Source organism: Dromiciops gliroides, chromosome 4 (genome assembly GCF_019393635.1).
Source record: "Dromiciops gliroides isolate mDroGli1 chromosome 4, mDroGli1.pri, whole genome shotgun sequence".
NCBI lineage: Eukaryota > Metazoa > Chordata > Mammalia > Microbiotheria > Microbiotheriidae > Dromiciops > Dromiciops gliroides.
Window position 1 is genome coordinate 30933366 of NC_057864.1, and position 134319 is coordinate 31067684.

Below are 134319 nucleotides of genomic sequence, written 5' to 3' on the forward strand. Positions count from 1 at the left end.
AATTTCTTGTTTCCATAAACTTAAATCTTTGGAGCCAAAAGGTATATAGCACCTGAGCTTTACTACAATAACCTTTTTATCATGGGTGGGGATCTCTTGAAAGGGAAGAATTTTTATCTTATCTGTTTCCTCTACAGGTGAATTTTCTCTTTTTTTTTTCTTTTTTATTTCCTTGGTTGGTGTTTCAGCCTGAGAGACGGGCTTGCATTCAAGCTCGGGATTAGATTCCCCCTCTTTTGCATCCTTTTTGGTCAATTCCTTACTTGCTACATTCCAGAGGTTAAGTTAAATCTTTGGGGAATTAAAGTGCAGGATCATTTGTAGAGTTTTCAACGTTAAGTAGTCAAAATATCCATTCTCTAACCATTGGTTCTCTAGTAAGCTAAAATATTTTTATGCCACATAAAACACAGTTTGATAAGCCTTGCTTTTTTCATGCCTGGCTGAATCAGTAGCTTATGAGAGTCCCATGCTGCAGTTATTTTCTCTAGGCAAGACCCCTGTATTATATGGCATGTTCTGGTATTTATAGTCTTCTTGGTATTTTAAATTTCTATTGTATCATCAGGCCCCTTTTTGTAATTCAAAAATTTCCTCACTATAACACAAAGAAAAGTAAGAATAAAAATAAAAATAAGAATAGAATATTTGAATTCATAAGGACCAAGCATAAACACGATTTCAATCCTGGCCTGGGTGAATAACCGGGGGAGGGGGGGCGGCAGGGAGAAATACTCAAGAGGCTAAGATCCATTGGAAAAAGTAAAGGGAGAGACACTGGGAAATAGGAGGCTAAAATTAGAAACAAGGTACTTAGAAAGTACTTAGGTAGTTAGCTCTACCTTGAAATTTAAAGGGACAGGCACATAGGAAATAGAGGAAAATTTCTTACCCAACCAGAAGAACAGAGATAGGGAGTTCAGCCTTCCAGTTTGTGGTTCGCCAACTGTGATGTTTAAAATCTAAATGTGTGACTAAAATTCCAATGTGTGGTCATCTTAAATTAGAAGCTTATAGTACCAGTCTTTGGGCATTAAGAATTTATTAAAGTATTTAGAAGTTAGAAAAAACAAGAGAGGAAGAACACACGGAGTTCAGAAAGAAGAAGCCTAGCTACCCTGGTTACTCCACCAGGACCTCCAACTGAAAGAAAGATTCCCCCATTCTGTTGGAGCAGAAGCTCTCTGAGGGACCTCCAGAAGGGGTGGTCCCCACATACAGCTCCAAGCTAATTGGCTGGTAGCATTGATTGACATGACTTACAGGCGGTTCTATGAATAGATGTAATCTCCGGATGCTAGTCACATGCTTTCTCCTCAGGGGGACATTGTCTTGGTAATCAAAAGGTCTTTTTCAGCAGTGGGGTGGCACTCTGACTCTCACAAGTGGAACCTCTGGTCCTGAGGATAAAGACTGACAATGGGAGAGATATAAGAAGCATGGCGGCCACAAAATGACATTTAATATGTCAGTCAGTCAGTCAACTAGCATTTAAGTACCTAGTTTGTGACAGGTATCATGCTAGCAAATGGAGATATAAAAAAAACAGCTCTTGCTCTCAAGGAGCTCACAATGTAATGTAGATTTGTCTGTCATTTTCCCTTTTAGATTATAAGCTCCTTGAGGGCAGGGGCTATCTTCTTTCCTCTTGATTCCCCAGAACTTAGTAGGTGCTTAATAAATGCTGATTGAGATCCAAGACAATTCTGAAGGACATATGATGAAAAATGCTATCCATCTCCAGAAAAAAAAACTCTTGGACTTTGAATACAGATCTTGTGAATTCATACTTTTTCTTTATTTTTCTTGGAGGTTCTTTACATGTGTTTTCTTTCACAACATGACAAACATGGAAATAGGTTTTGTATGACTACACATGTACAACCTGTATCAAATTGTTTGCCTTCTCAATGGAGGGTGGGGAAGGAGAGGAAGGGAGAGAATTTGGCACTGAAAATTTTTTTAAATGAATGTAACAATTATTTTTACATGTAATTGGAAAAAATACAATATTTTAAAAATAAATACTGGTTGGTTGATCTGGTCAGACCTGTGCTTTAGAAAGATTATTTTGAAAATTAAGCAGAGAGTAGGTTGGTGCAGGGAGAGATTTGTGGCAGGCAAACCAATATATGCACTATTGCAAGAATCCAGGGGTGAGATGGCCTGTACCAGGATGGTGGCAATGGCAGAGGAGGGAAGCTTAGACCTGCTCTTGTCTTTTTTTTTTTTTTTTTTGCAGGGTAATGAGGGTTAAGTGAATTCCCCAGGGTCACACAGCTAGTAAGTGTCAAGTGTCTGAGGCTGGATTTCAACTCAGGTCCTCCTGAATCTGGCCCGGTGCTTTATCCACTGTGCCACCTAGCTGCCCCCAGACCTGCTCTTGTCTTAAAGAAAATTGCCATTACCAACAATAAACGTAGTATGTGTGGGGTGTGTAGTGGGGGGTTTGCCAGTTCATATAAATAAAGATCTAAGTGTTTTAGTGCCAATAGACTTTGTGATTCCACAGTGTGATGTGGCAGCCCAAAAGCAAATATCATTTTAATGTACTTAATTTGTTCTGAACTTAAGAAATAAAACAAGTGTTTCCATTACATAGAATAGAAAAAAAGATTATTGAACATGAAACTGCAAATTTATTATTTGCAACTTGCTATTTCCTTTAAATATATAATAAAGTTATCACGTAACTTTATTTTTCTTTTCCTTTTTTTCTTTTCTCTCCTTCCCTGCCCCACTCTAGAGAGGGCTACCATTAGACACAAATATGTACATAGAAATATAATCATTCTATACATACTTTTATTCATCAATTCTTTCTGGATGACAATGTCATTTTAGAACACATAGAGAGACATGGGATTTAGGAAGGAGATGAAAGCTCTGTTATGCTCTCCCAGTTCAGACCATATGTTCAGTACTGGATTCACTTCTAAGTGTCACCATTTGAAGAAGGTTATTTATCAATGGATGCCCAAATTCTAATGGAATGGAAGCTCTTGAGACATGTTTTTTCATTTTTTTTACACTGTATCCTCAACCTTTATTTTTGCTGATATACAATAGGCATTTAATAAATGCTTGTTGAATTGGTCAATCAGAGAAAGGCAACGAAGATGGGAAGGCATCCTAAATAGAATGATAGATTTGTAGTTTGGAAGACCTGAGTTCAAATTCTGCCTCATGTACTTTCTACTTCTGTGACTGTGGGTCACCTCCTATTTCTCATATATAAAAATGGGGCTAACAATAGTGCATATTAGGGTTGTCGTGAAGGTCAAATGAGACAATAAAACTATAGTGATTTAAAAATCTTAAATTGCTATATGAAGTTGTACTCATTATCACAATTGTTTGAAATAACTCCGGATCTTAATCAAGTTTTCTTGTACAGAATGACAAATATGGTAATGTTTTACATAATCATACACTTACAACCCATATCTGATTGTTTGCCACCTCAGGGAGGGAGAGAAATAGGGATAAAAATTAGAACTCAAAACTATAAACAAAAATGTTTATCTAAAAAAAGAAAGAGAAGAAATGATGAGCACAAAGAATTCAGAAAGACCTAGAAAGACTTATGTGAACTGATACAGTGAAATGAGCACAATCAGGAAACCATTATACACCATTATATACCAACATCATACAATGATGAACTGTGAATGACTTAGCTATTCTCAGCAATACAATGATCTAAGATAATTCCAAAGGAGATATAATGAAAAATGCTATCTACCTCCAGAGAAAGAACTGATGGAGTTTGAATGCAGATTGAAGCATACTTTTTTACTTTCTTTATTTTTCTTGTTTTGTTTTGCTTTGGTTTGTGTGTGTGTATCTGTTTTCTTTTGCAATATGACTAATATAAAAATGTTTTTCACAACAACAACAAAAGATTAGGATAACCATGATATGTGCCTTAAATTTTTTCTTCATTATAAATGGGCAGAGAAAATAGACTTTTTCTACTTTGCCCCAGAAACAAGAATAATTGGCAGTTACAAATAGGTTGATGTCAGGAAAAATAACCAATCCAGAAAGACCCCATGTTAGGATAGGCTGCCCCTGTAAGTGATGAGTTCCTCTTCTATAGATACCTCATGGTAGCCAGCAGGTGATGGGGCCTGGACTCAAAGTCATGCTTTCTGTATTCAAATCCAGTGCTGCCTTCACCCAACTATGGCTATGCCATCCCTGAAGAGTTGTAAAAATAATAATGGTTAACATTTATGGGCAACTGGGTGGGGTAGTGTATAGAGTGCCAGGCCTGAAGTCAGGAAGACTCATTTTCCTGAGTTCAAATCCAGCTTCAGACACTTAGCAGCTGTGTGACCCTGGGCAAGATACTTTACCCTGTTTGCCTAGGTTTCTTCACCTAAAGAATGAGGTAGAGAAGGAAAGGGCAAAAGCACTCCAGTACCTTTGCCAAGAAAATCCCAAATGGCGTCCTGAAGAGTCAGACATGACTGAACAACATGTATGGACTGCTTTGAGATTTGCGAAGTACTTTCAGCACATTATTTCATTATATCCTCACAAAAACTCTCTATTATTGTCATGTATATTTTACAAATGAAGAAACAGACTGAGAGAATATATATGACTTGCCCAAGATCCCAGAATCACAAGGTATCTGAGATGACATTTGAATTCAGGTCTTGCTGATTTCAAGGCCAACTTTCTAACCACTATGCAAGGTGGTCTCTAACATGTTAAAGTCTCTGAATATAAAAGCAGGAGTTGGGATGAAGAGGGAGACTGTGAACCAGGCCTTCTATTTATTTATTTATTTATTCATTCATTCATTCATTCATTTATTCTTTTATCTATTTATTCATTTGGTCAGTCAGTTGTTTATTTATTTATCTATTTATTTATTGTTTTTATTAAGGACTTCACAAATATCAACAAACATGCATATTTTACTATGCAAAGAATAGAAAAAGTATTGCATACAAAATTGTGAACTTCTCTTTTATAGTTTGTTTTAAAAGAAAATTAATATTAAATTGAAAACCATAGTAACTATTCCATTTATCTTTTTCACTCTTCTGAACTTTCTGCTGTTTTGTGTATTTAAAAAACGTTTCATTGATGTTCTTTTCTTTTCTGCATCACTGAAACTACCCACTAAGTTCTCCCCCCACAATCCCTAGCTTACTCTCCTAAGTCCTTTTAAAAAAAACATTTATTTTCTTATTTTTAACATTCATTTTAGATTTTGAAGTACAAACTCTCCTTTCTTAGAAGAAAATTACATAAAATATCCATATTGAAATCATGCAAAACCTATTTCTACATTAGCCATATTGCAAAAAAAATAAAATAAAGTGAGAAAATTATACTTCATTTTGTACACAGAGTTGGTCAGTTTTCTCTCTCTGGATGTAGATAGCATTTTTTTCTCAGTCTGTTGGAATTATCTCATATCACTGCATTGATCAGAGTAGCCAAGTCTTTCACTACTGATCATTGTTACAATATTACTGTTACCATGCACAAGGATTTCCTGGTTCTTCTCACTCCACTTTGCATTCTTTCATTTAGGTCTTATCACATGTCGTTTTTTCCCCCCAAAATCACCCCCTCATCATTTCTTTTTTTTTTAATATAATAAACATTTTTATTTATAGTTTTGGGTTCCAATTTTTATCACTCTTTCCCTCCCTCCCTGCTCCCTGAGATGGCAAACAATCAGCTATGGGTTATACATGTATGATTATGTAAAATATTACCACATTTGTCATTTTGTATAAGAAAACTTGATTAAAAGGGAAAAAATGAAAGAAAGTGAAAAATAGCATGCTTCAGTCTGTTCCACCAGTATGAGTTCTTTCTTTGGAAATATACTATCCAGTGTATTTCATGAATAGTTCTTTTGGATTGTCTTGGGTCATTGTATTGTTGAGAATAGTCAAGTCATTCACAATTTTTCATCAGAAAATGTTGCTGTCTCTGTGCACAATGTTCTCTTGGTTCTGCTCATTTCACTATACATCAGTTCATGTAAGTGTTTCCAGGCCTTTCTGAAGTCATCCTGCTTGTCATTTCTCTCTTTTTTGTTTCTTTTCCTTTCTTTTTTTATTTGTGGGGAAATGGGGGTTAAGTGACTTGCCCAGGGTCACACAACTAGTAAGTGTCAAGTATCTGAGGCCAGATTTGAACTCATGTCCTCCTGAATCCAGGGCCAGTGCTTTATCCACTGCACCATCTAGCTGCACCCCTGCTTTTCATTTATTTTTTATTTTATTTTTTTTTTTTGCGGGGCAATGAGGGTTAAGTGACTTGCCCAGGGTCACACAGCTAGTAAGTGTCAAGTGTCTGAGGCTGGATTTGAACTCAGGAACTCCTGAATTCAGGGCCGGTGCTTCAACCACTGCGCCACCTAGCTGCCCCCTTCATTTATTATAGGACAATAATATTCCATCACCATCATATACCACGGCTTATTTAGCCATTTCCCAATTGATGGGCATTCCTTTTATTTCTAATTCTTAGCCACCTCAATAAGAGCTGCTACAAATATTTTTGTACAAATAAGTCTTTTTTCTCTTTTTTGGGGATGTCTTTGGGATATAAACCTAGCATTAGTATTGCTGAATCAAAGGGCATGAACAGTTCTACAGTCCTTTGGGCATAGTTCCTAATTGCTCTCCAGAATGGTTGGATCTTTTCACAACTTCACCAACAGTGGATTAGCGTCCCAGCTTTCCCACATTCCCTCTAATATTCAATATTTTCCATTTTTGTTAAATTTGCCACTCTGATAGGTATGAGGTTATACCTCAGAGTTGTTTTAATTTGCGTTTCTCTGATCAATGGTTATCTAGAGCATCTTTTTCATAAGATTATAGATAGCTTTGATTTCTTTGTCTGAAAACTTCCTGTTCAATGAATCATTTGACCATTTGTCAATTGGGGAATGACTTGTATTTTTATATATTTGGCTCAATTCTCTATATATTTGAGAAATGAAGCCTTTATCAGAGATATTTGTTTCAAAAATTCTTTCCCAGATTTCTACTTCCCCTTGTAATCTTGGTTACATTAGTTTTGTTTGTACAAAACCTTTCAATTTTATATAATCAAAATGATCTATTTTACTCTCTATATCTTCTTTGGTAGTAAATTCTTTCCCAGCCCATAAATATGACAGATAAATGATTCTATACTCCCTTAATTTGCTTATGGTACCATCCTTTATGTGTAAATCATGTACCCATTTTGACCTTATTTTAATATATAGTGTGAGATGTTGGTCTATACCTAGTTTCCACCATACTTTTTTTCCAGTTTTCCCAGCAGTTTTTGTCAAATAATGAGTTTTTGTTCCAAAAGTTTGGCTCGGGTTTATCATATACTAGATTATTATAGTCATTTACTATAATGTAATTTCAATTCTATTCCACTGATCTACTTCTCTATTTTTTAGCCAGTACCAGATGGCCTTTATTTATTGACAATGGAAGGGGAATACCATGGGGCAAAGGAGGAATCAGTAATATGTTTGGATATGTTAAATCCAAATATGTTTGGATAATGTTAATTGGAAAAGAGAAACATTTGTGGCATAATGGTCAAGAGAGAGCCTAGAAGCATCAATAGACAACAAGGACTATTAAGATTCCTATCCCTGCCCCCAGCGCCCCCACCCCACCAACCCAAAGAAGGATATTGATAGATATTCTTAGAAAACATGCTGAACAGATTTAAAAAAAAAATCTACAGTAATACTCTTGTAGAAAAAAAATTGATGATATTTGAATTAGAAAACAGTTTGTTGTGAAAAAAAAATCTTTGCAACAAATTTCTCTGATAAAAGTCTGATATCCAAAGTAAATACATGTATATTATGTGTGTAATTTAAGATTCTAAATGTGGATTCTAATCTGTTCCCCCAGTTTTGGGGGAAACTGACTAAAATCACTGATAAAATGAGTTTAGGTTTTTGAGGGTTTATTGGAAAATAGAAAGAAAAAGATTGAGAACAGAATTCCAACAGCCTGGCATTCCTATCTTTCCTCAAATTTCCTGTGAAGTCCTCTGCCACCACCACCACCATCAAGTCAGCAACCCAAAAGAGCGAGAGCTCTCTGCGCAGGCTCTCTTTCCTCCTTCCTGTCTCCTCCTAGAAAATAGGAGGTTCCTCAAATTGATTGGCTGGTAGCCTTGATAGACAGAACCCATGAGCAAACGTCATTTCCTGACGCCAAGGAAAAGCCACATTGCCTTGCCCTCTGAGGCATTTTTCTCATGGTGGAGCTTTCCCACAGCAAGTCTCCAGTAGGTGGCATCATTCCAATCATTCCAATATATATATAAAATTGATCCAAATATATATATGAGAAAGAGTCATTCCCCAACAGACAAAAGGGTAAAGGATATAAACCTTCAGGGTTTTTTGTTTCTTTTTCAAAAAATAATTAATAAACAACTGTGAGGTCCCCATCTCATTCCCATTAGATTGTCAAAGTTGTTTAAAAAAAAACAGAAAAGTTTTAAAGGGACTATGGTTGGGGGTGAGCACTTTTGTACTATTTGTAGAGTTGTGAATGAGTCTAAACATTCTGGAAAGTGATTGGAATTATACCCATAAAAACTATATAATTTTGGGTGAAAAGATACTACTATTGCTACTACACTAATACCTTAAATAAGTTGAAAAAGAAAAAAATAATCTCTATGTACAAAATGTATCTAGCAGCCATTTTAGTTGTACTAGAGAACAGAAAACAAAGTGTACGTTTGCCTCTCTGGCAGGCAGGCAGCAAAATTTTATTGAGGGCTTCCTTTGTTCAGGCACTCTGCTAAAGGGCTGGGGAAACAGGTATGAACAAAAAGAAAGTTCTAGTCATCAAGGAACTTATATTCTAAATTTGCATTCTAAATGCATTCTTTAAAATTGGGCAATGGTATGTAAGTATAATGGAATATTATTAACTGAAATTTAAAAAGGAACAGATTCAGAGAACCCAAAGATTACTTGTATGAAGTATTATGGAATCAAATGAGCAAACGTAGGATAATTTATATAATGATTACAACATTATATAGAAAAAAAATTTATAAAAGCTATAAGAACTAAGACCCCCAAAATGACCAATCAAGTCTCTAGAAGGGTAGTGGTGAATTATGCTTCCCACCACTTGGCAGAAAAGTGGTAATCTAGCAGTACAAAGTGATACATACTTTTTCAGATACACTCAATGTGTGGATGTGTTTTATTTGAGTAGGCATTTTTTATAATGGAAGGATTTTTTTGGAGGAATTAGAGATAGAGATATAGTTTTTTATCATAAAGTATTTTATTATTTTCCAGTAACATGTATGTTGGTTTTTTATCATAAAAGTATTTTATTATTTTCCAGTTACATGTAAATCTAGATTTCAACAATTGTTTTTATAAGATTTTGAGTTCCAAATTTTTCTCCCTCCCTCCCTTCCTTCCCTCCCCTCTCCCCAAGACAGACAGCAATCTGATATAGGTTATATATGTACAATCACATTAAACATATTTGTGCATTAATCATGTTGTGGTGGGGCAGCTAGGTGGTGCAGTGGATAAAGCACCAGCCTGGATTCAGGAGTACCTGAGTTCAAATCCAGCCTCAGACACTTGACACTTACTAGCTGTGTGACCCTGGGCAAGTCACTTAACCCCCATTGCCCCGAAAAAAAAAATCATGTTGTGAAAGAAGAATCAGAAGAAAAGGGGAAAACTTCAAAAAAGAAAAAAAACAACAACAACAAAAGTAGAAACAGTATGATTCAATCTGCATTCAGTTTCCACAGTTCTTTTTTTCTGGATGTGGAGGGCATTTTCCAAGATATTGTTTTTAAAAAAGAACAAAATGTGTTGATGAATTCTTCTTTTCTTTTCTTTTCTTTTCTTTTCTTTTCTTTTCTTTTCTTTTCTTTTCTTTTCTTTTTTGGCCAGGCAATGGAGATTAAGTGACTTGCCCAGGGTCACACAGCTAGTATCAAGTCTCTGAGGCCGAATTTGAACTCAGGTCGTCCTGAATCCAGGACCAGTGCTTTATCCACTGAGCCATCTAGCTGCCCCAAAGAATTCTTAAAAGTAAACAGAACAGAAGGAATTTCAGAGGGGGTACAGAGGCCAGCAGGACAGTATTGGAAATAGGGAGAATGATTGAACCAGTGATGATTAGATCCCAATCTAATGGGAATGAGGTGGGACAAAGTGCTCATTAGTGATTTGGAACTTTTTTTAAAATACATGGTAGTTGTTAGCTTGTGTCTTTTCTTTTGAAAAAAAAAAACCTAAAGATTCATATCCTTTGGCCTTTTGTCTGTTGTGGAATGATATGTTTGTGTATATTTGGAACAATTATACGGATATCTTGGATATCAGACCTTTCTGCATTTCAGTTAATAATAATGCATTATGCTTATACACCATTCCTAAATTTTAGAAAATATATTTAGAGTTCTGGTCTTAAAGACCAGAACTACTGATATTGGTAAAATAAATTCCCAGGTGAGGAAATCTCTTTATTTTTTTTTCAATCTTAAAATTATTTCATTTTTTCCAGTTACATGTAAAAATAGTTTTCAACATTCATTTTTATAAATTTTGAGTTCCCAATTTTTCTCCCTTCCCTCCCCCTCCCCAAGACAGAAAGCAATCTGATATAGGTTATATATGTACATCACATTAAACATATTTCTGCATTAGTCATGCTGTGAAAGAAGAATCAGAACAAAAGGGGAAAACCTCAAGAAAGAAAAAAACCAAAAAGGTAAAATGTAGTATCGTTCAATATGTATTCATATCCCCTCTTTCCTTCTATCCTAACCAAGGATATACAAGGTCATTTTTCAGGATGAAGCAAATCACAGATTTTTCTGAGATGCTTTCTGTCTAATTGGCAGCTTGAGAAGGAAGTGGCTGAGTACCAGACATTCTTCTCTTCTTGGCTGGGCAAAGACGTTATTCAAAGTGAGTAAATAAAAGTGAGTAAATAAGGAAAGGAGAAACTGAAGCCATCTGTCTGCTAACCTTCAGGAGGAAATAGACATTCAGGTTTTTCCGGAGCTCAGTGTATATTCTTGGTCAGCTGAAGAGTGGACGAGACATGCTCTGAAGTCCTTTGCAACACTGAGGTTTGAGGAATCTGCATTTGGTATTCTGAAATTGCAGCAGACCTTATTGACAAAGGAAACCCTGATTCATGCCCTGTCTTTTGCATCTGTGCTTCCTCACAGAGATCACTCAGGCCAGATGCCTTCTAGAACCATGTGCTGGCACAGTCTGAGGTCCATTTTAGGTACTGGATAAAGGACTCATTTTTTAAGACACAACATCGATTGATAGCAAAGGAGATGGGGGTAAAGGGACATGCTGTCTAGCTTCTGGTATTTTCAAAGGTTGTCATGTAGAACAGAAATGATATCCTTCACAGAATCACACATTGTCAGAGTTGTAGGAGACTTGAGTTGCCATCAAGTACAACCTAGTCATTGGTCCATCCAGTCTTCACTTGAAAATGTTCATCGAGAAGGAAGCCACTGCCTCCCAAAGAAGCCCACTTTGGTTTTCAAAGTTTTTCCTTTATTTTGTTTCCTCTTTGTGATTTCCACTCATTGCTCCTGATTCCACCTGATGAGGCCAAAGACACCAATCAATGTTAATCCCACCTTCACATGACAGCCCTTGAAATACTTGACAATTGTTTCTCTCTTCCTCTGCCTCTCTGTCTCTATATCTCTCTATTCTGTCTCTGCCTTTCTCTTCTTTACCAAGTGAAAACAATTCTTTTAACTCAATTAATCAATGGAATGAAATTAATTCCTATCCTTTAGGCCTACTAAAAATAGCAAACCAGTTCAGAACCCAACATTTAAGTCTGGCACCTTAGGAGAGAAAACAGTTCCAGCTAATATTCTGTGACAGGATTCTTTGGCAGGAGAGAAAGAAAAGAGACTCATCTCCTCCTTTCCCTAAGTGGAAGGATGACTTTGAAGGGTTAGAGAATTTCAACCTCTTGTTGGCATCCTGTCATTGCCTCAAGACTATCAGTGTTGGATAGTGGTTTCTTCATTAAAACCTAAAGACAGGGGCAGCTAGGTGGCGCAGTGGTTAAAGCACCGGCCCTGGAGTCAGGAGGACCTGAGTTCAAATCCAGCCTCAGACTCTTAACACTTACTAGCTGTGTGACCCCGGGCAAGTCACTTAACCCCAATTGCCTCACTAAAAAAACAAAAAAACAAAAAAACCTAAAGACAGGGGGTGGCTAGGTGGCACAGTGGATGGAGCACCAGCCCTGGATTCAGGAGGACCTGACTTCAAATTTGGCCTCAGACACTTGACACTTACTAGCTGTGTGACCCTGGGCAAGTCACTTAACCCTCATTGCCCCGCAAAAAAAAAAAAAAAGAGCTAAGGACAAATCAGATTCATTGAGAAAAGACAGATTATATATTCTACAAGGAGTCCAGAAAAATGCTGTTCCAACTGAAGGGGAACTTCATGAGGGCTCCAAGAAAGGGAGAAAAAAGATTTTTAATAAAGGATTTCAGAAGCTACGAGTATGCCTTCTTTGCCACATGCATGCCAAGTTGACTCTACTTTCCTGAGGACTTCATTTGTACTTTATTGAAGAGTGTTTTTCTAGGGGAGGGATGTGTTTTATACTACTTGTTCTTATTATATGACCTCAGGAAATTCCATTTCAAAAAACAGTAAATGTGTCTGACTAATAGATATTAACTGAGGATCACTGGTGGAACTCCAATGATGGGGGTTCATGAACTATACCATTAGAAAACGAATGCAACCCATGGCACCCAAGAACTTTGAAGGGAGAAGCAGCAGCTACCTTCTGGGAACATATGCCAATGAGAATGGGATTTGGAAATATAAATTCAGAGCATAGGCTACACATCCATCCATCAATCCATCCATCCATTCAATAAATGTACATTTACTCCCTCCATTTTGTAAGGAAGCTTCAAAGAGGAATAGCAGGGAAAGGAGATTGAAAGTGGGAGGAAATACTTTGCCATCCTGACTATGGAATTAATGAGTTTTGTAATGCATGTTTTTCTCCTGTAAAGTTGCTAAAATTCTAGCTATACTGTCTAAAATATCTAATGAGTGGTTGCCAATAAATTAGAAGCTTTAGCAAAAGTATTTAAGTGTTTAAGTATTTATTAAAGAGCATTAGGATCTAATGATCAGAGAGAAAGGCAAAAATCTAACTATTTCCAAGAGACCCCATCATTCTACCTGCCATGGGTGAGGTCAGGAACAAAAAAGGACTCAACGCTTCCTTCTTCCTCCCAGAAGCTTCCTGTGGAACTGCAAACATCCCATCTACACACACACAGAGCTCCAAGCTAATTGGCTGGTGGCTTTGTTAGACAGTACCCACGAGCAAACATCACTTCCTGATGCCAAGGAAAAGCCACATGGCTTGCCCTCAGATACCTTCTCCTCATGGCGGAGCTTTCCTACAGTAACTCCAGCAGGTGGCGTCACTCCAATCATTGCAGTCCCCCCTTTTGTTTCTTTGAGGAACATGGAGTGTTTCCTTGATGAAACACTCCTCTAGAGAGGAGATCTACTTAAAGTTTTGATTAAAGTCCTCCAGTGCCTCTTCTTTGGATGACAGTAACCCTGGGATTGTCAGGAGGGCAGAAGTCCTGGCAAGTCCTATCCATCTGGGAAGGCTCTGAGTATGTATCTGGGGGTGTCATGTGTGTCTAACCTCTTATGACCAATCTAACTAAATACAGAGAGCTTTGTCACCTAATGGATGGCCATTAGATAATGGATGTTTTCAACAACCAGAACTCAAGACCTTTATCTCTAAAGTCATGCTGGGGCTGTTTATGGGCAGTGATGGAGAGAAAGCCTTTCCTGATGAAAATCAGGTTCCATTTACCCTGTTCCAAGGAACAGACCTAACATGAGGATAACCATAAGATGGCCAATGGAACGTGCCCTCTACATGACTTTACATTCCTGCAAATCATTGACATGAGCTGCAACTGAAGAGCCCACAACCAAAGTCAGGACTCAGAAAGTAGCCTTCTGTGAGAAAATCATGGGGACTCAGAACACCCCCCCCAAACACACACAGGAACTCTGGCTGGTTTTGCAGGGCCAGCCCAGAGTCAGGAGATTTTCAAAGGAAATGTAGATCGACCTTCCTAACTAACTAAAGGAGGTTAAGTAACTTAAGACCACCTTCAAGTCATGTCAATCAGTAGACTTGATTGTTACCAGCCAATTAGCTTGGATCAAGGTGTAGTGACCTACCTCTACCTGAGACAGGTTAAAAACCCTGGAGAAGGGCCTCTGGCTCTCTCTCTCCTGGCATGCTCTTCCCTCTCCCACACTACTCTCTCTTTCCCCTCTATCCTAGGTAGTAGGGCTTCTTAACTTTCTGAGCCATGTGCGTTCTCTTTACTAATATTTAATATGCTTTAATAAATGCTTAATCCCCCAAAACTGGTGCAGTAGCCTCCAATTTCTAAGTAACAAATATATTATAAATCCCAGCTAAATTCCCTAACAATTGGGACAATTATAAGGCAACCACATGTAATTTTACTCACCACACTTCAAAGCCAGTCAGTTCAAGTTATAACCATAGCTGGTAGTTCTATACTTAGTGCATGGTACCCATGAGGAAATACTCTCACATTGGATTCCCTGTATGGAGCAGACCTTAATTCAACACAACATTGATTAAGCACCTGACATGTGTCAAAACCTCTGCATGCTCCTTGGGATACAAAATCAAGAATTAAATTGTGCCAACCCTTCAAGAGCTTAAATTCTATGGCAGAGAGATCAGATTGGAATACAAGCTAAGGGGAGAATTACAGAGAGCATCTGCTCTCTAAAAATACCAAAGACCTCTTAATTGCCAAATCTACTGAGTTTTTCTCATTCCTCAACCCTCTACACCCCTCTGCAAGTGATTTCTTGATCACCCTCTTCTCCTTGTGCTCTCTTCCCCTTTAGGTTTTATGACACCTCTCTTCCCTGGTTCTTCTACTTGTCTAAGAACTCTTTTCTCAGCCTCCTTTGCTGGATCATCTTTCATATAACACCTCATAACTTTGGCTATGCCCCAAAGCTCAGGCATAGATTGTCTTCTCTCCTTATCCTCTCACTTGATGATCTTACCAGTTCCCATGGTTCAGTTATTATCTCTATAAGAATGATTTCCAGATCATCTAGTTCTAATCTCTTTCCTGACTTCTAGTCATTCAGACTCAACATGTCAAGAACAGAACTCATCATCTTTCCCCTAAACCTGACCCTTCTTCCCAATTTCTCCTTTACTGTTGAGGGAGCCGCCATCCTTCCAGTCATCTGGATTCCCCACTTCAGGATCACCCAGAACTCTTCACTATCTCCCATTCATCATATCTAAACAATTGCCAAGTCTTGTAGATTTCACTTCAACTTTCTTAACTGTCCTCCTTCCCCTACATCCGGAGCCACCATTTTAGTTCATATCTTCATCTCTTCTTACTGGATTATTATAATAATCTCTTAATTGGTCTCCCTGCCTGAAGACTCTTTCAACTTCAATTCATTCTCCTCAGAACTGGCAAAGCAATGTTCTTTTTTTAATCTTAAAAGTATTTTATTATTTTTCAGTTAACTGTAAAGATAGTTTTCAACATTTGTTGTTATAAGATTTCTAGTTCCAAATTTTTTTCTCTCTCCCTTTCCTCCCCCCTCCCCAAGACAGAAAACGGTCTAATATAGGTTATTTATATACAATCACATTAAACATATTTCTGCATTAGTCATATTGTGAAAGAAGAATCAGGAAATAAGTGGAAAACCTTAAAAAAATTTTTAAATCAAAAAGTAGAAACAGTATTGTTCAATCTGCATTCAGAATCCAAAGAATTTTTTTTTCTGGATGTGGAGAACATTTTCCATGCTGAGTTCTTTGGAATTGTCTTGGATCCTTGCACAGTTGAGAAGAGCCAAGTCTATCAGAGTTGATCATTACACAATGTTGCATCCATCCTCTTAAGTCTTTCCAGGTTTTTCTGAAATCTGCCTGCTCATCATTTCTTACAGCATAATAGTATTCCATTACATTCATATACCACAACTTGTTCAGCCATTCCCCAATTGATGGGCGCAAATCAATGTTCTTAAAGCACAGGTCTGATAATGCCACTCATATCCCTCCTTAATCCAGTATATTCCAGAGTCTTCCTGTTGCCCTAGAGACAGCTAAAGTAGCAGAGTGGATAGAATGCTGGGCTTGGAGTCAGGAAGACCTAAGTTCAAATCTGGCCTGTGAGAATTAGTAGTTATGAGATCCTGGGCAAGTCACTTAACCTCTGTCAATTCACCTCAGATTAATAAACTGTAAAATGGGGGTAATAATAACATCTACCTTCCAAGGTTGTATCTGAAAATGTGATAATATTTGTAAGGCGCTTTATTGCAGTGGATGGTGTGCACTTAATAAATGTTTTGTATTGTAAGGGGCTAAAATTCCAGCTAGTCTGTCTAAAATATCTAATGAGTGGTCACCAATAAATTATAAGCTTTGGCAAGAGTTAGACTTTTAAGCATTTATTAAGGAGAATAAGAATTTGGTGAAGAGAGAGAGAAAGAGGTATAGATTCAGCTATCTATCTTAGGAAGCTCACATTTCTGCTCCACTCTCTATGAGAGTCCTGATGAAAGAGAGTGAGAGAGCCAGCCTCGTCCCTTCTTCCTCCCACAAGCCTCCTGTGAAACTGGGAACATCCTGTCCACATGCACACACAACTCCAAGCTAATTGGCTGGTAGCTTTGATAGACAGTACCCACGAGAAAACATCAGTTCCTGACACCAAGGAAAAGCCGCATGACTTGCCCTCAGACACCTTCTCCTCATGGTGGAGCTTTCCTACAGTAACTCTCCAGCAGGTGGCATCACTCTAATCGTTACAGTATGATAGAGCTTTACTGCAATATCTGGTAGGCACTTAAATGCTTCTTTTCCTTCCTTCCTCCTCAGGTAAAATATAAACTCTGGCAATTTATACCTGTTACAACCTGACTCCAACCTACATTTGCTATCCATTCTATGTTACTCTCTCTCATTCACACACTGGTGCAACCAAGCAAATCTCATGGATGGTCTGAACAGACATTACTGCCTCTGTATAACCCACCCCACCCACCCTACCCCCTCTGCCTTTTTAAGGAAACCTTCATTGTCTTCAAAGCTCAGTTCAAATGCCATGTTCTGGGCATCTCACTCAAAATTCCCTTGTTTCCTTTTTTTATAAGGTATATACATAAGTTGCCTCACCTGATGGAATGGAATGTCTTTGAAGGCATGGGTTATTTACTTTTTGTCCTTGTATACCCACCATCAAGCATGCTTCCTAGAATATGGGAGACATGGAACTGATATTTTGTTGATTGATTGATTGATTGCTATGGGTACAAACTTTTGATGATAATTACCTGTATCACCCTGAACAAGTCCCTAAACTTCCCTGGGCCTCAGTTTCCTTATCTCTAAAGTGAAGTTGTTGGTCTAAATAACCTGTGAGGTTTCTTCCAACTTTGGATCTAGGATATTATGATTCTATGTGTAGTACAAGATGGGGCAAGCTCTTGAGGTTGTTCAGACATTCAGTTGTGTCAGATTCTCTGTAACCCCATGCACTTTTGTCTATGGCGTTTTCTTGGCAAAGATACTGGACTGGTTTGCAATTTCGTTCTTCCTTGTGTCCCAATTTTACTGATGAGGAAGTGAGGGCAAATAGGGCTTAGGTGACTTGCCCAGGGTCACACAGGTAGTAAATGTCTGGGGCCAGATTTGAAAGCATATCTTCCTGACTCCAGGACTATTGCTCCATTCACTGCACCATCTCCTCTCTGCTTATCTGGGTTTTCAAACTGACCCATTATCCATTTATGTTGTGTTTCCCTAGGTTGGGAAGAACAGATATGATGAGATGCCCTCTTTTCCCCACCCATTATCACTGTCTTATCTATACGCGTGTTCCTCTGCTTTACCTCCAATATTGCTAAAGGAACAATAGGAATTTTTTTTACTCCTTGGTCCTCATCACTATCCTCAGCTCACTCTGAGACTTGGTGCTTCTTCCTAACACAACTTCATCCCTTTCCTCAGTTTCCCTTTACTGCAGTTTTTCCTTTTTTCCATCTTCTCTGTTTCTTTTTTTAATCTAAGATCATAGGTAAGTTCCCTGTGCATTCACAATCTTTTCTTTTGGGAATGACCCTTATACCACTTTATCAGAATTATTTTTCTCTTTATCTTAAGGATTTCTTTCTTGAGAGATTCTCATCCAAACTGTGCTCACTTCCCTTGTAGAATTTTAGTTTATTCCTCCTGTCTTATTTTATCTTTTTTTTTCCCCTTTCAACAAACATTTATTTTATTTTCCATTTACATGTAAGGGTAGTTTTCTTTTCTTTTCTTTTTTCTTTTTATTGTTTTTGGGGGTTTTATGTGAGGCAGTTGGAGTTAAGTGACTTGCCTAGGGTCACACAGCTAGTGTCAAGCATCTGAGGCCAGATTTGAACTCAGGTCCTCCTGACTCCAGGGCCGGTGCTCTATCCACTGCGCCACCTAGCTGCCCCAATTTTCAACATTCATTTTCATAAGATTTACAGTTCCAAATTTTTCTCCCTCCCTCCCTTTCCTCCCCCCTCCACAAGATTGTAATCAGGTTATATATGTACAATCCACGAGTGTTCTTTTTATCAGTTCTTTCTATAGCAGTGCATAGTATGTTTCCTCATTAGTTCCTTGGGATTGTCCTGGATCATTGTACTGCTGAGAGTAGCTAAGTCATTTGCAATTACTCATTGAACAACACTGCTGTCACTATGCACAATGTCCTCTCAGCTCTGCTCACTTCACCATACATTGATGTTCATTAGTCTTTCAAGGTTTTTCGGGGATTATCCTGTTTGTCATTTCCTGTAGCACAAGTCCATTCCACTACAATCATATAACACAGCTTTTTCCATCATTCCTCAATTGATGGACATTCCCTTGATTCTCAATTCCTAGCCTCCACCAAGAGTTGCTATAAATATTTTTGTACAATTTCCCCCTTTTCTATTTTTCATGATTACTATTGTTAACTGTTTCCCTTCCATCCTATTCCCTTCCCCATGATATTTATTCTATTATCCATCTTCTTTCATCCTATCACTCTTCAAAAGGGATTTGCTTCTGTCTATCCCCTCCCCGACTCTGCCCTTCCTTTTTTTGCCCCTCTCTCTTTATCCCCTTCCCCTCCTATTTTACTGCAGGGTTATAGAGATTACTCCACCCAATTGAGTGTGTACATTATTCCCTCCTTGAGCCAATTCTAATGAGATTGAGGTCTTTGAGCCAATTTTGATGGGTGTTAGGCTCATTTACTGCCCAGATTAAATAGATTACTCTACCCAGTCTATTAGTCCCTCCTTGAGCCTTTTCTGATGAGTGTAAAATTCATTTACTGCCCTGCTCCTCTCCCATCTCTTTCCCCACTCCATAAGCCTTTTCCTGTTACTTTCATGTAGGATTTCGCTTCTGCTCTTCCCCCTCCCCCAGTGAATTCCCTTCAGCCCTCAATTTAACCCTAAAGATATTATCATCTAGCTAAGTGACATAGTGGACAAATCATCACCCCTGGACCCAGGAGGATCCCAACCAAAACCCGGCCTCAGACACAAGACAGTCACCTACTGTATGACCCCAGGTATGTCCCCCAGCTTCAATTTTTTTTTTTGCAGGGCAATGGGGCTTAAGTGACTTGCCCAGGGTCACACAGCTAGTAAGTGATAAGTGTCTGAGGCCGGATTTGAACTCAGGAACTCCTGAATCCAGGGCCAGTGCTTTATCCACTGCGCCACCTAGCCGCCCCTCCAATTTTTTTTTTTTTTTTTTATGGTTCTCTAGGGTCTTGTATTTGAAAGTCAAATTTGCCATTCAGTTCAGGTCTTTTCATCATAAATATCTGAAAGTCTTCTTTTTCATTAAAGTCCCATTTTTTCCACTGAAAGATAATGATGAATTTTGCTGGGTAAGTGATTCTTGGTTGTAATCCCATTTCCTTTGCCCTTTGGAATATCATATTCCATGCCCTCTGGTCCTTTAATGTAGAAGCTGCTAGATCTTGTGCTATCCTGACTGGGGCTCCACAGTACTTGAATTCTTTCTTTTTGGTAGCTTGCAATATTTTCTCCTTGACCTGAGAGCTCTGGAATTTGGCTATAATATTCCTAGGAGTTTTCTTTTGGGGATCTCTTTCTGGAGGTGATCGGTGGATTCTTTCAATTTCTATTTTAGCTTCTTCTTCTAGAATTTCAGGGCAATTTTCCCTGAGAATATCTTGGAAGATAGTGTCTAAGCTCTTTCCTTGATCATGGTTTTCAGGTAGACCAATAATTTTCAAATTATCTCTCCCGGACCTATTTTCCAGGTCAGCAGTTTTCCCAGAAGATATTTCACATTGTCCTCTATTTTTTTATTCATTTCGATTTGCTTTATTGTGTCTTGGTTTCTCATCAAGTCACTGGCTTCCATTTGTTCAATCCTAATTCTTAGGCAATTATTTTCATCAGAGAGCTTTTGTACCTCCTTTTCCATTTGACTTTTCAAGCTGTTGACTTTTTTCTCATGTTTTTCCTGCATCACCCTCATTTCTCTTTCCATTTTTTCCTCTACCTCTCTAATTTTATCTTCAAAGTCCTTTTTGAGCACCTCTATGGCCTGAGACCAATTCGTATTTTTCTTGGAAGCTTTAGATATAGGGGCCCTGATGTTGACATCTTCCTCTGAGGGTTCCCCTTGGTCTTCCTTGTTACTGAAGAAACTTTCTATGGTCTTCACCTTTCTCTGCCTGCTCATCTTGCCTTTCTTTTACAAGACTTTTAGCTCCTTAAAGTGGGGCACTGTTTCCAGGCTGCAGTATCCCAAGCTTAAGAAGTCCCAGGTGGTATGATTTAAGGAGAATCAGGTTCTTCCCTTGCCAGGCCTGTTTCCTGGTCCTAGATGACCCCAGACCAACTTGCCAATCAACCAGCTTTGTGTGTTGTGGTTGTTAGCTCTGATGAGCCTGTGCCCCTCCCCGACCTGGGCCACTTCTACTCGAGCCTACCACCTGGTTCTCAGTAGGGGTGAAAATCTAAGTTCTGCCTTAGCACCAGCATAGACACCTGTAGTCTCTCCCCTGCCCAGGGCTCAGCCCACTCACCAGACTTTGAGCTTAGTTCCAGACAACACTGGTGCTTCAGATGATTCAGAGGCTCTGGGGGTCTCCTTCTCTGGTGAGGACTTCCTGAGACTGGATCTGTGTCAGGGTGACTGTGGGGTTGGGCCCAACTCCTATATCAGCACAGCAGCTCCCTCCTTCCAAACCATTCTTGGTTAGAAGATGATTTCAGCACATTCTTCTGTAAATTTTGCTGCTCCGGGCATTTTCCTATGACCTTATTTGGATGTTTTTGGGAGCAATCATGTCATGAGTTCAGGAGCTCACTGCCTTTCCTCTGCCATCTTCATCTTATTTTATCTTTTTTTTTTTTTTTTGGTGTGGCAATTGGGGTTAAGTGACTTGCCCAGGGTCACACAGCTAGTAAGTGTTAAGTGTCTGAGGCCAGATTTGAACTCAGGTCCTCCTGAATCCAGGGCCAGTGCTCTATCCACTGCACCACCTAGCTGCCCCCGTCTTATTTTATCTTAACCCTTCAACAACTTGGTTACATTTTTGGCAATATTGTCTCATTTATGTCATTCTCTTTAATGAAATTATTGATTGTTTCTATGATTGTTCTTTTACCCTTTCATTCTTTATGATTAGATTATTTTGTTTCCAAATGGCCTTTTATCTATGTTTCCACGGCCCTTTATTAATGTATTTTATTGCATTATGGTCTAAAATAAGAACATTTAATATGTCTACTTTTCTGCATTTGGTTGTGAGGTTCTTATGACCTAATATATCATCAATTTTTTTTGTGAAAATGCCATGTACAGCTGTTATACTCCTTTATGTTCCCATTCAGTTTACTCCAGAGGTCTACTATATCTAACTCAGAACTAAGAGTCTATTCACCTCCTTGACTTCTTTCTTTTTATTTTATAACTGGGTTTATCTAGATCTGAGAGGAGCAAGTTGAAATCCTCAACTGGTATAGTTTTGCTATCTACTTTTTCCTATAATTCATTTAACTTTTCCTTTAAGAATTTAGGTGCTAAGCCATTTGGTGCATATATGTTTAGTATCAATATTACTTTATTGTCTATGGCTCCTTTTAGCAAGATGTAGTTTCCCTGCTTATACCTTTTAATTAGGTCTATTTTTTGCTTTTGCTTTGCTTGAGATGATGATTGCTACTTCTGCCATTTTTACTTCAGTTTGAGCATAATAGATTCTATTCTAGTTTCATATTTTAACTCTCTGTGTGTCTCTCTGTTTCTTTTTTGTGAGGCAATTGGGGTTAAGTGACTTGCCCAGGGTCACACAGCTAGTAAGTGTCAAGTGTCTGAGGCTGGGTTTGAACTCAGGTCCTCCTGAATCCAGGGCCAGTGCTCTATCCACTGTGCCACCTAGCTGCCCCTGTCTCTCTGTTTCAAGTGTGTTTCTTGTAAATAGCATATTGTTGGATTCAGATTTGTAATCATTTTGTTATCTACTTCCATTTTATGGGTGAGTTTACCCCATTGCATTTCCTTCCATACTATTTTCTCCTGTTTATCCTTCTCTTTCTCTCTCTCTCTTGTCCCTCTTCTAAAGTCTGTTTTGCTTCTGACCACTACCCCCTTTTATCTTCCCTCCAGTTTCTCACCCTCCTCTTTCTCATATCTACTTCCCCTCCTACTTTCCTGTTGGATAAGATAGATTTTTTTTATCACCAAGGGAGTACGTGCATATATTTTTTCCTTCTTCGACCCATTTTAGATGTGAGGTTCCAGCACTGTCTACCCACCACCACCACTTTCTCTCCAAACAAAAGCTCTTCCTTGTGTGCCTCTTTTATGTGAGATAATTTCCCCCATTCTTTTTTTCCTTTTCCCTTCTCCTAGGGTATCTCTCTTTCTTAGTTATCCATTTTAAAAAATATCATCACAACATAATGACAACTCACTACTGCAACCTATTTCTATGTTGAATCCTTTTAACCCATCTAATAATGATAAAGTTCTTAAAATAGACATGTATTATCTTCCCACATAGAAAGGTAAAGAGTTTAATTTTATTGAGTACCTTATGATTTATCTTTCATGTTTATATTTTTATGCTTTTCTTGAGTCTTGTATTTGAAAGTCAAAGTTTCCATTTAGCTTTTCATTAGGAATGCTTAAAAGTCATCTACTTCATTAAATATCTATTTTCTCCTGAAGCATTATACTCAGTTTTTCTGGGAAGGTAATTCTTCATTGTAATCCCAACACTTTTGACTTCTGGAATATCATACTCCAAGCTCTCTGCTTCTTTAATGTGGAAGCTGCTAAATCATGTGTGATTCTGACTGTGGTCCCACTGTATTTGAATGGTTTCTTTCTGGCTGCTTAAACTACTTTGAATTGGGAGCTTTGAAATTTGTCTATAATATTCCTTGGAGTTTGCATACATTCCTTCAGAACCTTCCAAACACTGAGCTAGCTCTAGCAATGTTTATGTCAATATCATCATCCAGGTGGACATCCCTGGAAATTATATATCCAAAGTAAATTAATTTATCCACAGCATTCAAAATTTCTCTATTTGCTATAACCAACGGTTCCATGGTGTTGTGCAGGCTGTTGGAGAACCTCCGTCTACTTGGTGTTCATTGTCAGGCCAAAATTAACACAGGCCATAAAGAATCAATTCATCCTTTGTTGCATGTCAGGTTTTTGTTTTGTTTTGTTTTGTTTTTTAGTGAGGCAATTGGGGTTAAGTGACTTGCCCAGGGTCACACAGCTAGTAAGTGTTAAGTGTCTGAGGCCGGATTTGAACTCAGGTACTCCTGACTCCAGGGCCGTTGCTCTATCTACCGTGCCACCTAGCTGCCCCTGCATGTCAGTCTTAAGCTGCATTAAGTGCACAATCACCTGTGAACAAAGTACACCAAGTATTGTGCACTAAAGTGCACTTTAGTCTTGGCTACTAGCCTTTTCAAGTTAAAGAATTTACCATCAGTGTGGTAGCTGACCTTGATGTCATTGTCATCCTCATTGAAGGCATTTGACAACATTACTGGAAACATTATGCCAAAAAGCAAAGGAGCAGGTACCCAGCCCTGATTCACTCCATTGGTGACTGGGAAAGTGCAAGAGCAGAGTCCACTATCCCAAACCAATGCAAGCTTGCCATCATGGATGCACAGAAGCATGAGAACAATACTGATGATCTTTTCCAGGCAATCAAATTTGGCCATGATCTTCCACAAGCCCTCATGACTCGCAGTATCAACGTCCTTGATCAGATCAACAAACATTGCGTATAGACTTCTGTTCTTCTCCTGGCATTTTTCCTGGAGTTGTCAAGCAGTAAAAGCTATATTAACCATTCCTTGGCAATTTGTAAAGCCATGCTGGCTCTTGAGTAGAAAACCATCTTCTGGGGGAACGATCATCCTATTAGGTAAGATTCTGGCAATGACTCAAAAGAGAGACACTCCCCACCCCCACCATAATTTTCACAGGACAACCTATTTCCTTTTCCTTTATAGAGATGGATGGTGAAGGTATCCTTGATCTCCTGGGGGATAACCTCCTCTTGCCACATAACCTGGGAGATTTCAGCAAAATTTTGAATGAGCAGTGGACCCCCTGCCGTAAGCTAGAATAGGATCAGCACCAGGTGTTTTGCCACATGAGAAGAGCCTAATGGCATTCAAAACCTCTTCTTTAGTTAGAAGATCAGCTAGAAAGAGAATGGCTTGAATCATTTGCTTCAGCATTGATTGATGACAGACTCTTGAGAACACTATGGAAGTCTTCAGGCCATCTCTCCAGGGTCATGTCTTTATCACTAATCAATGTGGTTCCATCAGCACTGAGTAGTTGAGATGCACCATAGACCCATAAATAGCCTTTAGGGAATCATAAAAGAGCTTTGGGTTGTTACTATGAGCATAAAACTGAATTTCATCTGCCTTCTTATTGAGCCAAGAATCTTGCATCTCTCTAGGCTTCAATTGCACTTTGTATTTTAAAATAAAATAAACATTTTATTTAAAGTTTTGAGTTCCCAATTCTATCCCTCCTTCCCTCCCTCCCCTCCACCTTCCCTGAAGCACTAAACAATAAAATATGGGTTATACATGTGCAATTATGTAAAACATTACTATGTTAGTAATTTTTTCCATAAAAGTATTTTATTATTTTCCAGTTACATGTAGAGATAGGTTTTTTTTTTTAATGTTCTATTTGAGGGAACAGAAGGAGAGCTCAGGCAGCTTGCTGCTTCCTCTCTGCCGTCTTGGCTCTGCCCTAGAGATAGTTTTTAACATTTGTTTTTATAAGATTTCTAGTTTCAAATTTTTCTCCCTCCCTCCCTAAGACAGCAAGTAATCTGATATAGGTTATATATGTACAATCATATTTCTACATTAGTCATGCTGTGAAAAAAAGAATCAGAGCAAAAAGGAAAAACAATAGATATAGTATAGTTCATTCTGCATCTAGATTCTGCAGTTCCTTTTTTTTCTGGATTTAGAGAGCATTTTCCATCATGAGTCCTTTGGAACTATCTTGGACCATTGTATTACTGAAAAGAATCAAGTCTATCACAGTTGATCAACACATAATGTTGTTGATACTGTGTACATATATAATAGTCATTTTGTAAAAGAAAACTTGAATAAAAGAAAAAATTAAAGTGAAAAATAGCATTCTTGAGTGTGTGTTCAATCAATATCAGTTCTTTCTTTGGAGGTGGATAGTACACTTTATCATTAGTCCTTTAGGATTGTCCTGGATCATTTTATTGCTGAGAATAGTTAACTCATTCATAATTCTTCATCAAACAATATTGCTGTCACTGTGTACAATGTCCTCCTGGTTTTGTTCACTTCACTATCCATCAGTTCATATAAGTCTTTCCAGGCCTTTCTGAAATCATACTGTTTGCAATTTCTTATAGCATAATAATATACCATCACAATCATCTAAACAGCTTGTTTAGTCATTCCCCAATTGATGGGCATTCCTTTGATTTCTGAATCTTAGCCACCAGAAAAAAGAGCTGCTATAGATATTTTTGTATAAATAGGTATTTTTCTCTTTTGCAGAATGTCTTTGGGATATAAACCTAGCAGTGGTATTGCTAGAACAAAAGGTATGCACAGCTCAATAGTCCTTTAGGCATAATTCCAAATTTGCACTTTACTTTTGCTGGAGTTAAACACTGCCTTGTTGGAGAAAGATGAACTATTTCACTGGTAAACCCTGTGGAGTTTTCATTTTTTGTTTCACAGCTTCTGAATTTCCTCAACATTTTTGAAACACTAGTCCTGATGTTTGCAAGTGTCTGACCCAGATGGCTATATACAATGCTTTACACTAAATCTCTGAAAGCTGCCCACTCTTATTGCTCCACTGTTGCCAACCATGTGTTGGCTCAGCTTTCCCTCCAAGTTAGCAACAAATTGTTCCCATTCAGAGAAGTCCTCTAATCCAGGGCTTCTTAAAAATTTTCCATGCACTCCCCCCCTTTTTTTTTTACCAGAGAAATGTTTATACAACCCTGGGTATTAAGATATACAAGATAGGTATATGTAACATTTTACTGTTGCCAAATGTTTGCAACCCCCACATTCAGTTATGTAACCCACATTTTAAGAAGCTTTGCTCTAATCTGTAGACATTCTGATAGTTGTCTTGTTTTGGGGCTGTTGTTTTTGTCATTCTCACATCATGTCTTTCTCTTCTTCTTACAATAACATAGTGTACTAGATGTCAATGTAACCATGAAGTTTTATTTTGTTTAGGTAAACAGAAGGTAGTGTTTGTTATCAGGTCAGGAGAGACACAAACCTTCACTACCAAGTGACTGTTGCTGCTGCTCTTTCCAACTCCATTCCTTCCAGGGACTCCCTGCCTTGTCTGATAGTCTGTGTCTACTCTTGCATTAAAGTCATCCAGAATTATAAGCCTGGCTTCTTTTGGCACATCGATAACGAGGGTCTCCAGGTCTTCATAAAATTGCTGTTTGATGTCATCAGGGTTCGTCACAGTGGGAGCATATACACTGATGATGGTGGCATGGTGCCTTCCTGCAAGTAGCAATTGCATTGTCATGAACCTGTCATTCACTCCCTCTGGAAGGATGACAAACTTGTCTAATGGATTAGGGTTTTTTATATTCTTTTTTAAAATTTATGATATGGAATTATATTTTATATATCAAACATATATTTAATATATACAGACACATATATGACATATATAATGTAAATTTTCTACATAATTACATGTAGATATACCTAGATATATTCTAATACATATAACTTAGTATTTTAATTCCTTAAATAACTGTTTTATAAATAACAAATACATGCCTATATATAATTTATATGACAAATTTGTTTAAATATAATTACTATATAAATAATACCTAAATAACTCATAAATGCACCACACACACATATATATGTATATGTATATGTATATATATATGTGTGTGTGTGTGTGTGTGTGTGTGTGTGTGTGTGTAAATGTGGGGAAGAGGTCAGGTTTCGAAGTTCTTAAAATACCGATCTGTACTTTAGAACACAGAATATAAGAAGCTGAAGCGGGGGGGGGGGGGGGGGGGGGGGGGAGGAGAACAACACCTTAGGACAGAAAACAAGAAATGGAAAAGTAAGGAGAAATCAGGGAACTTAGTACGTGTGTGGTGGGGAGGTGGGGAAGGGCAGGAACAGAGAGGTCCGCTGAGAGATCTTCTAGTCTGACCTTGCATCAGACAGAGGTCCCTCTGCATCAGTTTCTCCCAAAGATACCGCTGCACCCAGAGGCGATTTCTTTGCAAGGAAGGAAGCCGCTTAATTTGTCTCTTTTCGGCCACCCACAGCTGCCAAGATTCTGGGCCCAAGCCGGTGATCAGTCCAGGGAAATCCGGGAGTGTTGCAAGCTGCTCGCCCCTTCCTTCCTGGCTTTGCTGTACTGTCACCTCTCTACTTCTCTGCTTTGGAGGAGGCTGGGGGAGGGGGGAGACTTGTGTGGCCTGAGGCGATCCCAGCTCCCACATAAGGAGCTCCGGCTGCCACTACTTGGCCCTGGCACCCCAGCATCTCCGGAGTGCCAGCAGCATGGGCTCCGACGCGGTCCCTATGGGCTCCGACGCGTTCCCTATGGGCTCTGGCGCGGTCCCTTGGCTGGAAAGGCACTGGGCTCTGTCCTTGGTCTTGACGTTCGCCCTCGCACCACTATTGCTGCTGGTCTTCAAGCTCTACCTCCGGCGCCAGGGACTGCTGCGAGTCATGCGCCCCTTCCCGGGACCCCCGACACACTGGCTCTATGGACACACAAGTGAGGTAAGCGGGGGCTCTGGCGCGACTCGCGGCTGCGGGCCGGGACAGAGGGAGGGAGAGGCTGCTGCCCTTGGCCTGACTCCCCGGGAGGACAGTTTTCAGGACTGAGGGGGTCTCCCTCTGGAGGAGGCAGGAGGGCAGACAAGGGCCTTAGGAACGATGCACATTCATTCTGGGGAAACTCACTGAGAGTCGGCCTGACCTCTCATGGCTTTCTCCCTCCTGCCCTGCTGGCATTTGTCCAGCTTTTCCTACCTCCCTCATTGTGTTCTGTCAGCTCCTGATGCATGCTGGAGAGGACTAGACAGGTAGTCAGGGGTCTTGGCCTGTGGCTTCACTTTGAGATGACCCAATGGCATTATCTCAGATTGATCCTGTATATACTTTGTTGTACCTGGTTGTTGGTGTGCTGTCTCTCCGGTTAGACTGTGAGCTCCTTGAGGGCAGGGCATTGATGCCTTTCTTTGTATGCCCAGTGTTTGGCACAGGGCCTGGCACATTACTAGGAATGCTGAACATGGAGTCAGGAAGTCCTGAGTTTGAAGCCTACCTGAACAATTTACTAGCTGTATGACCCTGGGGAAATCACTGAACTGCACTTCCCCTCAGTTCCCTCATCTGTAAAGTGAGAATAACAAAAGCACCTGTGTCATAGGATTGTTGTTAGACTCAAATGAGAGAACATAGCACTCTCTGAGTGCTGTGGCCACTTATAGGCTACTATTCAATGCTTTGGAAGCGCTATTAGTTGATCATTCATGAGAATGAATCATCAGTGATGATGGCAATAAAGATCATGAATGCTTGTTGGCTTTGACTTGACAATTGGCAAATTAAGAATCTGGACTCCCATTTTCAGACTCCAGGTACAAGGCCTGTTCTTCTTCAATGTAATTCAGCAAACTTAAAGCAGCTGCTGTCTACCAGGAATTGTGGGAAACTCATCATCTAGCTGCAATCCAGGCCCTGCCATCAAAGAGCTCATTTTAGACAGGGAATATTTCTGTCATTCTCTATGTGTCTGTGTGTCTCTCTGTGTGTGTCTCTCTCTGTATGTCTGTCTGTTCTCTCCTATCTCTCTCTCTCTCTCACACACACACACACATATATACAGAAAACACACACAGATGATCTCTCATACACTCTTGCTCACACATATACACACACACACAGGCTCTTGCTCTCTCTCTCTTACACACACACACACACACATATATATACAGAAAACACACAGAGATGATCTCTCATACACTCTTGCTCACACATATACACACATACACACAGGCTCTTGCTCTCTCTCTCTCTCTCTCTCTCTCTCTCTCTCACACACACACACACATATACACACAGACTCTCACTCTCTTTCTCACACACACATTCACCCAGACAGACAATACACACACATGCTATCTGTCACACACACATACAGACAGACAATACATACAGATGCTCTCTTCTACACACACATATACACCCACAAAAAGAGTTGTAATATCTGATATGACGCAACCAGCACATGAGACAAGAACAAACACAAACCATGCAGGGTCTCAGGGGAGCATCAGAAAAAGCTTCAGCAAGGAAGTGGCCTTCAAGTGAGCATCGATCTTCTGGGGGCAGCTTGAAATTTGTGAAAGGAATGATAGTTGTCCAATGAGGATAGGTTGAGGCAACTGTGTTTCTGTAGCCAGGAGTAAAGAAGACCACTCCTTAAATACTTTACTTCATGCATATGAATGCCCATCATTTGGGAGATTGATTTCTGCCTTGTTCTGTTTGAACACAGAGGGCAGAACCAGGAGCAAGCCTCTAGGTTGGGGTTGGGGAAGAGCTGCAAAGAGGCTAATCTAGGCTGTATATAAGGAAAAACTTCCAGGCAATGAAAGTAACCCCAGAATGTGAGGGGCTGCCTTGGGATGTGGGAGGTTCTCCCTCTTTGGAGATATTCAAGAAGTCTGGAAATCTCTTGTTGAGATTATTATTGTAGGGAATCCTGTAGTATATAGTTTGAAATCTGGGGTGTGTATAGTGTGTTCAGAGAAATCTACTGATATGAGAGCTGCTGAGTCCTTTTCAAGGCAGTTTTCCACCTTTGGGATCTGCTGGTTCACCTAACTCACCTGTGGCTCTAAGAGGCTGTATGTAGCGTGTGCAATGGGTACACCCACTACCAGCCCTATGTCAGCAAGGTTGAGGGTAACTAAGGGATCTTAAATCCATTGATGAGTTAGGGGGATGTCTACTCCAAGCACATGAAGACTTTCCCCCAGCAGAATGGGCGGATAAGAACAGTTTGCTCCAAAAGCCATGAAAGTGACTGGAGCAGACACTGTGAAGAGCTCAGAGCTTGGTTAGACATCAAAGATGCCAAGGTTCGGGCAGCTGGATAGAGCACCGTCCCTGGAGTCAGGAGGACCTGAGTTCAAATCCAGCCTCAGACACCTGACAGGTGCTAGCTGTGTGAGCCTGGGCAAGTCACTTAACCCCAATTGCCTCACCCCCCCAAAAACCCCAAACCAAACCAATAAAAGATGCCAAGGTCATCTACTGCATCACAAGACATGGCCAGTAGTGTTGGCTTTTGTCTTGCCAATGGACTCTGGTGACTTTTTTTTTTGGTGAGGCAATTGGGGTTAAGTGACTTGCCCAGGGTCACACAGCTAGTAAGTATTAAGTGTCTGAGGCCAGATTTGAACTCAGGTACTCCTGACTCCAGGGCTGGTATTCTATCCACTGCGCCACCTAGCTCTCCCCTGACTCTGGTGACTCTTGAAGAGAGAGTGAGACTCACTGCTTTGGCAACTCTGCCGCCCTTAAATGCAATTCATGCAGAAGTCAAAAGCCATCACCCAGACCATTTTACCTTTTTTACCTACCTCAGAGTCCTGTGGCAATGGACAAATGCTGAAGCAGTAGGTGCAGAAGTACTGGGAGCAGTAGTCACTGTCCTGCACACAAGTAGCCTAGACCACAGGGTCCTCTTCTCACTGGACTGAAGCTGCAAAGGGATTTGGCAGCTCCCTGCCTGTCTGGGCAGCCTTGGTTAAAGACTACACTGCTCACCTCCTGGCATGAGAAAGAGGCCAGCAAGGGGCCCTCAAATGATCTCTTTCACCCAATCCTGGCCTGCTTACCACAGCAAAGAGGGAAAGAGAGAGAAAGGGACAAAACTTTGGCATAGATGACTCCACTCCCCATCGGTACATGGAATGTGTGAACCCCTATGGACAACACAATATCCAACACACCTGAGAGACAAACAGCTCTTGTTGCTAGAGAATTCAGTGGGCATCTGATCCAAACAGTAGCCCTGAGGGGGAAAAGACTGACAAATGAAGGCCAGCTCACTGAAGTGGAGCTTTGGAATCAATTGTGAGACATGGGAGATACTAGCAAAGGACCACCCAGCATTCCATACCCACATCAAAGAGGGCACTCTGTTCTACGAGCGAAGCAGAATTGCAGTAGCTCCAAATAAAGGGGAAAAAATAGCATGAGATGTGCAAGTTTAGAGGTAGCTCCACTCCAAATGTTCATGTGAATCATTTATGCCTGACCTGTGGTAGAAACTTCCAAGCTGATATTGGTCTAATGAGCCACAGTTGGACACATTTTATCTTGACCCCAACATAATGATGTTATTTTGGTCCTCTTTGAGAATGAAGGACAACAACCAACCGTCAAGAAGCTCTGTATAAGATGACTATATAAGTTGATTATTGGCCTCCAGATGGAGACTAGAACCTCTGTTCAGAGGCTATCAATTAGTCCAGGCAAGATGTGATGAGGGTCTCAGCTAGAGTCAAGGCAAAAGCTGTATGATTGGAGTGAAGGTGATAGTGGGAGAAATATTATGGAGAGAGGACTGACAAGACTTGGAAATGGGTTGTATAAAAGGGTTTAAGAAATGGGAGAATAAAGGTAACTCCAAGTATACAAAGGTGCAGAAATGAGGAAGTTTGAGAGGAGGGGTGGGTTTGGGGAAAAACTTTTTTGGAATTCTTGAGTTGGCCATGTTCATGAGCCATGGAGATGAAGTGAAGATAGAGACCTCTGGTAGGCAATGGCCTGGAACTGCAACCTCTCAGCACCTTCTGGATCTCCAAGGGGAGGGGCGGATAACCAGATATCAAGGGCACAGTAGAAAAGATCCTTGCTCAGATGAGGGTGGGAGTAGATGCTTCTCAGGTCCCTTCTCCCACCTTCTCCATATTTGTGTTCCCTTCCCAAGTTCCTTGGCTCATCACTGGGTGCCTAGGGCCTGGAGTCTGATGGTTGGGGAGGGGAGAAGTTGGGGTTCACTGAACCAACTCATTTTTCATTTCTTATTGCAGTATCCTGTGGAAACAGAACTAGAGGCGTTTAAGATGCTGCCCCAAAAATACCCTAGTGCTTTTCCTTTCTGGATTGGGCCCTTTCATGCAAATTTGCATATCTATGACCCAGAATATGTAAGGACTTTCCTGAATCGACAAGGTAAGGATGAGCCCTCATACATCACAGAACATTGGGAGATATGTTGGAATACTGGAAGATTGGAGACAGAAGGGACCTGAGAAGACATCTAATTATACCTATATATAAGTGGGGATCCTCTGAGGCAGCTAAGTAATACAGTGGATAGGATGCTGGGCCTAGAGTCAGGAAGACCTAGGTTCAAATCCATTCTCAAACACTTACTAGCCATGTGACCCTGGGCAAGTCACTTAACCTCTGTTTGCCTCATTTTCTTCAACTATAAAATGGGGATAATAATAGCACCCACCTCCCAGTTTCATTGTGAGGATCAAATGAGATATTTGTAAAGCACTTAGCACAGTGTACAGTAGGCACTAAATAAATGCTTATTCCCTCCCTCTTTCCTTCATGAATGTTATCAGACAAAGAGACACCTATACCCACTTACAAACCTCCCAAGGCCTCCCACTTCACTTTGGGCTATCAGCACTAACTATCGGGAAATGTTTTCTTTACCTTGAGTGATGCCATGGACCTCTGCATCACCTGGGTGGATTGGGCCAGTCTCAGAAAGGGTCACAAAGGATATAGAGCAAGGAAAAAAGAAATCCTTTGTAGACCTTTAAGGGAAGTAAGGGCAGTCTGAATATGCTCCTGACTTTTTGAGAGAGATGGACTGAAAGGCAGCTTCCTTGCTCTCCCTCAGGCTGACTCGAGGCTCTCCAAGAGGTTCATAGGTATGAACCAGTTCATTTTGTAGTATTACCCAGATATCCCCCAGGCATTCAAAGGGCCTTGGAGAGATGTCCTCCCTGCTCAGACACTTCTCTTTCTTCATTACCTCTCCCCTTTTCCAGAGATCATGAAACTCCCTAGGATTTCAGTGGCCACACTGACACTGGCTTGATGGAGAAAGCAAAATGCTAATTTTTGAATTGGCAGGACAAGTTTAGCTTGCTACCGACTTACCCCTTATGGCTGTGTCTCCTTGAACTAGTCACCTAAACTTTCTCTGCTTCATTCATTTATCTTTAAAATGAGGCAATTGAACTAGATGGCTTCTGGGTGCCTTGAACTCTACCAGTCATGGTACTACCATTCTAGCACCCCATGGAATGTCCGTGTCTTTCATCCAAGCCACCTCCTGCCTGGTATCAAGGAACCTGAAAAACCCAGATTAGCCAAAAGAAGGTGAATGGGAGAGCACAGAATAAGAGGAAAGGCCAGGAAATGGCACTGAGGGCTGCTTTGTCCCAGCTGTCACTGCTACTGTACTATCCAATTCCATATGAATGTCCTATATGGCATAGCCTTTGGGGGAGGGTTAGGAAACAGGATGAGCTGTCCACTGAGGCCTCCTCAGACTCTGAGGTTCCATGGTCCCAAATCCAGCTGGTCATTACCACACTTGTACCCACCTGGTTGTCATATGCCATGCTTCTTTCCCAAAATCCTTTTCAATATTCCCTATTAGACACCCCTATTTGCTTTTACTACTATAACACCCCCTCCCATGCCTTGATTTCATCTGTCTTTCAGTGCAAATAATAGTTCCCAGGTTTATGGGTGTGATGGTTAAAAATAAGAGAGACATAGTTTCTGGGTAATTCAATCTTTTTATTAGTAGGCTGGCAGGTTATTAATAAAAAGAATGGTCAATGAAATTTTCTCTCAAGCCAAAGACCTATAGTGGTGTGGGGTCACAGTTTATATGCCCTTCTAGCTGTAGGTTGTTCATCACTTTAGCAATAAAGCCTAATTGGTCAACAGCAATCAAATCCAATTGGCTGACATGATTGGAGGTGTATTATATTAAAATGAAGTCATGGGATGAGTGATTTAGGTTACTCAAATCTTGTGGTAAAGAAATCTTGGTAAGAAAAAGAAATCAGAGAAACAATGTAGACTCCACCCAAGCTGATGGGAGCACAATAGCTTTCACCTGCATGTGGTTTGGGTGGGCCTGACCAAGATGAATCTTACTTTCAAGGAGAACTGGTTCTTGGAGTAGAATAAGAAAAAAGAGTAGAATACTGCCACCCCCACCCAAGAGAATTGTTTCTCACATGGGTTATTTTATAACCCATTATATCATTAATGCCTACTTCAGGAGACCTCCATGTCTTTCAAGAACGCTTTCTCTAAATCCCACAGGAAAATGAACATTCCACCAAAACCTTTTCCTGCACAACAATCCCATCTGTGTTTTTTCAATTGTTTTTAGTATCAACCCTCTTTCCCTCATTTGAAATTAGATATCACATTTCCCTAACACCTACAACTTCCCTTCACTGGATCTTCTCTCCCAACTTCCCCTTTCCCTCTCTCCACCAGATGCATCTGAGACTGTTTTCTTTCAATTTTCTCGGTTTTATTATGAACTTAACAAATATCAACATTACATATACAAAGACAAATGGGGGAAAATAATATATGGAACCATGAATTTCTGTTCTACAGAGTTTGTAATTCTTAAAACTCTATATTTAATTTTAATACAGTGATGAAAAGTGTACTGCTGGTCTGTACTACCATCTGAACTTCTCTCCCTTCTGTTTTTGTGTTTTTAACTGTTTCATAGACACAGCTCTTTATCTTTTCTCTTTGGGTGGGAAATTTTATCACTATCCAGCAAATCAAAATATTTTCTGTGTCTGAAATTCCTGTCTCATTCTGAACCTTTGTCCATTACCCCTCAGCAAAAGGTGGGAGACAGCTTTTGTCATGTGTCTTCTGAAGTTGTGGTTAGTCTCACTGTATTTGATCAGTCTTTCAAGTTTGTTTTGTATTGTTGTGGTCATCATATGGCTTATTAGTAATAATGGCTCACATTTCTATAGCACTTTAAGGTTTACAAAGTACTGTCCACATGTTATCTAATTTGATCCTTATAATACCCCTAAGAGGTGGATTCTATTATCATTCCCATTTCACATATGAGGAAGGTGAGACTGAATGAGGTTAAGGGACTTGCCCAGGCTCACAGGGCTGGTAATTGTCTGAGGTGGGAACTCAACCCAGGTCTTCCTGACTCCAAATCCAAGACTATACTGCCTTACTGCCTCTGGGTTCTTCTTACTGTACCATCCATCATTTCATTCAAGTCCTCTCAGGTTACTCTAAACTCTTTCATATTTATGGTTTCTTGTGATACAATTATATTTTTTACATTCATGTACCAAGAGTCCTTCCACCAATTTTTGGGCACCAATTTCATTTCTAGTTCACAATTATGATTTAAAAAAACAAAATAAATTACATATGCACTCTTTAGATTTTCAGATCTATGTAATTGGAAAAATATCAATTGCTCATGGATAGGCTGAGCTAATATAATAAAAATGACAATTCTACCTAAATTAACTTACCTATTCAGTGCCATACCAATCAGACTACCGAAAATTATTTTATATAGTTAGAAATAATAATAACATCTGGAAAAACAAAAAGTCAAGAATATCAAGGGAACTAATGAAAAAAAAATGCATAGGAAGGTGGGCTAGCTGTACCAAGTTTGAAGCTATAATATAAAGCAGCAGTCATCAAAACTATTTGGTACTGACTAAGAAATAGAGTGGTGGATCAATGGAACAGGTTAGTACAGGAGACACAGTAGTACTGTTTGATAAACCCAAAGACTCCATCTTCTGGGATAGGAACTCAGTATCTGACAAAACCTGCTGGGAAAACTGTAAAATAGTATGACAGAAACTAAGCATAAACCAGTATCTTATACCTTATACAAAAATAAGGTCAAAATGAGTTCAAGATTTAGACATAAAGGGTGACACCATAGATAAATTAGGAGAGGAAGGATACAAATACAATGTCCAAACAAGAGATAGAGAATATTATGAAATGCAAGATGGAAGACTTTGATTACATTAAATTTAAAAGGTTTTGTACAAACAGAAGCAATGCAGCCAAAATTAGAAGGGAGCCAGAAAACTGGGAAACAATTTTTACAGCCAGCATTTCTGATAAAGGCCTCATTTCTAAAATATATAGGGAACTAAATAAAATTTATAAGAATCCAAGTCATTCCTCAATTGAGAATGGTCAAAGGATATGAACAAGCAGTTTTCTGATGAAGAAGTCAAAGCTATCTATTGCCATATGAAAAAAATCCTCTAAATCACTATTGATCAGAGAAATGCAAATTAAAACAACTCTGAGGTACCACCTCACCCCATCAGGTTGACTAAAATGACAAAAAGGAAAGTAAAAAATGTTGGAGAAGCTGTGGAAAAATTGGAACACTAATGCATTATTGGTGGAGCTGTGAACTGATCAAACCATTCTGGGAGAGCAATTTGGAACTATGCCAAAAGGGCTATAGGACTGTTCATACCCTTTGACCCAGTGGTACCACTGCTAGGTCTGTATCCCAAAGAGACCATAGAAAAGGGGAAAGGACCCACATGTACAAAAATATTTAGAGCAGCTCCCTTTGTGATGGCAAAGAATTGGAAATTGAAAGAATGCCCATCAACAGGGGAATGGCTAAACAAGTTGTGGTATATGAATGTAATGGAATACTATTGTGCTGTAAGGAACGATGAGCAGGAGGAGTTCAAAGAAACCTGGAAGGACTTACATGAACTGATGCTGACTGAGAGGAGCAGAACCAGGAGAACATTGTACACAGTAACAGCAACATTGGGTGATGAACAATGGGGATAGACTAGGCTCTTCTCAGCAGTGCAACAATCCAAAAACAGTTTCAAAGAACTCATGATAAAACAAAAATAAATTTTACATATGCACTCTTTCAAATTTCAGATGATAATAGATAGAGGGACAGTGTTGGAGGAAGCAAATCCTGAGTCCAAGATCTATCTCTAACCCATACTTAACTATGTAACTAAGTACAAGCTACTTAACTTCTCAGAGCCACAGACAAATCTGTAAGATTAGAAATTGCAGATTAGGTACCTATATACATACATGAAGAAATTTCCACCCCAGGAGGAGCATTATAGCTGACTTCAAGGGTTTAAAGGGCTGTCCTGTGAAAGAGAGATTGAACTATCTGACTGATCCCAGAGGGCAAATCCAGGAGTCCTGGTGGGGAATGGGGTGGTAAACTAGACATTGATGTCAGGAAATGCTTGTTACCAAGGAGGGCTATCCCAAAGTGAAATAGACTGCCTGAAGAGCTGGTGGCAAAGAAATCAAAGCTAGCTATATTCGTATGAAAAAATGCTCTAAATCACTATTGAAAAATGCAAATTAAAACAACTCTAAGGTACCTCCTTGAACATATCAGAGTATCTAATATAACCAAAAAAAAAAAAAAAGGAAAATGTTGCATGTTGGAGGGGATGTGGAAAAACGGGAACACTAATCTGCTATTGGTGGAGTTGTGAACTAATCCAACCATTCTGCAGAGCAATTTGGAACTCTGCCCAAAGAGCTATAAAACTGTGTATAACCTTTGATCCAGTAATACCACTGCTAGGTTTATATCCCAAAGACATCCCCCCACAAGAAAAAAAAAGACCTATTTGTACAAAAAATATTTATGCCAGCTCTTTTTGTGTTGGCTAAGACTTGGAAATCAAAGGAATGCCCATCAATTGGGAAATGGCTAAACAAGCTGTGGTGTATACTTACAATGGAATATCATTGTACTTTAAGAAATTACAAGTATGATGATTTCAGAAAGGCCTGGAAAAATTTATATGAACTTATGTATAGTGAAGTGAGCAGATTTATGCAGTGACAGCAATATTGTTCAGTGAAGAATTGTAAATGACTTAACTATTCTCAGTAATACAATGATGCAAGATAATCCCAAAGGACTAATAATGAACCATACTATCCACCTCCAAAGAAAGAACTGATACTAATTGAACACAGACTGAAGCATGCTATTTTTCACTTTTTTCTTCCTTTTATTTGATTTTTCTGATACAGAATGACTAATATGGTAATGTTTCACATAATTGTAAGTGTATAGCCTATATCTGATTGCTTCTCACCTTAGAGAGGGGAAGAGGAGGGAAGGAAGGGGGTGATAGAATTTGGAACTCCAAATTGTAAATAAAAATGTTTATTATAAAAAAATTGTTTAGAGATCTGGTGGCTTCCCCTTCCTTAGAGATCTCAAAACATAAGCCAGGGGACAAATTGTTTTTTTGGTTTTTGTTTTTACAAGGGGACAATTTTCTACAAGCTTTCTACAAGCACTGCAAGCTGAGATCCTCCCTAGAACTTGTAGGGAGTAATAAGCAACAACTCAAGGACTTCATTTTGTTCTTTCACCTCATCTGCTCTGTCATGTACCCAAGGAAGGAGCTGTGGTTCCCAGGGTGCTGGCCCATACTTGCAAAGTCCTAGGTTCTCCTTGCTCATGTTACATGCCTGGGAGTAGTTGGCTCAATGCAGGTCTAATCTAATACAGTTCCTACCTAATGTGAGCCTTTTCTGCTTTTTTGCTTAACTTTGCAGATTTAAAAACCCAGCTGTTCTACAGATTTGTAATTCCCTCTCTTGGTAAGTATCTGTAATCAGTTTATTCTTCTCTGTGTGGATCAGAAGTGTGTAGCAGCCAAGAAAGGAAACTGACTCAAATTGTGTTCAATCGATTTCACCCAACAATCCTTAATTCAATACCCACTGTTTACAAGCTGTGGTGGTAGGTGCTGGAGATACAAAGAAAAAAATGAAAATCTAGCTCCTGCTTAAGGTTACAAAAAGTAACCTTAAGTAAGTTTAGAAATTCAAGAGAAACTATGTATACCCATACAAGCAAATAACAAACTAAATTAAAAGTAAATTCAAGAGTGGTGAGAGCCAGCATCTGGGAGAAATTGATAAGGCAAAATTGAGGAGCAGCTTGGTGGCACCATAGTGCAAAAATGCTGTCCAGGCCTGAAGTCAGGATGATTCATTTTTCTGAATTCATATCTGGCCCCAGGCACCTACTAGCTGTGTAGCCCTGGGTTAAGTCAGTTAACCTTCAGTACCTCTTCTATAAAATGAGCTGTAGAAGGAAATCAGAAACAAATCCATTATCTTTACCAAGGAAAACCAAATGGGGTCACAAAGAATCAGACATGAGTGAAATGACTGAACAGCAATAAATGTGCCAGGCACTCTGCCAAGTGCTGAGGTTGCAAATACAAAAAAAAAAGAGGAAGAAGGAGGAGGAGAAAAAGGAGAAATAGAAATAATAATACAGTACCTGTCTTCAAGGAACTTACAATCTAATTGGGGAAGACAAACACATTAGGAAGCTGAAAGGGGAAGGGGAGAAGAAGAGGAGACATGGTGTGGAGAAGTCAGTCAGAGAAGTCCCCAAGTAGTGCAGCCACCTGAGAAATGAGGAAGTGTCTGAGCTAAACTTTCTCCTTGAATGGAGATTTCAAGTTCATGGCCCCACCCTCAAATCAAAGGGGTAGAGGGTAATGATGAGATAGAGTAAGAAGGCTGATGAGATTTATTCCAATAGTAGAAAAGTTGGTAGGAAGTATGGGATTGAGGTGAAAAGCAATAAGTTTGGTTTTGGACCTGTTGTGTTTGAGGTGTTTCCAGGACATTAGACTTGAAGTATCCTGGTAATGAATGCAAAGCTGAGGTTCAGAGAGGAAACAGGATGGATACAGAAATGTGTGAGTGAGCCATCTGCATAGAGATGATCATTCAATCCTTGGAGCTGATGAAGTTACCAACAGAGAGAAAAAAGAGAAAAGAGAAAAGGGCCTAGAGCAGAGCCTTGGGGACACCCATGGTTAGAGGAGGGAGAGATATGATATGATTGATGATCCAGGAAGAGAAATTGATGAGTGGTTAGACAGGTAGGAGGAGACCTGGGAAACAGTTATTGTTATTGTGGCAACCCAGAGAGAAGATGGTCACTAGTGTCAAACACATGAAGGATTAGAACCGGGACAAGCATATTAGATTTGGCAAGAGAAGGTGGGTAACTTTGAAAAGAGCAGTTTCATTCAATTGATGAGGTTAGACACCAGACTGGGAAGAGGGAAGTAATGAATGAGAGAAGAACGAATGGAAGCAGTGAGTGTAGATAGCCTTTTCTAGGTATTTGGCAGAGAAAGGGAGGAGAAATGAAGGACAAGAGCTTGAATGGATGACATGGCCTTCTAAAGTTGTTGGGGGGGGGGGCTGGTTAAGGATGGAGGAGGGGAGGGTGTGTGAAAGCATTAGGGAAGCAACCAGTAGATAAGGGAGTGGTTGAAGATTAGAGAGAAGTGGATCACAATTGAGGATAAGTATGATGGATAAGATGTAAGGGCATGGAATCAAGTGAAAATGTGGAGGTTGGACCCCAGGCAAGAAAAGGGGCAATCCCATTGTCAGAGTGGGCAGTTGATGTCAAGGGATTTTGAGGTGAAGAGAAAGGAAGGTGGGGTAACTCCCATTGAATGGCCATGGAATACATATGGCTAATCGGGAAATTTGGTGTATGAATGGAGGAGTAATAAAAGTCATAGTAATGAAGAATGAGTGAAACCAATGAACAGATCAGAGAAACAAAAAGTGTGATAGAGAATTATAGCAAATGACTATACCCAGATTCCTGGGATGCTGCTAAAGGAGTCCTCAAAAGAAAAATCATATTTCTGAAAACATATGTTACCAAAATGGAAAAATACAGGGTTAATCAACTGAACATACAATACTAAAATAGGAAATTAACAGATTAATAAACCCCAAGGAAAAACAACATAGAGAAAATTTAAAGATGGGGGGGGAGATGAATTGGAAGCTGGAAATTATACAGAACTGATCAAATTAAAAGCTGATTATAACAAAATTGATTAGTCTATTGATAAAATGATTAAAAAGAAGTTTGGGGAAAATCAAATGGCCTATCTAAAAAAAGTAATGAGGAAAAAACACAACAGAAGGGAAAATGGAAAAAAAATTATTGGAGCATACCACCACAAACTATATATCAATGAACATGAGAATTTAAAAGAAATGAGGTATATCTACAACAGATAAAGTACCTTATTAACAGGATAGGAAATAGAAGCATTAAATAACCCAATCATAGGAAAACAAATTGAACCAGCTATGAGGAACTACCTAAGTAGGGGAGGGAAACTCCTGGTCCAAATGAATGAAGAGGTGAATTTGCTTACACATTTAAAGGACAATTCTCCCTTTTACTGTTTAAGTTATTCTCAAAAATCTAGAAAAAATATCACTATACTATGCCTGTTCTATGAGATACTTACAATCTTAAGACATATTAGGGAAGGACAAAAGAAAAAAAGAAAACTATAGACCAGCAGCATTAATAAGTTGATTCAAAAAATTTTAATGGAATCTTGGCAAAATTTCTATGGCAATATTAAAAAGACAGTCATTGTCATTAAGTTGAATTTATACCAAGGATACAATGATATTTCATCATAATAACAGCAAAATAATTGATCATATTGAAAATAAAAAATAACCAGAACTATATTGATTTATTTAAAAATACAGAAAAAATATTTGACAAAGTGTAACACCAATTTATGCTCAAAAACCAAAATACTACAAAGCATAGGCAAAAAAGACTTTTTAAAATATTACTTAAAATGTAGATGTGTAAATGACAGCATTCTATGCAGTGGGGTAATACTAGAAGTTTCCCAATAAATAGAAGAGTAAAGCAATGACACCATTTCCCCCCATGGTTATTTGACATAATTCTAGAAATGTTGTTGCTGTTTGATCTTCATTCTGGAAGAGAACCAATGACATCATGAGGGAGATGCCTTGGTTTGTGCATGAATTAGATTTAAATGAGTCAGAGCTAGGTCAGTTTTACTCTTTCCTTCAGAGTTACTGCAGTCCAGTGGCAAGATGTTAGCTAAGAAAAAGAAATGAAAGGAAAAAAAAGGAAAAAATTAAAAGTATAATCATATTAAAAGAGGAGAAATCTATGCCTATTTATTAACTACATTATAATTTAGACAGAAAACTCCAGAAAATCGGCAGAGAATCTGAGATAATACCTTCAATGGAACAGGAGAATACAAAAGAAACCTTCAAAAATTAGCAGCAATTTATATAGCAGTAACAAAAGTCATGATAGAGACAGAAATGTACACATACACACACACACACATGTTCATGTGGGAGTGGGTGTATACAAAATGAAAGAGACAGAGACATATAAATATCTATGATATAGCTATAGCTGTGGATAGGGATGTGAATGTCAGTAGAATAGATTGATGATAAAAAGATGGATACAATATGTATTAAGTGCTTAGTAAACAAGAAAACAAGACTATTCCTACCTTCCAACAAGGCAAAAAACAAACAAAAAAATGAAGGGGAGCAAGAAGGAGAGGAGAGAATATCTGCACAGGGACAAAACCCAAGGAAATATTGATATTTTGCTTAGTCTGGGTAATGATGTCTTAGTGTATCCCAGTTAGAATCTCTATTGTCTCTTAAGGAAATGGCCTGGTGAGCCTAAATGGCAAGAAGTGGCAATCCCACCGGCGCCTGGTGACCCCAGCCTTCCACTTTAACGTCCTGAAGACCTACATCCACCTAATGAAGGATTCAGTCTCCATGATGCTGGTGAGAGAACAGGCTGCCCAAGGTCCTCACAAGGTGTTGAACAACCATCAAGAAATGGAGCCTTTTGAGGGACTAAGCATCTGCTTCTGTGTCCAGCAATATAGTAGGAAATTGAAGGAAGATAAAGATGGACATATCAGCAAAGATTGGGCTACTTGGCCTTAAAGATTATTCCCTTCGAATTCTGAGTTTCTGTGATAACCTTAGTATTTTTGTCTCATTGGAGCCTCCCAGCAATTCTATAAGGAAGTTACTGCAGGAATTATTATCTCTCCTTCACAAATGAGGATAACAATACACCAAGAATCTTCCTTATAGAGTTGATAGTAAGGAGATAAAATACAAGGAATCTGAAACTCAGACTATAAAATTTTTATTAGAATAAAATATTTATAAATAACACTACTATATTAATATCCACTACATTTATTATGTTTATATGCTATTTTTCATATAATATCATAGAAAATTTATAATAACATAAAAGTCAAATCATTTGTCCATGATCACATGAGTAAGCCACAGATCCAGTCGTCAAATCCATAGGGGAGAAAGAGGAGGAGTAGGAAGAGAGACAGACACACAGACAGACAGAAAGAGGCAGAGAGAGAGCAATGCCGTGTGCAAATAGATAAGGAAAAAGGGGTTCTAGCAGTGATGATGCAGATCTTACTCTCCCAGGATGAATGGGAAAAACTCCGGACTGAGGACACTTCCATGGACATCTTTGAGCCTATGTCTTTCATGTCTTTGAACAGTATCCTGAAAAGTGCCTTCAGTGTCCAGGATTTCTACCAGGAAAAGAGGTCAGTGGCAATGGGCACCTAGGATGAGGACCAAGTACTGACCATCACCCTATCCCCTGGTAATCCATTATGCCTTCTCTTGTAGCTTCTTGAGCACCTACTTCCAGAAGGTGCACAGAACCGGAAAGCTCATCTACAATCGCATGAGCAACTACCTCTATTACAGTGACTTCATTTACAAGCTGAGCCCTGACTTCCGGGAGTTCCAGGATCTCTGCCAAGAATTAAAAAAGCACCCAGGTATTTCCTAGGATGTGGACTATCCTTGCACACCCTGTGGTTCATATCACACTACTGTTTGGAGTGATGCAGTGGTGCTGGAGTGATAGAATCTGGGTTTAATTCCTGCCTCTGACTAACTACAAGACACTTAGCATCCCTAGGGCTCTCTTTCCTCAACTATAAAATGAAGAGAGTGTACTAGGAAGCCTCTAAGGTCCTTCTAGTTCTAGATCTCTGATGCAATGATTGGCTGGGATAACCAATGCAATTCAATACAAGAATATACAACGAGAAAGATAATGGCTCCTGATATTGAAGAGCTTATAGGGGGGGGGGCAGGGGATGCAATGCATTCATTGACTTGAAAATACAGACAAATCCATTGGGTGGAGTATGTGGGAAACACTAACAAATGAGAATTAGGAAGGGGCTCATGTAAGATGTGGACCCTGAGCAGAGAATTAAAGAAAGATATGGATTCCAAGGGACAGTGTCATGCAGAATGCTGAGTTTCTGGGGATTCAAAAGCCCAAGAGGGTAGCCAATGGGGGATCATGAGTAGAATACCCTGAGTGTCCTGAAGTTGAGGATCCCACCAGTCCACCCTCTCCAATAAGAGGAAAGGAGGGATCCCTGGAACTTGGCTACTGCCTGAGACCATATGAGTGGCCAGGCCCTGATGATGTCCTGACCAGATACATTTTATATGGAGATGGTCTGCATGAGGCACATCTAGATACAATGGCTAAGTGCCACTGTACCCCTGCTGTGTTACAGCAAAGTAAACGTCTTTTGTGAAATGTTCAGTGACTTGCAAATGCCTCACTTTATCCCAACATTGAACCTGAACTAAAAGTGTGCTGGCATTAGAACCATACTTACAACATGCCTACACTCTGACTGACTCCAAAACCTGCTTTTCTTCCCAAGTTGCCTATTTCCAATACCAGCAGTATTATAGAGCTCAGTCACTCATGTTCAAAACCAATGGGAAGCAATCTCCAAAGTATTTATTCCAACCCATGCCTCATCAACAAGTCCCTCTTATAAGAGCTAGTAACAAGGCAATAAGAGGCACTACCCAGGGCAGGATTTAAGTGTCTTTCAAGGGTCTGTGGATCAGCTTGATATCATGTAGTTATAGAGAGATGTCACTGCCATAGGGCAGTCACTTGAGTTCCATAACTGATTCACAGATGTTGCCCAGGGTCTCTGTCAGTGGCAGGATCCATGGCTCCTGGTAACAGAAATATATTCTTCCCTCTCCCCGCTAAACAGCCAAAGTCATCCAAGATAAGAAGGCATCTCTCAAGAATCCAGGGGAGCAGGACAAGGTTCAAAAGAAGAAGTACCTGGATTTCCTAGACATTCTCTTCCAAGCCAGAGTAAGCCTGTAAAACTTCAAAGTGAAACCTGTCAGGGCAGCTAGGTGGTGCAGTGGATAAAGCACCAGCCCTGGATTCAGGAGGACCTGAGGTCATATCCGGCCTCAGACATTTGACACTAGCTGTGTGACCCTGGGCAAGTCACTTAACCCTCCTTGCCCTGCAAAAACAAAAAGCAAAACAATATTACAGAGGACATTAAGTTAGTGAAGGCATAGTGCTCTAGGAAGTGCAAGGGATGGGAGGCAGAGTCTTCAACAACAGAATGTTCTAGGCATGGACCCATGTTTGGGGCCTTGTCCAGAGATGGTGCCAAGATATGTTGGTTCCAAGAGACACTGGGCCCCCAAGTCAGGTGAGATAGAAATTGAAACATATTGAGGACATGGAAGAAATGGGCATTTGGAAATCTTAACATGTTTTGGAAACTAGATGGGAGGTTACCAGCAGGTCTCAGAAAGTCAGCAGGGTCTTGTGGCTTGTGGCTTGAAGGGCTTCTCCCTTCACGGTTATGATTTTTCTCATTGTCATTCTGATGATCAGCAGACAGAACAGATCCATAACACTGGCCTTGCATTAAGGAAGACTCTTGACTTCTTAGGATACAAATGGAGGACACTTGACAGACGAGGAACTATTGGATGAGGTAAACACATTCATGTTTGCTGGCCAAGACACCGTGTCTTCTGGACTCTCCTGGACCTTCTACTGCCTGGCCATGAACCCAGAATACCAGAAGAAATGTAGAGAGGAGATCCAAGGTATCCTGGAAGATGGAGATTCCATAACCTGGTGAGAGGCCCAAAGAGTCCATTCTGACTCCTCAGTCAGTCATTGGGTTTTTTTCTACCTCTTAGACTGAGGGTGCCAACACTCATCCTTAATTTCTCAGATCCCCTTGGTATGTTCAGTTTAATTGGAAATGATTACTCTTCTCAAAAAAATGGAGAAACCCAAGACCCTCCCTCCTCCACCAAATTCCTTCTGGTCTAAGTTTCTTGGTAAAATAAAGTCTCAGTTCAGCAATGAGATTCATTCAACTTCAATTTAGCAAATATTCATTAATAATCTGTGTACTGGGGACAAAGGGAGATACAAAGATAGCTACAACATAGACCCTGTTTCCAAAGAGCCAGCAGGAGTATTAAAAGCGCAGATACAAGTAACTATGCTTTTCCTATTGGATGTACCATTGGTATCTCAAACTCAACATGTCCAGTATTTAATCCCTTATGCCTACTCTCTGAAGCTTTTCCTTCTTTTAGGCTTCCATGTTCCCACTGATCCCAACATCATTCTCCCAGTCACTCAGGATCACAAACATTTCAGTTTCATTTTTCTTGACTCTTCCTTTTTTTCTAAAATAATCACCACCTCCCCAGAACCAATTAGTTGCCAAGTCTTGTTAATGTTACATCCATAACATTGCTCCTTTTTATCCCCTTGCCTCTATTCCCATGGATTTTACTTCTTAGATGATTATAGCAGCCTCCATTTCCTGTCTTTTAATGGCTTGTGGATCTATTTTATTTAAAGTTTTGAGTTCCAAATTCTATCCCTCTCTCATTCCCTCCCTCCCTCCCTCCCCTCCCCCCTCCTTGAAGTGGTAAGCAATCAAATATAGATTATACATGTGCAATTATGTAAAACATTACCTTATTAGTAATTTATATAAAAAGACTCAAGTAAAAAATAAAGAAAGCACAAAGTAGCACGCTTCAGTCTGTGTTCCATCAATATCAGTTCTTTCTCTGGAGGTGGAGAGTATGCTTTATCATTAGTCCCTTGGGATTGTCTTGGCTCATTGTATTGCTGAGAGTAGTTAAGTCATTCACAATTGCTCATAGAGCAATAATGCTGCCACTGTACACAATGTTCTCCTCCTTCTGCTAGCAGCCTCCAGTTCCTAATTGGCTCCTCTGCATCCAGACTCTCCACTCTGAAATCTATCCCCCACAGAGCTGCCACAATATTCCTAACCCCTACTTCTGACCATGTCTCTCCTCCCTCACAAATTATCAATGTCTCCCTACTGCCTATAGAATAATGTGTAAATTTTTAATTCTGACAGTTAATACCTTTCTCCATCAGATGCCTATGTATATTTCCAGATTTATTTCATATTACTCTCTCTTGAGTACTCTATATTCCAGTCACAGTATAATGCTAGTTCTTTCCCAGTCTTAATAGGCCCTCTCTTCTCTCCATGAATTCTCACTTGCTATCTTCACTAATGATAGTAAGAGTAACAATAGCAGCAGCAGCTAGCATTAATATCATGCTTTAAGGTTTGTAACGTGCTTTATAAATATCATTTGATCCTCACAACAATCCAAAGGTGTAGGTTTTGTCTTTGTATTCCCATAGCCCAGTGGCTATGAGAGAGTAGTCATAAGGGATTAAATACTGGACATATTGAGTTTGAGATACCAATGGTACATCCAATAGGAAAAGCATAGTTACTTGTATCTGCGCTTTTAATACTCCTGCTGGCTCTTTGGAAACAGGGTCTATGTTGTAGCTATCTTTGTATCTCCCTTTGTCCCCAGTACACAGATAGCACAGTGTCTGGCAAAGTGGAATAGTAGAACCTTAATCACTATTTGTTGAATAGGAGGGAAAGCAAAATAAGTGCTGAGTATCAGTCAGAGGATCTCTTTGAGAAGGAAGGATGAACAATTCTGATTCTCACTTATTGGCCAATAATAGGTCCCAGCCCAAGCTTTACTTACTCATTATTTGCATTTTTGATAATTCAGAGTAAGTGTCAATAGTAATTGTGTTCTGGTTTGAAACTCTGAGCATATTCTCCCACCAAATTGATTCTTTTGTGAAGGCAACCTAGGCCACCTTTGGCTTCCATTCTTACCTAGCCTTTAATAATTGAATGGGTGTTGCCTCAGATCAACAGACATCTGGGAGAGACCTAGATTAAAAAGGCCAAAGTCTCCCATTGAATGTGGGGCCATCACCAGTCATCCTGACCTATGCCTTGCCACTGGACTCCAATGACTCTGGAGGAGAGAATGAGGTTGATGACTTTGCACAGCTCTGCCTCACTTAAATCCAATTCACTTGCAAGTCAAGACCTCACCCTTCTGATACCATTGATCCTCTTTGAAAATGAAGGACAAATAACTACAAGTGGAAATGAAACAAGTAAGGGTTTGTTTGTTTGTTTTTCAGGATAGATGAGACAGACATATTTATGGCATGTAGGGGACAAGCCACTAAACAAAAAGAGCCTGAAAATAAGTGATGACAGCTGATAGCTTTTTTTAAGTTCCTATTTTTATTTATTAATTCAATGGCTTTTTTGCTTTCAATTTTATTAATCTTTCCTTTGATTTTCAGTGTTTCTATTTTGGTATTTCATTAGAGTTTTTCCATTTTTAAGGCTCTTTTAAAAGGCTATGCTCCCTGTTCTTTGATCTCATGTTTCTTTTGTTAATGAAAGCATTTAACAATTTGAAATTTTTTTTTTTGCTGCATCCCAGTTTTGGTATGTTGTCTCAATGTTCTCATAAGAGAACTAAAAATACACCAATAATAGAATTTTATATAGAATCCTTTACTATATATGGAAATGCTTGCATCTGTTGATATTTATTAAGTATATAATTTTTTTTAATTTCAAAAATTCTATGGAGAAAACTCAACAAGTGTCTCTTGCCAACAAAAATAAGGATAAGTCAGAGAAGCAGGAAAAAAATCCAAGAAAACAAGTTGTCCCAGAAGTCAAGCAAAGAGAGAATGCCAAAAAGGAAAAATGGTCACCATTATTAAATGCCTCCAAGAAGGCAAGAGTATAACACCACAAATACCAACTGGATGCAGAATAAATAGGCTTGAGTGTTAGATTTTGCAGGAATGGAAGGTAAATATATCAGATGAAGATGATTTTCCCCAGAAGTTTGGCTGCAAAAAGAAAAATCAGATGGCAGTTGATTGATAGAGAACAATCAGTGATTTGGGAGAAGATAGGAAAGAACTAGTGAAGAGACAGATGTTGTAGAGATGGAAAGAAGAGAGAATGATTAATTAAGCAGAATTCTACAGGATAAAAGAGGGTATGGAGCCTTGGCAAGGAGGAAAAGAGAAGAAAGGGAAGTGAATAAGCATTTGTTTTTTAAATTTAATTTTTAATTTTTTCAAATTATATGTAAAGATATTTTTTGAGTTCCAAATTTTTCTCCCACCCTCACTTCCTTTCCTCCTCTCAAGGCCAGCAAACAATTTGATATGGGTTATACATTACAATCATGTTAAACATATTTCCATGTTAGTCATGTTGTAAGAGAAGAATAAGAACAAATGGAAAAAAGCACAAGAAAGAATAAACAAGATCAATAACAAAACAGCAACAAAAAAAATGAAAAGGGTATGTTTCAATCTTTATTCAGATTCTATAGTTCTTTTTTCTGAATGTGGAAAGTATTTTCTGCCATAAGTCTCTTGGCATTGTCTTGTATCATTGTATTACCAAGAAGAGTTAAGTCTATCACAGTAGGTCATCACACAAAGTTGCTGATACTGCGTACAATGTTCTCTTGGTTCTGCTCATTTCACTCAACATCAATTCATGTAAGTCTTTCCAAGTTTTTCTGAAATCCATCTGCTTATCATTTCTTACAACATAATAGTATTCCATTACATTCATATACCACAACTTGTTCAGCCATTCCCCAATTGATGGGTACCCCCTCTATTTCCAATTCTTTGCTACCACAAAAAGAACAGCTATAAATATTCTGGGTCCTTTCCCCTTTTTATGATCTCTTTGGGATATATATCTAGTCATGGTATTGCTGGGTCAAAAGGTATGCACAATTTTATAGCCTTTGGGGCATGGTTCCAAATTGCTCTCCAGAATGGTTGGATCAGTTGACAGCTCCACTAACAGTGCATTAGTGTTTCAGTTTTCCCACATCTTCTCCAACATTTATCATTTTTCTTTTTTGTCATATTAATCAATCTGATAGGTGTGAGTTGGTACCTCAGAGTAATTTTAATTTGTATTTCTCTAATCAGTGGTGATTGAGAACATTTTTTCATATGGCTGTAAATAGCTTTAATTTCCTCATCTGAAAACTGCCTGTTTATATCCTTTGACCACTTCTTAATTGGGGAATGACTTGTATTCTTATATATTTGATTCATTTCTCTATATATTTTAGATATGAAACCTTTATCAGAAACATTGTCTGTAAAAATTGTTTCCCAGCTTTCTGCTTTCCTTCTAATCTTGGTTGCATTGGTTTTGTTTGTGCAAAACCTTTTTTAATTCAATGTATTCAAAATGATCACTCTGCATTTCATAATATTCTCTCTCTCTCTCATCTTTGGTCATAAATTCTTCCCCTCTCCATAGATCTGACAAGTAAACTATACCTTCCTTTTCTAATTTGTCTATGATATCAACCTTTGTGTCTAGATATTGTACCCATTTCAACTTTATGTTGGTGTATGGTGTAACATGTTGGTCTATACTTACTTTCTCCCATACTATTTTCCAGTTTTCCCAGCAGTTTTTGTTAAATAGTGAGTTCTTATTCTGGAGGCTAGAGTCTTTGGGTTTATCAAACAGGAGATTGCTATATTCATTTACTGTTGTGTTTTGTGTGCCTAATCTATTCCCCTGGTCAACCTCTCTGTTTCTTAGCCAGTACCAAAGAGTTTTGATGATTTCTGCTTTAAAATATAGTTTTATATCTGGTAGAGCTAGGCCACCTTTCTTTGCATTTTTTCATTAATTCCCTTGATATTCTTGATATTTTGTTATTCAATATGAATTTTGTTATTATTTTTTCTAGCTGTATGAAATAATTTTTGGTATTTTGATTGGTATGGCACTGAATAAGTAAATCAATTTAGGCAAAATTGTCATTTTTATTATATTAGCACAGTCTATCCATGAGCAATTTGTTTTTCCATTTGTTTAGATCTGATTTTATTTCTGTGAAAAGTGTTTTGTAATTGTGCTCATGTAGTTCCTGGGTTTGCCTTGGCAGATAGACTCCCCAGTATTTTATATTGTCTATAGTTATTTTAAATGGAATTTCTCTATCTCTTGCTGCTGGACTTTGTTGGTCATATATAGAAATTATGATAATTTATGTGGGTTTATTTTATGTCCTGCAAATTTGCTAAAGTTGTTAATTGTTTCAAGTAGTTTTTTAGTTCCTTCTTTAGCATTCTCTAAGTATACCATCATATCATCTGCAAAGAGTGATGGTTATGTTTCTTCCTTACCCATTCTAATTCCTTCAATTTCTTTTTCTTCTCTTATTGCTAAAGCTAACATTTCTAGTAAAATATTGAATAATAGTGGGGATAATGGACATTCTCGTGTCACCCCTGATCTCATTGGTTATGCCTCTAACTTATCCCCATTGCATATAATGCTTGCTGGTGGTTTAAGATAGATACTGTTTATCATCTTAAGGAAAGTTCCATTTGGGAATTAAGTACCTTCTGTGTGCCAGGAACTATACTAAGCACTTTGCAAATATTATCTTATTTGAGCCTCACAACAACCCTGAGAGGTTGATGTTATCATTATCCCCATTTTGCAGTTGAGGAGACTGAGGCAAACAGCAATTAGGTCAATTGTTCAAGATCACACAGCTAGTAAGTGTCTAAGAATGCACTTGAAATCAGATCTTCCTGACTCCAGACCCAGAACTCAATCCACTTCACCACCTAGCTACCTCTTCAGAGAAGATGGGGAAAGATAATAGAATCATGGAATGTCATAATTGGAAGAACCCAGCTAATATTAACCATTCTTAAATAGCCATCTCAACAACAATATGCCAAATTAATGGTCATTGTACCTCAAAGACGTCCAGTGATGAAAAACTCATCCCTTCAGACCAAATTGATTGTTCTTTTTGAAAGTTCTGATTGGTATGAGGTTGGGTTTTTGTCCTTAAATAAAGATTAGATATGTCTCTCTTTAACTTCCATCGTTGGGCCCTGGGGCTTCCAGTCTCTAGGACCAAGGAGAATAAACATACTCTGTCTTCTACCAAAACAGCCCTTCAGATCCTTGAAAAAAACTAATTAATGAGTACATGGGTTAAAATGTATTAAGTGCTCACTATGTGCCAAGCACTGGAGACACAAAAATAAAAGATTTCCTCTGGACAGTCACCAGTCTGGAGATAGTGTGGTGTTCTTTTTTTTTTTTTTGGCAGGGCAATGGGGGTTAAGTGACTTGCCCAGGGTCACACAGCTAGTAAGTGTCAAATGTCTGAGGCTGGATTTGAACTCAGGTACTCTTGAATCCAGGGCCAGTGCTTTAACCACTGCGCCATCTAGCTGCCCCTGATAGTGTGGTGTTCTTAACCAAGCACAATCCTTCAGATGTGATCTGACCAAGACAGAGCACAATGGGACCATTGTCTGTCCAGTCCTAAACAATAAGCCTCTCTTATTGGTAACAAAAGCTGTAACCGTTTTCTTGGCCCCTGTATAACATTATTTATCCATATTTAGAATGAAGTCCACTGAAAACCATATGTTATTTTGTGAAAACTGCCATCTAGTCATGCCTCCCATAGAGAAGACACACTGTGCACTGTGCCAGTGAAGTAGATTTTTGTCTTCATATGTAAGGTTTTCCATTTATCCCTACTTATTTTCATCTCACCACATTTATCCCAACATTCTAGCCTGGTGAGATCTTTTGGGAGGCTGACTCTGTCTCCAAATTATTGGCCAATTCTCCCAACTTTGGACCATCTGAAAATCTGATGAATGGGTCATCTCTCTGCCTCTGTCCAAGTCACTGATAAAAGTGTTAAACAGCATAGGGCCAAGCCTAGATCTCTGAGGCACTGGAGAAGCAGCTTTCTTCTAAGGTGACATCAAACCATTTATGACTATTCTTTAGGTCCACTCATTCAGGCAGTTCCAAATCCCCATCTTTCCTCTGTCGAGCCCTCCTCTCTCCATCTTGTCTGGAAGAGTAGCTTGACTTTCTCAATGATTTTCTAGCACAGCTGAGTCACTAGCACTCTCCTGAGCTGCATAGGTTTCTTCTGCCCCAGCCTGTTCCTGAGAAAGCTAGGCTCCCTTGGGTTGATAATGGGGTCTTGGGTTTGTAGCTGTAAGAGCAAAACAGGACTTTCAAAACCATCTACTGCAGCCTGCTCTTTCCTCAGCCCAGAAAACTGAAGCCCAGAGAGGTCAAATAAGTTGCCAAAGATCACAAATGTTAAAGTAAGTGACAAAGTCAGGATTTCAAGCCACATCCTCTGACGGCTTTCAACGGTGTCTTTCTGCTTCCCCTTCCCACTAGCTGTCATTGCTACTGTACTTAAAGGTTTGCAGAGCAATGGTTTTCCATATGTCCTTTGATACTTACAGCAACCCCATGAGGTAAATGTTCTTCCCATTTCAAAGCTGAGAAAACTGAGACTTAGAGATTAACAACTTTTATATGACCTCATGGCTGCTGACAGAAGTGGGATTTGAACCCAGGACTCTTCTAATTCCAAGTCCAACATCCTTTCTGCTAGTCCACTTTGCTTTTTGTGTTTTTCTAAACATTCACTTTAATAATATTAATTATAACTCTAAACATTCACTTGTAAGCCTCGCTCTAATAATAGTACATTATATTCGTGTATATTAATATTAATAATAATATTATATTTGAGAATTATCAAAACCTATTTTGATTTGACTTTGAACTGTATTGTTCTTGGATTCTTTTTATGTTAATAACTCTTATTTCTATAGTGCTTCAAGGTTTATAAAGTATTTTCCTTGTGACAATATTGTGAGGGAAAGAGCAAACCTCTCAAACTGAGGCATAGAAAAGAACAATGATTTATCACTCTGTGGCAGAAGTCAGAAGGGAACCCAGGCACTTTGACTTTAAGCCTGACATTCTGAGCATTGAGAACATACAAACCACGAAATAAAGCCCTCTTGCAAAGATCTGGTTTAGCAAAAGCTGGGATTTGGTTTGCCCATTGAGCCTGGCCCTACTTGCTCCTAACTAGATGGAATATCACCTTTTGAGGTGAACAGTGTCATAGTCTTTGCTGAGCTGCTGTCTCTAGTGTGAAGTTGTTGTCTGGTTCACTCACTTTTCTCTGCTTAGCTGGACAAAAGCATTACTTAAAATAGGTAAAATATATATGTATACATATACATTTACATATATAAATAGATTGTACATTTATACACACACATATATATACATGTGTGTGCGTGTGTGTGTGCGTGTGTGTGTGCGTGCGTGCGTGTGTGTGTGTGTGTGTGTGTGTGTGTGTGTGTGTGTGTATAATATGACTAAACTGGGAGATTCAGTGTGTTTCAAGAAGGGAAGTGATTAAAGTCAGTTTGATGCTGTCAGGGAGAACCAGAAAGATAAATTTGGCAGAGCCCACCCAAGCTTCTTTTTCAGATGTGGGGTGGATAAAAGTCTCTGAAGTCCCTTGCAACTCTGAGATTAAGGGGAACCAGTGTGTGGGATGCTCAAATTGTGCCAGCCCTCACAGAGGTATAAGAAATCCTAGCTAATGCCTTTCCATCCTTCCTCTTTCCTACCTATGATTCCTCGCAGGGACCACCTGAGCCAAATGCCCTACAGCACCCAGTGCATCAAGGAGGCCCTCCGCCTGTACCCACCTATCATCAGAATATCAAGGGAGCTCAAGGAACCCATCACCTTCCCAGATGGACGCTCTATCCCTCAAGGTATGTCTATGTCTACCCCACCCCCATTCAGTTTTCTTTAGAACTGGGGGCCTTGTTCACCATAAGATCTAGAGACAGTGAATCACTGGGTTTCTTGCTAAACCAAGTAAGAACAGTGAGAAGACCAGGTTCAGACCTGGGTCCATACTGGGGGGTTAAACCAAGGATTGATTTTTCAAAGGCACCATATAGACCAAGAGCAAAGTAGCAAAAGCATGGTGGACAGTTTCCAGTATTACAGGGAAGAAGGAAAAGAACTTTCCAGAAGCACAGGGACCTCTGAGGCTACCTAGTGCAACCTGGATCCTCTCTACAATGACTCCACCAAGAGGTTTTTTTTTTCTGCTATTAAGGGATGGTTTCCAGGAAGGAGAACCTACCACCTCCAAAGCCAGGCCCTTCCACTTTGGCTTAGGTCTGACCTTGAGGGAGCTTTCCCCCATATCCAGACAGTATTGGGCTCTGTGTGACACCCCCAAACCCTTTACCTTCCCCTTCTCCCTCCCCCCTCCTAGGTCTTCTCTCTGAGCCAAACAGGAAAAGTTTGTCTTCTATGTCACAGGAGGCCTTCAGGTACCTGAGGACAGTGGTCCTATTCACCCTTCTTCAGGCTTACACAAGTGCCTTTGGAATCAATTATGACTTACTCAGTATCTCCCATGGGTCTGAGCCTGTGATAGCTATCACACAGCTCAAAGTGTAGTAAAAGGAGAAGACAGCAGCACTGACAGTGTTAGAATTCATCATGGCCCAGGAAGAATGTCTGAGGCACACAAAACATACATGAGGTGGTACCTCATAGTTGTTTTAATTGGTATTTCTCAAATCAATACTGATTTAGAGCATTTTTTCATATGGCAATAGATAGCTTTGATTTCTTTATCTGAAAACTGCCTGTTCATATCCTTTGACCATTTCTTTTTTTTTTTTTGTCTTTTTTTTTTTTTTTTTTTAGTGAGGCAATTGGGGTTAAGTGACTTGCCCAGGATCACACAGCTAGTAAGTGTTAAGTGTCTGAGGCCGGATTTGAACTCAGGTACTCCTGACTCCAGGGCCGGTGCTCTATCCACTGCGCCACATAGCTGCCCCCCCTTTTTTTTTTTTTTGTTTTTGTTTTTGTTTTTTTGCCAGGCAATGAGGGTTAGGTGACTTGCCCAGGGTCACACAGCTAGCAAGTGTCAAGTGTCTCAGGCCAAATTTGAACTCAGGTCCTCCTGAATCCAGGGCCAGTGCTTTATCCACTGCACCACCTAGCTGCCCCCTTTTGACCATTTCTTGACTGGGGAATGACTTGCATTCTTATAAATTTGATTTAGTTCCCTATATATTTTAGCAATTGGGCCTTTATCAAAAATACTGTCAGTAAAAATTGTTTTCCAGCTTTCTGCCTCCCTTCTAATTTTGGCTGCATTGCTTCTGTTTGTACAAAACCTTTTTAGTTTAATGTAATCAAAATCATCCATTTTGCATTTCATACTATTCTCTATCTCTTGCTTGGATAGATATAGTTTTCTTTTCCATAGATCTGAGAGGTAAACTACTCCTTCCTCTCCTAATTTACCTATGGTATCATCCTTTATGTCTAAATCAAGTACCCATTTTGACCTTATTTTGGTATACAGTGTAAGATGTTGGTCTATACCTTGTTTTTGCCATACTATCTTCCAGTTTTCCCAGTGGTTTTTGTCAAATACTAACTTCCTATCCCAGAAGCTTAAGTCTTTGGGTTTATCAAACAGTAGATCACTATAGTCACTTACTAATGTATCTCCTGTGCCTAATCTATTCAATTAATTCACCACTCAATTTCTTAGCCAGTACCAAACAGGTTTGATGACTGCCGCTTTATAATATAGCTTCGGGTTTGGTATGGCTAGCCCACCTTCCTGTGAAATTTTTTTCATTAGTTCCCTTGATATTCTTGACATTTTGTTTTTCCAGATGAATTTTGTCACTATTTTTTCTAACTCTATAAAATAAGGTTTAAGTAGTCTGGTGGGTATGGCACTGAATAAGTAAATTAATTTAGGTAGAATTGCCATTTTATTATATTAGCTCAGCCTATCCATGAGCAATTGATAGTTTTCCAGTTATTTAGATCTGATTTTATTTGTGTGAGAAGTGTTTTGTAATTGTGTTCATAGGGTTCCTGGGATTGTCTTGGCAGGTAGACTCCCAAGTATTTTAGATTGTCTAGTCACTATAAGTGGAATTCCTCTTGCTGCTGTATAGAAATGCTCGTGATGTATATGGGTTTATTTTATGTCCTGCAACTTTGCTAAAGTTGTTAATTGTTTCAAGTAGATTTTTAGTTGATTCTTTAGGGTTCTCTAAGTATACCATCATATCATCTGCAGAGTGAAAGTTTTGTTTCTTCCTTGCCTATTCTAATTCCTTTAATTCCTTTTTCTTCTCTTATTGTGAAAGCTAGCATTTCTAGTACAATATTAAATAATAGAGGTGATAAGGTACATCCCTGTTTCACTCCTGATCTTAATGGGAATGCCTCTAACTTATCCCCATTACATATAATATTTTCTGATAGTTTTAGGTAGATACTGCTTATTATTTTAAGGAAAGCTCCACTTACTCTTATGTTTTCTAGTTTTTTAATAGGAATGAGCACTGTGTTTTGTCAAAAGCTTTCTCTGCATCTATTGAGATAATCATATGATTTTTGTTAGTTTTATTATTGATGTGGTTGATTCTGTAGATAGTTTTCCTAATGTTGAACCAGCCCTGAATTCCTGATATAAATCCCACCTGGTCATAGTATATTATCCTGGTGATGAATGGCTGTAATCTCCTTGCAAATGTTATTTAAGACTTTTGCATCAATATACATTAGGGAAATTGGTCTATAATTTTCTTTCTCTGTTTTGGTTCTGCCTCGTTTTGATATCAACACCATATTTGTGTCATAAAAAGAATTTGGTAGAACTCCTTCACCTATTTTTCCAAATAATTTGTATAGTATTTTAATTAATTGTTCTTTAAATGTTTGGTAGAATTCACTTGTAAACCTATCTGGCCCTGGAGATTTTTTTCTTAGGAAGTTCTTTCATGGCTTGTTCAATTTCTTTTTCTAAAATGGGTTTATTTAATGATTTTATTTCCTCTTCTGTTAATCTGGGCAGTTTATATTTTGTAAATATTCACCAATTTTATTTAGATTGTCAAATTTATTGGCATACAATTGAGTAAAATAGTTCCTAATTATTGCTTTAAATTCCCCTTCATTGGTGGTGAATTCACCCCTTTCATTTCTGATACTGGTAATTTGGTTTTCTTCTTTTTTAAATCAAATTAACCAAAGGTTTATCTATTTTACTGATTTTTTCATAAATCCAGATCTTAGTTTTATTTCTTAATTCTATAGTTTTATTACTTTCAAATTTATTAATCTCTCCTTTGATATTCAGGATTTCTAATTTAGTATTTAATTGGGGATTTGTAATTTGTTCTTTTTCTAGCTTTTTTTTAGTTGCATGCCCTATTCATTGATCTCCTCTTTCTCTATTTTATTCATGTAAGCATTTAGAGATATAAAATTTCTCCTAAGCACTGCTGTTTTGTTTTTGTGCCCTAATACATGGTCAAATTTTGAATATATGCTATATATCACCGAGAAAAAGGTATATTCCTTTCTATCCCCATTCAATTTTCTCCAGACATCTATCATATCTAACTTTTCTAACATTCTGTTCACCTCTTATTTCTTTCTTGTTTATTTTGTGGTTAGATTTATCTAATTCTGAGAGGGGAAGGTTCAGAAGCCCTACTAGTATAGTTTTGCTGTCTATTTTCCTCTAAGAATATACCACAGCTATACCACTTGGTGCATATATGGTTAGTACTGATATTACTTCATTATCCATCATACCTTTTAGCAAGATATAGTTTCCTTCTTTATCTCTTTCAATTAGATCTATTTTTGCTTTTGCTTTGTCTGAGATAAGAATTGCTACCCTTGCTTTTTTTAACTCAGCTGAAGCATAATATATTCGGCTCCAACCTTTTACCTTTACTCTGTGTGTATCCCTCTGCTTCAAATGTGTTTCTTGTAAACAACATATTGTAGGATTCTGATTTTTAATCCACTCTGCTATTCACTTCCATTTTATGGGAGAGTTAATCCCATTCACATTCACAGTTAAGATTACTGTTTATTTCTTTCCATCTTCTTTTCCCCTTTGTTTGTATTCTTTTTTTCTTCTTTCACCCTATTCCTCCTCATCAGTGTTTTGCTCCTGACCACTGCCTCCCTCAATCTAGCCTTCCTTTTATTATTCACCCTTCCTTTTCTTTCCTCTTTCTTCCCCTTCTTCTGCCCTCCCTTCTATCAGTACCACCCTATTCCCCTTACCCTTTTACTTCCTTAAAAAGTAAGCTAGGGGCAGCTAGGTGGCGCAGTGGATAGAGCACCGGCCCTGGAGTCAGGAGTACCTGGGTTCAAATCCGACCTCAGACACTTAACACTTACTAGCTGTGTGACCCTGGCAAGTCACTTAACCCCAATTGCCTCACTAAAAAAAAAAAAAGTAAGCTAAGTTTCTTTATACAAATGGGTGTGTATATATATATATATATATATATATATATATATATATATATATATATATATATATTATTCCCTCCCTGAACCAAGTCTGATGAGAGTAAGGTTGAAACAATGCTCACCCCTCCCTTCTTTCCCTCTATTGTAATAGGGTTTTGTGCATATTCATATGATGTAATTAACCTCATTCCAACTCCCCCTCCTTCTCCTTCCCCATTCTCCTTTTATTCTGCCCCTTAAGTTTCTTTATATCATCATATCAAAGTCAACTTAATAACAATATTCCAATAGAAATACAGATACCAAGAGTTAAAAGTATTATCCTCCTTCATAGGGATGTAAACAGTTTAATCTTATTGGTGAACAACCTTTTTTCCCTGTTTATCTCTTTATACTTCTCTTGAGTCTTATATCTGAAGATCAGATTTTCTGTTCGGTCCTGGTCTTTTCTTCAAGAAACCTTGGAAGTTCCCTATTTCTTTGAATGTCCATCTTTTCTCCTGAATGAGAATGCTGTTTTGCTGGGTAGGTGATTCTTGGTTGTAATCCAAGTTCCTTTGCCTTCTGGAATATGATATTCCAAGCCTTGTGATCCTTTGATGTTGAAGCTGCCAGGTCCTGTGCAGTCCTGACTGTGGCTCCATGATATTTAAACTGTTTCTTTCTGGCTGCTTGGAGTATTTTCTCCTTCCCCTGATAATTCTGGAATTTGGTTACAATATTCCTTGGAGTTTTCCTTTTGGGGTCCCTTTCAGGGCATTTCTCCTTGTTAATTTCCTGGAATATGGCATCTAGACTCTTTTCTTGATTGTGGCTTTCAGGTAGTCCAATAATTCTTAGATTATCTCTCCTGGATCTATTTTCTAGGTCGGTTGTCTTTCCAATGAGGTATTTTACACTTTCTTCTATTTTTTTCAGTCTTTTGATTCTGCTTGACAGGCTCTTGGTGTCTCATGGAGTCATTAGTTTCCATCTGCCCAATTTTAATTTTTAAGGCATTATTTTCCTCAGTAAGCTTTTGCACCTCCTTTTCCATTTGGCCAAATTTTTTTCTTCCCATTTGGTCAATTGTATTTTTTAAGGAATTGTTTTCTTCAGTCAATTTTTGGACTTCTTTTTCCAGTGTAACTCTCATTTCTCTCATTTATCCACTCCTGTTTCAGCACAGAAGCTCCCTCCTTCCAATCTTCCAAGCCGTCCTTGGTTGGAAGATGATTTCAGCACATTCTTCTGTGGATTTTGCTGATCCAGGAATTGTCCGATGGCATTATTTGGATGTTTTTTGGAGTGATCGTGTCATGAGTTTAAGAGCTCACTGCATTTCCTCTGCCATCTTGGCTCTACCCTGGAAGTCTCTCATTTCCTTTCCCATTTTTTCATCTATCTCTCTCATTTGATTTTTAAAAGCCTTTTTGAGCTCTTCCAAGAAGCCTTTTTGGTCTTGAGACAAGATCATCTTCTCACTTGAGGCTTCACTTGTGGGCATTTTGATAAACTCATCTGAGTTTGTGTTTTGGTCTTCACTTTCACCATAGAAGCTGTCAATGGTAAGGGTCCTTTTTGTTTCTTACTCATATTGTGCCCTATTTTTATACTTATAAAGTTGAGGTCAGCTCGTGGGCCACAGGGGTCACTGTTGCAAACTTCTTGTGCTGGAGGATAGGGCCCAGGTCACTGACTTTCTGTTCTGAGGCCTCTGTGGATTTTGGATTCCTCACTGCCCTGGGCTTGTTCCCTGTGTTGGGATGGCTTGGCTAAGTCATGCCTGTCCTTTGGGTGATTCTCCAGCTGGCAGTTTTCCCCTGCAGCCAGGGATAGCAGGTCTCACAAATGGCTTGTTGTGCCACCAGCCTTCTGAGCTGGGACCAAGGAACCTCACTCAGCAACTTATTTATGCTCTGTCAAGGAACCTTCTGCTGACCTGCCCAGAACCCCTCCACAGATTGCAGCTCTCAGCACAGCTCAGTTGCCAAGCTGTGCTGTGCCGAATTGCACTGCACCGAGCTGTGCTGAGCCGCCCTCCCCTTTCACCCAAGGAGAGAGACATTTCCTGAAGTCTTCTAAATTATTTCAACTAAAGAGATTGGGTCTCTCTGTCTTTTTGTACGTTTTGTAGTTCCAGAATTCATTTAGAGGCTTGATTTAATGTTTTTGAGGGAAAGACAGGAGAGCTCATGCAACTTCTTGGCTTCTCTCCACCATCTTCCCTCATTGTCTTTCTGTACCTCTTTTACCATTTGGCCCAATCTTTTTTTTTTTTAAGGTGTTATTTTCTTCAGTATTTTTTGTGTCTCCTTTACCAAGTTGTTGACTTTTTCCCCATTATTTTCTTACATCACTCTCTTTTCCCTTTCCATTTTTTCCTCTATCTCTCTTACTTTATTTTCAAAGTCCTTTTTGAGCACTTCTATGGCCTAAGACCAATTCATATTTTTCTTGGAAGCTTTGGATGTAGGAGCTTTAATTTTGTTTTCTTCTTCTTATGGTGTATTTTGATCTTCTTTGTCACCATAGAAACTTTCTAAGGTCAGCATTTTTTACTGTTTGCTCATTTTCCCAGCCCATTCTTGACTTTTAACTCTTAAAGTGAGGAACTGCTTCCAGGGTGGAGGGCGCATTGTTCCAAGCTTCAGGGAGTTTAAGCAGCTGTTCTCCAAGATACTTAAAGGAATTTGTAAGTTCTTAGCTCTTCCAAGGTGGTATTATTTAAGGAGATGTATGTTTACCCCTCTCCTGGCCTATGCTCTGGTCTGCAAGCAACCACAAGCCAACCTGCTTTTCTGCCCTGGAATTATGAACAAAGTCCTGCTCCACCATGACTGCAAGCTCTTGTGTTCTTGTGCTCTTCCCCCACCTGGGACTGCCACCCAAGACTGTGACCTGGATCCAAGTATGGGCAAAACAACAGAGTCCTGCCTCAATGCTAGCAAAGAGAACTCTTAAATCTCCTTCTGGCCTATTGTTCAACCCCTTTACCATCTGTGGGCTGAGTTCCAGAAGCAGTTGTTGCCACAGCTGATTGGAAAGCTCCAACTGCCTGCTTCTGTTTTGCTGGGGCTGGGGCTGTGCTGGGGTTAGGTCTGCACTGGTGTGGCCTGCACTGGGCAGCACTCCTCTCTCACCCAGGTACAACAGACCTTTCCTGCCGATCTTCTAAGTTGTCTTGGGCTGGAAAATGATTTCACCCTGTCCTTTTGTGGGTTCTGCAAATCCAGGAATTGTATTAAGGTATTATTTGAAAATATTTGGAGGAGTCATGGGGAGAGCTCAGGCAAGTCACTGTCTTTCCTCTGCCATCTTGGCTCTGCCTCCCCAAATCACCTTTCAAGTTGTATTTATGACATATCTATGTGTATTGATAGCCAAATATTTATCTCTTTATCCATGACATAGATAAAATATCTTTATAAATTGTTATATACTCTTTGATTAAATGTATTTTATTGTAAATATCAATATATTAAATGTAAAATATATTTATAGAGAAATATAGCCATATATTTATATCTATTTACATATCCATGACATATGTATCCACATATTTATCTATATCTACATATATTTTATATATCAAATATTTATCTATTCATACATACACACACATACATATGTGTATAAGTACATCATCTCTTCCAACTAGATTATAATCCCATGATATCAAGAACTGTTTCTTTTTTTTTAATATCTCTAGATACAAAACTTCCAAGGTAGTTTAAAATGTTAATTCTCCTTCTCTTTCTCTCTCATTCTCCCTCACTCCCTTTCTGTCTTTTCCCTTCTTTCTCTCCCTCTCCCTTTCTCCCTTTCTGTCTCTGTGTTTGTCTCTCTCCCCTCTATTCTACTCTTTCTCCCTTCCTCCCTCCATTTCTTTCTCTGTTCCTTTTCTTCTTTTTCTATACCTCCCTTTTTCTTCTCCCCCCTTTCCCTCTTTTCCCTGCCACCCTCGTTCTTACTCCCCCTCCTCCTCCCCCTCTTCCTGTACCTCTTCCTCTTCCTCCCTCCCTGTCTAGGTTTGATAATTGTCCTGAACATCTGGGCTCTTCACCACAACCCTGCTGTCTGGGAAAACCCAGAGGTATGATTGTTCCTGACAGAAGCAGTAGCATCCAGACCTTCTCTTTGGCAGCTAAACATTGCTCTTTTCATATACTTGAAATAGTTCTGAGAATATGGATTTAAATCTTACTTCTGCTATAGACTGCCCCACAGAACTTAGAGAAGCCCCACACTTAACCTCTCTGAACCTCATTTCCTCTTCTACAAAATGAAGGAGGTAGATCTGATATTCCCTACGGTATCCCATATTTATAAATCTATAACAAAATTTATGATGCAAGATTTAGGATAGTGCCTAGAGTGTAGCAGGCATTTAATAAATGCTAATTGATCATCAATCCTAGAAATTATTTGAAAGAATGGAGAGATTTTCATCAATGTGGACCGATCAGAAGACATTCACTCAATTATGTACTTAATTGAATCCAAAAAACATATGCTTCCCACATATCATGGGTATAAATCATGACCAGCCCTAAGAGTTGATCTTCACAACTGGCTTCACAAATTTCTAGTGATGAACTTTTCCACCTGGCCCCAAGCTTATCATTAGGCCACAGGCACAAAGTCTGGGAACAGATCCATGTCCAAGGCCAGGACAGCTTAGTGGAACCAGCAATACCTGTTACTCTCCTGGCAAAGCCTTCAAGAACTCCAGGAAATCCTCCCTATCATGATAAGGTCTCAGAGAATGATGTCAGGAGGCTCAAATATAGAAGGGAATAAACACTTTCCTCTGTAACACTCCCACAGGGCTCACTCACCTCATTCACACCATAATGGGGAGGTTGTATGTTACTATTCCCAGACTTCTAGAGATAACTTTTTGGGTAGTTATTCTCCTACACACTAGACGTCTCCTTCACAGTCAGCCAGTCTAGTCTGATCTTTAGCATAGGCATTCCTAACATAGTGTAACAAGAAAAGCAATTACAAAGCATTTCCCCAGCACCAGGAAGGAGCATATTCTCCCACAAATATGCTCAGAATCCAGGAGGGGAAAAGAATGGGCACAAACTTAAGGTACAATGAGAGTCGGGCACTCTGACTTCACTCTGCAGGGGAGGAGCAAATGTGGTCCAAAATGTTCCCTTCCCAAAAGTCCATTCTTAAGCTGAGATGTCTGAGATAGAGCATAATGACTCCATTTGACCAGTGGTTCATGTAGACTTAGTCCACTTAGGGTGTAGTATCAAGGTTTGATGTTCCAATCTACTGCTGAATTAGGCTAGACAAATCACCCAACGGCTAGACTAGATCATCACTGGTCTCTGCTGTGGCAAGGCTAGACTAGGATGTCACTTATGGCTGTTGGACGTGGTCAGGCCATCCACAAACTGGGCACAACTGCTGATCTGGGCCACTCGTTTGGCTGTTGGATGCAGTATCTCTGCTGAACAGGCCAACCTGCTGGTCTCCTTGGCTTATTCTTCAATAAGCAGCTGCACTATTTTTTTTTTTTACTTCAGCCACTTACTTGACTGACTGCTACTACACTCTTCAGCTAGACTGTCACAAAGCTCTTTCAGCCAGGGGAACAGCCTTTAGCTTAAGATGAGCAGAAGTTCCTTCCCTTTGTCACTTCAAGGAAGAAGATGAAACTCTGCCTCCCCTAACAAGTGTTTTTCTTGACTCAAAACCCGTTTCCCTCAATAAACCACTCCATGATGCCTTTTAGTCATTTTTTTTCAGTCACAGGGTTTTCTTGACAAAGATCTTGGAGTGGTTTGCCATTTCCTTTTCCAGCTTATTTAACAGATGATTAAACTGAGGAAACAGGGATAAATTACTTACCCAAGATCACAGCTATAAAGTGTGTGAGGCCAGATTTGAACCCAGAAAGATGAGTCTTCCTCATTCCAGGGATAGTACTCTATCCATGATGCCTTAGGAGGACTAATTTGAGTTCAGACATTTTCACCTCCAATATTCCTTTGGAATCTTATACAGATAAGTGGCTAGGGGATGAAGTCTATGACCTGGAGGCAAGTTTATTTTGTTGGTCTCCTCAGAATCAATTGAAGTGCTACCCTTTCTGGGGTGGGGAATGTTTATTTGTGGTGACCAGGATTTCATCATATATTTCACTGTCTTTTAGCCCAGGAGGCCTTCAGATTTTGTTGAAGTCTCTCTGGAGCACCCCCTTTTGCATGTCCATTCCATGGAATGTATGTCATTGGTTATAGAAGAGGGAGGAACGTACTTAAACAATTCACTGAAGTCCTCCAAAGCTGGGGGGGGGGCGGCGTGCCCTCCCTTAGGAGAGAAGATTTCTGAACCACCCTAGCCACCTGGAAAACCTCTAAATAGCATCCTGAGAGTGGATGGTGTCCCATGGATCATGTCTCTAAGTACTAGCCAAGGGAAAGGCAGTAAGGTCTGTCACCCAAAGGATGACTGTTGGATGATGGACTTTTCTCAGCAGGTTTGTTCCCCAAAGTCATGGAGGTACTGTAATAGACATGGTGGGCAGTGGGGCTCTACTGATGAAACACAAACTCCTTGAAGTATTGATGTTGCTAAATGCCAAAGTCAACTAGTATGGGATGGCCCAGAGAGACTGTGCCTAAAATGACCTTCCCTGAACAGCCGAAGTCACAAAATGTGCCCAAGCTCAGCCTGCCAAGTCAACCATTCAGGTCTGGAAAAGGCCCCTTCCATCTAAATTGTTACAGTCATCTAAACCTTCAAAACTCACCAAGTAAATACTCTCTCTCCTTCTCATGGAAGTGCAGCTAGTCTATTAGGATTAAAGAGCCAATGTGTGAAATGGTGAGAGGGTTGATGGTGTCTCTATCAGAACTGAGAATAAAGCTCAGACCTACTCTTCTTAGCATGGGGGCCGCTTTCCTAGGAGTTTCTGAACAGATGACAAAAACCTGGCTAGTTCTGAAGTTCCTATTTATTCCCCAATTGGTGCAAAAATTGGGGATAGTAACCTATCCATGATGCCTTAGGAGGACTAATTTGAGTTCGGTTTGGGATAAGGCTTAGAATGTAGGAGCAATGTGTTTTTATCAATGGAATCCATTCATTTTGATGGGGGGGGTCCATGGGGTCTCATTACAGGTCTTTGACCCTGAAAGGTTCTCCCCAGAGAATAATGAGAAGAGACATTCATTTGCTTTCGTGCCATTTTCTGCTGGGACCAGGTAAGAATACAGCAAGGGATCATACGGGGGTGTTGTTGATAATGTCAAGAAGCTTACTTTGGAAAGGGCTCTAACCCTTCAAGCCCTCAGCCCCCTTTGCTTCCATCTCACCACCTACTTTTTATTCCCTTGAATTAAGTTAAGATGTTGACTCTTTGCTTCAATAGCTCGGCCATGCTACTTATGAGGGTATGCTCACATATTTGATTCTTTGTACCTTTTATTCTTCCATCAAACATTTATTTCATGCCTGCTGGGTGCCAGGTACAACTCTCAGGTGTCCCCATATCTGAGAATAAAGGGACCAAAATGAATCATCCCTTGCCCTAAGGGATTCTCCTGGGTGTGGAAATTAGGGCAGGGGAGTAAGAAGAAAGAGGACAGACTATAGTGAATGGGGACTTTGGTTCAAATCCTGCCTCCAGCACTTATTGAGCATGTGGCTGTGCTTCAATCACTTAACTGTTCTTGATGTTTTCTCATCTGTAATTGATATTCAATGGCTTCTAAGGCTCCTTTCCACTCTAGAAATGATTATATAATTCCACCAAATTCCTTTGGCTGGGAGCACAAACATAAAAATGAAATCATCACTTCTCCTAAAGAGTTTACTGTCTACTGGAGGTGGGAATCAGCATCTGAATATAAAGAGGAGATCAAGGCCAAAGGCACCTGGCTTCAAATCCTCCCTGTGCCTTCCTAGGCCTCAGTTTCTTCATCTGTAAAATGAGGGGATTAGATTAAGTAGCTTCTGTGATCCCTTCCAGCCCTAAACCTTCGCACCTATGACTCTAATAAGAGTACAAAACAGGGAGAAGCCAGAGAAAGTTGGAGGAGGAGGACAAAACACTTTCCACGGAAGGATTGTGGAGGAAGTGATATGTTGGCTGCACTTTGAAAGAGGACCTCTCTGAAAGGCAGGGAGAAGTAGAAAGAGACACCAAAAGTGGAAGCTCAAGTTCAAGGAGCAGCAATTCATCTTGTTTGTCTGCTACACAGGACACGTGAAGGGGGTAATGTGGGGGAAAGTCTAGAAAGATTGGGACTAGAGTGTGGAGAGCCTAGAGGCAGGAAGCAGTGGCTAAAGGTTTATTTAGTGAGAGAACTTCACCAAAGGGACCAACCTATTCCTTGACCACAAACTATTCCCCTGACAATCCCACAGAGGACTGTGTCAGCCAGTTAGCCAAGACACATTAATTAAGCACTTACTGTGTTCCAGCCACTGTGTAAGCACTGGGTTTACTAAGAAAGGTGGGAGAGGCCCCTGCCCTCAAGGATCTCACAGGTTAATGGGAGAGACAACATAAAACCAGAGAAATTGGAGATAATTGACATAGAGAAGGCACTAGAATCATGGGGGTGGGGCTCTTCTATCAAAAGAGGGATTTTAGCTGAGGCTTGAAGGAGGCCAGGGAAACCAGGCAGCAGAGATGAGAAGAGAGAGAACCCCAGGAATGGGGCAAGTAATGAAAGTGCCCACAGTTGAGAGACAGTGTTGGTTGAGAGGAATAGCAAGGAAGCTAAAGTCCAGGGAGGGAGGGAGGTCTAAGAAGATGAGAAAGGTGGGGAGGGGGTGTCATGTGATAAAGGGCTTTAAAAGCCAAACTGGATTTTCAATTTGATCCTGGGAGTGATAGGAAGCCACTGATGTTTATTGAGTGGGGAGGTAGTGTGTGAAACGATCCGACTTTCACTTTAGAGAGGTCACTTCGACAGCCAAGCAAAGGATAGATTCCAGTAAGATGGGACTTGAGGTGGAAAGGCCAACCAGATGGATAGTCCAGTAGCCTGGGTGTGAGGCGATGGGGGCCTGCACAATCAAAGAAAACTATTTGATCCTAGAGGGAAGTGTTGGTTTCCTCTTAAGGATCTTCTCAAGAGAGCTGCTGTGTGAATGTGGACTGTTGTGTTCAATTCTGGAAGATGCAGTTTAAGAAAAAACATTGATAAAATATATGTGTCCAAGAAAGGAAAAGCAGGATGCTGAGAGTCTTATAGTAATGTTGGATATGAAGGTCAATTGAATAATTAACTAATGACGTTTAACCTGAGGAAGTAAAGACTTAGTGGGGAGGGGGGATGTTTAGATGTTTTCAAGTATTGGAAGGGGTTTCTGGTGGAAGATGTTGTTGTTCGGTCATGTCACTCTCGTGACCCCATTTGGGATTTTCTTGGCAGAGATATTGGGGTGGTTTGCCACTGTCTTCTCCAGTTCATTTTACAAGTGAGGAAACTGAAGCAATCAAGGTTAAGTGACTTGCCCAGGACCACATAGCTAATAAATGTCTGAGGCCAGATTTGAACTCATGTAGCTGAGATTTCTTGATTCCAAGGCCAATACTCTATCCACTGAGCCACCTAGATGCCTGTCTTGTGGAAGATGCATGGGACTTATTCATCTTGACCCCAGAGACCAAAACTAGGAGCTTTGGCTGGGGGGTGGGGATTACAAAGAGGCACATTTAGTCTTGCGGTAAGAAAAAAGAAAAACCTCCCCACTGAAGAGCACTATGCTGAAGTGAGAGGAGCACAAGGCCATGCCTCCTCCCCCCAGAAAGATTGAAAGGCTTGATAACCACTTGTTAGGAGATGCCATAGATATGGGGATTCTGACCCAGGAATGCTGGCCTAGATGGTCTCCTGAATTCTTTCCAGATCTGAAGGTCGACGTTTCTCTTTCCAGGGTCTGGTCCTTGGTTTGCTTCTCTGTAAAAGTAGGGCGTTGCACTAGGTGTTTCTTTCCTGAATCTTTGCATTTAAATCCTCTGAACTAAATCATAGGCCCTTTGAACCCTGAAGGTCTTTTAGCCTTTCTGCTCAAGGACTTAAGATTTCAAAGGCAGGATGATTAAAGGGAAAGGAGACCCAAATGGAAGGAGAAATGTTCATGTCTTGTTTTCTCTGCCTTCCTTCCCTATCCCCAGGAACTGCATTGGGCAGCAGTTTGCCATGATGCTAATGAAGGTGGGCCTGGCCCTGACACTGCTCCGCTTTGAGCTGTTTCCAGATCCCAAGAAGCATCCCATCCTCACTCCCCATTTCATTCTCAGGTCTAAGAATGGGATCCATCTGTATACAAAGCCCCTCCAGTAGCCCAGCTGGCCTGTGGTGGTGGATATCATTATCTTTAGCTATAGCCAGTGATGCAAACAGAGACATGAAAATGGGGGCTTGGGGGGAGCCGGAGTTGGCAGAGGGTTTCAATCTTTTTCTCTGTGGCTTTGGAGTGAATTATATCATGCTAGATCAGAGCAGTGGCTATGGGACTGAGGGTTCTGGGGGCATGCCTTCCTCATTGTTTCCTTTCTGAAGCACTATTAATGATGATGATGATGAACCTGGGTGCCCTGAATGCTCACAGTAATAGACCAGGGCTAGGGGGTCCTCCAGGGCTGGAAGAAAAAAAATACTCAGGAAGTGAACATTTCACTGCTCATAATCCAGAAAACAAATAATCAAATGGGACTCTATTGCCATGACCAAGATCAGGTATGATTTTTACACAGGGTGTTTAAGCATGGCTTTCAAGAAAGGGAAATGCCTGAAACTGGTAGTGGCTCTCAGAGATGCCTAGTGGGCACCTGAAGGAAGGAATCACTGCAAGAAAGAGTACCAAGATACCAGGGCAGGAGTTGGCAGGGGTGGGGGTAGGACTCATTCCCTCCCTACCAGACTGTGAATGAGCCCAAAAAGTTCAGTTCAGATGCAGAGCAGGCCATGTATGAGCTGTTAGTCCACCTGGGGTTGAGGATGAAAATCAAGAAACTTTATCAGGAGTAAGGAGATGCAATGAAAGCTGTGGACTTGAAGCTGGAGGGGTGGCTAGCACTCCAGTAGTGGTTGATGCTAAACCATTCCCTTCTTGCACCCCCAAGGAGGAATGGGGTTAGAATGAATTTAGCTTTGTGGAATTGTTCTCTTTATGAGATCAGATAAAGATGTCAAAGTGCCTTAACTCCCCTGACCTCATGCCCTCCACCTGGCCAAGAAAGCAGACATTTACTCCAAAGTATATTTTATTCTTAATGTATGTTAATAGGTCCTGATTTAATTTTACCATAACACTGGCTTCCTATATAGATATATGCAAATAAAGTGATGATCAATTACAACATTTTTGAAAGTATGTGTCTGTTTTTATTTTCTTTAAGTAGGGGATTGAAAAAGAAGGGAATGGTGACTAGGCTTAATATACTGTATAGGCTAAATAAATTGTCATTAAATCCAGATACCCAGTAAGGAATCAAGAATGCTAATAGAAAAACATTGTGTTAATTTATTAATTTTTAAATGTGTTATTGTTATTGTTCAGTCATGTCTGACTCTTCATGACTCCATTTAGGGTTTTCTTGGCAAAGATAGTTCAGTGGTTTGCCATTTCCTTCTCCAAATAACTTTACAATTCAGAGACTGAAGCAAATAGGGCCAAATGACTGCCCAAATTTACATAGCTAGTAAGGAATCTGAGGCCAGACTTGAACTCAGGAAGATGAGTCCTCTCGATGTCAGGCCTGGTGCTCTAACCATTATGCAACCTAGCTACTCAATTTTTAAATAAAAATACCTAAGTAAGTTCTTGTTGCTGCTGTCATTTAAAACTGAGTCCATGTAGATTTGGGGATTTTTGTTTTGTTTTGTTTTTAGCCTTAATTTGTTATTGCTGCCTGGTAGAAGACCTTCTGCCTGCTTGCTCTTCCACGAGTCTTATGCCTATGCAGAGAAGTCTACATGCTGGGATAGATTTATTTGTGATTAGTATAGAGTGATGAGCTAACTTGTGGGAAGAGAAATGGAGTATCTGAACCTACCAGTTATGCTCACATTCCAAGGGTGGGAGCCCTAGGAAGGAGTGAAGATCTGTTCTCTTTATTTTTATCTTCAACAAAACCAAGACTGCACAAAGACTACTTAATAATGAATTGTGTTTCTCTAGCCCTTTAAGAATCATAGAGTACTTTCCTGACAATAAGCTGGTGAGTTAGGGAGTCAAAGGATTGGTATCCTACTTTTACTGAGGAAGAAACAGAGGCACAGGAGGAAAAGAATTGCCTGAGATGACAAGGCTGGTGATCATTTGATCCAAAATTCAAACCCAAGTATATCCTGCACCTGAAATCACTATATGATACTGAGCCAGAAGAGCTGAAGTTTATTTCAAGATCAAGTCAAGAATCAAGAGCTCAGGATGCCAGGCTGAGGAGGAGGGTCTGTGAGCTCACAGACATGAAGTCCCTACTGCTACAGCAAAGGAGAGTCATTATGAGGGACACCCTGCCCCCAAGCACTCCTGTCTTCATAGCAGACAGTAAGTTAAGTCATACCATCTCATGTCATTCCACAAGCCCTCCATGGAGGATCTACCCAAAGTGCTGGAGGTCCACCTCTGGTCCTCAGAATACATTATGGCTGTCAGTATACCATGCTCTCTGTTCATCTACCAACCCTCCCTCCTGGAACAGGAATGGCCTGACCCCTTTTCCAGACATGAATGCCCTCCCTGATATATTTTGCTCCATATTCTATGACTCTCAATGTGCAACAGTCCTCTCTTACCCCTACCATGCATCACTTCATTACACTCTGGGTATCCTGTGGATATGATTTTGGTGAATTTATGGTATTCCATGGATCGTAGTCACAAAGATAGACTCTGATGCCAGGGATCCGCTTTGGAGTGTGGAATTACTGTTCAATTCCCCAAAGTTAATCCAGCCTGTACCATCTTCCCTTTAAGGATAAAGTCCCTTTCAATGTCAATCTATCTGCTATAAATGGACTGCTGGGATAATCGAGGGTTGTCCATCTTACTGTATATAGCAATCTGGAAAACAGGCATTCTTCCTCCACTTAGTATTTCCCATGTGGATTGTTGCACTGACCCCTTTTGAATATATTTGGACCAAATTTAAGAATTAAAAGGCTCAGTATAGGGGCAGCTAGGTGGAGCAGTGGATAAAGCACCAGTGCTGGATTCAGGAGGACCTGAGTTCAAATCCAGCCTCAGACACTTGACACTTACTAGCTGTGTGACCCTGGGCAAGTCACTTAAACCTCATTGTCCCACAAAAAAAATTTAAATAAAATTTAAATAAAAGGCTCAATGCAACCAGCACCTTTAAAAAAAGACCATCTGGAAGGTGCTAATTCCTCTTCCATTTGGATACACTTCATAATAGTGACAATTTAATGAGCACGCATCTCCTCATGTTGTGCCTCATTTGATACTGATAGAGGATAATCAAATAACATTTTCTCTGAAAGTCCTCTTTTTCATTGAAGTCCCTTTCTATGGTCCTCAGCTTTCTCTGTCTACTCATCTTGCCTTTCTTTAACTTGACTTTTTGCTCCTTAAAGTGGGGCACTTCCAGGCTGCAGTATCCCAAGCTTCAGGAGGTATGATTTAAGGAGGAGCAGGTTCTTCATTCACCTTGCCTGTTCCCTGGTCTGTAGATGACCCCAGACCAACTTGCTAATCAAATAGCTTTATGTGCTATAGTTGTCAGTTCCAGTGAGCCTGTGCCTCTCCCCCACCTGGGCCACTGCTACTCAAGCCTACCTCCTGGTTCCCAGCAGGGTTGAAAAACCCAAGTTCTGCCTCAACACCAGCAGAGACTCCTGTAATCTTCCCCTCTGCCAAGGGCTCAGCCCTCTCACCAGACTGTGAGCTTAGTTCCAGATGACACTGGTGCCGCAGCTGATTCAAAGGCTCTGGGGGTCTCTTTCACTGGTGAGGCCTTCCTGGAACTGGATATGTGTCAGGGTGACTGTGGGGTTGGGCTCCATCCCTGTCCAGCACAGCAACTTCCTCCTTCTGACCTTCCAAGCTGTTCTGGGTTGGAAATGATTTTAGCACATTCTTCTGTGGATTTTGCTGCTCCCAGCATGTCCTATGACATTATTTGGATATTTTTTTAGAGTGATTGTGCCATAAGTTCTAGAGCTCAGAGGTTATTCTTATTTTAAAATAAATTTATAACTATTAAAAGAAAAAGAAAGGGCACCCTTGACTAGGACCGGCAAAGAGCCTCCTCATTGGTTCTCTGGTCTTGTTTCCTTTAGTGCCTTCTTGAGAAGCCTCTTGCTTGGTGATTCTCAGTCCTCCTTCTCCCCTCCCCCCAAGCTCTTTCAAATGAAGAACTGGGTGCTCCCATATGACTAATGTGGCCAGGCTTCATCTTTTCTTAGGTCTTCCTGGTCCTTGGGTTTGGTGTCAATACACTGGAGCCTGTTGTCAGAGGCATCTTGCCCAGGATCACAGAGGTTAGGGTCCCCCAAAACTCCTGTTTGAATCATATTGGGAGTATTGTGTTCAGTTTGAGGCATAACCCTTCAGGAAGGATATTGATAAGCTGGTGAAGCTCCAGAGGTGAGGACCATAGAAAGTTTCTTTAGTGACAAGGAAGATCGAGGTGCAGTCTCAGAGGAAAATGTCTATATCTAAAGCTTCCAAGAAAAATATGAATTGGTCTCAGGCCATAGGGGCACTCAAAAAGGACTTTGAAGATAAATTTAGAGAGGTAGAGGAAAAAATGGAAAGAGAAATGAGGGTGATACAGGAAAGACATGAGAAAAAAGTCAACAGCTTGAAAAGCCAAATAGAAAAGCTCTCTGATGAAAGTAATTGCCTAAGAATTAGGATTGAACAAATGGAAGCTAGTGACTTTATGAGAAACCAAGACACAATAAAGCAAATCCAAATGAATAAAAAATAGAGGGCAATATGAAATATCTTCTTGGAAAAACTGCTGACCTGGAAAATAGGTCCAGGAGAGATCATTTGAAAATTATTGGTCTACCTGAAAACCATGATCAAGGAAAGAGCTTAGACATCATCTTCCAAGAAATTGTCAGGGAAAATTGCCCTGATATTCTAGAAGCAGAAGGTAAAATAGAATTTGAAAGAATCCACCAATCACCTCCTAAAAGAGATCCCAAAAGGAAAACTCCTATTATAGCCAAATTCCAGCACTCTCGGGTCAAGCAGAAAATATTGCAAGCTGCCAAAAAGAAAGAATTCAAGTACTGTGGAGTCCCAGTCATGATAGCACAAGATCTAGCAGTTTCTACATTAAAGGACCAGAGGGCATGGAATATGATATTCCAGAGGGCAAAGGAATTGGGATTACAGCCAAGAATCATGTACCCAGCAAAAGTGAGTATAATATTTTAGAGGAAAAAATGGGACTTCAATGAAAAAGAGGACTTTCAGGTATTTGTGATGAAAAGACCTGAACTGAATAGCAAAGTTGACTTTCAAATACAAGACCCCAGAGAACCATAAAAAACTGGAGTTGGGGAACATACCTGGGGTTATGCAGTGGGTGACTGTCTTGTGTCTGAGGCCAGGTTTTGGCTGGGGTCCCCCTGGGTCCAGAGTGGATGTTTGTCCACTGTGTCACCTAGCTGTCCCATGATGACATCTTTAGGGTTAAATTGAGGGGTGAGGGGAATGCACTGGGGTGGGGGGAAGGGCAGAAGTAGCATGGGATGAAATCCCACGTGAAAGGGTTTATGTAGTGGAAGAAGAGATGGGGGAGGAGCAGGGTAGTAAATGAATTTTACAATCATCAGAATAGGCTCAAAGACCTTAATGCCATCAGAGTTGCCTCAAGGAGGGATTAACACACACACACACACACACACAAAATTGGGTGGAGTAATCTATTTAATATGGGCAGTAAATCAGTCTAACACTCATCAGAATTGGCTCAAAGACCTCAATCTCATCAGAATTGGCTCAAAGAGGAAATAACATACACACTCAATTGGGTACAGTAATCTACCTAACCCTGCAGGAAAATAGGAGGGGAAGGGGATAAAGAGAAAGGGGCAAAAGAAGGAAGGGCAGATTGGGGAGGGGACAGACAGAAACAAATCTCTTTTGAAGAGGGATAGGGTGAAAGAAGATAGATAATAGAGTAAATATCATGGGGAAAAGAATAGGATGGAGGGAAACAGTTAACAATAGTAATCATGAAAAAGAGAAAAAGGGGAAAATTGTATAAAAAATATTTATAGCAACTCTTTGTGGTGGCTAAGAATTGGGACTCAAGGAAATGTCCATCAATTGAGGAATGGCTGAAGAAGCTGTGCTATATGATTGTCGTGAAATGGTATTGTGCTATAAGAAATGACAAACAGGATGATCCCAGAAAAACCTGGAAAGACTCATATGAACTGATGTATAGTGAAGTGAGCAGAACTGGGAGGACTTTTTGCATAGTGACAGCAGTATTGTTCTATGAGCAATTGTGAATGACTTAACCACTCTCAGCAATATAATGATCCAAGACAATCCCAAGGGACTAATGAGAAAGCATACTATCCACTCCCATAGAAAAAACTGTAAAAAGAAGACTTGTGGATTGTACATATATAACCTATATCAGTTTGGTTGATGTCTTGTGGAGGGGGGGAGAAAAGGGAGAGAGGGAGAAAAATTTGGAACTCTAAATCTTATGAAAATGAATGTTGAAAACTACCCTGGGGCGCCTAGGTGGTGCAGTGGATAGAGCACCAGCCCTGGAGTCAGGAATACCTGAATTCAAATCCAGCCTCAGACACTTAATACTTACTAGCTATGTGACCCTGGGCAAGTCACTTAACCCCAATTGACTCAATAAAAAAAAAAAAGAAAGAAAAAAAAAAAGAAAACTACCCTTACATGTAACTGGAAAAAAATTAAATAAATGTTTGTTGCACTAAAAAAAAGAATAACCTATTACTTTTTAAAATAATAAACATTTTTACTTATAGTTTTGAGTTCTAATTTTTCTCTCCCTCCCCTTTCCACTCCCTGAGTGGTAAGTGATATAGGAGGCAAAAAAGGGGTTAATTGAAAAACCTAAGACCCAAACTTTAATTCAGATATTAGCTCCAAAAGGGAGTCAGACCCCAGTTAATGGACAACTTACAAGTCAAGATGATAGGTTTTCTTACCCACAGAAATCAGTACCCATAATGGGACCATAAAGGGTCAGGTCAAATAACAATAAAGGAATTGGCAGCCTATAGAAATTCAGACTAGAAATAAAAGAAAAATGAAGGTGTTTTGAAACTACTCATGGGAATCAGAAAGAGACATGCACAGAAAAGGCCAAATTTATCCCCCGATTCACCTTATGACATGAAAACCCCCAAAACACGCCTCCACTGAAAAAAGTACCTGCCTCGGGGGTTGGCTTAGGACCCCAGGAACTCCAAATTAGGATAAGCCCTCCCCTCTACCTCCCCAAGGTGGAGATTATTATGATAAGACTGATAATCAATTTATCCATACTATAAATATAACTGTCTTTCCTTTCCTTATTGGAGAGATACCTTTCCACTATTCTGGTTCTCTCCCTGTGGTCACCCACAATATTGCAATAAAACTTGGGAAACTGAGTCACTGAGTCTTGTAATTCTTTTGGGATGACTCACAATCAGTTTGACCCCTAAATTCCATCCGACATCAATAAGCAATCACATACATGTGTGATTATGTAATACATTACCATATCAGTTATTTTGTACAAGAAAACTCAAATAAAAGGAAAATATGAAAGAAAGTTAAAATAGCATGCTTCAGTCTGTGTTCCATCAATATCAGTTCTTTCTTTGGAAGCGGATAGTATGTTTCATCAATAGTCCTTTGGGATTGTCTTGGATCATTTTATTTCTGAAAATAGTTAAGTCATTCACAGTTCTTCATCAAACAATATTGCTATCTCTGTGCACAATGTTCTCTTGGTTATGCCATCTTCACTAAACACCAGTTCATACAAGTCTTTCCAGGTCTTTCTGAAATCATTCTGCTTGTCATTTCTTATACCACAATAATATTCTTTCACCATCACATACCTTACCTTGTTTGGCCATTCCCCAACTGATGGGCATTCCTTTGATGGCCAATTCTTACCCACCACAAAAAGAGCTGCTATAAATACTTTTGTGCAAATAGGCCTTTTTCTTTTGGGGGAAGTCTTCAGGATATATTCCTAGCAGTGGTATTGCTGGATCAAAAAGTATGCACAGGGGCAGCTAGGTGGCGCAGTGGATAGAGCACTGGCCCTGGAGTCAGGAGGACCTGAGTTCAAATCCAGCCTCAGACATTTGACACTTACTAGCTGTGTGACCCTGGGCAAGTCACTTAACCCCCATTGCTTCACTAAAAAAAGAAAAAAAAAGTATGCACAGTTGGTATGCCCTTTGCGCATAGTTCCAAATTGCTCTCCAGAATGGATGGATCTTTTTTGTTTGTGCCCTTTCTAAAAAGATCAGGGCAAAGCTTCAACCTGGTGATAAAGTCTAACTAATACGCCAGATGCTATTTGTTTTTCAAAAAAAGTAAGCCTTCCCAAATGTACATCAAAAAGTGCTTCATAGAATAAATGGAGCAAAATAGCAACATTTGGTAAATTTAAACTGCTTTAATATAAATATGCAAATACTCTTGGAGCGTGAATATGATTTAGTGTCTGGAAGTTACCTCACATCAACATGAGACCCCCCTCAACCAATCAGCTTGAAGCAGTGTGTAAGGCTGTTCGTTTTTTCAGTTGATGGTTGGAACCTCGTGATAGTGGCAGAAGAACCAGGCCAGGATGAACTCTGATCTCTCCTCTAGGGTAGATAGGTTGTCTTATTCTTTCAGAGACACATTTTCTCTCTTTGCTAACCTCTAACATACGTTAATAAATGCTTAATGCCTAAACTGTTGCGGAAGCTTCTAATTTATAAGTAAATCCTCGCTAGCTTTCCCCACACTGGGGGACAGGTAAGGTGACCACATACATCTAGTTTTACCCGTCACAGGTATATTTTTTTTTTCAGGGCAATGGGGTTAAGTGACTTGCCCAGGATCACACAGCTAGTAAGTGTCAAGTGTCTGAGGCCGGATTTGAACTCAGGTCCTCCTGAATCCAAGGCCAGTGCTTTATCCACTGAGCCACCTAGCTGCCCCAACAGGTATATTCTTATAGCATATACCTCCCTTGCGAAAAAAGGTAAGTGCTGATTCTGCTTTCTTCCCTTGAGGAAGAGATGGTCCAGGACATCACCTGAGCCAGGCGCAATACCCAGGGGAGCAGCCACTAACTCAGCAGTATCCAGTCCAGGAGACTAGGGGGATCTATGTGGACCAGTTACTGTGGCGCCATGTGCAGAGCCTTGAGGCATTTCACTAGAGACCACTCTCTAAGTTAACCGTGAAGCCCAAATATCTCTTTTTTGAATCCAAACATTCAACTGATTCTGAATGCACATGACTAGAAGACACCATGTCCCTGCAGTGTGGGCTAAATGAGTCACCCCTTCAAGTCTGTGACCTGCTCATGTGAGTCCCCCAGAAAGCACCTCTCACTGCATGTACCCTGGAAATACCAATTCCTAACATATTTCTCTCCATGTCTGCTCCATATATTTGGACCCTCCTCCCATGGCAGATTTAAGCTTTAACACCTTTTAGAATAGCCTTTCCATTGGGTGATAGAATGTACACTGGGCTTATGACAGGGGAAGGTGGGGTTGATTCTTACTTTTCTTAAGATGCCATTTCATTGAATTTCTTTGCTTTGAACTAATTAGGTTCCCTGGATTAATACTAAAGATAAATGAATAGATGGGGGAGGGGGTCTGTGGGCTACATTTTCTGGGATAGGGACAGAAAGGGTCCCATGAACAAAGAGTGTCTTCTCTGGTGAACCTACCCATAAAGGTAGAGGGTGGTCCCTGGGTACCACACATATAGATAGACAGCTTTCTGTTTTGTTTTTGTTTTGGTTTTGTTGTTTTGTTTTCCTTTGTGGGGCAATGAGGGTTAAGTGACTTGCCCAGGGTCACACAGCTAGTAGTGTTAAATGTCATGAGGCTGGATTTGAACTCAGTTCTTCCTGAATCCAGAGCAGTGCTTTATCCACTGCACCACCTAGCTGGCCCCATATAGACAGCTTTCTGGCTTCACTCCTTCCATCAGGCAAGTGAGCAGATGATTTCGGAACCTATATGTATTGCTTTACAGTTATTGCTATTGAGATTTGTCTTACTAGACTCAGCTCATTGTTTTCTCTTTTGAAATCAAAACTATCATAGAATGAGCTACTTCTCCTTTGCTTTATATTCAGGAAGCCATCTAGGCCTTGGGAAAGATTAATATGTCTGTTTTCTATGACTCCTACCAGGCAGGAGTACTAAGGTACCAGTCAGGAGCCTGCAGCGAGCCAAAGTCTGGCTTGCTCCCAGATGCCTTTGCTGGTGTTTGCTGGCTGAGCTGCAAACCAGCCTAAACCAGCCTTGCAGTCAACTGTTCCTGTCAAACATCCTGCTTCCCTTCTGCTCCTGGGGAAGACTGTCCATTCTCTACCCTGTGATGCTTAAAATCTAATGTGTGTGGTCACCTTACCTGTCCCCAGTGTGGGGGGAAACTAGCTAGGATTTACTTATAAATTAGATGCTTCAGCAACAGTTTAAGCATTAAGCCTTTATTAAAGTATATTAGAAGTTAGTAGAGAGAGCACATGTCTCTGAAAGAATGGAAAAACCTAGCTCAGATCTATAAGAGAGAGAGAGAGAGAGAGAGAGAGAGAGAGAGAGAGAGAGAGAGAGAGAGAGAGAGAGCTCCCTTCACCTCACCTAGCTGGTCATGCTATCAAAGAGAAAGAGCCTGAGTCAGTTCAAGCAGAAGTTCACTGTGGGATCAAAAGAGGGTGGGCCCCACACATAGTTCCAAGCTAATTGTCTGGTAGCATTCAAGTCCATGGATTGACATGACTTAAAGATGACCCATGAATTGTGAGGAAACTTTGGGAGTCCAATTGGACCTTAGAAAGGTCTCCTCATGCTTTCTCAACAGAGGGCTCTGGAGAGTAACATTCTCACAACCTTACGCCCTCCTAGAACCTTCCCTTTGTGGTTTTTAAGCATAGATTACCCCTCCCTCTCCTGTGCTGTGGGTTCTCTTGTTCTGGCATAACTTAGCACTAGCATCTGATTTTCCTCCTAATAAAACTTCCCTGATTTCAATGTAGCTTGGACACCTTTGTGTTTTGAGGGGTGGGATTTGCCTGGTTGGTAGCCTCAGGCCAAGTTATTGATAAAAATACTGAAATGCCTTGGGGTGTTTCACTAGAGACCACCTGGTAAGCTAACACTGAAGCCCAAACATCTCTTCTTTGAGTCCAAACATTCAGCTGATTCTGAATGCACATAATTGTATAATAATGATAATAATAATAATAACTGCTCAAAGGCTTGAAAATACTTTATAGATTATCTCATTTGGACTCAAAACAACCCTGGGAGGTAGGGGCTTTTATCATTCTAATTTTACAGATGAAGATACTGAGGTTGAGAGAGCTATGACTTGCCCAGGGTCATACAGCTAGTAAGTGTCTGAGAGTTGGATGTGACGGTTTTCTTGTCTCCAGGTCCTGTGCCCTATCCATATTCCTGAGCTAGTGTGGCTGTTGACTGAGTGGAGTAGGAAAGGTCAGACGTCAAAGCTATTGTGGAGATATAAATAATTTTGGCATGTGAGTGGCTCTATTGGGTAAGAATGAAGTTCTGGGAAACATTGGCTACAGAATGTAATCTGATTTTGATCATGTCCATGAAGAGCAAAGAGATTTGGGGGAGGAAATAGACCTTTGGGACAGGGAGGTTTACTCATATTTCTAGGCTTCATGTCTTCTGCAACTGGGAGAACAAGAGTTTGGAGACAGAAAATGGCTGATAATCCAGTAAAAGGCAATAAGAAAGAGCCTCTAGATAGGTAGAAGAAAGAACAGAGAAAGAGAGACTGAGAAAGATTCTGAGAGACACAGAGACAGAGAGAAACACTGAGACAGAGACACACACAGAGAAAGGGACAGAGAGAACAATGTCACAAAAATCCAGAGAGAAGTGAATATCCAAAGGAAAGACTGGTGCATAATATCAAATGGTTCAGAGAAGCAATGAAGGATAAACAATCAGAAAAGTCTGTTAGATTTGGCCATTAAGAGATCATTGGTCCCTGGAGAGAGCAGTTTCAAAATTGAGTAATGAGGTCACAAACCAGACTGCAGGAGACAGAATCAGCAAGGGAAGAGGAAATGAAGCCCGAGTACAGACAGTCTGTTGTTAAGGAAGGGCAGGTTTAGGGTCAAGGCTTTAAGGCATGATGGGATTAAGTGAGGGGTTTCTTTAAGAAAAAAACAATAATAATACCTCGCAAGGTTGTTGTGGGGATGTTTTGCTGTTTTGCAAGCCAAAAGTGCTATATGAATGCTATTACTGCTTTTTGTGTGATCTTGGTTACTTAACTAGCCTGGGCCTCAGTTTCCTTACCTGTAAAAGGATAGAACTGGACTAGATGGATTCTGAGAAACCTTCTCAGTCTATGATCTGAGGTGGAACATTTTTGGGCAGAACATCCGGCCAGAAAAATCAATAAATCATTGATCTGCACCAGCCTTTCTTTGTGCCGGGAACAAATACAAGTCCTCAAGGAGTTTACATTCTAATAGGGGAAGGCAACACAAAAAAGGGAAGCTGGAGGCCTGGGCAGGGACAAAAAAAGATCTGACTTATAAAGCCTCAGAAAATCAAACAGAGAATGTGAAGGGGGATCTCAGAACCTAGAATGTGAGCGCTGGGAGGGATCTAGACCCCATAATGTGAGAGCTGGGAAGAATCCTAGAGCCTTTAGTAGCTGTCTGAAGTGTGTTTCAGACCTAGGTGTTGCCTAACTCCAAGCACTGTACAATGCTGGTAGAAAAGGACCTTAAAGCATAGAACACAGAATTTCGAGTTTGACATCCAAACGATGGGTTCCAGAATGGGCTAAACAGCCACGGATCTTGTCTTTCCAACTGATCAGTTCTCTTTTAACCTACAGTGTCTGTAGGGGGTGTGTGTGTGTGTGTGCGCGCGCGCGCGCACGAGCATGTGCACAAGCATGCTTGGGGGAGGGTGGAGAGAAGAAAGGGCAGTAACCAATAGCAATTACCTGGAGAACAGCCTGATTTCCATTCCAGTACACAGATATTTTATTAGGCTCCTACCTTGTGGAAAGGCCTGGGAAATGTTTCCTCCCCACACCCTACCCCCATTCCCTTCAATGTATTGTGTCAACTGATCCTCACCCTCTTGAGCCCCATTACAGTTATCATTACTACTACTACTACTACTACTATCTCTAGTTGACACAAACTCAGAACAGGGATTTAACTTGCTCAGGGTCAGCTAGTAAAGTGTTTGGGGCAGGATTTGAAACCAAGTCTCCTTGACTCCAACACTTTAGCTACTGTACCATTTGGCTGCTTCCTATTAATTCATCTCTTTCCTTAGCTTCAGAGGCACCCCACTTATCTGACCTCTCCTTCTCTGTTTCTGATGCTGGCTCCTCTCCTCCCCAGCCCCTCACCATGGGGCTCCTATTCCTTTTTCCTTTGGCTATCTCATAAACCCAACATGCCCACACCAAGCTCATCCTTTTCCCCCCTGACACTACTTCTGGGAGACTTACTCATTTCACCAATCACCCATCCTCCCACGGTCAAACCTGAAGACCTGGAGGGGTCTTCCATTCTCCTGTCCCTCACTTCTTATGTCCACTGAGTTACCAAATCTACCTCCTGCAGACTGATTGTCTCCTTTCAGTACCTGTGGCCTCCACCCAATCCTCACCATCACTGCTCAGGACCTCCCAACAAATCTTTCTGCCTCCACTGTCTCCCCTCCCCCATTCACTCTTCACAGATCTCGTCTTTCTAATGAACAGGTTTGGAGAAAAGCAGAGTCCTCTGCTCAGAGATTTTCAATGGTTCCCTATTACCATTCATAAAAAGCCCAAATTCCTTTTCCAGGTATTCAAGGACTTCCAAAATTTTATACCAGGTCAGCTTTATAGATTTGGAGTCAGGAAGTTGTTTATTGTTTAGTCATTTTTCAGTTATGTCTGATCCTATTTGCAGTTTTCTTAGCAAGCTACCAGAGTGTTCTGGCCTCTCCTGCTTCAACTCATTTTACAGATGAGAAAACTGTGGCAAACAACATTAGGTAACTTACCCAGGGTCACACAGCTAGTAATTGTCTGAGGCTGGATTTGAACTCAGGTCTTCCCGACTCCAGGCTCAGCACTCTGTGTACTGTGTAGCCACCTAGCTGCCCAAAGGAGCCTCCTCTGACACTTACTATCTGTGTGATCCTGGATAAGGCCCTTAACCTCTTTCAGCCTCAGTTTCCTTCTCTGTAAAGTGGAACTACTACTAACACCTACATCCCAGAGCTCTTGTAAGGCTTGGTTGAGATAATGTATACAAAAAGCTTTGCAAATGTGGAAGTGATATATAAATTTAGCTCTTTTTATTACTATTATTCCTCATCCCAAGACCACCCCTCATGTGGACAGACCATGCTGTCCAAGCTCCAGCCAAACTGAGCTCCTTGCACCTGCAGACACCCAGTGCTCTCCAGCCTCTCTGCCTTTGTCCATACTGTTCTCTAGCCAATTTACTTTGGAAACATTGATCGGGTTCTTCTCTGTGCCAGGCACTGTGCTAAGTACTGGAAGTACAAAGACAAAACTGAATCAGGCCCTGTCCTCTGAAAGGTTTCAGTGTACTGGGGGATACAAAACGTCCATAAGTAACTCCTGAGTGTATTCAAAAATCAGACAATATACATTAGAGAGGTTAAGTGCTAACATTTAGGGAGATCAGAACAGGCTTTCTCTGGGAGATGGCACCTGTACCAGGCTTTGAAAGAAGGTTGAGTATCTCACAGCCTCAGTTTCCTCCCCTGTAATATGAAGAGCTTGAACTACAAACCTCAAAGAGTTCTTGAAAACTGGTACAAAATGGTACGATACGTGTTTCTATATCATTAGAAGGTATTTCTTGCATATATAGCTATATGTGTGTGTCCAAGTAAAAAGAAAAACCAATACCCTAAGACCTGTGTCTATCTCCCTTCCTGTTTTGGATTGTAAGCTCCCATAAGGGTCACATTCAATGTGCATCTGCAAACGAACTTCAGCACCCCCAGCCCTGTCCCTACCCCATCCCCAGCCAGTGCACAAGACAGAGCTCCAGGCTCTGCTCCTTCCTAGGTCAGCTTCTTCAGGTTAAGGTAGATGCCATTCTTAGAGCCCAGGACAAGCTGAAGGCGTTTGATGGGTGGCCTCGAAGGCTCTGGAGAAAACTCAAAGTGAAGGAGACAGAGTGCTGTGACCGCCTTCATCTCCATCATGGCAAACTGTTGCCCGATACAGTTCCTGCAGTCAGAGGGAGAGAAACACAAAATCAGCATCCTGACCAGGATAGCGATCCATGACTGGAGGCAGACACAAGCTCAGGCTCTTAGAGTCCGGCATGGGAGCAAAACAGGCTGGTCCTAAAACTTAGTAGACATCGAAGGCAGAATTTGAACTCGAGTCTTCCTGACTTTACGGCCAATGTTCTTAGCTGCCTCTCAAATAGAGGCAAGATTCAGCCTTTGCCTTTGCCCCACCTTCAACTATACCCTGAGGTCAGAACACTTCTCCCCTCAGGAAGCCAAGCTCTCTTTCTTCCAAGGCTCCTAGGAAGCCATCCTTTCTCAGATCCCCACCCCCAAGCAACCTATGTGGGAGGTGCAGTGCAGGGTGAGCTGGGAATGAGGCAGATTTCTCCCAGTTCTGCCCTGATCGAGTAGGCAGGTGGGTATGTTTGGGAAACTCCATTTGAGGCATTGATATGGCTTCCCCCACCCCACCCCACCCCAACTAGGTGCACCTACCTGGGCCCAGCCGAGAAGGGCATGAATGCATAGGGGTGACGAGTCGAGGAATTCTCTAGAGAGAAGCGCTGGGGGTCAAATACCTGCAACAAAAAGAAGGAAGACCTGAATTCAAATCCCTCCCCTGACACTTGCTAGGTGGGTATACCTGGACAAGGGGTTGGAACAGAGGCTCTGTGATTCTGAAGAGGGAATATGATCCAGACACAAGACAAAGTTGGATCCAAGTTGCAGAGGCTGAGGGACACAGTGCTGGTGGCATACTAGTTGATGGCTTGTACACCGAATATACACATGTGAATAATCTCACATAAGCCAGGCAGGCTAACATGGCACCAAGGAATGGGAATGGGCACAGTTAGAGGGCATCAGGCAGAAGCATTTGAATCTCACTTGGGAGGAAGTAGGAGCCACTAAAGATTTTTGAATAGAGGGGTGACCTAGCTTACAAAGATCTACAAAGATACAGCCTATCCTTTCCTCACCCCTCCAATGGACAGATTCTAAGGGAAAACCAGGGAAGACATGGAGATGGGTTAGAATGGCCATAACCCAGACAGATGCTCATAGGAGTCTGTGCAAGGGTGTGGAAACAGAGAAAGGGGGGCTGGATTTGAGATGAACTCCATCTATGTGCCACTGAGGTGGAATGACTAGACCCCTGGAAGCTGATTGGATGGGAACAGGAACAATCTTCAAGGATAGGAGCACAGAGAGGAAGTGAATGGTGGGGGTACAGGCAGAGATGGTGGAGGCAGAAGGAAAAGCAGAAAAGTGAATGGGCTCCTTTCTAGCAGGGGGAGCCCCCAGATCCTCCTACACCCCAGCCCTTCAGCTTAGTTTCCTGAGCCTACTTAGCACAGGTCATCCACTACCCCCAACAGATATGAGCCTTCCCCTTCCCCTCCCCTCTGTGAATGCTCCCCTCTGTCCCATCCTGCTCTTCCATGTGACGTGATGGTTGGAGGTACCTCAGGCTTGTCCCACACGCTTGGGTTCCTGTGTAGTGCATAGATGTGGAGAGAGATCAGGCTGCCTGTGAGACAGAGAGAGAGAACCTCTAAGAAAAGAGTCTTGTGACTTAATTGGTATGGGGAACTCCTGTAGGGGTCAGCCTCTCCACTGATGCAGACAGACCACTCACCTCTAACTAAAAGTCTTACAGGCCCCTGAGAAATTAAGTGTCTAGACCAGAACTCTGGTTTTCCTGACCCCTGTATTCACTCTGTCATACTGCTAACCTCAGCTAATCACCAAGATGGGTATTTATACATGAGGAAACTGATCCCTGAGCATGGGAGTGATTCTGACAATGTCTTGAACTCTGCAGGGACTAGAAATAAGATCTCCTCACACCCAGGCTAAGGTTCTCCTCTGGAAGGCTGAAAATATTGGAATGGAGAAGGATGGTCTAGATCCTTCTGTGAGGAGGCTGAACCTCCTTGGGCTCCCCAGTGCCCACCACATCTCAATGTCAGCCCATGGCAGAGGTTTCCTTGGGGAAAGTTGGGGGGAATTAGGAATATATTTGGGGGCAGATCAGGTTTTCATGAAGAAGACTGGGATCTTAATGAGACCTCAAGGACAGGTACGACTGGAGAACTTTCCAGACTCTCTGCAGGGCCAGGGTTCCAATTTCCCTGGATTTAGCAGAAAGAAAAGAAAACAAATGAACAAACAAAAAAGCACAAACAAAGCCTAAAGAACCTTGAGGAGTCAGTGGGGTTGACTTCAGACCAAGGTCAGAGGACCTCGGACGGGACAGTAATTGGGAGACAATGCACCATTTTCTGGGGCTTGAGACACATATAGATGGGCCCACAACAGGCAATGTTGGTGGCAGCCATAAGGAACCAGACAGGCCAGTCCTAGCACGTGGGTCACCCAAGACTCCACAAGAATCCCTAAAGCATGGGAACTACTAAGAGTTAAGGGGAGGAGGGGCCCAAACTAGAGTCACTCAGTGTCAACAATATGTGGCTAGAACCAGGACACACCTCCTGAGCCAGGCTGGGAGGTTTTACCTGAGCTCCACATGATGGGCCATATACCCATCCCTCCAGGGCACCTTTACCCTGGGAGAGATTGAAAACATGGTGTGGTGGAGAAAGGAAAGCAGGAGAGTCTGAGACAAAAGCTGGGACTCCTTAGCTAACATGCTCTAGCTTCCCCCAGGGAAAGATCAGGAGAATGGGCTTCAGAGGTTCTCCCCTACTGACATTCTGGACCTAGATCCTCGGTGCCATTTGGGCCCAGTGTTTATAACTTGTTTGTGTGTCATGGACCCCAGGCAGTCTAGGGAAGCCTAGGGACCCCTCCCCCAAGAAAAACTGGGGAAGCCTAGGGACCACCTGGCAGACTAGAAAAGCCTAAAGACTTTTTTTTGGTGAGGCAATTGGGGTTCAGTGAGTTGCCCAGGGTCACACAGCTAGTAAGTGTCAAGTGTCTGAGGCCGGATTTGAACTCAGGTCCTCCTGACTTCAGGGCCGGTACTCATATCCACTGTGCCACCTAGCTGCCCCAAGACTCTTTCTCAGAGTCATTTTTAAATGCATAAAATTACAAAGGAATCCAATTATACTGAAATATAGTTATTGAAATATTTTTAAACAACCAAGTTCACAGACCCCTGATGTAGGTGAGGGCATTTATTATCTCTTACACCCCGCCCAGCTCTCACAGATGAGATGCCCCCCAAGACCCTTGGGCTCCTTCCCCTACAATGTTGGAATCTCCCTCCCTAGCGTTCAATTGTGTGAGTTGGTGTGTGAGGCTTATATTGTAGATGCTGTGTACAAATCACTTAGCTAATCTGAAAGCATTTAACACAGTACCTGGCACACAGTAGGCACTTAATCAATGCTTTGTTGACCAAATAAATGTCTGTCACTTTTTTTATTGCCGCTTGGGTCAGGGGAGATGTGTCATAATGGTCAATGATCCCTGGAGGAGAGAGCTCTGTCTCTGTGGCCAACAGGACTCAGAGAGCTCATCCTTGCTGGGAGAACCTGCACTGAGTCACATAAGCTTGTGTCTGGGAATTTAGGTCTATGGGATTTCTCTAAGCATGACACCTTGGGAAAGGCCCTGGCCAAATGCTCAAGATTTCTGGGTGGTCAGGACTTGACCCAGGTCTTCCACCTCCCGCACCCAGGCTCAAGGGCCACCTTCATCCTACCTTCAGGTAGTGACTTCCCATCCATGAAGGTTACAGGCTTGCTGAGCTGGCGGTATACCTGGGGCACCGGAGGATAGAGGCGGAAACTCTCCTTGATACACATGGTAAGGTAAGTCATTTTTCCCAGGTCTTCACTGCATGGAGGGAAAGCAGAAGGCCAGAGCCCCCAGGTACAGTGGTTAGTTTAGACCAGGTGTAGCAGCCCCCCGGCCCCACCACTTGGTTCCCCAGATACCCCAGATCCACCTCCCAGCTAGCTTGAGAAGACAAGGGGAGGTGATCAGAATACCCACCATTCCCCTAGCGATGCACCTGCCCAAGTGTCCAGTCCTAATTCTGGGTCTGCTGGAGCTCCATACTTCTTGTCCAGGTTACCCCCACCTAGAATGCCCTCTCTCTTCCTCCCCACTTCTGACTACCCTCCCTTTAAGGCCCTGCATGGACAGCTCTTGGGGTAAGCCCTCCCTGAGCACTCTTCATGCACATAGAGCCTGGGCCCCTTGGTGCAGCCAGCAATCTCACAAATAGCCCCTCAACATTTTCTCCTTGTTCCCATCAAGCTGTGAGCTCCCTGAGTGCTTCCCATCACTCCCTCAGTGCTTAGCATAGAACTGGGCCCAAGGGGGTTCCGGAAAGAAAGACAGATGAACACAGGGACTTGCTCAATTAAACTCAACAAGTATTAACTGATTATCTACTGTATGCAGAGCTCTCTGCTAAGAGCTGAGGATACAGAGAAGGGGAATGATCCAGGCCTTCCAGCAGGGAACAGGAGTAGAAAGAAAACTTGGTTTGGAATTCAAAGACCTGGGTAGAAATTCTGAATTCATTCTTCTTAGCTTTGTACCAGTTAGAACTGAGAAAAGTGAATTGGGCTACATACAGCCTTGGGAGGTGGGGAGTCGTCCCTCATTGAAGGTCTTCTGGTAGTGGCTAGATGGGCACCTGTCAGGGATGTTGGAAAAGGGGTGACCCTTATTGGGATACAGCTTGGACAGGGTGCCCCTGAGTTCTATCCTAGATCTAAGAGTCTCCGATTCTGTGATTCTCTGACCTTGGTCAATGACCTTAAAGGCCATAGAGTGCCCTGTGAATGAAACCACACCAGGGTCCTCTTCTGAGGCCTTCTCTTGGCATGGTGAAGAAGGTGAGGAGGAGAGCCTGAATTCACTGAGGCCTGGCCAGCAGAACACAAAGAGCCTTGGCATGTCCTCCTGGAAAGGCTTAGAGTGTGGGCCAGGTCATGATGCTTTGTGGTCCTGTCATCCAAGAACCAGCCCAGGTCAGCTCAAAGATGCTCTTTGCTGGAAGCCAGACCACCAGAGAAAGGCCTTTTCCAGCCATAGCAATTCATAATCACCATTTACTAAGTCACAGAAAGCTATGTTTTTTGTTGGCAAAGGGCGAACCATCATTGGGAATGAAACATCAGCTCCTTAAAGTCTTATTGCTCAGCAGTGCACATCTTGGCTCCTCTGCTAGATATGAGACCGAGAAGAAAAGAGGCTGGAACGAGGCTCTGTGTGCAAGGAAGAGGGGAGAACAGCCAGTTTTATTTTTGGGAGGTGTAGAGGACAAGATGTAAGACTGGAGAAGGAGACTGAGACTAGGTTGTGAAGAGAAACAATTCTAATGAGGAAGGAAAAGGGGATATGTCTGAAGAGAAAGATGAAGATGCACAGACAATTCCCCAACCCTTAGATTCACAAAAGACATGTACAGAAGACAGAAGCAGAGCCTGCTTTCTGGCACAGTCCTATCAAAATGGGGCAAGGAATTTTTCAAAAATAGTGTCAGTAAATCCAAGAATGATCTAAGATTTTGAAGTGAATCTAAGGGCAAAAAAGGGTTTTCTTTTAGCTTTATTGGAAGAAAAAGGAAGAACCAAGAAGGGCCAGACTGTTACTTTGAGTAGATGGGATGATGATAATTCCCAATAGACACAAGGCAGAGTTCTTGCTTCATTTCTGTTTTCTTTGCCAAGAAGAATAACCTTTGCCCTGACAATAACAAGATAAAAATTAATTGCATGAAAATGATGTATAAGATAATAAAGAGAAGGCAATAAATCAGCTAACAGGATTAAAGTCCCTTAGCAATGCTGAACTTTATCCTTGGGTCCTAAAAAACTGCAAAATATGATTTCTGGGTCAGTAAGTGATCTTTGAAAGATCTTGGAAAACAGGGGAGGTACCACAACATAGAAGAAGGATAATTGTCCAGATTTTTTTGAAGTGGGGGAGGGGGAGTGAGAAAGAGAAGAAATTCTGTAAACTATAAGCCAATGTGCTTCTCTTGAATTTTGTAGAAAACCTGTGATAAAATAATGGAATTTGGCAGACTCCCAGGGGTCCCACTTGGTTGATCTAGTATTGTTTGAGAAACCTACTAAGTACCTACTTGTGATGATTAAATCGGACCACACCTGCTGGCCCTGAGTAGGGCCCTAGTTGAGGTTGATTAAATTGAGATCACACATGGCCAACCCTGAGTAGAGTGTGTTTTCAGAGGCTGTGGACTTCGACATCAACAGGAAACCACTCTCGACCAATCAACTGGAAGAACCTCCCATCTTCAGGGAGGAGGACAGGAAGTAGGAAGGAGGCTGGTGGACTAGAGCTGGCTCTAGGAGCATGAGATGAGGACTGGTCCCCTAAGGATGGACTCGGGGAAGATGACGATGAGTTCCCCCAAACTCTGCCAACAGGGCAGATCGGGGGCTACTTGGACCTTGGAGTCAACCATATGAGTGCAGTCACTGGATCTGAGATTTAGCCCTTCAAGATTACTTAGAGATCAATTAGTCCAATCCCCTCATTTTATAGATGAGGAAACTGAGGCCAAGAAAAGAGAAGACTTGGCATGGCCACAACATTAATAAGTGGCAGAGCCCAAGGGAACAGGGCAGGGCCTGGTGGGGTCCCTGCAGTCCCTGGTACGTGCTTCAGCCAATTTTGACACAGGACAGGCCCAAGACTCACCACTGGAGGGTATCACGATTTCCCAAGATTTGTTGGACCTCCTCCCGGCATCGTTGCTGGTGCTCTGGGTGAAGGGACATGCAGTACAGGAACCAGGAGATGCCACTAGTGGTGGTGTCGTGACCCTCAAACATGAATGTGTCCACCTCAGCTCGTAGGTCTGCATCTGACAACTTAGTCTTGCTCTCATCCTGCAGGAAGGAATGGAAGTGACAAAAATAGATGGACAACACAATAAGAACAATCCAAAGTATACTTTAGGGAGAGCTTCCCCTCAATAAGAGCTGCTAAATGGGAGGAAAAGGACCTGAACCAGATGGAAATGGGATCTTCTTTTGTGATGGAGGCTGGAGGAAGAACCATTCTTCTACCTGCATCGTCCTCTTGTACATAAGATTTAGAACCAAAAGGGAAATTAGAGACCTTTGGGCCAACTCTCATGTTACAGATGAGGAAAGTGAGGCTCACACCAGGGGAAGTGACTTGCCCAAGGTCACAAAAGTGATAAATGTAAGAGCCAGGATTTGAACCCAGGGCTTTTGATGCCAAATCCAGTGCCCTTTCTACTATAGTATATTGTATCATTTTTTTTCACTCTACCTGTCTGGATCTTCTGTACCAATCAAAGTAAAGTTCAAGTTACCTACCCCTCCCCAGCTCCCCCAGGAAGCCTTGGGTAGACAGCCCCTTTCCCCACTGATGGCTCCTTCTATTTGATGCTGAGGACAGAAGGAGGAACAGGAGAGAGACGGACACTACTTGGAGCGAGGAGTTTGGAGGGCCTTAAAGATCCACTTTGCCTTTCCCATAATTGAGTCCCAGATTAACCCATCCCTTGGAAGCCCCTCAGACTCACTCCAGCCCCAAGAAGAATGTCTAGGAAATCCAGGCGTTTCTTTCCCTGGATCTTCTCTTGTTCTTCCTCTTCCTTCAGGAGGGCCCTTCTGGCCCTGATCACCTGGTCTGTGCAAGGAAAGAAAAGTGTTGGCACTGGAAGGAGCAAGAGAAGTCATGGGTTCAAGCACCCAACTCACAGAAGGGGAGAATAAGGAGTGGTTGAGTCAAGGTCAGGGAATCCAATGGTGTGGGTGGAAGAGTCAGATCTCCTGACACTGCACCCAGGGCTCTTTCCACAAATACACTGTCTTAGGTTTACAGATGCCTCATTCAAGCCCTCACTCCAGTGCAATCTGCAACCCTTACTCTAGTTAGCGAAGACAAGGGAGAAGATAAAAGACTCTACCCTATGCCTTCATATTAGGAGTTCTAATTCATGGAACCACTAAGCAAGAGCCTGGTAATCCGCAGTCCCTCTCTGACCTCATATACGGGACTGGGTTCAGTTCTGGGCACACATTTTAGGAAGGACATTGACAAGCAGGAGAGCTAGGAGATTGGTCCTCGATGTAAGGAAAAATTTCCTGCAAATTGGGAGCTGTCCAAAGGTTGAACTGGGTTGTCTGGAGTACCACTGTTTTCCCTATCCTTTGACATCCTCAATCGGGTTAGATAACCTCTTGTTGAAAATGTCATAGTAAACTTTCTCCCTCAGATAGAGGTTGGAGTACATGTTCTCTGACATCTCTTCCAATTCGGAGATTGTGTGATTCTGAGATATATTCTCTCCTGCCTCAAAGGGAAGAGGCATATGATATGATTTGGTTAGGGAAGAAGTAGAGGATGGGAGGCCTCAGAGTCACAAAAAGGTTTCATAGGGGGTAATGAGGAATAACCTTTGGGTTTACCATGTAGGTGTACCTAGGGGTAGAGTCCATAAGGAGGAAGTAGAAAAAAAGGAAAGACAGAAGAAAGGAAGGAAGGGAAAGAATAAGGGAGAGAGGAAGGAAGGAAGGGAAGAAGGGAGGGAGGAAGGGAGGAAGGGAGGAAGACAGGATGGCAAAAAGAAGGGCAGCCCCAGGCTGGACACATACCAGTGTGATCATGAGCAACCTTGCAAGCCTGAAGGAACTTTCGACCATGAAACGTGAACCAATAGTAGAAGAAGTCATTGTGATACTGGAAGGTTGCCATTCGCTGTTGCATCAACAAGGTGAGTTCCCCAATGGCTTGAAAGTATTTGATGTCACTGCAAGGGGCCAAAGAGAAGAAGAACTGAAGCAAAGAGTTGGGGGAGCAGGAAAATGAGATGGTTGTGTTTTGGCATTATGATTGGTCATTCTCCTCCCCATGTGGGCCTAGCCCCCTTGGAAGACTAAGCTCTATACTGGGAGCTCTATACTAGGGGCCTACTGTGTTTGTTTCTCTGCTCCTCAAACCAGGGGCTCCCCAGAGCAGGGCTGTCTCCTCTCAGACCAGGGGCTTTCTTCCTAGCAGCCAGGTAAAGGCAGCACCCCCAGAACACTCAGGGCCCTTTCCCTAACCTCTCTGTCTGGCTCCCACTGCTCCTTCCAAAGATACATTTAATCAGAGTGTCCAGAGCCATGTGGCCCACATCTGGGAAGATATTCACACACTTGTCTGTCTGAATCTTCTTGCCCCATTTGTCCTGGAAAAAAACACACCAGGAAATCAGAGACCCCTTCAAGCCCCAAGCCCCATAGGGCTTATTTCCAAGGCTCATCCCTCTTACTGCACCCCTTTCCCAACTGTCTGGTTTCCTTCTCTGAGTTATTCCAAAGGACATTCTGTCCAGTGAAGCACTGCAGGCCCCAACCTAATGTCCCCCTCCAAGCTAGCCCAGCTGTAGTTTTAACCCCAGGGGAAGGAAAGGATCAGAGCAAGGTCTCAAAGAACCTCTCACCAGCATGACTTTGGTAGACTCCACAAACAGGTCCACATATGGCTTCAGGACCTCTGAGTGAAAGGCAGGGGTGAGCAATTTCCGGTGCTGAAACCACTTGGGCCCATCCAAGACCAGTAGCCCCTTCCCTGGGATTAGGGAGGAGAACACATGAGAGAGCAGCACCTCCTCATCCAGTCAGTAACTTCCTGTCCAGGATCCAGGCACATGGAAACCTTGAGAGGGACAATGAGCCCATCCCCCCTTCTGGGAGCACACAGTCAGTCCTCAATATACTTGAAATTGAAGGGGTCTATTGAAGACCTTAGTCATGGAATAAGACTTCATTGGGGAGATCTAACCTACTTAAGAAAACAAACAGATGATGAAAGAATGGCAATGCTGGGAATGGCCTTGAGTCATAGAACACAGAATGTCAAAGCTTGAAGGGACTTTAGAACTTAGTTAGAAAGGAGCTTAGAACATAAAGCACTAGAGGGAGAGAAGAACAAAAAGGTCCTTCTTTTCTCCACAGAGACTCCTTCAAGTCTCCATACTTGAAGAATTTACATTCTCATAGGGAATGTGAAAAGTATCCATCAATCAATTAACCAATATATGTTTATTAAACACCTGTTAGATGTTTAATCTAGTGCTAAGCACTAGGGCTACAAAAAGAGGCAGAAGCCAGTCTCTGCCCTGAAGGAGTTTACAATCTAATGGATTGCAAATACACAGGAAAAGTCCATGCAAAGTAAGGAGAGGAGAGGAAGAACACCTGGGAGAATCCCAAAAAGGCTTCCAATGGAAGGTCTTGCCTAAGCTGAGTCATGAAGGAGGCAGAAGATTCCAGGAGGTGGAGGTGAGGAGAAAAGGTCTTTCAAGCATTGGAGTCAGTTTATGCAAAAGTCTAGAGATAGTCAGGCTTCAACATTCACACATTTAACTTTTGTGGCTTCAAGCATGTGAGTGATTTTATTAGAAACTTTATTTTCACTCTTGCATTGACAGCCACACACATTGGCAGTTATGCACAGTAGAGAAGAAATGAGAGGGCTGGTGTGCCAAATCTGTGAGACTGCTGGGATCCTGGTAGATACTTTCCCTGGTGTCCACCCAGTCCCTGTAAAGAGCTCCTCAGGCATTCATTGCATATTTTCATTGTTTGCCTTGAAAACTCAAGTTTGATGTTGCAATCATGCCCTCAAGGCAGTGTGCAAGTCCTTTGGGCTCTGAGCCCAAGTATGCAAAGTCAGTGAGGTGGCTCAGTGATAAAACAAAGGTTTGGTAAACTTCATACTGGAATGTCTGCAGCCACTCTTAGCCCCCAAATTTGGTGTTAAGAAATCAACGAGTTGTTATATAATCAAAGAGGAGGAAAGCATTCATAAAAGTCTTTGTGAATCTGCTCCAGAAAGTGCATATTATCAGAATTAATGTTTTGTTATAGAGAATTGAACGCAGAAAAGTGTGTCTTCAGCCATCTCTAGTGACAGTTTAGTTTTTACTTGCAAAGGTATCTAACCCCTTATTTCCCATATGTTCCATGTATCAACATTTGCATTTTTTACTTTTGTAGCATTTTCTGGGAACGTTACCTCTGCCAAAGGTGAAGATTGCCTGTACAACAGAATGGACAGGGAAATGTTGGAAGAAATTTGGCCGGAATGCATGCAGAGTATGTGAAAGACAAGACTAGAAAGATCCCAGCCACCCACCTCAAGTCTTTCTGCACCACTGGAAATTATACTTTGTACTTAGTTGCCTTGTTCACATTGCCACCTGCACTTCCAAAGAAGATGGAGAAGTGGTCAGAAGAACAAGCAAAGATATTGTCATGGATGCAAAGGGAAGACAGACTAGCCAGAGGGTGTGAGTGGCCAACAGTCATGAAAGCTACAGAGAAATCTAGAGGGGTAAGGATTGGAAAAGGGCCATTGGAGATAAAATTAAAGAAGAACCTTGGAGAAAGTAAGTTCTATCTTGTGTAAGAGTCAGAAGCCATTGTAAAAGGGGAGAGAGGTATAGGATCATTGCTAAAAGGCATATATAGAGTGTCAGAGATACGGACAGAGCTGATATACAAAGCAGAAGAGGGCCAGGCCCCAGGATTCCCTGCAGTCTGATGGGGTCATTTGACAGACTGTACTGGTAAGATTTCACATAGCTATTATTCTTCAAGAGGCCATACAAGGGGCTCTCCTCACAGCCACAATGTAAGGACCAGAAGACATATTATTATTCCCCTATTATAAAGGAGGAAAGCAGTCCAGAGAGGGGAAGGGTCTTGCCTATGGTCACATAGTGGTGTGAGAGCCGAGCCAGGGCTAGGACCCAGGTTTCCTGAGCTCCTATTTAGGGCTCTTGTTCAAGTTTAGGAAGATGGCATATGGGTGACTTACATCCTCAGGTCAACTAGCAGCTCCTGAAAAACAAGAGCTTAATCTCTGCCCGGTCAAGCCCAGAATTTGGCTCAGGGCTAGGAGTGGGGGTGAGGTGAAGATTGAAAGACTATGGGGTGAGGAGGGAGAGCGTTGGATACTTGAAGAAGGGGTTAGATACGCCTTCTTTCCCCAGACACCGGTCCCCGCCTCCCCCCCCTCCGCCACTGTTCAGACCTCCATTTCTGCTTTCCTCATTCTACCCAAGGTGGGTGGGAGAGTTAGAGGGAGGCAAAGGAACCCGACTCACCAATCCATGGTAAGAAAAAACCATATACGTCGAGGGCCTTGGGATCTGTAGAAGAAAAAAGATGCAGTCAGAGAGGCCTCTACCAAACCCTGACCTATGAGAAATGAAAGCAGGATCAGTCTGGCAGAGAATGAGACCAATCCTGTCCTTACCCTGAGGATACAAGATCTAGTATCTCAGAGCCCAGAGGTTCAGAAGTACAGCATCATGGGTGGAAGGATTCCCAGTGGCTACTGAATCCAACACATGGCCAAGTAAAAAGCTCCTCTCCAGCATCCATGACAAGGGGTCATGCCATCCTGACTTCAGAAACTTTACTTAGGAGCTGCCACCTCCCTCACACATCCCCAGGAAACCCATTCCTCTGGTGGCCAATTCTTAGGAAGTTTTTCTTGATTATTGTACTGTCCTTTTTTTTTTTTTTGGCGGGGCAATGGGGGTTAAGTGACTTGCCCAGGGTCACACAGCCAGTAAGTGTCAAGTGTCTGAGGCCGGATTTGAACTCAGGAACTCCTGAATCCAGGGCCAGTGCTTTATCCACTGTGCCACCTAGCTGCCCCCCCCCACTGTCCTTTTAAGGTTTGTTGGATTAGGCTTAAATGATAACTCTTTAAATTCCAGGGCCTTTCTTTGTATCCCCACCCTGCCTTTTGCACTATGACCAGAACCACAGTAAGGAACCGGCAAACAAATGCTTGTTACTAGTTGATGAGTTAAACCTGTTCAGAAACATAGGCGTCACTATTGTTGAAGTAGTTGCTCTCTGAATTCTGAACTGTTTGTTGCTGAGTTTTGATGGTAATAAGCTTTTGAAGTTTGGAGCAAATGAAAAACAGTCAACTTCAATGATTAGGACAATATTTAGGCCAATATCTGGAAAAACATGAAAACCAGTGCTGTTTTATTATTATAGGACAAAAATAATTAATTTGACTATATTCTAACCCAGAAAGGAAATCTAAGAAGCAGAGACAAAGAAAAGAGGGGAGAGGGAAAAAGAGAGAGACAGACAGACAGAGACAGAGACAGAGAGAGACAGAAAGAGAGAGAGACAGAGAGAGAGAAATGGGAGGGGGAGGAGGATGACAGGTATCAGAATTTTATCAGCTACATTGGCTGAAATGTTGCCCAATAAAGTATAAGTCAAGTACTGAATTTAGTTGAAGTAATTTTTCAACACAGAAATTACATTCATCAAAGAACTTTTATGAACAGTTCCTGAGACAGAAAGAACACACTGAATGTTAAAGTTCCAAAGCTGTGAGTACCTTGAGTACATGGTTTTTTCTTGTTTATGTACCTTCTTGGCAGGTCTCTGTAAGTGCCAATTGCCTTGCAGATATTGGTTGTTCTGTTTTGTTTTGTTGTTGTTGTTGTTGTTGTTTGTGGGGGGATGAGGGTTAAGTGACTTGCCCAGGATCTCCCAGTAAAGTAAGTGTCAAGTGTCTGAGGCTGGATTTGAACTCAGGTCCTCCTGAATCCAGAGCCAGTGCTTTATCCACTGCGCCACCTAGCTGACCCCTATATTGATTGTTTTTGTGAGACTGTCTGACCCAGGTTTATATGTGGACTGTGATATATTTATTATTTATTTGCTTTAATATGTGAATACCTTTAATGTTATCATCATTATTTCTTTTGCCTTATTATTACATCAATGCTTCTGTTAAATATCTAAAAGTGTCATTTTTGAGTGACCGTTCAAATAGAAATGCACTGGTTGGGGCTAAAGAGCTAGAGTGGTATATAGGAAGAGTGGATTTCTCCCTTAATAGAGGAATCTGAGAGAATTTTAGTGTAACCACAAAGTAGTGATCCATCTTTGGGAAGCTAAGGGGTGAGATAACCGATAACCTGCCCAGAGACTAAGTACCCACATGCCTATGTGAGAGGTATGAGATGCTACAGTGTGAGTAGATCACTCCATGCACCTGCTATATTGACATCAAAATGAAAGATGCCTTTCTGCAATTCCTTCTCCCTTACTATTCTTAGTTCACTCCTCAGGGACCAAGCAGAGCTAGGATGGTCCCTCTTCTATGCAAGAGTCCTTCAGGGGCGGCTACGTGGCGCAGTGGATAAAGCACTGGCCCTGGATTCAGGAGTACCTGAGTTCAAATCTGGCCTCAGACACTTGACACTTACTAGCTGTGTGACCCTGGGCAAGTCACTTAACCCCCATTGCCCTGCAAAAAAAAAAAAAAAGAGTCCTTCAAATTCTTGAAGAAAGCTGTAAATTCACCTCTAAGTCTTCTCCAATCTAAATGCCTCCAAGGAATGTTGGTGGTAGTTGTGTTCAGTCATTTTTTAGTCTTGTCTGACTTTTCATGACCCTATCTGGGGTTTTCTTGGTAAAGATACTAAAGTAGTTTTCCATTTCCTTCTCCAGCTCATTTTTACAGATAAGGAAACTGAGTCAAATGATGTTAAGTGACTTTCCTAAGGTCACACAGCTAGTGTCTGAGGCCAGATTTGAACACAGGGAGATGAGTCTTCCTGACTCCAGGCCTAGCACTATGTGTACCATAGTATCACCTAGCTGCCCCCTCCAATGAATAGGATCATGGATTTTGAGCTAGAAGAGACATTGGAGATTGTCTGTTTCAAATCACATATTTTACAATTGAGGGAAGTGAGACCCAAAGTGGTTACGCGATTTCCTAAGGTCATACTCAAGATAGTAAATGCCAGAAGCAGGATTTGAACTCAGCTTCTCTGACTCCTAAATTCAGTGCTCTTTCCACCCTATCATCATAGGTCTTGAACTCACAGTCCTTCACCAACCTGGACATGCTTTCCAGACATGCTAAACCTTATCAGTGTCCTTTCCAAACTGTAGTCCCCAAAACTGAACACAAGACCTTAGGAATCTAATGAGGGCAGAAGACAAGAGAACTGTCACCTCCTCAGTCCTGGATGCTTTGCCTCTCAATGCAGCCTTGGCTTATATTAGTTTTCTTGATGACCACATCCCTGACAGCAAGCTTGCAGTCCACGAAAACCTCCAGTTCATATGAACTGCTATCAAGCCATGTTCTCATTATCTTTATCTGCAAAGGTAATTTTTCTTTAACTCAAGTGTAAGATATTATATTTGCTTCTATTACATTTCGTCTTATATCTTGCCCAACATTTGAACATTTTAACTTTTTTGGATCCTTGACTTTATTATCCCCTGTGTAAACTTTCCCTCCCAACTTTGAGTCACTAGACAATTTGATGAGCTTGTCACCAATGCCTTTATCCAAGTAATGGAAAAAAATATGAAACTTCCCAGGGCCGATAAAAGATCTCAGGGTACATTATTAGAGACCTCTCTTCAAGCTGACATTGTACCATTAGCAACAATGAAATAATGTGGCAAAAAGAGAAGTCTTGGATTTGGAAAAAGAGATACAGGTTAAAATCCTAGTTCTGTTGGTTACTATCGGTAGGACCTTGGGCAGGTCACTCTGATGTCTAGGCCTTGATGGAAGGGAAAATGAGGAAGCAGGACTCAATGGTCTCTATAGTTCCTAGATTCTAGATATAAACCTATGAGCCTATGAACCTTCCAACTCAAAATGCACAATCCTGTCACTACAGTTAGGTTCACTCATCCAAACAGGTGTAAATCCACTTAACTGGACAATAACCTAGCCCACATTTCTCCATCACATGTACAAGGGAAACATTAGGCAAACTGACAGATGTTTTTGATGAAATTCAGCTTAATTCTGTCGACGACATCCCTCAGAGTTAAAGAAATTTGATTAAATTTGACAAGCAATTTTAAACAATTGTGGGCAGGGAACTGTCCTAGGTGCTAGAAAGACAAGGTGAAGCCACTGACCCTCCTTTTATATTTACCTGTAAGGATACAACATATAAGCAGATGTGGAAATACAGGACCCTTTGAAAAGCAAAAGCACACTGACAGCTACAGAAGGTCAGGGAAGGTTTTCAAAAGAAAATTACAGTTGAGATGAGCCTTGAAGGAAGGTAAGGCTTCTAAAAGGAGGGCATGAGGCATGAGAGGATTTTAAGCATAGGGAAAATCCCTGCAAATACCTGCCCATGTTGCCATCAGTAAGAAAGGGGCCAGGAGATAACGAAAGAATTGAAATGGTGAGTGGGGATTGTCAAAGGGACAAATTCCTGGAAGAGAGGATAGGATCAAGGGAACAAGCAGAGGAATTGGACTTGCCAAGGAGAAGGCTGACTTCTTCATCAGAGAGAACAGGAGATGAAGTGTTTTGGGGATGGAGGATAGAGAGCTCATGGCAGATGACTACTTTTTTTCACTAAAAGAGATGGGCATGTCTTTTGTTGATCAGGAACAGCATAGTAAGTTTAAGAAGAGATCAGAAGCTTTCGAACAACAGCAGCAGAAGGGAGTGGGATAGGGCAGCCACTGACAAATAAAAGGTTTGTTGTCAAAAGTGGGACCCGATCAAGATTAGTCACCACAAATTTGCAGTGATTTAGCCCACAGGCAGTAAGCAGAACTCGAGTGAAAGTGGAGGAGATAGCTGGGAAGGGTGACTCAGAGTCAGGATTTAGCAAAGCATGAGCAGAGGGTGAGGATCTCAAGGATTTATGACAAAGAAAAGTTGAACTGATTAAGCACAGGGACAAGGATACCAAGGGAGGAAAATTAAGACCAGAGCATGGGTGGTGGACTGTAAGACCAGAGAGGGGTGAATGACTGGAGGTCACAATCAATTTAGGAGGACTGAGGGAAAATGAGAGATGAAAGACTAAGATATGGTCAGGAAGAAGAATTTCAGAGTTTATTAGCCAATAGACACGAGCAGTTATGTGGTATGTCTGATGTGCCAGGAACTGTGCTAAGTGCTGCATGGAAGCAGAACACTTTGGGGTGATTGCAAGATCAAGAGAATGATTGTCTCTGTGTGGGATGGAGATGGATGTTCCACTAACCTAGGAACCCTGTCAAAAAGGAATCAAGATTAGTCTGGTCTAACCTGGTCATGATAAGGCCTTGTTGGCTCTTTGTGGTCACTGCTTCCTTTTCCAGATGTTCACCAACCATCTCTTTAACAATAGTTAAATAATTGACAACAATATATGATAATATATTGTATATTATTATATAATATATTATAATAATAAATAATAGTATATTCTATAATCTTGATGTTTTTAAGTCTAGCACACTGTCTTATAACTTGCACACTGAACTCTATGCCTGTTGTGTGTGGGGGGGTGGGGGTTGTAAGAAACTGGGACCTCAGGGCAGCAAGGTGGAACAGTGGATAGAGCACTAGCCCTGAAGTCAGGAGGACCTAAGTTCAAATCTAGCCTCAGATATGTGACACTGGACAAGTCAATTAAGCCCAATTGCTTCACAAAAAAGAAAGAAAGGAAAGGAAAGGATGAAAGGAAAGGAAGAAAGAAAGAAAGGAAGGAAGGAAGGAAGGAAGGAAGGAAGGAAGGAAGGAAGGAAGGAAGGAAGGAAGGAAGGAAGGAAGGAAGGAAGGAAGGAAGGAAAGAAGGAAAGAAGGAAAGAAGGAAAGAAGGAAAGAAGGAAAGAAGGAAGGAAGGAAAAAAGAAACTGGGACTCTTCCCCTTCTCCTTATCTGTAGTACTTCTCCCATTTTTCATAATCTCAAAAATATTACCAATGGCTTACTACTCACATATCCCAGTTTTCTTAGTACCCTGTCAAGGAATTTGCCTTGGATGAATGATTCAACCTTAGTAAAAGCAGCTAGGCACTATTATATCTACCTTCTTATCTTGGTCCTCAATTCTCTATTTGCCATTTTTTCTTAGCCCTTTTCAGTCCACAGATGGCTAATTTTGCCAGAGAAAACATAAGCCTTAATGACAGTTATCACCTCTATTACCTCACCCAAGGCTTTCAGTTAAGGGCTCTGTCTATCTCCATGCTTAGGGTCCCTCTCCATTGTACCCTCCCATTCTCTTCCATTCATTCTTACCCATATTTACCCTTCTGGTTCCCCCTTAGATGCAGACCCCATTGCTAAGTCTCAAGTTCCCTCACCTCCTCGACTGTACACAGCCTTGGTGTAGTCAGGGTCATAGATGTTCAGGAAACCGATAAAATTCCCCATCCACAGCTGGTGAGCACAGGGGTAAATTTTGGTCCATGACAGAACCTTGTCCAATCCTCCTTCTTTCTTGATCTGCAATTGAGGAAGAGGGAAGGGAATAGAGATCACAGAGGTCATATTACTGGAGGTCAGAAGAAGAGGAAAACCAATTCCAACAAGTTAGAGAATTCTACATACATTATAACAGTCCCCATTTGGGAACAAACTCTGTCACAACAAAGAAAGAAATCCAAGGGGAAAATCAGATGGAGGAGGAAGATCTGGGAGAAGTAGATGTGTGAGTCAAAGATGTGGGAAGAAAAGGATCAGAAGAAAGATGGAAGAGGGAGTAAGAGGGACTAAGAATAGGAAAGGAATAGAACTGAGGGAAGGAATAATTACAAAATCATAGAGTTTGAGTTGCAAGTGATGTCATCAGCAATCTAGTCCAGTCCATTCCTTAATAAAAAATCCTAAAGCCTCACTAAAACAAAGTGGTCATTCAGTTGAAGTCTGGCTTGAAATCTTCAGTGAGGATAATAAGCCTACTACCTCCCAATGTGGCCTATTCTACATTTGGATAGCTCTAATGGTAGGAGTTTTCCCCTAATATTAAAACTAAATTTGTCTCTTTAAACTTCTACCCATTGCTCCTGGTTCTGCCCTGTGGCACCAACGGACACACAGTCTTCCACAAGACAGTCTTTCAAACATTTAGTGACAACTGCCCTCCCGTGCCTTCTCTTTCCATGCTGAACATTCTCACTCCTTTCCTTAAAGGATGGATATTAGGCTTTTCACAAATCTAGTTGGTCTTTTTTGATCACTTGCCAGCTCATCAGTATCCTTTCTAAAACACAGTGACCAGGACTGGTGTACTCTAACCAGGACAGAGCACAGAACTATCATCTTCCTTATTTCTAAGTAATGTAGGTGAGAACCTCATTAAATTTTTGGCTTCCAGATCACCATGCTGGCATATCAAACTTTGTAGTCCACTAAAACTCTAAAACCTTTTCCAGACAAACTGAAATCTGGTCAACCCTTGCTCCCCATAATCTTGTATTTGTGATGTGAATTTTTGTATCAATAGATGACTTTCCATTTGTCCTCACTCCATTTCATCTTTTAACATTTAGTCCAATGTCAATTTTGTGAAGATTTTTAGGGCCCTGAATCTGTCATCCAGTGTGTTAGCTAATCTTCCCTAGCTTTGTGTCATTGATTTTTTTGAAAAGGTTGTCATCTATGCCTTATCCAAGTCATTTATATAAATGTAAAACAACAAAGGGCTGAGTACAGGTCTCTGGGATACTCCACTGGAGATTTACTACAACTTTCTATAGAGCCATTAATGACTAGTTGAAATTCATCCATTTAGCCAATTTTGAATCCACATATTTTCCAACTCACATCTTTCCATCTTTTCTATAAAAATAGCATGAAATGCTTAATCAAATTTTATGCTGAAAATCTAGGTAAGCTATATTGCTACATCAATTTACTCACTTATCCACTAGTTTAATAACCCTATCAAAAAAGGAAATAAAATTAGTCTGACATGATCTTTTCTTGAAGGCAGTTTGATTTGTTGTGATCACTTCCTTTTACAGAAGTTCACTAGCCATCTCTTTAATGATATGTTATAGAATTTTGCAAGAAATCAAAGTCAAGCTCACTAACCTATAGTTTACAAATTTCTTTCTCTTCCCTTTTTTGAAGATCAGCACATTTAACCTTTTCTGGTACCTTCCATGTTTTCCATAATCATTTACATTTAGCTGACAGTGACTCAGAAATCACACCCGGGGTAGCTAGGTGGTGCAGTGGATAGAGCACCGGCCCTGGAGTCAGGAGTACCTGAGTTCAAATCCGACCTCAGACACTTAACACTTACTAGCTATGTGACCCTGGGCAAGTCACTTAACCCCAATTGCCTCACTAAAAAAAAAAAAGAAAAAAAAAGAAATCACACCCACCATTCTTTTTGATCAATACCTTGAAATTGTTAACTTCAGTAAGGTGACTTGAATTCAGTTTATGAGAGAGAGAGAGATGAAGAAATAAGAGAGGTGGAAGAAGAGGTGGGGAGGATGAGATGAGGGAGTAAAAGAAGGGAAAGAGATAGAAAATAGGGAAGATGAAGAGATGGTGGGGGAATACATAGGAAGGAAGAGGTAGAGAGAAAGAAATGAGGGAATTGAGAAATGGAGAAGAGATGGAGGGAGAAGGGATAGTAGAGAAAATGATAAATGGGGGAAGGAAAAGGAGAAAGATAGGAAGAGATGGGGAGAAACATTTAAGGAGGAAGGAAGGGAATCAATGAGGAAGGAAAAGAGTTGTCAAAAGAAAATTATATAGGTCTAAAGGGAACTCAACAATGTTACATTTGAAAATTAAGGTAAACTTTAGTAAGGCAAACTTGTATCAGGATCACACAAGCTTTAGCAGCTTCCACATTAAAGAAGTGGAGGTCTTGGAATATGATATTCCAGAGGGTAAAGGGGTAGTATTACAACCAAGAATAACCTATGTAGCAAAACTGAGTATTATACTTCAGGGGTGGTGGGATGGGCATTTAATATAAAGAAGACTTCCAAGAATTCCTGATGAAAAGATAAGAGCTGAATAGAAATTTTGACATTCAAACAAAAGATTCAAAAGAAGCATAAAAAGGTAAAAATTAAAGCATAATCATAAGGGACTTAATGGAGTTAAACTATTTACATTTCGATATGGGAAGATGATACATATAACTCCTAAGCATTTTATCACTATTAGGGAAGTTAGAAGGTGTCTGCATAAACAGAGGGCATGGGTTTAAGTTGATTATATTGGGATGATCTCCAAGAAAAGAATGTAGAGGTGAGAAAGAGAGATTCACTGGGAGAAGGGGGAAGGGAGAGGTAGAATGAGGGGGGAAATCTCACATAAAGAATTAGGAAGAGCTTTTATAGTAGAGAGATAAATTGGGGGGAGGGGCAATGCTTTGGCCTCACCCACATCAGAATTGATTCAAAAAAGAAAGAAGAGAGAGAGAGAGAGAGAGAGAGAGAGAGAGAGAGAGAGAGAGAGAGAGAGAGAGAGAATCTATCTCATCCAATAAGGAGATAGAAAGGAAAGGGGATAAGCGATCAGAGGGATGACTCCTTAAAGAGTAAGCTAAGGGGACAGAGCCAAGATGGTGGAGGAAAGGCAGTGACTTCCCTGAGCTCTCCCCAAAACCCCTCCAAATACCTTCAAATAATGCCATAAAACAATTCCTGTAACAGCAGAACCCACAAAAGGACAGGGTGAAATAATTTTCAAGTCAAAGATGCTTTAGAAGGTTGGCAAGAAAGGTCTGATGCACCAGGATGAGAGTGGAACGCAGCCACATAGATCCAGCCCCAGCCCCAGCCCCAGAGAATCAGGAGCCTCTGAATCAGCATCTGCTTCTGGAACTCAGCCCACAGATGGTGAGGGGGTCGAGCAGTTGATCAGGGAGAGATTTCAGGGGTCTCTTTGCTGGTGCTGAGGCAAGACTCTATTGTTTTGTCTGTACTCAGATCCGGGTCACAGTCTAGGGTGGCAGCCCAGGTGGGGGAGGGGCGCAGGCACACCAGAGTGTGCAGCCACAGGGAACAGAATTCTGTTCCAGGTTAGAGGGCAAGCAGACTTGTGGTTGCTTACAGACCAGAGCACAGACCAAGAGAATGGTGATACTGCCTCTCCTTAAATCGTATCACCTTGGACCCCCTGAAACTTGGGACAGTGTGCCCTGGAAGCAGTGTTCCACTTTTAAAAGGAGTTAAAAGTCAAGAAATAGGCTGGGAAAATGAGAAAATAGAAAAAATGCTGACCCTAGGAAGTTATCTTTACATGTAACGGGAAAAAAATTAATTAAATACTTTATTAAAAAAAGAAGGGAGCCTGAGTTCAAATCCAACCTCAGACACTTGACACTTACTAGCTGTGTGACCCTGGGCAAGTCACTTAACCCCCATTGCCCCGCAAAAAAAAAAAAAAAGAAGGGAGGGCAGATTGGGAAGGGGGCAGTCAGAAGCAAAAGGATAGAGTGAAAGAAGATAGAAAATAGAGTAGATATTATGGGGAGGGAATAGGATGGAATGAAATACAGTTATCAATTGTAACTGTGAAAAAAAATTGAAGCAAGTTTGTCTGATAGGCCTCAGTTCTCAAACACATAGAGAACTGAGTCAAATTTGTTAAAATAATAGCCATTCCCCAATTGATAGATGATCAAAAGATATGAAGTTTTCAGATGAAATAATTAAAGCTACCTATAGCCATATGAAAAAAAAATGCTCCAACTCACTATTGATTGAAGAGATTCAAATCAAAACAATTCTGGGTACTACCTCATGCCTATTGGATTGGGGGAAATGAGTCATTAATACATTCTTGGTAAAGTTGTAAACTGATTCAAACATTCTCTAGAGCAATTTGAAACTATGACCAAAGGGCTATAAAACCATGCATATTTTTGACCTAGTAATACCAGTACTAACTTGGTATCCTAGAAGAGATTTTTTTAAATTGAATTAGAAATTGGGGATTTGCCCATCAATTGGCTGAACAATTTGTGGGATGAGATTATGATGAACCACTATTGTGCTATAAGAAATGATGAGCAGGATGCTATCAGAAAAACCTGGAAAGACTTACATGAGCTGATACAAAGTGAAATGTACTGTATACAAAGTAACAGCAATATTGTAAGATGATCTGCTGTGAATCACGTAGTTATTTTCAGCAATACAATGATCCAAGACAACTCTGAAGGACTTATGGCAAATGCAGTCTATCTACAGAGAAAGAACTGATGGTTTCTAAATACAGATTGAAGCATAATTTTTTGTTCCCTTTTCTAAAGTTTGTTTTGTCTGTTTTCTTTCACAACCTGACTAATGTGGAAATGTTTTGAATGACTACACATGTATAACATATATTGAATTGCTTGAGTTCTTAAGATGGGGTGGGGAGGGAGGGAGGAAGAGAATTTGGAACACAAAGTTTTAAAAAAATTATGTTGCGGCAGCTAGGTGGCGCAGTGAATAAGGCACCAGCCCTGAATTCAGGAGTACCTGAATTCAAATACAGTCTCAGACACTTGACACTTACTAGCTGTGTCCATTGGGGAAACAGGTTCCTTTTATCTCTGATAAATCTGGTATCTAAGATATGTAAATAATTTACACAAATATATGAGATTGAGCCAATCCACTACAAATAAGTGAGGTAATTTGGTTTAGTGACAGAGCATTAGAGAAAGAAAAATACATAAATATATATATGAAATGACTAGGCAGGGCAAGGGATAGGGTGGTGGTCTTAAAAATTATGAAGATCCGGGGCAGCTAGATGGCGCAGTGGTTAAAGCACCGGCCCTGGATTCAGGAGTACCTGAGTTCAAATCTGGCCTCAGACACTTGACACTTACTAGCTGTGTGACCCTGGGCAAGTCACTTAACCCCCATTGCCTGCAAAAAACAAACAAAAAAAAATTATGAAGATCTGAATTCAGATTCTGCTTCAGAAACTTAGTTAACAGTGTGACCCTGGGCAAATTATTTAGCCTCTTTCAGCTTCAGTTTGCAAAATGGAGATAATAATAGCACTTACCTCACAGGATTATTGTGAGGATAAATTATATATTTATACACATATAAACCTCTTTGGAAACCTTACACTGCTATTTAAATACTAGTTATTTTTTTATCCTATCCAAATTCATCATATTATATTTAACCTAATTTAACAGTCTTTCAAGGGTTGGGTTTTTTTCCTTTGGTATCCTGGATCTGTCACCCACTTTTAGCTATCCCTCTCAGCTTTGCGTCACCTGAAATATGATAAGCAGACTTTTTATGCTTTTATGCAAATCATTGATAAAAAACATTACATAGCATGGGGTCAACTACAGATACATGGAACACTCCACTGGAAACCTCTTGCCAAGCTGATATTAAACTAACTAGCTACCACTCTTTGGGGATGTATAGGGTGTTCAGGGTGAACTATCACCTCTGGAAGATGGTTATCTACCCATCTGAAGCCAGCATGGCTTCAGAAAAGGCTGATGAATGGTCAACATGGTGTTTGCTGCCTGATAACTCCAGGAGAAAAGGCAGGAGTAGAAAAGATGTCTGTATGCAAAGTTTGTCTCTTACCAAGGCCTTTGATACTATTAGTCATGAGGGTTTGTGGAAGATCATGGAGAACTTTTGTTGCCCAAAGAAGTTCATCAGTATTGTAAACCAGTCTTAGGAAAGCATGCCTTCATGGGTTCTGGATAAAGGTCGTGCTCTCATGCTTTCCCAGTCACCAGGGCATCAAGGTCAGCTACTGCACTGATAATAAACTATTTAACTTGAAAAGGCTACAAGCCAAGACTCAAGCAGGAGAGTTGCTGTGTGATTTTGTTGTTGTTGTTGTTCATAGATGATTATGCACTCAATGCAGCCTCTGAGGCTGAGATGTAACACAGTATAGATCCATTTTCTGCTACTTATTCTAATTTTGGCCCGATAATCAACACCAAGAAAACAGAGGTTATTCCATCTGAGCAATAGTCCTTAGAAAGGAATAATAGCAAGGTTGCAACTTTCTCTACCAGCCAGAGCTACACCATCCATACATGGAGTCATTGGTTACAGCAAATGAAGAAATTTTAAATGCTGTGGATAAGTTCACTTAGCTTGACAGTATACTTTTCAGGGATATCCCCATACTGATGGCTTAGCTCATGCTTTGGTAGAGCTAGCTCAGTGTTTGGGAGGCTCCAAAGGAAAATGTGGGAGAGAAGAGATATTAGACTGACTACCAAAATGAAGGTCTACAGAGCCATTGTGTTGACTTCCTTGTTGAATGCCTGTGAAACCTGGACAGTCTACCATCACCATGCCAGGAAACTGAATGGCTTCCATTTGAATTCTATGAAAGATTCTGAAGATCACCTGGCAAGATAAAGGACCAGACACTGAGGTCCTTTCTTGAACTAAACTACCAAACTTTCAAACTCTCCTGCAGAGAACACAACTCAAAATGGATTGGCCACATTGTTCAAATGTCAAACATACATTTGCCTAAAAGACTATTTTACAAAGAACTTGCACAAGGTAAGCCCTCAAACAGATGTCAGAAAAGGCCACACAAGGACTCTCTCATTCTTTTTAGTACCAATTGTGAAACCTGGGAAATAACACTGGCACAATCTTCCTAACTCCAGGTCTGGCACTTTGTCTACTGTGTCACCTCACTGCCTTGCCAGATAATATCTAGCAATAAAGGTATGTGAAGTGCTTTACAAATATTATTTTATTTTATCCTTGCAACAGTCCTGGGAGGTAAGTACTATTATATCCCCATGTTATAGATAAGGAAACTGAGACAAACAGAAGTGAAGTGATTTTCTCATCCTCACAGAGCTAGTGAGTATGAAAGGTGAGATTTGAATTTAGGTCTTCCTTACTCTTAGTACAGAACTCTCTCCACTGTACCACCAAACTGTCTTGCACTGTCATCCCAATAATGTCATCATGGTTTTTGTTGTATTTGTTATCTCTTTTCTTTTACAGCAAGGTTCAGATAGAAAGTTGCTACCTTGCTATTATTCCTTTCTATGGATTATTGCTCAGATGCAATGAATAGTCATTTTTTGTAATTGAATAAAGGCATGAAGAGATAATCTCACTTCCTAGAGAGTCACTGTTTTAATTGTTGTTTTGCTACCCATTTGAATAAATGGGTTTCTTTATTATTTGCCACATGTGTCCACTGTAGAACTGACATTTGGTGGGAAAAGGGGTCAAGCCTGGCACATCGAGCTTGGGGTCCTCCTTCCCCATTAATGATGACATAGTGATTTGAGTTAGATTAATCCTTACCATATTTCCCAAATTAACCATATTTAAGGGAGCGGATAGGTATGCTTCTAGAGGTATCCCCTCACTCAGAAGAGAGCAGAGTTCCCTCCAGCCCCAACCTCCTGCTTCCCCTCCTGGCAAGAACGAAAGTCTCCATTGGAGAAGAGGCTAATGATGTCTATTCTGCCTTCTTTTGAGCCACACAATGATTCCCCCCCTCCCTCCATTCTAGAGGCAGATGGACAGCCCTCCCCACACATGGGCCTCACTACTTGGGATCTTGTTATGTTGGCATGGTGATATCTATTAACAACATTGCTCCTAAGGGATTTTAATTAATCTCACATGAAGGAGAATGTGAGTAACAGCAAGTCTCTGATAATAACTTGATTCCAGTTATCTTTAGTGGTTGAGTTCTCCAGAATATTTTTAAGTCTGTATTTTCAGTATGGGAATTTGTCATGTGTATGTCAGTGCAAAATAGCAAACATATTCTGTCTAATTCCAGCCATTAGGTCATGTCTTGTTAGGCCTTGAACACATTTGGGGGTTTTTAAACTATCTTCAGTGCTATGTTGCGCAGTTTGTATACTCCCTTCTATAATCTACATTGATAATTAAATTCGGATTTCTTAAGCTAGTTTCATATGGCAATGATATGTTTCAGAATTGCCATCATCAAACCCTCTATTTCTATGCACAAATGCCTACGACTAGGCCACTTGTTTGGTGCTTCTTTGCTGCCATGCCAGAGGATGAATTCAGGTGGCTGTCACCCATGGAGAGCCTTTTGATTCTATTCGTTCAACTTTGCCACTCCACAAGTTCTAGAGGCAAACCTCTTTCAGTTATATTTGACATGTGGCCTTGACCTGTTCTCAGCCCTGACTTTGTCCAGCAAAGTGACATGTGCTGGTTCCAAAGGTATTTCAGGAAGGGGGTGGGGGGAAGGGACAGAGTTAGACCTGTTAGGCTTTAAGAATGTCTGGAGCAATTGGGTGACACAGTGGAAAGAGTACCAGGCCTGGAATCAGGAAGACTCACCTTCCTGAATTCAACTATGGCCTCAGACACTTACTAGCTGGGTGACCCTGGGCAAGTCACTTAACCGTGTTTGCCTCAGTTTCTCATCTGTAAAATGAGCTGGAGAAGGAAATAGCAAGCCACTCCAGTATCTTTGTCAAGAAAGCCCCATGGGATTACAAAGAATTAGACACAACTTAACAAGAATTTCTATCAATACATGCTATCCTTTTTGGTGAGGAAAGATAAAGTATTAACAAACATGAGGAAGAGGCATCAGGGCATCATGCTTTACTGAGAAGGTAACTTCTGAGCTGAGGCTTGGAGAAAGGATTTAAAGGGGCAAACTGAGGGAGGAGTTCTTTCCAAGCAGGCGAGATGACTTCTGCAAATGCTTGGAATTGGTAGATAAAGTTTTAAATTCAGGAGATAGCTAAAAGTTGAGTATAGAGATAAGAAAGAATATATGAAGGGTCTAGAAGGGTAAGAGGGAGCCAGATGGGGATTAATGCCCCAGGCTTCAATACCAGCCTGAACCATTTATATGTTATTTGTGGGCAGTGGGAAGTAATTCACAGTTTGGGGACAAAGTAGCAACATGATTAGACCTGTACCTTAAGAAGATTGTTCTGGGAGTTGTATGGAGAATGGACAAAAGATACGAACACTTCAGTTCAATTAATCAATCTGTCAGGGGCATTGAACTAAGGATGAACCCATGAAATATTATTAGGTGAATAAGAGAGGAGAGAGAGAAGAGGGCCTAGGGTAAAGTCTGGCATATATCCCTGCTGAGGGAGCAAGACATGGGCACCAATTCCTCAAAGAAAACTAATTAATCTCAGTAAGGAGTAAATGAAATTGTTTTACACATAAAGAATTTGGGGATTGGCTGAAGAGACTCAGTCAAGTCCCATGGGCTTGTATAGGAGTGAGGCAGTCCAAATGCCAGTGTTCAAGGCTGCAGATGGAGGAGAATAGTTTTGCCAAGTTCTTAAGGGGAAAAGAGGAAGACCTCATGTCTCATCTTCCCCTTCCTGACCAGAGAATAACCTTATGAACATCAAAATATTATATTTGACTTCTCATTGGAACAGCTAGAATAGCTGGTGACTTTGTCTACAGAGTACAAATGAGATTCTGAGGAAGAGTTTTACAACTTTTCAAGGAGCCCAGAAGAAAGTTGGGCTTTCCCCTGCCCAAAAGGCTCAAAAAAGGGGAGAGAGGAACTTCCAAGAGCTGTGAATGACTCTCTTAGCCATATATGCTCTAAGTTTAAGCCTAGCATTTGTAGGCACTTAGAGGGGAGTATACCCAGGTTTGAGGGGAGGCTGTGGGTTGTTTTGTACCAACTCTTCTGACTATACCAGCTAAATAAATTCCCTTTCCTAAAAGTCAATTAAGCTTGGCTGGGTAACTGATATTGATTTTATATTATTGCAGGGGTGGGAATCACACTGGTGGAAGGTCATGAGCTGAAGTCCTAGAAATGGCCGCCCCCAGCTGCCTCCTACCTGCCGGTTCAATAGGGAGGAAGATGGTAGGGGGGATAATGAGTTCTGCTTTGGACCTATTGAGTTTGAAATGCCAACAGGATAGCCATATGGAAAAGCACAGCAGGAAGACAACAACGTGGAACTGGGGATGGATATATGTGAATCTCAGAGTCATCAAATGGAGACGATAGCTAAATAAACTCTGACAAGATCACCAAAGGAGAGAATGTAGAGAGAGCAGAGAAGAAGGTTCAGGACAAAAACTTGGGAACATCCCTCTAAGAGAGCAAACAGGACTTGGACACTAATCCAATGAAGGGGACTTAGAAGAAGCCATCAACAAAGAGGTATGAAGAGAACCAAGTGAGAGAAGCAGTACAGAAGAGAAGAGACTGGGGCGGCTGGGTGGTGCAGTGGATAGAGCACCGGCCCTGGATTCAGGAGGATCTGAGTTCAAATCCAGCCTTAGACACATAACACTTATTAGCTGTGTAACACTTAACCCTCATTGCCCTGCCCCACCCCCAAAAAAGAGGGACTGATAGAATTTGAAACAGAAAAGAGACTACGAAGCATCCCGGTGGGCAGGCTTGTCAAAATCAAGGAGGATGAAGACTGAGAAAATGCCATGAGATTTACCTCAGAAAAAGCATCTGATTTACAGACATAGAAAACCCCAAACCCCATTTCTCAGGGACAAAGCAAGTAGTTCTTTTCCCTCTCCTCAACCTCTCCCTATCCCCACATCTTCCTTTCCTTCTCCTTCCCAGTGTCCTCCTCTCTTCTCCCTCCTCACTTTCTCCTCTTTCTCTCTCCTTTCACCCTCTCTACTCCCTCCACCACTTCCTCTTTTCCTCTCTTTCTTTTCTGTATGGTGAGGAGGTAGTGGGCTCCCCTCACCATTGGTATTCTAGCAGAGGCAGATTACTACTCATTCATCAGTGATGCTACTGGATGTGGGAAGTATCTTGGTCAGGTATTAGGAGAGCTAGCTGCCTCTGATCTTTCCATTACTGAAATCCTGCAATTCATTTTCTACCTTTCTTTATCATTTCCTCCTGTCTTTTCCCCTCATTTCCCTCTCCCCATTTCTTTCTCTCTCTATGTATGCCTTTCTTCTACTTCCTCCAAACCATCCCTCTTACCTTTGCCTGGCCAAGAGCTTGACCTACCTCCTTAGCATGCCCAAAGAGCCAATGGGTGGGTGGCCCAGGGAAGCTCTTTAGGGCTTGGAGAAGCCTCTGCCTCCTGGTCAGGAGCCGGGTCAGTTGGATCAGGCCCACGGTCAGGGCGAGGGAAGCTGCCCATAGCCACAGCTTGGGAAGGCTCACAGGGAGCCAAGAGGAAAGCCAGGAGAACATGGAGTGCTCTGCTCTGGATTCAAGCACTGTCCTCCCACAAGCAGCCTTCCCCTCTTATACCACAGGCCTGGGCACCTGGCCAGCTCCAGGGCGCCACCCTCCGTTGGTCACACCCTAAGAAAACAGTTTTATCTCCAACTGGAGCCCACAACTAGCCCACAATACAGACTGTGGGGAGGAAAGATTTGAAAGAGAACTTTGCTCTCTTCTTTGGCGAACTTCCCAGAATTCCAGGATTGACTCCAAAAGAACTCAGCCAATAAACCCCAAGAGAAAACAATCAGAGCAAAGAAAGAGATGCTCAGAGAACAAGACGATTTCAGGGAGACCTTCATCTTTGCCTTTGTGTTTGTTATAATGAATCATACATCATGGACAATATGTCCAACCTGGAGGTAATCAATGCTCCAATGAGTCCTGGACAAAAATGATCTGGTTGGGGCAGCTAGATGGTGCAGTGGATAAAGCACTGGCCCTGGATTCAGGAGAACCTGAGTTCAAATCCAGCCTCAGACACTTAACACTTACTAGCTGTGTGACCCTGGGCAAGTCACTTAACCCTCACTGCCCTGCAAAAAAAAAAAAAAAAAACAAAGAAAAAGAAAAATGATCTGGTTGTCCCCCAAATATATCTCACTTTTCTATAACCAGTTTAAGCCCAGGAATTCTGACCAAAACACAAGAAAGGGAAGAGCACATCCATCTGTCACTATCCTTGTCTACCCTCACTCTTCCCTGCCCTCCCTTCCCCCTCTTTCTCAGGGTTGATCATCAAGTTCTTATCATATGCACTAGGAAGGTTGGAATCCAGGCTTCTTAGCACAATCCCTGACCACCACTGCTTCTGGTGTTCCTGTCTTATGGGTGCCCTCCCCATCCAAGTTGCCTTCTGGTGATGCCCTTATCCTGTTGTTAAAAAAATTGTCCTCTATAGTAAGTGAGGGTCCTTCCCCTGGAAATTACTTTGTAGATATTTCTTACCTCACCTATTGTTGGCCCCATCAATAGGAACAGCGATTCAAGAAACTCGGGACTCAGATACCATCCAGTTTTGTGGGATGGTCTCTACCCAGTATTTGCCGAATCCCAAGAGTTGTGCATCTAACCTTGAAAGCAGGGGACTTGTGGGAAGAAGCAAAAAGTATTGCAAGCAGGGAGATGCCTGAGACGGGCTATCAGGACCAGCCACTGAAAGTTCAGCCATGATTGTCAGTCCCAAGAGGAGAAAAGAGGGGAGCATCCACAGAGGGCAAGGATAGAAGTGATCCTTTATTTTAACCAGAAGAGCAAAGGCAGGGATCTCTAGCCCCCACATAGTGAAGGAGATCTTGTGCAAAAACCCTTCTGTTTTCCCTTCTCTATCTGCTCCCCCCCTCCAGGAGAATGAATGAATGAATAAGTATTTATTAAGTTCTAAGTGTCAAGCACTGTTATAAGCAATCTGGATAAAAAGACAAAAGCTGAAACAGACCCTGCCCTCACAGAGTTTACATTGTGTAAGGAGGATTGCTTGGGTACAATCTTTCAGGCATAGGCAGACTACATCTTCCCTCAGGGTTCCAGGATACCCTCCGGGGCTTGCTCTGTGTGTGTGTCTTTTTTTCTCTGTTATCTACTCAAGTACTGAAAAGTTCTCTTCTTCCTATTTTAGGGAACCAGAAATTAGCATCTCAGTTCCATTTAACCTCTTAACACTGGGTAGCTTTTTACAAAAGCATATTTATAAATATAGTAAGAACAAATGTACAAACATTTCCCCCAATAACTTGGGGCATAATCTCCTTTCCTTCCCATCCCGACCCCACACACCACTTAGAGGTGTATGCTTCCAAATGAGAAGTAATGAGAGCCTGAAGAGTCTATGAATAGAGAGAAAAGGTAGGATTAATGAAACTTGTCAATGGGTTGGCTACAAGCACTGAAAGAAGAAATAGGAAAGCATCAAGGAAACATCTAAATTTTTACCCTAGGTAACTAGTTCAGAGAATAAAATTGGTGAATTTGGAGAGAGATGTGTTTGGAGAAAACCTAAATTCAGTTTTGGATATGTTGAGTTTGAGACATCAATCCACATGAAGAAATTCTCAAGGCAGTTAGCTCTTTGGAACTGAAATTCAGAAGAGACGTTAGGGCTTGATGTATGGATTTGTGAGACATCTGCAGAGATGATCATTGAGCCCATGGAAGCGGATGAGATCACCAACAGAGAGTTTAGGAGAAAAGAACAGAAGAGGACCCAGGGCAGAGACTTGAGGGACACCACTCAATGGACAGGAAATGAAAATCCTCTGGAGGAAAAAACAGATTGAAGAGTTTTTGACAAGTAAGAAGAAAACCAGTAATCTAGTAATGAACAGTGTAGAGGAAGTCAAGGAAAGAGAGAGTATCCATGAGGAAGGGGTGTTAGTATTGAAAGTGTAGAGAAATCAAAGAAAATGAGGCCTCGGAGGAAGTCAGTGGATTAAGTCATTGAAATTATTAATAACCTTTGGAAAAATACATTTTGGTTAAATAATGGGGTGAGAAACAAGAATGCAAAGGGTTGGGAAATCAGTGGATGGTGGGGTAGTAGGATCGATGAGTACAAATGACTCTTTCTAGGAATTTGCCCATGAATGGGAGATGAGACATCATGATAGCACAAGGTGTCAGGGAGGGACCATGTCTAGGCAGCAAAAAAAGGTACCACTTAGACAAAATATAGAAAATCAAAATATAAGGAATGACTGAGTCCCTTAAGAGCCAAAAGGAGCTAGGATCAATAGAAGAAATGAAGAAATTGATCTTGGAAATAGTTAGCTCTTCCTCAGAGACTAGAGCAAAAGTAGAGAGCACAGATGGTGCCAAGGGATTCTGAGGTGTGGAGCTAGGGAGAAGAAGGTTCTCATCCTGAGTAGTATCTGTTTCATCAAGAAAGTAAGATGTCAGATTCTTGGAGAGAGCAAGGGGAGAAATGGTATAGGAGGATTGAGGAAATAAAAATAGGTTTGGAGTAACCATTGATGAAGCCCATTATGGAAGAAGAATCACTCAAGCAAGTATTTATTAAGCACCTACTATGTGCTAGGCACCAGGCCAAGTACTGAGCATACAAAGAGCAAAATAAAACAGTCCCTGCCCTCAATGACTTTATGTTCTAATGTGGGAGATGACCACATGCACTCATTAGTACATTGAATGGGAACCTGAAAATAGATGCTTTTTGAATTGAATTGTACGTGTTATGAAAACACTATGGAGTTCTGGGTGAATACTTTCCATCATGAGTATGAGGACATGAGGGAAGCAGGGGGATTAAGATTAAGTTGAACTGAGGTTATCTCTTTGCCGATTGAATTTCTAATCATCCTTTAAATCCTGACTCAAACGCCACCTCCGTCACGAAGTCTTCCTTGATTCCTGCAGCCTTCACCTTCCAATTTCACACTGAATTTTGTTTGTCCTTCTCTGATGCACTGATCATAAAGTGGACATAATAGGCATCTTTGTAGGTGTTTCATTCTCCTCCTAGATTCCATGAGGACAGGAACTAGTTCTTATCTAACCCTTCTTCTTCCCCCAGCTCCCCCAGGCTTCTCTCTAGGGAACCAGGTCTTTGGGAGAGTAAGGGTTTCCCTTTGTCTGACCATCCAGGTTTGGTCCACCCTTTCTCTATGTCCTTTATGTCCACCCTCATTTGTAAAAGGCCAAATCCAAGGAGGTAGCCTTTGAATCAATCTATCATCTACAAACATGATGTTGACTTGAAAATATGACAAGGAATCCATACCTTATCAAAGGGCCCATAGTGGCACAAGGGCACCATCCATGAAGGCAGAGAGGAAGAATGTACAATGCCTGGGAAAACCTGCTGGCCAGAAGTTAACATTCACTGCTTGCCCATCAAGTCTAATCTCCCCACATCATTCTCCATACCTGGAGCCATTAAACTCCAGCCACAATCGATTTGTGGAATTGCAATTTATTACCAGGTTAGCATTTGTTCCTGAAACTTTTGACTTCTCACTCTAGCAGGAACTTAGATATACATGCACTCTCTCTAAAACACACACACACACACACACATGCACAGTGTCACATACTAACAACACACAGTTACTCACACATAAAATGTAGCTGCAGAGGGGTATGGATAAACGGGCTGATTGGTGAATGGTGGCACAGGAGCTGGGGGAAAAACACCCTTAGGGGGATTCTTCTACCTCCATGGATGTTGGGGTTTGCTTTGGAATGAAAGAAGATAGAAAATTCTAAGTGAATCTACACCCACCCCAAACCAAAAGCTAGTGGCCACCCAATTGAATCCAATCAGATTGTAAGGATAGGATCAATACCATCCCTATTTAGCTCTGGTGTCTTGGTAAGGTACAAACACTTTTTCATTTAATCAAACAATTAGAACTAAGTCTGTAAAATTCCTTTCATAATTCCTTGCATACCTCCATTGAGTAAGAGGGTAGGTCAGCCCCTAAGCACTTTGGACAAAAGGGAGAAGCTATCCCAGAATCTGGGGGGGAAAGAGATGCTATCTGGATTCAAGAGATTAAAACAATCATGGAAGGACTGAGCTGTGGCAGAGATGGCAGATATTAAGAGGAGCCATTGGCTCTGTGAACATCTCAAAATGGAGGGGGCAAGGTTGAGGAGATTCTAAGAAAAGGTCAACTCTTTCTTCCACTTTCCCTAACCATGCTTGTGTATCCACAGTTACTACAATATAATTGGTTATTTTGCTACCCAAGTGTTTCCAATAAACTGAATTTTGCCTAAACCATAAAGAGGTCAGGGATTCTCTCTCTCTCTCTCTCCCTCTCTCTCTCCCTCTCTCTCTCCCTTTCAATATACATATATATATATATAGCTTTCTCTACATATATAGCTTATATATATGTAAATAAATATTTATATATAAATATATCTTGAGAGAGCTATATACATATGTCTATACATATACATAAATGTTATATATAAAAATTTATACATATAAATTTATGTTATAAATTTATATGTTATAAATGTGTATAAGTTTATACATATAAATTTATGTTATGAATGTATATAAATTTATATACCTATGTATACATGCATATAAAAAATATACATAAATTTACAAACTCTGTTTATATGTTTTATATTCTATATAACATCTTTACCTAGGTTTTATATATATATATATATATACATGTGCATATATGTATATGTACATATATGTGTGTGCATATGTGTGTATACACGCACATATAAACTAGGCAAAGATGTTAGGAATTTCTCCAACTAGGGGCTCAGAGCTACTGTGACTGAACTCAGAATTTTTCATCTAAAACTCATTAAAGCCACAGAGGAAGGAGCCAAGTGGACCTTAGAGAATATCATACTGCACTCCCTCCAATGCTTAAACCATTCAGATTACTTCAGAAACTTAAGAGCTAATTATTACAGCAGGGTGCTGCAGGATCCAAAGGGACTATTGTACTGGTAGGGAAAGTGCTGGCCTCAGAATCAGCAAAAGGTAAGCTTGAGTTCTGTTCCTGCCTCAGACACTTCAAGCTGAGCACAAATCATTTAACCTTTCTGAGCCACAGTTTCCTCATCAATAATATGGGGATCATAAGCATCTCCTTCACGGGGTTGTTGTCAGGACCAAAAGAGATGATGTGTACAAAGTACTTTGTATACCAAAAGCACTTGATAAATATTGGCATTTAGTAAGCACCAGCTTTATCACAAATGGGTGGCAAGTGGACACTCTAAGTAACTTCCAGATGTTAGGAAAGAGAGAGAAAGGCCCCAGAACATTGTGTGGACCCTGGTGTTGAACTTATGGCAGCATATGAACAAGAGTGGTACAAGATGGGCATGCCCAAGCACTAAGGATAGAAAGGAATTAGCCTCTGCCCTCCAGAGCCCACATTTTGGGAAGAGGATTAGGGAGGAGGTACAGCATATACACATGAGAGTCTGAGGTAAGAGAAAGTCCCCACCATGAAGGGAATTGGGAAAGGGTCTCCATTGGGTCTGGCACCTGAAATGAGTCTTGTGCTCTACATTCACAAATGACTCCCTTTCCTCCCATCTTCTACAGCAGATTGTCCCCTTTGTCATTTCTACTTCTTACTTATCTTGAATCTCTCCTTGTCTACTGGTTGCCTCGCTACTGCCTATAGATATGTTCCCTATCCTCAAACCCCCTCATTTGATCCATCCATCCTTTAACCATATCTTTCCTACTCTTTGTGGCTAAATTTCTTTGTGGACCTAAAGTTCAAGCATATCAAGGGAATCAATGTAAAAGAGTGAAGGAAGGGGGACTAGCAGTATGAGATCTCCAATTATATTACAAATCTGCAGTAGCTACCTCCATTGCCTTTTCTCTTCCTCTCTTCTTAATTCTCTGCAATCGGGCTTCTAACCTCATCGTTCCACTAAAACTGCTCTCTCCCAAGTTGCCAGTTATCTCTTCATTGCCAAATGCAATGGCCTGTTCTCAATTCTCATCCTTCTTGGCATCTCTGCAGCCTTTGACACTCCTATATAATCTCCTCTCTCTGGGTTTTCATGACGCTGCTTCCTCCTGGTTCTTCTCCTTTCTGTCTGACTACTTCCCTATCTCCTTTCCTATGTCTTCATCCAGATTACACTCACTAATCACGGATATGTTAACAGGGTTCTGTCCTTTGGTCTCTTCTCTTCTCCCTCTATACTATTTCATGATGATCTCATCAGCTCCTGTGGATTTAATTACCACCCCTATGCTGATGATTCTCAAAGCCACCTATCCTGCCTCAACTTCTCTGCTGACCTCCAATCTCTCATCTTCTACTATCTTTTGGATATCTTCAATTAGATGTCTCACAGACATCCTAAACTCAACACCTCCAAAATTGAATTCATTGAGTTTTGGTTTTGTCTGTTTTCCTTCACAACCTGGCTATTGTGGAAATGTTTTGCATGACTACTCATGTATAACTTATATTGAATTGCTTGAGTTCTTGGGGAGGGGGTGGAGAGGAAGGGAGGAAGAGAATTTGGAACACAAAACTTTAAAAAAATTGATGTCAAAATTTGTTTTTACATGTAATTTGGGAAAATAAAAATTCCAAATTTTAAAAATTGAGTTCATTGTCTTTCCCAGAAAAACTCCCCCATTTCCAAACTTCTCTATTATTGTCAAGGGTACCACCATCCTCCCAGTTAACCTGTCATAACCAGAGTGTCACCTCTCTTATCCCCTATATCCAATTTGTTGCCCAGGACTGTAGATGAAATCTAACTATCTACATATGCATGACCATCATTGTCTTCTCCCCATTGAAGTTTGTAGAGTTCAGTAAATCTTCCTGAAATTCTGCTTAAAGAAGTTTATTCATCAGATCAAAAATGAAAAACCAGATGGATCTATTGCTTAAATATCAACAGGAACATTGAACCACCCTCACTTTGGCTGTTAGGCAGGGATAGACTGGTAAATGTTTAACAACCAGATCTCAGGGGGCCAGGGGGGAGTACCATGACATATTTTTTAATTTAACCTGCATTATTAATCTACATTATTTTCTCCATCACTTCCTTAAGTCTAGATAATCAATGAAGCAACTAATCAAACCCAAACTTGTAGTGTTTCCTGATTTCCAAGATTTAAATGCTCATACTGATAATCACCAAGCAGCTTTGAGCTGGCTCCAGGCCACCGCTCCATGAGGTTTTTATCATTACCACATGCCAGCAAATCAAGTTTTCAGGAACCTCAAATATTTGCCCTGAGTTCCTTCTCACTGTGGTTCCCTCAGGGAAGAGTCCCCGTTTTCTACTGCCTTCAGTGAAAAGGATCCCCATTGGACTAACAGATCTGCCATGCTTCCTAACCAATGCAAGAATCCGTCAATCCACAAATGTTTATTAAATGCCCACTATTAAGTGTCAGGCACTGTATTAGAGACGCTAAATCAATAATTCTCCATTTATAGCTTCTGACGTCCCAGGAAGGAAATCTGTCCTGGTAAAGATGTGTCACAATTGAAAAAATATGTTCTTCTCTTCTCCCAGTAGTTCACCCTTACTGTCTTTCTCTGCTGCATTTCAGCAATGAAACTCACAGAGCCATAACACATTTGTTAACCACATCTCTTAAAAATGGCCTTTAAAGAGAGGTGAGCAAGAGGGTGAATCCATTTGAAAGAAACAGATCAATTTTAGAAATACACACACACACACACACACACACACATATATATATATATATACACACACTCCTGAGAAGAGAGAAGCAGGTGGGGGACAGGGGGAAGGATGGACCAGCCTTGGGCCTGTGCCCCTGGGTGAGTTTATCAAAAACAGGCTCCTTCTAGTTGAATCTCATGGCCCTCATCCATCTCACTTAATCACTAAGGCCCCATCTGGCTTCCATGGCAACTATTCTCCACAGCTTCTACTCTCCTACTGCTAGGTAGGGCTGCTCCCCACCACCCACCCTGAGCTTCTCTGCTGCTTGCATGCTCCACTCCTATGTAGACTCTCCCTCCATGTCTTGAGCCCTTCCTCTCCCCCTATAAGACATGGGTCAGTCACAGCATCAAAGCAGGTCCCCAGGGGATGGAGGAAGGAAAAGCTAGACATTTCCAGACACCAACAGACCTTTTATTCTAGTGCCCTTTTACACTAGAAAAAAAATGAGTAAATTAATTTGTGGTATATGAAAGTCACAGGATGTTCTTGTACTCCAGAGAGAATAGCGAGGCCACTGTGTGCAAGGGGCTGTCATATGACTCAAAGGGAGGCAGAATAGGTGTCATCAGCCTCTTCCCTCCCCAACATTCTCCAAAGGGAGCTTTAATTTTTGTCAGAAGAGGAAACAGAAGGTAAGGGGTGGAGGTCACTCTGCTCTCCTCAGAGAGAGGGGGTACCTATTCCTATTAAAAACACCAGGGGCAGCTAGGTGGCATAGTGGATAGAGCACCAGCCCTGGATTCAGGAGGACCTGAGTTCAAATCCGACTTCAGACACTTGACACTAGCTGTGTGACCCTGGGCATGTCAGTTAATCCCAATTGCCTCACACAAAAAAAAAAACACCAGAAAGCATAGGAATAATTGGAGCTTTTCTTAAAATGATAAGTAGTACCTAGCTAAAACCAAAGGCAAGCATTATCTATAATGGGGACAAATTAGAAGCCTATCTAATAAGATTGGCTGGAGGTGTGAGGTGTGGGGGAAGAACAAGGCTGTCCATTATCACCATTACTATTCAATATTGTACTAGAAATGCAAGATATAGAAATGTCCAAAAAAAAAAGAAATTGAAGGAATAAGCATAGGTAAAGAGGAAACAAAACCATCACTTTTTGCAGATGATATATGATGGTATACTTAGAGAACCCTACAGAGTCAACTAAAAATCTAGCTGAAACAATGACCAACTTCAGCAAAGCTGCAGGATATAAAATAAACTCACACAAATCATCAATATTTCTAAATATTACCAACAAAACCTAGCAGGAAGAGATAGAAAGAGAAATTCTGTTGAAAATAACTGCAGATAACATTGTGTGATGATCAACTGTGATACACTTGACTCTTCTCAACAGTACAATTTCCAAAAACTCATGATAGAAAATGTTCTCCACATCCAGAAAAAAGAACTGTGGATTGTGAATGCAGATCGAACCAAACTGTTTCTGCTTTTTTTTTTTTTTTTGAGGTTTTTCCCTTTTGTTCTGATTTTTCTTTCACAACATGACTAATGCAGAAATATTAAATGTGATGGTACATATATAACCTATATCAGATTGCTTTCTGTCTTGGGGAGGGGGGAGGGAAGGGAGGGAGAGAGAAAAATTTGGAATTAGAAATCTCATGAAAACAAATGTTGAAAACTATTTTTACATGTAACTGGAAAATAATAAAATACTTTCATGATTAAAAACTTTTAAAGGAAATTATCTCCACCATCTTGGCTCCGCCTTAAAGGAAATTATAAAAAAAAAGAAAATAATTGCAGATAATATAAAATACTTGGGGGCCTGTCTACTTGCCAAGACACACCCAGGAACTGTATGATAATAATTACAAAACACTTTTCATACAGATCAACTGATTTAAACAATTGGAAAAATCGTAATTACTTATGGATAGGCCAAGCCAATATAATAAAAATGACAATATTCCATAAGTTAATTTACTTATTCAGTGGATACAAAACTACCAAAAAATTATTTTACAGAGCTAGAAAAAAGAATAGCAAAATTCATCTATTGGACCAAAAATTGAAGCATATCAAAGCAATCAATGAAAAAAGTAAAGGAAGGGATCTAGCAGTATGAGCTGTCAAATTATATTGCAAAGCACTAATCATCAAAGCAGTTTGGTACTAGATAAGAAATAGAGTTGTGGATCAGTAGAATAGATTAGGTACACAATAATGACCATAATAATATAGTGTTTGTTAAACCCAAAGATCCAGGCTGTTGGGGCAAGAATCTACTATTCAAGAAAAAACTGTCAGGAGACCTGGAAAGCAGTATGGCAAAAACTAGACATAGAGTAACATTTCACATTGTATACCAAGAGAGGGTTAGAAAGGGTACATGACTTAGACATAAAGGGTGATATCATAGGCAAATTAGGGGAACATGAAAAAAAATATCTGTCAAATCTATGGAGGGAACAGTTCATGATAAAACAAGAGACAGAAAGGATCACAGGAGGTAAAATGATAATTACATTAAATTGAAAAGGTTTTGTGGGGCAGCTAGGTGGCACAGTGGATAGAGCACCGGCCCTGGAGTCAGGAGGACCTGAGTTCAAATCTGCCTCAGACACTTGACACTTACTAGCTGTGTGACCCTGGGCAAGTCACTTACCCCCAATTGCCTCACCAAAAAGAAAAAAAAAAAAGGTTTTGCACAAACAAGCCAAATGTAGCCAAAATTAGGGGGAAAGCGGGAAACTGGGGGAAAATTTTTTTTATAGAAAGCTTCTCTGATAAAGGCCTCATTTCTTAAATATGCAGGGAACTGAACCAAATTTATTAAAATAAGATACATTCTTGTTTGAGTCCTTGGGGTGGGGGTGGAATGGGAGGAAGGAAGAGAAGTTGGAACACAAAGTTGTTTTTTTTTTTTTAATTGAGGGGGCGGCTAGGCAGCGCAGTGGATAAAGCACTGGCCCTGGATTCAGGAGGACCTGAGTTCAAATCCAACCTCAGACACTTGACACTTACTAGCTGTGTGACCCTGGGCAAGTCACTTAACCCTCATTGCCCTACTTTAAAAAAATTGATGTCAAAATTTACTTTTTTTGTTTTGTTTTGTTTTTGCAGGGAAATGGGGGTTAAGTGACTTTCCCAGGGTCACACAGCTAGTAAGTGTCAAGTGTCTGAGGCCGGATTTGAACTCAGGTACTCCTGAATCCAGGGCCGGTGCTTTATCCACTGCGCCACCTAGCCACACCCTCAAAATTTACTTTTACATGTCATTTGGAAAAATAAAAGCCTAAAAGAAAAAAAGAAAAAGAAAATTTTAAAATAATTTAAAAATAAGATCCATTCCCCAATTGATAAATGGTTAAAGAATATAAACAAGCAGTTTTCAAAAGAATAAATCAAAGCTATCTATACTTGTTTTTTAAATTACTCTAGCAGGGCAGCTAGTGGCACAGTAGATAAAGCACTGGCCCTGAATTCAGAAGGACCTGAATTCAAATTCAGTCTCAGACACTTGACACTTACTAGCTGTGTGACCCTGGGCAAATCACTTAATCCTCATTGCCCCACCAAAAAAAGTACTCTAAATCATGAATAATTCTAGAAATGTAAGCTAAACCAACTCTAACATACTAACTCATACCCATCAAATTGGTTAACATGATGGGAAAAGACAATGACAAATGCTGGAGGGGATGTGGAAAAACAGAAACATCAATGCACTGTTGGTGAAGCTGTAAACTGGTCCAACCATTCTGGAGAATAATTTATAACTATGCCCAAAGAGCTATAAAACTGTGCATAATCCTTTGAGCCAGTGAGAGTAAAGATTTTTTTAGAAAGGGAAAAAAATCTATTTGTATAAAAATATTTATAGCCGATCTTTTTGTGGTGCAAAAAAATTGGAAATTGAGAGGATGCCCATCAATTGGGGAACAGCTAAAGAAGTTGTGGAATATGATTATGATGGAATACTATTGTACTATAAATAATGATGAGCAAATATTTTCAGGAAAACCTGGAAGGACTTACATGAATTGATGCAGAGTGAAATGATCAGCACCTCCCTACCTCCAGATGACCAAAGCCCAACTTTAACATAAAATTCAAAGTCAAGAAATAGGCTGGAAAATTATTAAACAACCAAAAATGATGACTATAAAAAGCTAATGAGGTGGCAAGGAAGAGCAAGACATAAATTTAGAAGAAGACAGCAAAGTGAAAACAGCTGTGAGCAAAGCCTCAAAGAAAAGATGCTAAATGGATGCAAGGCCAATAAGAATTTATGGAAGAATTAAAGAAAGCAATAAGAGTGGTAGAGGAAAAATTGGGAGAATAAATGAGAGTGATGTGAGAAAATTATGGAAAGAGAATTAACAGTTTGATAAGAGATACAAAAAATACTGAAGAAAATAACACCTTAAAACTAGAATTGGTCTGGTGGTAAAAAGAGGTCCAAAAATGCACTGAAGAAAAAAGCTCCTTTAAAAGCTTAATGGTAGTAATCATGTTCTCAGACAAATTAAAAAAAAAAAGTTGTTTGTTTCAGTTGTTTCTGTCATGTCTGACTTTATGTGACTACATTTGGGGTTTTCTTAGCAAAGATATTGGAATGGTTTGCCATTTCCATCTCCAGCTTGTTTTTACAGATAAGGAAACTAAGGCAAATAAGGTGAAGTGACTTTCCAGGGTCACACAGTAATTAGTGTCTGAGGTCAGATTTGAACTCAGGAAGATGAATCTTCCTTATTTCAGGCCTGGCACTCTATCCACTGTGCCATTTAGCTGCCTGAAAAGAAAAAAAACAAACAAATTAAAAGAAGTAATCAAAAAAAAAAAAAGAAAGAACTAATCAGGGAAACTATATTTGGGTAAGAGGTGCCATAGATAATGAAGTAATATTAAAAAAAATTATGGTAAGTTTTTCTGATAAAAGCCCCATTTCTCAAATATATAGGACGCTGAGTCAAATTTATAAAAACAAGAGCCATTCCCAATTGATAAATGGTCAAAGGATATGAATATACACAGCTTTCAAAATAATAAATGAAAGCTCTCTATAATCATATGAAAATTAGAGAATGGAGAATTAAAACAATTCTGAGGTAGCATCTATCAGAAAGGATAAATGCAGAGGAGATGAGGGGAAAATAGGTACACTAATAAACTGTTGGAGTTGAGAACTGGTACAACCATTCTGGAGAACAATCTAGAACTATTCCTAAAGGGCTATAAATCTGTGTATGTACTGTGATCCAGGAATACAACTACTAGGTTTATATGTCAAAGAAATCAAAGAAAAAGAAAAAGAAACTATCTGTACAAAAATATTTATAGCAGCTCTTTTTGTGGTGTCAAAAAAATTAGAAATTGAGGGGCTTCTCATCAATTGGGGAATTGCTGGACAAATTGTGGTATATGATTGTGATGGAATAATATTGTTCTATAACAAATATTAATGGAGTGGTTTTAGAAAAATGTGGAAAGGCCTGTATGAAATAACGCAGAGTAAAGTGAAAAAACCCAGGAGATCATTGTCCACAGTAACAGCAATGTTGTAATGATGTTCAACTGTGCAAGACTTGCCTACTCTGTTCAATACAACAATGCAAGACAATTCCAAAGGACTCATCATGAAAAAAGGTTTTCCACTTTCAGAAAGAGAACTGATAAACTCTCAGTGCAAACTGAAGTATAATTTTCTTATTTTTTTATGATTTGGCTAACATGGAAATACATTTTTCATGATTTCACATGTACAATTTATATCATTTTAACTTGCTTTCTCAGTATGTGAGTCAGGGGTAGGAGGGAGGGAGAGAATTTGAAACAAAGATAATAGCAGAAGCCTACTTTCTCCTCTCTACAGAATCTTCTTGAGATGTATTTGCACATGTTGAGGGCATCTTTGATGGAATCATGAGAAGAGCACAGGCAAGGCCTCCACAAACACTTTATGGACAGTCACCGCTCTATATAGTCACACCACTATTGTCGAGTTACAGGGAATCCCATGTATTCTTGAGGAAGGTAGGCTGAGAGATGCAGAGGCAGCAAAGTGCCACAAAGCACAGCAGAAACCAGCAGCACGGGAGGCCCAGATCATAGAACAAAACAATGAAAGGAAGGAGGAAGGGTAATAAAAATTTCTTTTTAATCTTCTTGTCTTTGTCTCTTTGGCCCAGGTCCACTACATGTTGTTTACTGAGCTAACCATTCTGAACACAAACATTTCCAGTTCAAACAAGATTGTTTGGAGTGTTTTGGCACCAGGGAAACCAAGAAGGTGCTGACTCAGAGTTGGTGGCACAGAACCAGAAGGAGGGTCTGTCACTGGCAAACCCATTAACTCAAAGAGGAAGAGACAGGATTTCAATAACCTTCGTCAGACTCACAGCCTTAGACCCACAATTGAGGTCTGAGAAGGACAAATGTCCCTGCTCTCAGAGGGTCCCTAGTGTGAGGGTGAGATAGACATGACCTATCCTAAGTAAGACCTGCCCTAGAGGACAGCTAGGTGGTGCAGTGGATAAAGCACAGGCCTTGGATTCAGGAGGACCTGAGTTCAACTCTGGCCTCAAGACATTTGATACTTACTAGCTGTGTGACCTTGGGCAAGTCACTTAACCCTCATTGCCCCAGCAAAAGGAAGGAAGGAAGGAAGGAAGGAAGGAAGGAAGGAAGGAAGGAAGGAAGGAAGGAAGGAAGGAAGGAAGGAAGGAAGGAAGGAAGGAAGGAAGGAAGGACATAAGATGCCAGGGACTCTGAGGAGCCCATAAGCAGATATAAAAACACAGAAAGTTCTCAGCCCATCAGCTTTCCTTGAAAGAGCACTGAACTAAAAGCAGCCCTCTGAAATTCTGGTGAATTCCTCTTTCCCAGACTCCCACATGGTCCTCCCAAGATTCATAGTACCCCACTCAGTTTTAGACTCAAAATCCACACCCTTTGGAGTATATTGAACAAATAAACCTTATTTCCAAAAGATTTGCTCTATGCAAGTACCTCACTTGCTTCAGTTGCCAAGTGGGCAGTCACTACACAAGTATCTCCCACTTTCTCCAGAGAGTGCATTGTCTTGGGAAATTCCCTCCTCTCTTTAAAAAGTCTGATCCCCTAACTGTCACACTTGGGAACACTCAAAATTTCGGTTATCCCCAAAGCTAGTGTTGCTGAGAAATTTCTCTTCTCTGACTAGAAGGCTAGATTCTGAGAATGGGCTGCCTGGGGAATTCAAATTTTCCCTCCTTCACGTAGGACTCTATTCAAGCCCCTTTGGGGAGCTGGATTGGCATACACGTGCCTGGTTCTGCCACACAGACAATCTATCAAAGTGGCAGGCACTGCAGTCTTTTGAGCTGTCTTTTTTTTTTGCAGGGAAATGAGAGTTAAGTGTCTTGCCCAGGGTCAGACAGCTAGTAAGTGTCAAGTGTCTGAGGCCAAATTTGAACTCAGGTCTTCCTGAATCCAGGGCCAGTACTTTATCTACTGTACCACCTAGCTTCCCTTGAGCTAAGTAAGTCTTAGGAGGTCTCCTTTCAGTCTGCAAGCACACAGGGACACAACATGTGCTTCTCAAGCCATGAGTTGTCATCAATTTCTTCAGGTAGAAGAAAATTATCCATGGACAGTTTCCTCCCCCATTTGCCTAGAATGTAGTTCATCTCTGCTGAACTGTAGTCTGTTTTATAGAGGATGAAGAGAGACAAGAGAGAAACAGATCAGCAAGATAATTCCCAATCTTTTCTGTAGGAACTCAGTTTCAGCCTCACAACCTTCCTTTATACCCAAATCCTGTCTTCATAGTAGGGGGCATCAAGATACACGTTGACATTTCCTCAAACACCCTGGTCACCCAGTCCCTCAATCTCAAGTCACCTGACCTGTTCCTCCACTGCACCCAGGCCACACATAGGAATGGTCACCCTTGACCTTGCTATCACCCACAATTGTTCCTCTTCCAAGATCAAAAACTCTGAAATTCCATTATCCCACACCAATATACTGTTGTTGCTTCTCTCCTTATGCCTTACTCCTAAATCTATTCTTCCTTCTCACCATGACTTCCCAATGCTCCACTGGTCACTACATTTCCAGGTCCTCATCCCTACTCCATCATCACTTTCTTCCCTCCCAAAATCAATTCTTTAATTAACTGGTTCATCTCTCCTCTGCCACCTGACCTTTTGTGGTCACTACCTGAGCCCTGGGTGCTTCATCTGCCTCCACTCTCAGTAGCCAAAATGGGACCAATAGCTCATGACTTTACATTAGGTACCAAAGTGTGAGATATAATCTCCCCTTCCTTCCCCAACTTCTCTTTTCCAGAGTAGCACAGACATTCATTCCAAAGTTCATTCTGCTCTGCAAAGTTCCTTTTCTAATTTCTGGATAAAGAGTTTACATTTATTAAGCTGGCTAAATAAACCTGATTGCCCTAACTGCTATTGATTTAGAGATTGCCTTAATTGTGAACTGGGAGGCTTCAACAGGGGTGAACAGGGTTTGCATTTATTGTGCAATGATACCAGGGTTGGAGCCCAGGTCACCAAAAGTTATTACTGTTGCTGTTGTTCTTCATTGTCAAAGAGAACCATGACATCAGGACGTGATGTTGTGACTTGCAATGAATTGGATTAAAGTGAAGGAGGGCTGTGCAAAGTCACCAGTCTCACTCTCTCCTCTAGAACCATCTACATCCAATGGCAAGATATATATTAGGGGGCAGCTAGGTGGTGCAGTGGATAAAGTACCAGCCCTGGATTCAGGAGGACCTGAGTTCAAATCCAGCCTCAGACACTTGACACTTACTAGCTGTATAAGCCTGGACAAATCACTTAACCCTCATTGCCCTTTGGAAAGAAAGAAAGAAAGAAAGAAAGAAAGAAAGAAAGAAAGAAAGAAAGAAAGAAAGAAAGAAAGAAAGAAAGAAAGAAAGAAAGAAAGAAAGAAAGAAAGAAAGAAAGAAAGAAAGAAAGAAAGAAAGAAAGGAAGAAAGAAAGGAAGGAAGGAAGGAAGGAAGGAAGGAAGGAAGGAAGGAAGGAAGGAAGGAAGGAAGGAAGGAAGGAAGGAAGGAAGGAAGGAAGGAAGGAAGGAAGGAAGGAAGGAAGAAAGAAAGAAAGGGAAAAAAGAAAGAAAGAAACAAAAGATATACATCAGGACAACTGGAGATGGCCCCAGATGTTTTGGGGCAGTCAGGGTTAAGTGACTTGCCCAGGGTCACACAGCTAGTAAGTGTCTGAGACAGGATTTGAATTCAGGTCTTCCTGACTCCAGGGCTAGTGATCTATCCACTGCACCACCTAGCTTCCCCTGGTCACCAAAAGTGCTGATCAGGTAAATGGAAAGGAAAAATAGTATAATTTTGATTTAAAGTATCATTCCTTCATAACTTTGCTTTGAAAGTGAAAATAGTACATCATTTCTGATATTTGGGGAAGAACTTCTTTTTATTTAATTTTTTTTAATTTAAACAGTTTAATAGGTTTTATGGCTATCGGTAAACGTGATTTGTCCATTTTCAAGCACACTGGCTTTCTATTCACACTCTAGTTTTCTCCTCTCTCACTGAGGTTAGACATTAAATGTTTTTAATATTGTTTTGAATGTTGTTTCTATCTTCAGATCGCAAACATTTTAGAGGAGTTGTTTTGTTTGCATTTTCACTGATTGGCCCCCAAGCCTGAAATGTTCTCCCTCCTCATGCTTTCTCTTGGCTTCCCCATCTTCCTTCAAGTCCCAGCTAATGCTCCGCTTTCTATAAGACGCCTTTCCCAAGCCTGCTTAATCTTAGCACTTCCCTCTGAGATCATCTCCTATTTGTCCTGCCTATAACTTGTTTGAACACAGCCATTTGCGTGTTGTCCGCCCCCTTGGACGTGAGCTCCTTGAGAAAAGGGAGCATATCTTTTGCCTCTCTTTGTGTCCCCAGCATTTAGCACCATGCCTGACACACGGTAGGTACATCATAAATGCTAGCTGACTTGCCGATTTTCTTTTTTTCTCTGTGTATCTGTCACCCCAGTGTTCACCCCATGGGACAGCTGCATAAGAAGACATGCTATTTCATAGGTCCCAAGTCAATACTGATTGTTACATAACTGCCTGTTTCTGTGCTAAGGAATGCAGTTGCTATTGTGACCGATGATTTGCACAATTCCTTGCTGATTCTGGAGACAAGGCTACTCTGGGTCATGGTACTCTGTAGACTCACATCCATTCCCCTTCCCTTCAGAGGCTCATCTGGAACAGACTTTTTATCTCAATCAGGATATGCTTTGTTCCAGGTGCTAGGTAACTCTGATCTATATTCCAAAGGGCTTGACACTTGGCAGAAATAATGAGGGAAAAATGCAACAAGGCAGATTTAGGCTTGGTATCAGGAGGGGGAAAAAGGCCTAAGGACTAGAGAAAGTTACAAGTGGGAGGGATTTTCCTCAGGATACAGGGAGTCCCCTCTTATTAAAGATGTTTAAGCACCCTCTTGTGAGCACCAGATCCCACTCTCCACCTCATTCCTTTGGGTGGGTGGCTTTCTGAGCTCTGGAGAGAAACCAGCTTCACCAGTGGCTTCCCC

General features: G+C 41.0%; 2 protein-coding genes across 2 annotated transcripts; one reads left to right on the top strand and one right to left on the bottom strand.

Moving 5' to 3' along the window:
- Positions 1 to 27964: 27964 nt before the first annotated feature.
- Positions 27965 to 71469, top strand: LOC122755830 (cytochrome P450 4X1-like). The gene is made up of 12 exons (XM_044004700.1): positions 27965 to 28507; positions 32839 to 32980; positions 39416 to 39460; positions 43389 to 43516; positions 44198 to 44322; positions 44408 to 44562; positions 45823 to 45929; positions 46531 to 46721; positions 55510 to 55643; positions 64212 to 64276; positions 67327 to 67409; positions 70337 to 71469. The coding sequence occupies exons 1-12, from the start codon at positions 28283 to 28285 to the stop codon at positions 70503 to 70505; spliced, it is 1569 nt and encodes a 522-aa protein (XP_043860635.1). The 5' UTR covers positions 27965 to 28282; the 3' UTR covers positions 70506 to 71469.
- Positions 71470 to 84715: 13246 nt separating this feature from the next.
- Positions 84716 to 115558, bottom strand: LOC122725822 (cytochrome P450 4B1-like). The gene is made up of 12 exons (XM_043963148.1): positions 115359 to 115558; positions 103751 to 103892; positions 97741 to 97785; positions 95071 to 95198; positions 94691 to 94815; positions 94241 to 94395; positions 93166 to 93272; positions 92310 to 92500; positions 89329 to 89462; positions 87122 to 87186; positions 86151 to 86233; positions 84716 to 85647 (listed from the first exon to the last, which is right to left on the bottom strand). The coding sequence occupies exons 1-12, from the start codon at positions 115545 to 115547 to the stop codon at positions 85479 to 85481; spliced, it is 1533 nt and encodes a 510-aa protein (XP_043819083.1). The 5' UTR covers positions 115548 to 115558; the 3' UTR covers positions 84716 to 85478.
- Between the last annotated feature and the right edge of the window lie 18761 nt (positions 115559 to 134319).

Bases quoted from the DNA above. Each gene is read 5' to 3' on its own strand.
- LOC122755830 (XM_044004700.1), top strand. From the start codon at position 28,283: ATGGGCTCCGACGCGGTCCCTATGGGCTCCGACGCGTTCCCTATGGGC. The intron at 28,508-32,838 runs GTAAGCGGGGGC...TTCTTATTGCAG, and splicing joins TCTATGGACACACAAGTGAG to TATCCTGTGGAAACAGAACT. The intron at 39,461-43,388 runs GTAAGTATCTGT...TTGTCTCTTAAG, and splicing joins ATTTGTAATTCCCTCTCTTG to GAAATGGCCTGGTGAGCCTA.
- LOC122725822 (XM_043963148.1), bottom strand. From the start codon at position 115,547: ATGTTCTCCTGGCTTTCCTCTTGGCTCCCTGTGAGCCTTCCCAAGCTG. The intron at 92,501-93,165 runs GTGAGTCTGAGG...TCCTTCCTGCAG, and splicing joins ACATTCTTCTTGGGGCTGGA to GATGAGAGCAAGACTAAGTT. The intron at 85,648-86,150 runs GTAGGTGCACCT...CTCTGACTGCAG, and splicing joins CCCTTCTCGGCTGGGCCCAG to GAACTGTATCGGGCAACAGT.